This window comes from Scyliorhinus torazame, chromosome 10 (assembly GCF_047496885.1).
Source record: "Scyliorhinus torazame isolate Kashiwa2021f chromosome 10, sScyTor2.1, whole genome shotgun sequence".
NCBI classification, from domain to species: domain Eukaryota; kingdom Metazoa; phylum Chordata; class Chondrichthyes; order Carcharhiniformes; family Scyliorhinidae; genus Scyliorhinus; species Scyliorhinus torazame.
Window position 1 is genome coordinate 43,300,203 of NC_092716.1, and position 116,067 is coordinate 43,416,269.

At 46.0% G+C, this 116,067-nt stretch overlaps 2 protein-coding genes across 4 annotated transcripts in view; both read right to left on the reverse strand.

Moving 5' to 3' along the window:
- Nucleotides 1-1,745: 1,745 nt before the first annotated feature.
- On the reverse strand, nt 1,746-62,501 carry LOC140430516 (mitochondrial inner membrane m-AAA protease component AFG3L2-like). The gene is given in 16 exon segments (XM_072518034.1): nt 1,746-5,476; nt 7,479-7,673; nt 10,281-10,481; nt 17,180-17,387; nt 19,223-19,352; nt 29,369-29,476; nt 33,211-33,364; nt 36,574-36,711; nt 37,714-37,984; nt 39,970-40,094; nt 41,954-42,025; nt 56,545-56,694; nt 57,650-57,753; nt 58,279-58,341; nt 58,997-59,081; nt 62,167-62,501. Coding segments are annotated over 16 exon segments (2,313 nt in total). The 5' UTR covers nt 62,260-62,501; the 3' UTR covers nt 1,746-5,260.
- Nucleotides 62,502-83,969: 21,468 nt separating this feature from the next.
- def8 (differentially expressed in FDCP 8 homolog) overlaps nt 83,970-116,067 on the reverse strand; it is a 47,830-nt gene continuing 15,732 nt past the window's right edge. For 2 of the 3 annotated variants that reach the window (XM_072518035.1, XM_072518036.1), the window contains 10 exons: nt 109,839-109,933; nt 108,764-108,913; nt 105,666-105,807; nt 102,203-102,367; nt 100,610-100,737; nt 98,714-98,827; nt 96,959-97,039; nt 96,632-96,772; nt 95,706-95,815; nt 83,970-84,511 (listed from right to left, as the gene is read on the reverse strand). In XM_072518035.1, the coding sequence (XP_072374136.1) occupies nt 84,391-84,511; nt 95,706-95,815; nt 96,632-96,772; nt 96,959-97,039; nt 98,714-98,827; nt 100,610-100,737; nt 102,203-102,367; nt 105,666-105,807; nt 108,764-108,913; nt 109,839-109,933 (1,247 nt within the window). In that variant the 3' untranslated portion in view covers nt 83,970-84,390. Of the gene's footprint in view, nt 87,713-95,705; nt 95,816-96,631; nt 96,773-96,958; nt 97,040-98,713; nt 98,828-100,609; nt 100,738-102,202; nt 102,368-105,665; nt 105,808-108,763; nt 108,914-109,838; nt 109,934-116,067 lie in introns of all 3 variants that reach the window. The other variant, XM_072518037.1, reaches the window with a different exon arrangement.

Here is a 116,067-nt window from a genome sequence, read left to right on the forward strand (position 1 = left end):
GGAGAAAGTCGAAGCAAGTGATTGGGACAAAGTCCAAACATTTGGAACTAGGTACAGGGTCCGCCCCGAAAGGCGGGAAGCCCCTGGGGACTATAAGAATAGAGTCCACGTTCAAATCGTTCTTCTTGACCGGGTCACTCAGCAACGCGAACCAACCCTTGACAGTGACCAGTCCAGCCATCGCTGAAATCGAGTAAGTCTTACTTCAATGCTCACTACGAGATAGGCACTCCTAGCTACCAATCTGTACCAACTTCGAATCCTGCAGGCTCAGAACCCGAACGAAAGGCCATTCGTTTCCCTGACCTGGTCGGCCAGTTCAGAGTTAAGTATTGGCCTGTTAGTCGTACAAGTAGCTTAGACGTAGAATTTATGTATGAGTAGTGATTACTGTGCATAATAAATGTGCTTTGATTTAAATCTTACTAAGCGGTGTATTGGATTATTGATCATTACTCGGACTTGAACCACGTGGCGGTATCATAAAGATACCGGACGACTCAAGAGCAAATGTGATAAAACAGAGCAATTAAACTAAGGCAAAAGTTAGCAACACCACCGAGGACCCGGGTTCGATCCCGGCCCTGGATCACTTTGTGCGGAGTTTGCACATTCTCCCCATGTCTGCATGGGCCTCATCCCCGCAACCCAAAGATGTGCAGGGTGGGTAGATTGGCCACGGTAAATCGCCGCTTAATTGTAAAAAAAAAATAAACACTCACCCAAGCCTTTGCAATCGTGTCTTACCTCGAGACTTAACTATTTTAATGTTCCCAGGCTTTCCCTCTTTTACCCTTTATAAACCTGAGTTCATGCAAAACTCCACTGTCCATATTTTAACTCTCACCAAATTCTGCTGACTCACCAGCTGTGTTCACTAACGACATCTTGTCTGGCCATCCTTCAATTTTAAAACTCTCATCGTTGTTTTCAAATTCCTTCAATCCTTGTCCCTCCTGATCAGTGGTCTCCTCCAACCCACCACCCCTTCCCCTCGACATGTATACGCTTCTCCAATTCTGTCTTCTTGTGCATCGCTGATCCCGTGAAGCACCTCTTGACACTGATGCTATAAAAATACAAGTTGTTGTTGAGTGTTTCAGGAATCAGTGTTCCAAAATATCTTTCCTGCGTACAGTTCAGACCCTACTCCTTTTATCATCATTTGTCAATCATCCCAACGCTACCAACACAGCAGCTTGCGAATAATCACAAAGAGCCCAAGGGTAAGTGAAAGTAAACCCATTAATCCATCATCCTTAAATTCATTTTTCTGACCCAGTCACATCACTGACAATTCGAGTTACTAGACTGCCCCTTGGTTAAACAAAAAAAGGAATTCTAAGTCATACTGGCTGGGTTTTGCAATTCTGGAATTTGTTTTGCTGGAAATGATGGCACATACTCAATACAGAAATACGGCCATGTGTATAGAGAGTAATGATGGAGTGATGCCATACATTTCCTTTTACATTATTCGTGCAATAGCAGTGCTGAATAACTGATAACACCAGCATGTTCTAACACCCAGGATGACAAAGAAATTGATACAAAAAAATGTAGTTGTGTTTGTTACTAATACTACATAATCTTATTCAAGGGCAATAAACGGATTCATCAGCTGTGAACTGTTCAGGTTACAGACATCTATATTAATCTTATATACATTTTTACTTCTTCATAAAAGTGCATTAAGTCTTAAGATTGCAAGATTGTAATGTAGGCATCCATTTAACTGGACAATGTTTAGAGTTTAACTTTTTAATACCTTATTGTTGCTGATCTTCCTATCTTAAAATCTCAGCCTTATAAGAATTTATCACAACACAAGAGATAAATCACAACATAATTACTGAAATTCAGTGGCCAATAGTTTTCCATTGCCAAGAACAAGAAATATTTTGACCAATGTAACATTTGGTAAGGCACAATGATTACAAAAGCCCATTGGAGTAATTAAATACAGCAGGAAAAATATAAAACTTTTTTTGTATAAAGGTCATAGGAACATAGAATTTAAAACATCTGTTCAGCGTAAATCTTCTCTATACAAAAGATATGTGCGTGATACTTGCTGCAGCCATATATCTAGAAACATGCAGCAATATTCACTACGAACGTTGTCAAAAGACACACAGTAAATTGTAATCATAGGATCCAATCTCACCAAACCAATTAAAGAGTCTGACAATTAATTCAAACAATGAAAGATGCTAAAATATACAGAATACTAAATCAACTTGTGACAGGAATGTCTCAAGTAAACAGCAATATTCAAGCTATAACTGGTGGGTAGCTTGAGCCAAGTTTGATCCCCACAAGACTTAAATAAAAAACAATTTAGTGGGGGTGGCCATAAAAGCAACACAAGATGAATGGTTTACAGTTCAGGAACTTATCAAGTGAAGGTCACGTCACCCCTGGTTAAGATTAGAGTCTGGTGATCTTCCAACTTGGTTTCAATTTTGCAAGACTGTGCCAACACTTTGAATACACACTGAAATCCACAAGATAATTTTCCCCCATATTATTTACTTTGCACCTCGATGATCTTACATGCCAAATTAAATGGCACATGCTGTGGTAAAATCCATTATAACTAATTATCTTACATGAGGCAAATACAGTCCTCAACCATTGCAAATAATGCAAGTTGAAATTTTAATCCAATCAGTTACTAGCAGTCACATTTGTGATGTGCAGAATGAGGCCGTTAAGGCGGCACAGCACGGTGGTGCAGTGGTTAGCACTGCTGCCTCGCTGCACCGAGGACCCGGGTTCGATCCCGGCCCCAGGTCACTGTCCATGTGGGGTTTGCATATTCCCCCCAAGTCTATGTGGGTCTCACTCTCACAACCCAAAAAGATGTGCAGGTAGGTGGATTGGCCACCCAAAATTGCCCCTTGATTGGAAAAAAAGAATGAGGCCATTGGTCTCTTTGGAAGGATTGATGCAGATGAAGGAAATAATGCAGCCAAGAACAATTAACTTAATCTCAAGAACAAATACATGTTATCACTATAAAGCTTGGTGCTTAAACCTAACTTTAATGATGGAAAAACTCAAGAAATACAAAAAGCAATGGAAGTGAAGGCTTCATCTTTTGGTGATGAGGCAGGCAGACTACTGAATGGGGAAAAAGATTAATTTTGTAACCACATATTAGGAAATAGAATCAACTATATTTAAGTGGCAACAATGGAACACCGTTAAATCTGGCATAAATTCATTCTTTATCAGAGATCAGTCCAGTTAATAAGGCATCTGTTCAGGATTTTGGCCATTCTTACTTGATGAAAAGGATTTGGGGATTTAGTTATGTTCAAGGTTTGAATTTTGAAACAAATTAATTTATATGGGTTTTAAAAAATGTCACATGCTGCAGGCACTGATTTATGTGCACTAAGGCTAAATGGGACAGTGTGTGAAATTCACAACAGCAAAAGCCAATTTTGCCTGATCCCTGGCTAATTAGTCAAAATGACCTTATTCAAGTCTTCTTAAATTCAAACAACAAAATGAAATTAGTAGTTACTTTCACCAGCAGGTCTACCATGGCGATAAAAATCAGCTGCACACCTCTCACCCCAACCTCTCTTCTGAAGACACATCGGAATATATGGCTAGTCAGGTTAAAAAGGAGACAAGAGTCTGCAGGCTGTAAGCCTAGGGCTAGCAGCAGGTGCAAAAATAAAATGCAAGATAAAGGTTGTTTGCAGCAGAAGTTACCCAGAAGTCTAATAATAATAATAATCTTTATTAGTGTCACACGTAGGCTCATATTAACACTGTATTGAAGTATGAAAATCACCTAGTCGCCACCTGTTCGGGTACACAGAGGGAGAATTCAGAATGTCCAATTCACCTAAGAAGCACGTCTTTCGGACTTGTGGGAAGAAACCAGAGCACCCAGAGGAAGCCCATGCAGAAACGGGGAGAACGTGCAGACTCTTCACAGATAATGACCCAAGTTGGGAATTGAACCCGGGTCCCTGGCACTGTGAAGGAAAAGTGCAAACCACTGTGCCACCGCACCACTAAGTGCTGGCAAAAGAAAACAAGTCAGTGCAGTGACAGTGTTTATTATTGTTCCCACTTTAAGAAGAGAGATGTGGGTTTGAGAGTTAGTAAGTGGAACCTGACTTGTTATTCACTATGTTCACTTGCTGCCTGCTAAATAAAACTCAACGATTCACAGGTGGCCTTTTATCGGTAAGTGTTTCTCAATTCACGGTTGAAAAGAATTAAGTAGTACACTAAGTCAAGTGTGAAAACATAATATCCAGTTCAAGTCACAAAGGGATCAAAGTTTTATGCCCCTGAATAACAGTATCATTTAGTTAAATATTGGGCGGCACATACACGTCTCTAAACACAAGACACTCAAGATTGCTTATGGGAGTGACCAGTACAATGAACCCAAAAGAATATCTAAGAAAAATAATAAACACATCACAGTGTCCATGATGACAGGAGAACAATCATCTTTGAAACATGATCAGTTTGAAAAAATAAATACATTCTCAAAACAGATGGTAACATTCTTATTAGAGTGCTGAAAATCAGGTTGCATTTGTTTAGGTCTTTATATGAAAGACAGCAATAAGTGACGGTGCTTTCAAATGCATTTTAGTGGCACTGAAATAGATTTTGGGTTGTTAATTTTTTCAAATATATTGACACTCTACAGCTTTGACCCGAACACACAATTAAAAATGAAATGGATTTGGGATGGCGGTTTTACATTTCAAGTAGCTGAATTAATTTCTCTCGATAGTGAGAATAAAAAACAAAAGTAAAAGATTGACACTTGTAATATCAGTGAACAACCTCCGGATTCAGAGGTGAACATTCTCACATACTTGCAGAAACTTCCAATCTTTTAAAAATTCTCAGCTTACAACCATTAAGAATTTGTCTATTTGCTGATGAAACTTTTGAACATTCCTTTATGTTCACTTTTGTTCAATCGAGTGCCAATAAATAGATTGAGTATTCCTTCCAGAGAGGCAGGGAGAGAATGGATTTATCAGATTCAGCCCAATTTCAGAAGTCTGCAGGCTCAGTCCAAACCACTTCCAATTCAGTCGTGTAACATGGTAAAGCATCATAAAGCCCATTATTGCCAAAGGCCTCCTGATGTGAGAACTGTTCCAAATGACAATGCAGTTGTTCTCATTTTATCTTAGCAAAGCAAACGTTTCAATTTGGACAGCACTAAGTTCTCCAGTTGACAAAGTAGAAAGGTGTTTAATATATTTCATGCTAATTGTTTCTCAGGCAGTTCCTCTTTATTCTCCTCCCTCTCCTGGTTCCAGTCCTTCAGACCTTCAGGTAAGGTGGTGTCCTCTTCAAAGCTGCCAGTACCTTCAACAAATTCTTCATATGTGGATTTTTCTGAAAATGGCCGTGGTCCCAAAAGATCGATCATGTCACTTTTATCAAGTACTTCCTTCTCCAGTAATCGTTCAGCCACCTGACATGAGAAACAAACACAAAATTATGGATCTCAATTCAGTGGGGTCAAAAGAAAATGTTCCACACGTGGTAAGGAAGACAACTCGCATAAAAACATGGTGTTTCTGACTCCAAAGCTGCTGTTTTGGTGCCATATGTCTTCAAGAATGAGATGGTATTGTCAAGAAAGGCCATTACTTCAAACAATTTGAATAAAACATTGTTTTGAAGCTTCATATTATCATTTTATCAGAAACTATGTTCAGTGCTGTTGCCCACCCCATCCTTTGTGACGTGGCTTATTTGAAAGCATGTCGGGAGAAAACAACACATGATTTCTGTAAGAATATTGTCTGTAAGAACACAAGAAATAGGAGCACGAGAAGACCATATGGCCTGTCAAGCCTGCCCCACCATTCAATATAATCACAGATCAGCCAGCACCGCTAAGACCTTTCATGCCCAGTGGACACTGCGGGGATTGCAGTGCCTTGTCGACCATCTGAACCATTTTTTTGGTTAATCTTTTAAGTTTCATTTGGGATTTGTTTTTTGTTTAAGGCAATATCTCTTTAAGGGTCTGACCCCTTTTATTTGTCCCTCAGTTTAATTGATTTCATTTAATTGATTAGTTGATTTGTTCAAAAATAGGAGTTTAACTAGAGACAGCCACAACAGTTTGGTGTGGGGAAGCACTAGGAGCCTGTCATGCTACTGAGTTGTGAAAAGAATAAACTTGCTAAAGGTAAAGGAAAGCTTCTGACTCATTCTTTCACAATTATTGGAGTCAACAATTGATCAAGGGCGTCAACTTCACTTTTTTACCCTCTCCCTATACCTCATGATTCCCTGAGAAATCAAATATGTGCCTTAAATGTATTCAACAATGGTGCATCTGGGGTAAAAAATTCCAAAGGTACACAACCCTTTGAACAAAGTCATTTCTCCTTACCGCAGTCCTACATGATTGACCCTTTTATCTTGAGACCGTGATTCTCCAATCAGAGGAAACAATCGCTCAGTGTCGACCACATCATGTCCTTTCAAAATCTTGTCTGCTTCATTGAAGTCACCTCTCATTCTTCTAAACTCCAGAGAACATAGGCCCAATTTACTCTGCCTCTCTCAACCACCTCATCCCAGTGACCAATTTAGTGAACTTCACTATACTGCCGCCAAAGTAAATATTCCCTTCCTTAAATATAGACCACAAAACTGCACACAATATTCTAGGTATGGTCTCACCAAAACCTTGCACAACTGTGGCACAACTTTTTTTAGTAGTCTAATTCGCTTGCAATAAAGGCCAACATGCTGTTTCCTGTACCTTCATACCAACTTGGTGTTCCATGTACAAGCCCAGCCAAGTCTCTTTGAACATCAACATTGACAAGTTTCACATCGGCAAGGTCTACGTGCAACAGGAAGCGGTAATTCGCAACATCAGCAACACAGACTATCAATCAAATAGAGAAGAGGCTACAAGGAATTTTCTTGAACGTTAATCCCACTTTCTTCTTGTTCACTTGTCAGTGCAAACGTTAGGATGAAATCTAGTCAGTTACAGAGTCTTAATCCATTAAAATGGCTTCAGTAACAGAGGGCTCTGCTCAGTATTTACTGTAAATGTGATATTTTGTAATCTTTCACTGGTCCCCATCTTAAATATATATCAGCTGAAATTATGTTTTCAAATTTGCATTAATTAGAACTGAAATGTGAAAATATAACAAATCTAGGCAGTAATGAAGCTGACAGAAAATTTGAAAGGATAATGGTGAGAACCACCACCGAGGATTTTACAGGTTACTCATTGAGTGGATGTTGATTGAGCAGTCATTAGTGCAAAAAGCATGGACGTTTTTTTCCAAGTAGTCCTTTGAGATTTAATCGTTTTTCAAAAGAAAACAATGGATTACTGGCTGGTGAACAATGGACACTGAAATGTATACTACAGCAATGTGAAGGGAGGCGGCCTTGTTTTGCAGAATTGATGCTCCGGTCACAATACAATCACTCACTTTTTCAACTTCCGATCGCTTTTCTCTCAATAACGCCAAGGTTCTTTGGTGTGCTGTACCAATAAGAGCCCGAACTTCTTCGTCAATAATCTGTGCTGTGGTCTCACTGTACGGCTTTTCAACCACTGTGTCACCCTGTCGTGGAAGGTCAAAGGACACTTGCCCAAGTTTTTCACTCATACCAAATTGAACTATCTGACAAACAAGAAAATAAAACAGGATTAACAAAAATAGGTCAGAACTCCCGATAGTGAGGACACCAAATGAATAGCTGAACAAGTGAAGCAGAAGTGGCAAAGCTCAGTTTCCAGTTTCTGCTGAGTTAGCTGATTAGATGCTGAGCTCTTACAACAGCTTCATGAGAATTGATAACGATGCACATTCAGAGAGAGAAACATCCCACAGATGGAGTCTACCACTTACAGGATTGTGTGACAAGTTATTTACTACTGAGCTGATTCACTAAATAATTAATAGCTAACTGAGTAAAACAAGGTGCTTGGACATGAGAACAGACTATCATTGTTTTTGTATCAATGTACAAGAGTCAACATTGATCGCTTAGTGATGGCCTCATTGGACAGAAACTTGTGCCCGAGATACCAGAACACCCATGACTCCTATTACTCCTCCAAAAGTACTTTACTGAGACACCTACACCAATGCAAAAGGTCTTGAGTGCACAGTGGGAGCATATAATCGAAGACTGGATGTGGGCCAACCGGTTTGTCAAGAAGCAGTGCTGAGTGCCATCAGTTCAAATGTGGAAGCCGATTCCATGCATGCAGATAGGATCACCAAGAGGTAAATGCGTGGATGCCATAAGAGAAGTCTTTACCAACTCTGGATACAACTTGATAGGCACGAGTTCTCTTGGAGGATTCTTCAGGTGATGTTGGGTGGCCAGAGAAACCATTGCTAGAAATATAATGGCTATGGTTGGAATGCGGCGTGACTTTCTTTAGGGCTACGTCAGCAAGTGGAACATAACTTAATTAGAATTATCAAACGAAACAAATGTTACAGGAGAAACAGGCGTGGTTCTAGGAGATTAAAAACATATTTTAAGATGACTGGAGATCAGAGAGTTGTTACTGAAGGCCAGAATCTCTGGGATGGTAATAATTATTTTTAAACAGGTGTTGACGCCAGCGTCAAAACTGGTGCGAGCGATGCCGGCGTGAACGGGCCTCCAGGCCCAGTCATTCTCCCCTTCCTTGGGGGCTAGAACAGCAGAGTGCTGTGCGCTGCTCTGGCGCCCTACACGGCTGGCACGGGTCCACGCATGCGCGTCACTGCCGTCTCCGCGCTGGCGCACGCACGTGGTTGCTGTCTCCGCGCCGGACCCCGGGCATATGGCGGAGCCCTACAAGGGCCCGACGTGGAGGAACATAGGCCCCCCTCGGAATGAGCGCGCCCGCCGATCGTTATGTAAACCATACCGGCGGGTCTCGGTGGGCACTCGGCCCGTCAAGCGTGGAGAATCGCTGTTCATGCCCCCCTACACCCCATCTTCTCAAAGCTCCTTTCATATATGTGAAGTACTTAATGCTCCTTTGATCCCATTCCCACTAAAATTCTGATTACTAAACTTCCCTTCTTAACTTCCATTTTGCTAATTATTGTCAAAGATCTCAGCTCTTTGGACACTATCCCATGGCCGGGATGCTCCGAGCCTGCGCCGGGTCGGAGAATTGTCGGGGGCAGCTTTCAACGGCTCCCGACTGGCGCCGCGGCGGCCGCGCAGGCGCGATTGGCGCCGATTCTCCAGTCGCCGGAGAATCGGCAACCTGGCGTCGGAGCGACATGGCGGGATTCTCACGCGCCCCCGACAATTCTCCGACCCGGCGCGGGCTCGGAGAATTCCGGCCTTGGGATAGTGCTTGGGGGCCATGGGGAGGCAGAGGCAGAAGGCTGCCTGGTCTCTTTCTTGGAGATGAAGAAAGCTACGAGCTCAGTGAATTTGTTGCCAGAGGGAGCTTGGAACGGGCAAAGCAGAGGCATTTTTTGAGATGGTAATTAATGGTGAATGAAGGGCCAAAGGTCACACAGTAAGGCCCTGCAAGGAATCTGGAGTATTTTTTCCAGGGATGGATGTAGAAAAAAGAATGGCAAGGAAATGTGTGCAGTAAGGACTGTCGGAGATAAGTTGGTGATCAATGCCAGTGAACATGGCAAGGTTAGAGCAATGACTGTGAATTTGGATCAGAAGATTTACAAAGAGAGAGAAAAGTTTAGGGAAATTAAAATGGCCATTAATTCTGAGCTGAATGGAATACAAAAAGTGCAGGTTACAAATGATAATAATAGAATCACTTTGCATGGTCAGGCAGATTGCGCTGCACTGAAAATGTTTTTCCCTTAAATAGCAAATAGATAAAAATTAAAATATACTGACCGAGAAAAACGTACATCCAAGTCAAACTATTAAATTTAGTTAAAAATATGAATGGCGTCTCAATTATTAGACGCCCGCTCATGGTTGCCCCTCCTGTAGCCATTCAGTGCTGAAAAAAAATTACAAGGCTCTATCCCACCAGGAGGAAAGAATGTTATGCAAAAGAACAAAACATTTCTTTGGTTGTCCCAGAAAAAGGCTTGCGTAGTGCAAGGAGGGAATTGTCCTTCTGTGAGTGTATCATTTGGAGCTTGAGAATCTCGACAAGAAGCCTCAAGTGAATCGCAGATCAAACTGAGATTCAAACTGGTCTTTTGGATGGGTACCCTTGAGTGTTGGAGTGAACACACTTCCAAGTCCAAAAAAACAATCAAGATGACAATTAGATATGAATGAGGATTTACCTGAGCATAAGCACTCTGTGTGATTTTTCTCAGATCATCCTGGGCGCCAGTTGTTATACGATCAAAAAATATCTGTTCGGCCACTCGGCCGCCAAGCATCATGCACATGCGATCAAAAAGCTGCTCTTTTGTGTAAAGATACTGCTCTTTGGGCAAGTACTGTGCATAGCCAAGACCTTTCCCACGAGGTATAATCGACACCTGCAGAAAGAGTTACACATTAAGGTATTTATAAATTTTAATACACAACATTACATAAAATCTGACTTAAAATTTACGCTATACCTAGCTCAACAGCTGAAGTGTCAGAAATCTGACTTCTGGTTGCGGCGATGCACTGCTAAGCTGCATGTTTCGGCAGCTCCCGCTCTAACAGACTTTTGGGCTCTTTTTGGGGGCCCCAACGGAAATTTTTTCGGACCAAACCCAGTGTGGGGTGACGAAGTAAGGAGTCCCCCCTAGTGTGTATGGAAAAGATCGGTGGTAGTGGCCAGATTGCGAAGGATCCTCTGGAGCAGCGGCAGAGAAGAGAAGGAAGAAGCAAGATGGCGACGGATGGAGGCCAGACGACATGGGGGCCGGATCAGCAGGAATTCCTTAGACGGTGTGTGGAGGAATTAAAGAAGGAGGTGCTGGTGCCGATGTTGCTGGCAATCGAAGGGCTAAAAGAAACGCAAAAGGCCCAGGCGATAGAGCTCCGTGGGGTGAAGGAGAAGGCAGCTGAGAACGAGGATGAGATTCTGGGCCTAGCGGTAAAAATGGAGACGCACGAGGCGCTACACAAGAGGTGTATCGAAAGACTCAAAGTCCTGGAGAACAGATCGAGGAGGAAGAACCTCCGGATGCTGGGTCTCCCCGAGGGAGTGGAGGGAGCTGACGTTGGAGTTTATGTGAGCACGATGCTCCATTCGCTAATGGGAGCTGAGGCCCCCTCGGGCCCCCTGGAGGTGGAAGGGGCTCACCGGGTCCTTGTGAGGAGACCCAAGGCTGGAGAACCACCAAGGGCGATAGTGGTGAGATTTCACCGCTTCACCGACAGAGAGGCTGTTTTGAGCTGGGCCAAGAAGGTACGGAGTAGCAGGTGGGAGAATGCGGTGATACGAGTGTATCAGGACTGGAGCGCGGAGGTGGCGAGAAGGAGAGCAAGCTTTAATCGGGCCAAGGCGGCGCTTCACAAGAAGAAAGTAAAGTTTGGGATGCTGCAGCCGGCGCGATTGTGGGTCACGTACCAGGATAGACACTACTATTTTGAAACGGCGGAAGAGGCATGGACCTTCATCCAAAAAGAGAAATTGGACCAGAACTGAGGGACTGTTGCTGTGGGGGAGATGACGATGTGGATGTACAGAAATGTAAATTGGGGAATGGGAGGTTCACCGTATCGGGACGATAGAAGGGGAGGGGAAAGGGAAGAGAAGAATCCCTGTTTTCTTTGACGGGGGGACACTGAGAAATGTGGGCGCCGGTGGAAAAAGGGACATAGGTGGGGATGGGGAATGGGGATGGGGAATGGGAACGGGGCTGTAGGGGGAGCTGCGCCATAGGGGGCGGGGCTGATCTAGGAAAGCACGGGTTTTTTCCACGCTAAGGAGATGATGGCGGGAAGATAGGCGCAAGGAGGATGAGAGCTCCACACACAGGGGGTCAAGGAGAGAGCGGGGGAAGCCGGGGTCAGTTGGAGTCAGCTGACTTTCGGAAGCATCATGGGGGGAGTAACCATGCTAGATGGGGATCTAGGGGGGGGGGGGGGTGGATAACTGGGTTGCTGCTGGGATCGAGAGGGAGCTGGCAAGGGAAGAGGTGGTCGGGACGGGAATGCGCCACCTGGGGGGCTGGTGGGTGCGCGGGACCTGGTCGTGGGACAGGCCCAGAGTAGGTGATGGCTAGTTGGCGGGGCGGGGGCGGGGGGGGGGGGGGGGGGGGCCCAATCCGGCTGATCACGTGGAATGTGAGAGGCCTAAATGGGCCGATTAAGAGGGCCCGAGGGTTCGCGCACTTAAAAGGACTGAAGGCAGACGTGGTCATGCTTCAGGAGACGCATCTGAAGGTGGCGGATCAGGTTAGGTTAAGGAAAGGGTGGGTGGGACAGGTGTTCCACTCAGGGCTGGACGCGAAAAATAGAGGGGTGGCCATATTGGTGGGGAAACGGGTGTCGTTCGAGGCTAGGAATATAGTAGTGGACAACGGTGGCAGATATGTGATGGTGAGTGGTAGATTGCAGGGAAAGGAGGTCGTGCTGGTAAATGTATATGCCCCGAACTGGGATGATCCGGATGCTGGGACTTATCCCGGACCTGGAGGTAGGAAGCCTGGTAATGGGGGGGGATTTCAACACTGTGCTGGACCCAGGGTTAGATCGGTCTAGATCCAAGACCGGAAGACGGCCGGCAGCGGCCAAGGTGCTCAGGGGGTTTATGGAGCAAACGGGGGGAGTGGATCCGTGGAGATTTGCTAGGCCGTTGGCCAAAGAGTTTTTCTTTTTCTCCCATGTTCATAAGGCTTACTCCCGGATAGATTTCTTTGTTTTGAGTAGGGCACTGATTTCGAGGGTGGAAGGAACGGAGTACTCGGCCATAGCCGTTTCAGATCATGCCCCGCACTGGGTGGATCTGGAACTAGGAGAGGAGAGGGAACAGCGCCCACTGTGGCGACTGGATGTGGGACTATTGGCGGATGAGGGAGCCTGTGGAAGGGTGCGGGGATGTATTGAAAGGTACCTGGAGGCCAACGATGAAATTGAGGTCCAGGTGGGGGTAGTATGGGAAGCGCTGAAAGCGGTGGTTAGGGGTTACAAGGAGAAAAAAGTGGGTAAAGAAAGGGAGAGATTAGTGGGGGAGATTCTGAGTGTGGACAAAAGATATGCGGAGGCCCCGGACGAAGGACTATATAGGGAGAGGCGAAGACTTCAGACGGAGTTTGACCTGCTGACCACAGGGAAGGCAGAGGTACAGTGGAGGAAGGCACAGGGGATGAGATACGAATATGGGGAAAAGGCGAGTTGGCTGCTGGCCCACCAGCTTCGTAAGAGGATAGCGGCGAGGGAAATAGGGGGAGTTAGAGATGAAACGGGAACTACGGTGCGGAGTGCAGGGAAGGTAAATGAGGTGTTTAAGACCGTTTATCAGAGGCTATATAGGTCCCAACCCCCAGAGGGGAAAGAGGGGATGCAACAGTTTTTGGACCAACTAAGGTTCCCGAAGGTGGAGGAGCAGGAGGTGGCAGGTCTGGGGGCGCCAATCGGGGTGGACGAGGTGACTAAAGGGCTGGGGAACATGCAGGCAGGGAAGGCCCCGGGACCAGAGGGGTTCCCGGCGGAATTTTATAGGAAGTACGTGGACTTGTTGGCCCCGCTGTTGGCAAGCACCTTTAACGAGGCCAGAGAAGGGGGGACTTTACCCCCGACAATGTCGGAGGCGACGATATCATTAATCCAGAAGCGAGATAAAGACCCGCTGCAATGCGGGTCATATAGGCCTATCTCGCTCCTGAATGTAGACGCCAAGTTGCTGGCAAAAGTGCTGGCGATGAGGATCGAGGATTGTGTCCCAGGGGTGGTGCATGAAGACCAGATAGGGTTTGTAAAGGGGAGACAACTGAATGTTAACGTGCAACGGCTGTTGGGGGTGATAATGATGCCCCCAGTGGAGGGGGATGCAGAGATAGTGGCAGCGATGGATGCAGAGAAGGCATTTGATAGGGTAGAGTGGGAGTATTTATGGGAGGTGCTGAGGAGGTTTGGGTTCGGGGAGGGGTTTGTCAGTTGGGTTAAACTCCTCTATGGGGCCCCAGTGGCAAGTGTAGTCACAAATTGGCAGAGATCGGAGTATTTTCGGTTACACAGGGGAACAAGGCAGCGGTGCCCTCTGTCCCCATTATTGTTCGCACTGGCAATTGAACCACTGGCCATAGCGTTGAGAGACTCTAGGAAATGGAGGGGGTGGTTAGAGGGGGAGAGGAACATCGAGTGTCACTCTACGCAGATGACCTACTGCTGTATGTGGCGGATCCTGTGGAGGGGATGACAGAGGTTATGCAGATATTGAGGGAGTTTGGAGATTTTTCAGGATATAGGCTTAATATGGGGAAGAGTGAGCTTTTCGTAGTACACCCCGGGGACCAGGGAAGAGGGATAGACGGCCTGCCGCTAAGGAGAGCGGAAACGAGCTTCCGATATTTGGGGATTCAGGTAGCCAGGAGCTGGGGAACTTTACACAAACTCAATCTGACGTGGCTGGTGGAGCAGATGGAGGAGGATTTCAAGAGGTGGGATATGCTGCCGCTCTCATTGGCGGGCAGAGTGCAGGCGGTCAAGATGATGGTCCTTCCAAGGTTTCTTTTTGTGTTTCAATGTCTCCCCATTTTGATCACTAAGGCCTTTTTAAGAAAATAGATAGGAGTGTTATGAGTTTCGTGTGGGCAGGGAAGACCCCGAGGGTAAGGAGGGGGTTCCTGCAGCGCAGCAGGGACAGAGGGCGACTGGCGTTGCCGAACCTGGACGACTATTACTGGGCCTCTAATGTGGCGATGGTTCGCAAATGGATGAGGGAGGGAGAGGGGGCGGCGTGGAAGAGGCTGGAGATGGCGTCCTGTAAAGGAACGAGCCTAAAGGCGCTGGTGACAGCGCCGCTACCGCTCTCCCCGAAAAGGTATACCACAAACCCAGTGGTGGCGGCAACCTTAAGGATCTGGGGGCAATGGAGGCGACATAGGGGTGTGACGGGTGCCTCGGTGTGGTCCCCGATCAGGAACCATAGGTTTGTCCCAGGTAGGATGGACGGAGGGTTCCAGAGCTGGCATCGGGCAGGAATTAGGAGATTGAGAGATTTGTTTATTGACGGGATGTTTGCGAGCCTGGGAGCGCTGTAGGAAAAGCATGAGTTGCCCCCGGGGAATATCTTTAGATACATGCAAGTGAGGGCGTTTACGAGGCAACAGGTGAGGGAATTTCCGCTGCTCCCGACACAGGGGATCCAGGATAGAGTGATTTCGGGGGTATGGGTCGGGGAGGGCAAAGTGTCTGAAATATATCAGGAGATGAGAGGCGCCGGTAGAAGTGCTGAAGGGAAAATGGGAAGAAGAGCTGGGGGAGGAGATTGAGGAGGGTCTGTGGGCTGATGCCCTAAGTAGGGTAAATTCCTCTTCCTCGTGTGCCAGGCTTAGCCTGATACAATTCAAGGTTTTACACAGAGCACACATGACGGGAGCGAGGCTGAGCAGGTTCTTCGGGGTGGAGGACAGGTGCTTGGGAAGCCCGGCGAACCACACACATATGTTTTGGCTATATTTGGGGTAGCGGATGAGCCGGGAGTGCAGCAGGCGAAAGAGGCCGATATTCTGGCCTTTGCGTCCCCGGTAGCCCGGCGAAGGATCTTACTCATGTGGAAGGAAGCGAAACCCCCCCGGCGTGGAGGCCAGGATAAACGATAGGGCAGGGTTCATAAAACTGGAACGGATGAAGTTTGCGTTGAGAGGATCGGTTCAGGGGTTCTCCAGGCGGTGGCAATCATTCCTTGACTATCCCGCGGAACGTTCCGGGAAAATAGGTCGTCAGCAGCAGCAGCCTGGGGGGGGGGGGGGGGGGGAACCTGTTTTGTTCTGGTTGGGGTGAAGGGGGGGGGAGCACTATTTTATGTTACTTTGATAGTTCACTATTTTATTTAAATAATGTTATCTATTAGTTATTGTGTTAGCTTTTTTGATTGATTTGTAAGGTGGAAAAAATAGTTTGAAAACTTTAAAATATATATATTTTTTAAAAAGTGTCAGAAATCTCTGAATACACCCAAATCTACCACAACAAGGCTTTCCACTTGGCATTCTTCCATCTCTTTAGCTTCACCATAAAATATTAGCAGTATACAACAGAAATATATTTCCTCAAAGGCTTTCTTGGTGATGAAAAATAGATCAAAAATAAATACGAGGGAAAAAGTTGGATTTTTCTAATTTGGTAGTTAGAAATTAGTTTTGGGGGCAGCATGGTGGCACAGTGGTTAGCATTGCTGCCTACGGCGCTGAGGACCCGGGTTCAAATCCCAGCCCTGGGTCACTGTCTGTGTGGAGTTTGCACATTCTCCCCGTGTCTGCGTGGGTTTCACCCCCACAATCCAAAGATGTGCAGGATAGGTAAATTGGCCACACTAAATTGCCCCTTAATTGGAAAAAATAATTGGGTACTCTAAATTTAAAAAAAAAAAAAATTGGTTTGGTGCAATCACAATCTGAAATTCAACAAAGTAAGGAGGGCATATAATTCAGGAATAACGATGTTTAATGTATCCTAAAGAATTGGTATCATGCATTGCTCATCGATACTGGAGTCATTTTGAGGTTATACATTTATTTTATGACATTAAAATAAAGCCCCTTCGCAAGCCATGGAAAGCCATAAAATTAACCTTTTAACTTCTTTCTGGGTTGTTGCATATATAAAGGGCTAAATAAACTGTTATAAACTTATTGCTATTAAGTTTCCTCTCAGTTCATCACTTGTTTTTATAGTACTTTGTTTCAGTTCTCCTCACAGATTATTTTTCAAATTCTTCCACCTCTTTGAAAGAACCAACTTGCCCATTTAGTAATCCAATTAAGTGGAGTTGAGATTAGCCATCAGATTAGCCATGATCTTAATCGAATGGTGGAGCAGGTTCAAAGGGGTGAATGGTCCACTCCTGCTCTCATGTCCTGTGTTCTTAAGTAAACAGTCTGGGAATAACAACTTTTGGCCTGGATAAATCAGTGTAAAACCAGCAAAGTGCCACTCCTTCCCACAAATTATTACTCCACTGCACTATGCTACTGAGTTCTCACATCGTAATTAGTGTCAAAATATTTAATGCACACTGAGCATGCACACAACTTCTCTTCCAAACAGATAGAGATAACAGTTAATTCATTACTTTAAGCAGAGGGTCAGCATGCTCCAGGAACCAGCCAACAATTGCATGTCCTGCCTCATGATAGGCAACAGTCTTTTTCTCATCGGGTTGCAAAACCTGTGTTTTTTTCTCTAATCCTAAAATGAAATAGAAGTAAAATATTATCAAAAGAATGGTGCTTATTTAACACATGGATTGTTCGGTAATAACTTGGTTTAGATCAGTGGTTCTCAACCTGTGGTTGGAGAGTACTGCAGGTGGTCCGTGGAAAAAAAAAAAATACAATTATGTGTACGTCGTTTGAATCATAATCCATGTGACATTATTATTCGCAATGCAAGTTGCGTCACAAACATCTTTGTGTAACATGATCCATAATGTATTTGACTATGCATCATAAACTATTAGAAATAGCTACATTTTTAATACCGTTGATACACAAGTTGGACTCCTGCCAGCCATAGAAGTCGTTAAAAATAATTTTTAAAATGTCTTGTGTACGTTGTGGTCCGCAAAAGCTTTTGATGACGATCTATGGGCTGCATAAAGGAAAAGGTTGGGAACCGCAAGTTTAGATTTTCAATGTTAATGGGAGTGCTGAGATGTACAATGAAGTGATCAGAGAATGGCCTTGTCAGAGAGAGATAACTGGAGTAAAAGGTATGCATGGCAAGATTAAATTATATAGATGCAAATTGTTGATGTACAGTTAGAAATAGCTCAATTAAGGCAATATATTCATTACCTGCAAAGTATATACAGATAGAAAACTAAATTTCAGGAAAAACATAATTACAGAAGGTCAGGAATTATAAAATGAAGCTCACTACCAAAATAGCTCCTACCAAGGACCTATCTATATGCATCCATCAGCACCTGTCCCCACCCTGCCCAGTTTCTTCTCCTCGATTAATTAAAATTCCGTGCCCTAATAGGAATGATGTTCGACAAAGGAAATTTGAGTTAGGGGCCAAATTAAAACGCTGACCAAAAGTAATAATCCCTTTATTGTCACCTAACAATTGAAGTCCAAGGAAAGCCATGGTCATATTAAATGGAGGGGATGGCTCCATGGGCCATATGCTCTATTCCTGCTCCTACTTCTGGTGTTCTTGTAATGGTTTTAGTTCAGTCCACGCAAGTTCCAGCCAAAATTAGAAAGCTACCTACGCTGAGCACCCGGAGGAACCCCCGCAGACACGGGGAGAACGTGCAGACTCCGCACAGACAGAGATCCAAGCCGGGAATCGATCCTGGCGCTGTGAAGCCATAGTGCTAACCACTATGCTACCCTGCTGCTCTTTAGGAAGTTAATAAGTTTTTCAGTTGATTGATATCAAACAGGAAAATATTGATTTATTAAAATTCATGCACATATGCTGAAAAAGATCAATTTAGGTGATCATACGGCAATGGATATGCTGAAAGACTGATATCAGATAGATAGAATGGTGTGAGACTTGTCTGGCGAATAAACAAAAGTACTGACAAGTTGGACCCAATGGCATATTTCTGTGCTGTACATTCTACGTAAAAATAGAGGTTATTTATCATGGTGACATACATGTGCTTCAGGCTTCCTACTAACATGCAATTATCCCTTAATTTGCTCGACGTGCTATACAGAAAACCTAAAGCAGGAAATTGAACAATGCATCTATGAAAGCTTCATCAATATCTATTAGGTGGTAATGCATTTTGCCTGCGAGGGAAATACTGTCTTGTCAGCAATCTTTGTTGTGAGTGAGACAGATGCAAAAAAACACAAGACTGACTTGCCTAGATCGTTACTATCAGTATGCAGCTTTTTCACTATCAGTATGCAGAGAAAAGGGAGCTAATGTTTCGAGTCTGGATGACTCTTAACTGACACATGCCCTTAACTTTACTGTGACAGCGACAGCGTAGTTTTTCAAACTGTTATACTAGTCTAAACTTCAATACTTGTTCAACCTTTTTCTGTCTCATGATCACAAATATAAAGATTTGGTTATAAATTTGGTAACCAGCTGTACGCTACATCAGATCAGCAATATAAGCGAGTTCTCTATCCTTTTCTGGTACTCACCTGTAAATCCAGGAGTGAGTGCAGCCAGCTTACGTGCCAATGTTTCTTTACTGATACTAGGATGCATCTTCAACGGACTGAGATGAACCTTGAAAATTGATGCTCGTCCTTTGATGTCAGGAGGACCTGCAAGTCAAAACAAATCAAGCCAAAGTTCAGATAAATTCTGATAAAGCTGGCTGATTTCACAGTGTACGAATGATATATTCAAACATAAATTACATCCTGTAAAACATTATGCACTATTATTTTCTGATTACACAAAAATATGCATTACATATTCTATTTCTATTTTAGGTTTAGTCATGTCAATTGTTTGATTGGAAACAACAGTCTGTGGCAAGGACCAAAAGGATTTAAATGAATCTATTTGTGGAATAAATGCTACCCTTGTCTTCTGCAGTAGCTTTAAATAATCACATGCCCTCATCCCCTTTACATTAAAGCAGTTGTGAAACAATAGTGCAAAATTGGTCAATTACATCCATTTTACAAAAATGAAGGCAATTTTTTAATCTTAATGTGGGAAAACAACCCAAGATTGTTCCTTAAACTATCTAATATCAGGTTCAACGCTAAAGGCAGCAAGACTGAGCAACTTAAAACAGGACTCTTTGTTTTAATATTCTTCGGACATAGGCTTGCTAGCAATTTCTATTATTAGAAATAATACAATTAATCGTCACGAGAAATCTCCTGCTGCCGTATAAGACATTTGCAGTTTTAAGTTCCCTAATTACTCGCTTGGACCTTCAAGGTTAACAGCAGGAATCACCCATCAAAAAAATGACTTGTAAATGACACTCCAGGTAAATTTATATTGTACATGAAAGACTTTTAAACAAATCAGATGAAGAAGGATATTGAGCTTTGTGGGGTAGAGATTCTGTCTTGAGCACAATTGAGAAATGGTGCACAAAGCATGCTTGAATAATTATAAACAACATATTCCCTGTACAAATGCAATGTAATAGAATGCCATTGATTCTGTTTTTTCCTCCAAAATATTCCTTGATATATTTAAGTGGTAATCTTGTGCCGTTTTATTACTGCAGCTAAAAGTGGGTGAATCCAAAAGTAAGAATTTTTTATTTAAAAAATATATATATTTATTAAAGTTTTTTAACACAATTTTTCTCCCTTACAAACAATAACCCCCCCTCCCCGTAACAAAATAATGGGAAATCGCGCAGAGCAAGATATATACATGGCAAAATGATATATTTACATGTCTTTGTACACTGGCTCTCTCCCATACGTGCCAGTTTCCCCAACCCTTCATGTTATCACTTGTTCATCCACCCTCCCAGGCAGTCCCCCCCCCCCCCCCAGGTTGCTGCTGCTGCTGACCGATCTTCCTCTAACGCCCCGCGAGATAGTCTAGGAACGGTTGCCACCACCTGTAGAACCCCTGCGCAGACCCTCTCAAGGCGAACTTAATCCTCTCCAACTTTATGAACCCAGCCATATCGTTTATCCAGGCCTCCACGCTGGGGGGCTTCGCCTCCTTCCACATTAGCAAGATCCTTTGCCGGGCTACTAGGGACGCAAAGGCCAGAATGCCGGCCTCTTTCGCCTCCTGCACTCCCGGCTCGTCCACTACTCCAAATATTGCTAGCCCCCAGCTTGGCTTGACCCAGACTTACCACCTGAGATATTGCTCCCGCCACTCCTCTCCAGAACCCCTCCAGTACCGGGCATGACCAAAACATATGGACATGGTTCGCCGGGCTCCCTGAGCACCTTCCACATCTGTCCTCTATCCCAAAGAACCTGCTCAACCTCGCCCCCTCAGGTGAGCTCTGTGAACCACCTTAAATTGTATCAGGCTGAGCCTGGCACACGAGGAGGAGGAATTAACCCTACCTAGGGCATCAGCCCACAGACCTTCCTCGATCTCCTCCCCCAGCTCCTCCTCCCATTTACCCTTCAACTCTTCTACCAGCGCTTCCCCCTCTTCTTTCAACTCGTGTATTTCCGACCCCTTGTCCTCCCCGACCCATACACCCGAGATCACTCTGTCTTGAATTTCTTGTGCCGGGAGCAACGGGAATTCCCTCACCTGTCGCCTCACAAAAGCCCTCACCTGCATATATCTAAAGGCATTTCCCGGGGGTAACTCAAACTTCTCCTCCAGTGCCCCTAGGCTCGCAAACGTTCCGTCAATGAACAAGTCCCCCATTCTTCTGATCCCCGCCCGATGCCAGCTCTGGAACCCCCCGTCCATCTTCCCCGGGACAAACCGATGGTTACCCCTGATCGGGGACCACACCGATGCTCCCATTGCACCCCTGTGCCGTCTCCACTGGCCCCAGATCATTAGCGTTGCCGCCACCACCGGGCTCGTGGTATACTTTGTCGGCGAGAGCGGCAGCGGTGCCGTCACCAACGCCCCCAGGCTCATTCCTTTACAGGACGCCATCTCCATCCTCTTCCATGCCACCCCCTCTCCTTCCATAACACATTTGCTGCCCAGTAGTAGCTCCCCAGGTTTGGCAGCGCCAACACTCCTCGGTCCCTACGGAGTTCCAGGAATCCTCTCCTTACCCTCGGGGTCTTATTCACCCACACAAACCCTATAATACTCCTACCTACTCTCTTAAAAAAGGCCTTAGTGATCACAATGGGAAGGCACTGAAACACAAACGAAAACCTCGGAAGGACCACCATTTTGATCGACTGAACTCTACCCGCCAGCGAGAGCTGTAACATGTCCCATCTTTAAAAATCCTCCTCCATTTGCTCCACCAACCTTGTCAAATTCAGTTTATGTAGGGCCCCCCCAACTCCTGGCTATCTGGATCCCCAGGTACCGAAAGCTCCCCTCCGCCCTCCTCAGCGGTAGGTCCCCTATCTCTCTTTCTTGGTCCCCCGCCTGTAATACAAAGAGCTCACTCTTCCCTACATTGAGCTTATAGCCCGAAAACTCCCCAAACTCCCTCAGAGTTTGCATGACCTCCACCATCCCCTCCATTGTATCCGCCACGTACAGCAACAGGTCATCCACATATAGCGACACCCGATGCTCTTCTCCCCCTCGGACCACCCCCCTCCATTTATTAGACTCCCTCAATGACATGGCCAATGGTTCGATCGCCAATGCGAACAACAGGGGGGACGGGGGCACCCCTGCCTCGTCCCTCGGTACAGTCGAAAGTACTCCGACCTCCGCCGGTTCGTCACTACATTCGCCACCGGGGCTCTGTAAAGGAGCTTAACCCAACTGATAAACCCTACCCCAAACCCAAACCTACGCAGCACTTCCCAGAGATACTCCCAATCTACTCGGTCAAAGGCCTTCTCCGCGTCCATAGCTGTCACTATCTCCGCCTCTCCCTCCACCGATGGCATCATTATCACGTTTAAGAGCCGCCGCACATTGGTGTTTAGCTGCCTACTCTTTACAAATCCTGTCTGGTCCTCGTGAATCACCCCCGGGACACAGTCCTCGATTCTCGTGGCCAGCACTTTTGCCAGCAACTTTGCATCCACATTAAGGAGCGAGATCGGCCTGTACGATCCACATTGCAGTGGGTCCTTGTTCCCCTTTAGGATCAAAGAAATTGTCACTTCCGACATTGTCGGCGGTAGGGTCCCCTCCTCTCTTGCCTCATTAAAGGTCCTCATTAGTAGCGGGGCCAACAGGTCTACGTACTTCCTCAAGAACTCCACCGGGAACCCATCCTGTCCCGGGGCCTTCCCCGCCTGCATGCTCCCCAAACCCTTGCTCAGCTCCTCCAACCCAATTGGTGCCCCCAAACCAGCCACCTCTTGCTCCTCCACCCTCGGGAATCTCAGTTGGTCTAGGAATCGTCTCATCCTCTCTTTCCCCGCTGGGGGCTGGAATCTGTACAGCTCTTCATAGAAGGCCTTAAATACCTCGTTTATTTTCGTCGCACTCCGAACCATGGCTCCCCTTCCATCTTTGATTCCCCCGATTTCCCTCGCTACCATCCTTTTACGGAGCTGGTGTGCCAGCATCCGACTAGCCTTTTCCCCATACTCGTAGGTCGCCCCCTGCGCTTTCCTCCACTGTGTCTCCGCCTTCCCTGTGGTCATCAGGTCAAACTCCGTCTGGAGCCGTCGTCTTTCCCCAAGTAATCTTTCCTCCAGGGCCTCTGCGCATCTCCTGTCCACTCTCAAAATCTCCCCCACTAATCTCTCCCTTTCCATGCCCTCCGTCTTCTCCCTATGAGCCCTAATGGAGATTAGCTCTCCCCTGACCACCGCCTTCAACGCCTCCCATACCACCCCTACCCGCACCTCCCCGTTGTCGTTGGCCTCCAAGTACCTTTTGATACACCCTCTCACCTTCCCACACACCACCTCGTCCGCCAGCAGTCCCATATCCAGCCGCCACAGCGGGCGTTGGTCCCTCTCCTCTCCCAGCTCCAGTTCCACCCACTGCGGGGCATGGTCCGAAATGGCTATGGCCGAATACTCCGTCCTCTCCACCCTCGGGATGAGGACCCTGCCCAGAACAAAAAATCTATCCGGGAGTAGGCTTTGTGTACAGGGGAGAAGAAAGAAAATCCCCTGGCCTGCGGTCTTGCAAACCGCCATGGGTCCACTCCCCCCCCCATCTGATCCATAAACCCCCTAAGTACCTTGGCCGCCGCCGGCCTCTTTCCAGTCCTTGATTTGGAGTGGTCCAGTGCTGGATCCAGCACTGTATTGAAGTCCCCTCCCATTATCAGGCCTCCTTTCTCCAGGTCCGGAATGCGCCCCAACATGTGCTTCATGAATCCTGTATCATCCCAGTTCGGGGCGTATACGCTTACCAACACCACCCACGTCCCTTGCAGCCTACCGCTTACCATTACATATCGCCCTCCATTGCCCACCTCAATAGTCTTGGCCTCAAATGACACCTGCTTTCCCACTAATATTGCCACCACTCTATTCTTCGCGTCCAGTCCCGAGTGGAATACCTGTCCTACCCATCCCTTTCTTCACCTGACCTGGACCGCCACCTTCAGGTGAGTCTCTTGGAGCATGACCACGTCCGCCTTCAGTCCCTTTAAGTGCGCGAACACTCGAGCCCTCTTCACCGGCCCATTCAGCCCCCTCACGTTCCACGTTATCAGCCGAATTGGAGGGGCCACCTCCTCTGTGTCCCATTCCTTTTCGGCCAGTGCAGCAGCAACCCTCCCCCCCTACCCCCCGCTAGACCCGTCTAGCTTTTTTGCTCCCCCCATGTCACTCCCGTAAGTCAGCTGACACCTGCTGACCCCGGCTTCCCCCACCGTCCCATTGACCTCCCCGTGTGGGAGTCTCCCAATCAATATGCGTTCCTTCGTTCCCCTCCCCGCCTTTCTTCCCGCGCGCGGGAGAAACCCCGCGCTTTCCACAGCCCACTCCGCCCCCTCTGGCGCAGCTCCTGTCGCGGCTTTGTCTCTCTCCCCCAGTCCATATAACATTTCCTGCGCGTGATTGACCCCCTATATACAACAACCATCACACATCAAACCTCAAACATCCCCCCCCACCCTCACAAACCCTCAGTTAGAGTCCAACTTTTCGGTTTGTATAAAAGGTCCACGCCTCTTCAGGCGTTTCAAAGTAATAGTGTTGGTCCTTATATGTGACCCACAGTCGCGCTGGCTGCAGCATTCCGAATTTCACTTCTTTCCAGTGCAACGCCGCTTTGGCCCGGTTGAAACCCGCTCTCCGCTTTGCAACCTCCGTGCTCCAGTCCGGGTATATTCGGATCTCTGCATTGTCCCACTTACTGCTCCGCTCCTTCTTGGCCCATTTCAGGACCATCTCTCTGTCCGTGAACCGGTGAAACCTCACCACCATCGCCCTTGGCGTCTCATTTGCCTGGGGCTTCCTCGCCAGCACCCGGTGTGCCCTGTCCAACTCCAGCGACCTCGAAGGGGCCTCCGCGCCCATCATCGCCCCAAGCATCGTGCTTGCGTATGCCCCGGCATCAGCCCCCTCCACTCCCTCAGGGAGACCCAGGATCCGCAGATTCTTTCTCCTCGACCGGTTCTCCAGGTCTTCGAGTCTACCCGCCCACCTCTTGTGTAGCGCCTCGTGCTGTTCCACTCTCACCGCCAGGCCCAAGAGTTCGTCCTCGTTCTGGCTGACTCTTTTCTCTACCTCCTGGATCTTAACCTCGTGGGCCTTCTGGGTGATCCCGAGTCCTTCAATTGCCGAAAGCATAGGCGCCAGCATTTCCTTGCGCATCTCCTCGCGCTGCTCTTCAAAGCAGCGCTTGATGAACTCCTGCAGCTCCCCTTTGTCCCTGGCCACCGCCATTTTGTTTTTTTTACCCTGCTTCTCCCATTGCTCCAGTGCCACTTTTCTGGCCGTTGCACTTCGGGTCTGTTTCATAGGCGTTGGAGGGGGACCTTCTCTTCCCTTCCCCATGGGTTTTTGTCAAAAAAAGTTCCGTTGGGGCTCCTCTAGCGAGCCCGAAAGTCCGTGGTAGCGGGAGCTGCCGACTCGTGGGCTTAGCTCCGCATCGCCGCACCCGGAACAAAAGTAAGAATTTTTCATCAGGGCCCACTTGCGAGCAGCCAGATTTAAAAATCAACGAAAATACTGGGAAAACTACAGAACCATTCAATAGCTTCATCAATGTTCGCTGGTCAATCTTTTTCTGAGAAAAAACTTTTAAAATGCACCAGTGTGCCTAAGAAATTTAATGCAATTTGAAGAGTCTTCTAGCAGATTCTCACAATTCTGATCAGGACAGGGTCAATTTTATAAGTATGGCCAGATACAGGCAAGCTGAATTTTGAACCAGTTTAAAAGATCACAGAAAACAAAAATGCGAGGTTGTTTTTGGGCATAACTCATGTTTAAAATCCTTTTGCACAGGTTTGGTTGATTGCGCTGCAGGGTGCACAACCAGCTGAAACACATTGCAGAAAGTTAAAATATACAAACAGTGCTTGGCTTGCGGCAAGGCAGCAGAGTATTTTCCTCACAATAACATAGTTTAAATCATGCCATATTAGGAACTTCAATCATACTCAGCTGCTGCAGATAAAAGCCAATAATTTGGTCTATATCCACCTTCTGGTAACCCACTCAGTGAGTCTTGAACTTCGCTGGCTGCATAATTAATTAGCTATTAACTTACCAATATAAGACTTCCGGTTGCGGCGATGCGGAGCTAAGCCGCACATTTCGGCGACTCCCGCTAGAACGGACTTTTGGGCTTTCCAGAGGAGCCCCAACGGAAATTTTTCAACGACTTCCCGTGTGGGAAGGTGAGAGCAAGGTCCCCCTTCCATAGTGTATGGAGTGGAGCAGAAGTGGAGCGGTAAAAAAAGCGGCTTTGGAGCAGCGAAAGAAACGAGGGAGAAAAAACAAGATGGCGGAGGGCAGAGATCGCGCAGCATGGGAGCCGGAGCAGCGGGAGTTTCTCAGGCGCTGCGTGGAGGAGCTTAAAAAAGAGGTGCTGCGCCACTGCTGACGGCGATCGAGGGGCTGAAGGAGACCCAGAAGGCCCAAGGGGTAGAGATCCGAGAGGTGCGGGAAAAAGCCACCGAGAACGAGGACGAGATCTTGGGCCTGGCGGTGAAGATGGAGGTGCACGAAGCGCTGCACAAGAGGTGGGCCGAAAGATTCGAGGACCTGGAGAACAGGTCGAGGTGGAAGAATCTTCGAATTCTGGGTCTCCCTGAAGGGGTGGAGGGGTCCGATGCCGGGGCGTATGTGAGCACGATGCTCAACTCACTGGTGGGTGCGGAGGCCTCTCCGAGACCCCTGGATCTAGATGGGGCTCACCGGGTCCTGGCGAGGAGACCCAAGGCCAACGAGCCGCCAAGGGCGGTAGTGGTGAGGTTTCATCGTTTTGTTGACAGAGAGTGTGTCCTGAGATGGGCCAAGAAGGAGCGGATCAGTAGATGGGAGAATGCGGTGATCCGAATCTACCAGGACTGGAGCGCGGAGGTGGCAAAGAAGAGAGCTGGTTTTAATCGGCCAAGGCAGTGCTGCATAGGAAGAGGGTGAGATTCGGAATGCTGCAGCCAGCGTGACTGTGGGTCACATTTCAGGATCGACACCACTACTTTTAAACGCCTGAAGAGGCTTGGACCTTTATGCAAACTGAAAAATTGGACTCAAACTGAGGGTCTGTGGTTGTGGGGGGGATGTCGATTGTATACAGGGTTTTAACTATGCGTAAGGAATGTTCCACGGGTGGGGCGATGGATGGGGATGGGGGAAGAGATTTGATGGGGAGACTGTGGGGAATGTGGGCGCCGGTGCTGGAGGGGGGGAGAGGTCCGGGGATGGGGGAATTGGGATAAGGCCGCAACAGGAGCTGCGCCACAGGGGGCAGGGCTGGCTCAGGAAACGCGGGCTTTTTCCCGCGTTAGGGAAGGGTGGAGGGGGGGGGGGGGGGTCAACGGGAAGGCGGGGGAAGCCGGGGTCAGCAGGTATCAGCTGACTTACGGAAGTGTTATGGGGGGGGAGCAAAAGACATCGATTTGGATCTAACGGGGGAGGGGGCGGAAATAGGGTTGCTGCTGCATTGGCCGAGGGGGAACTGAAAGCGGAAGAGGTGGTCGGGGCGGGGATTCCCCGTCTGGGGGACTGGAGGGTGCGGGAGGCGCGGGCACGGGACTGGCCTAAAACAGGAGATGGCTAGTCGGCAGGGGGGTGGGAGGAAGGGGGGGGGGGTAGCCCCCCCAATCCGGCTGATAACGTGGAATGTGAGGGGCCTGAATGGGCCGGTTAAGAGGGCCCGAGCGTTCGCGCACTTAAAGGGGCTGAATGCAGACGTGGTCATGCTTCAGGAGACACATTTGAAGGTGGCAGACCAGGTCAGGTTAAGAAAGGGATGGGTAGGACAGGTATTCCATTCGGGGTTGGATGCGAAGAACAGAGGGGTGGCAATACTGGTGGGGAAGTGGGTGTCGTTTGAGGCCAAGAACATAGTAGTGGACAATGGAGGTCGATACGTGATGGTGAGCGGTAGGTTGCATGGGAAGTGGGTGGTATTGGTAAATGTATGCGCCCCGAACTAGGACAATGCTGGATTTATGAAGCGTATGTTGGGGCGCATTCCAGAGTACAGTCGATTAAAACGATGGTCCTCCCGAGGTTTCTTTTTGCGTTCCAGTGCCTTCCAATTATGGTCACCAAAGCCTTTTTTAAGAGGGTAGGCAGGAACATTATGGGTTTTGTGTGGGCAAACAAGACCCCGAGGGTGAGGAGGGGGTTTCTCGTAGTAGAGACAGAGGAGGGCTGGCGTTGCCGAATCTGGGTGGCTACTATTGGGCAGCCAACGTGGCGATGATCCGTAAGTGGGTGATGGAGGGAGAGGGCGCGGCATGGAAGAGGTTGGAGATGGCGTCCTGCAAAGGAACGAGCCTGGGGGCGCTGGTGACGGCTCTCGCCGACAAGCTACACCACGTGTCCGGTGGTGGCGGCAACGCTAAAGATCTGGGGCCAGTGGAGACGACACAGGGGTGCGATGGGAGCCTCGGTGTGGTCCCCGATCAGAGATAACCATCGGTTTGTCCCAGGAAGGATGGACGGCACTGGATGGGTTCTGGAGGGGTGTTGCGAGGACTATGTCTAAGGCGGCGAAAGTCCAGGTCAAGCCAAGTTGGGGGCTAGCACTATTTGGAATGGCGGACGAGCCAGGAGTGCAGGAGGCGAAAGAGGCCGGTATCCTGGCCTTTGCGTCCCTGGTAGCCCGGCGGAGGATCTTGCTAATGTGGAAAGACGCGAAGCCCCCCAGTGTGGAAGCCTGGATAAACGACATGGCAGGGTTCATCAAGCTGGAGAGGATAAAGTTTGCCTTGAGAGGGTCTGCGCAGGGGTTCTTCAGGCGGTGGCAACCGTTCCCAGACTATCTCGCGGAGCGTTAGATGGAGGTCGGTCAGCAGCAGCAGCAACCCTGGGGGCGGGGGAGAGCGTTTCCTTTGGGGGGGGGGGGGGGGGGGGTAGAGGGTGGGCGGGGAAGGTTTTTTCCCTAGGGGCACTTGAGAAAGGAAAAACAAACATATGGGAAAGTCAATATGTGCGGGAGGAACCCACTGTACAAAGTTCTGTATTATGTTGGATTGATATGTTTATGTCTTGCTCTGCGACTTTTCTTTTCTTTTTTGTTACAGGGGGGGCTGAAAATTTTTGTTGAAAAATTCTGAGTCAACATATTTTTAAAAAAAACTTACCAATATAAATTTGTCTATCAAATCGCCCAGGTCTCATCAGTGCTGGATCAAGGATATCAGGTCGATTTGTTCCTGCCAGGACAACAACATTGGTGCTTGTATTAAATCCTAAAAGGAGAATAAAAATCAAGTTGTTAAATAAAAGTACAATCAGGTGGCTACCAATATAAACATGGTACGAATATTGTGAAATCTGCAAGCAGGCTCTTCAAATTGCATTAATTTTCTTAGGCATACTGACACATTTGAAAAGTTTTTTCGTATCTGAAAAAAAATAATTTACTACCGAATTGTCTAGTGAACATCGATGAAGCAACTGACAGCCTTTGACAATGATTTTTAAATCTGGCTGCTCACAAGTGGGCCCATATTATGGCATATGACATGAATAGATTGTGTCCCAACTTTTATTCTTTTTGATATTTAAAAAAATGGCCTTTTTGCTGAACCAGAAAAGATGGCTGCTCAAGTCACATGACCACAGGATTGACCCTTTGTTCCGGAAGCTACTCACAGGATTTACGAACAAATAATACTTCCTCATCAATATGGAATCGCACACCTCATTGTAAGGCATTATAATCACGAAACCAGGGGACTTGCATATTGAAACTAGTCATGCTGCAGACCTGTTAACAGATTCATCTCACACCTGGACTATCCAGGTCCATTTCAAAAGGGGAACTGCATATCATTAGCACCTTGATACGCTTAGCCCTCAGGGTGTCAGAGGGTGTGCCTAGACAATGGTTTCCTGCCACAATCCCTCCATATGGATGGTTACACTTTCAAAACCTAACGGCTGTGACAACATCAGTCCTGAAATCAAAGCCAATACCAGACGTTGTATAAACATCCCTTTTGAAATCAGCTTGGAGAAAGGTCACATGACTCAAGTGACCATTTTGAGAACTGTTCCTTTGAGAATGGAGAAATCCCCAGTCTGCTGTTTAGCATCCAACCGGTGAATGCCAAAGAGCAGAACTCCAGGCTGAACAACAGGCTGCTCCTCAAAGCATGTCTCTGCTGGAAGATTTCCTATTGTTGCCTACAGAACTGGCCCAGTCGCTATGTACCAACTTTATCTTGCGCATCAGCACCCACTGTAAAGTGAACTTTATGCCTCCGATCTTCAGCCAGCTGAACTTGAATTCCCACGTGAAAGAATTCCCCATTGGCACCGACTCTGGATTCTAATAATCACGTGAACTAATATTAATTTCTTGTACTGTTACTATCCATTGTTGTAAAACATTATTTTTCTATCCCCCCTTGCTTTGCATGTGTAGTGGAGTGTGACAATATGAAGGGGTTTTGAATGTGAATAAACTAACATTCTGAGTTAATCATTACATAAACTGAGGGTTTGGGAAAACACGTCACAGCTTACTTAAAAAATAATTCGAAACAACTTCTGCTTGGTGAGAAGTTCACTTTGCCTGTCTCTCCTGCCCATAACAATTGATGGGAGTAGACAACCTAGCTGTGCCATTAGATTCAACACTTTCTGTTAAATCTGGAGTGCACAAATTCAAACTGTTTGTTCAAAATTCTCAGCAGTCATCTTTGTGTACGAGACGCAAAGTTGCTTCTCCTTATTTTCCACAAAGGTGAACTGAGCCCCCCTTCCCCTCCCCCAATTCAACATAAACATTTCCAAACAACTTTTGCCCATTCTAAAATGAATTTGATCAGGTGCTCCACTATTGAAATCAGCTCCAAAAGAACTATTTTCAGAAACCTGCATTTCCTATTTCTTTGTGATAATTCTATCCACTCGCAAGCCTAATCAAACTTCAATTTTTTTTTCTCTCGTAAGAGAGAATGTTAGGCGCCCTTTGTAATGACATGCACTGTTGGAACAGTTCTTTATTGATTAAACTTGCTTCATTTTGCTGGTCTATAGCATATATTTCATTGGTTGATGACCACAATGACAGTTCTCTTCTCCGTACAATGTTGCAGGTGCTTCCATGATTTCAATTTTATGCCACCATTTTAGCAATAACCAATATGTGGCAAGCAAAGAAGTAGGGCACAAAAATTGATCAAATACACAAGCACGCTCTGTTTTTCCTCTCCCCACTTTACAAATGTACAAGTGGTTAAAGTGTACATGCGCGTACTGTACTGATGCTGATTATTCATTCCTTAATTTATTAGTCAGAAATGTAACTCGCACATCTGGGTTTCCAATTCACTACATGTGGTTGATGGCTAATGTATTGGAGAACACTAGCGTAATTGGATTCCATGCATAGATCTCTTGAAATACTTAAAATCAATTGCTGATTACTCTTACATGAACAGGTTTATTTACGGTCTGACTGATTTTCTTTACAAATTTGATTCCCAAGGTCGACCCAAGGCCAATGACTTTCTGAATCCTGAGCTAATAAGATACTTGCTGTTGATCGAACGAGCTGTGGTTCAAGGCACCCCGGAGATCAGAGCTGTCAATCAAGCAATATTTTCTCTGGGGCTCAGGTGTTTCAACAGATTCTGGGCTCTTCGCCAAGCCTCATTATGTATTCTTGGCTGACAGCTCATTCATCAATTAGAGAGTACTAAAACACCTGAGCCCCAGAGAAAACATTGCTTAATTGACAGCTCTGGCTCTCTTATCTCGGCCGTCAATTGCGCAATATTTATTTACACGTTTAAGAGGTTTCAAATGCTTGCAGTTCAGCTATTGAAACTTTAAAGGGTCTGGATGATTGACACTTTTATTGCCCTGTAGTGAAATGACTTTTAAAAACATAGTATAATGAATGAAATATCTTTTATAAAAACACATCCTATTGTCACTATAGGATTAATTAGTCGATATAGTTTATTGGAGGTCAATGGGCATGAAAGTGCTACAGCTTAGCAGAAGGACATGAGGGGCAGGTAGGGAGCCCGAGGGGTGAGGACTACAGGGCCTCTCTGCCTTTATTTTAACTGGGTCGAAGTCCCACAGCACCGAGGCTGGCCATTTGAACAGAGTGCCTTGGCATCTGCCTCCCAACATTTTCCTGGGTTAGCTAGGCCTATTCCAGCCCGCACCCGTCCCCAACAATGAAGATCCGGTCCTTTCTCCCGAGGTGGGAGGGCTGAGCCTGGAATTTTTCCAGCTCCTGCTACCAGTCACGAGGTTGAAAATCCAGGCCAGCATCTCTGATAGTACAGAATTCTCAGCATAGCAATGTCAACCCACATTGTGTGCTTCAGTTTCTGGAGTGGGACCCACAGCCTTCTGAATCTGAGGCAGGGTGCTACCACTGAGCCAAAGATAGTATTCTATAATTTTTACAGTTACTTTGGATATTATATTCTATGGTGAAAACCATGAATTATTTTTATATATTGCTTTATCATTTATTTAATTGATCTTGCATCTTTTTTAAAGCCCATGATCGATGAGATGATAGGCATGATGTAGTAGACTGAAACTAGGCAACTTGATATACTGGAGACTGCAGATAATTATACAGGTATTGAGCTTTAGTCATACGAGGTTTGAGGGTCCATCTCCCCACCCCCACCCCCCAAGCCTAATTCTAGCCCTATATCCAGTTTTCAATGTTTTACGTGATTTTAGTCATGAATACAATGGGTTAATCCTGCAGAGAACATACATCACTAACTAGCTTTAAGTCTTCAATGTAACCTAGAACTGAGTTTGAGCTTATTCAAGTGTACAGAAAAGCATTACAGAATTTTGTGACAATATGTTCTATACCAAATCATGTTATAGATATAATATGCATGCTTAATATTTTTAAATTCTTAGTTAATGTTGCACTGACTTTTGTACTGTCCAAATACCAATCAGTCCACCTTTTACCCTTGTCACGTACCATCCATCTCAACCAGTAGCTGATTTAGGGTGTTCTCCTGTTCGCTCTGTCCACCAAAATTTCCTCTGCCCCGTTTCCTTCCAACAGCATCAATCTCATCAATGAAGAGAATACATGGAGCATTTTTCCGTGCCATTGCGAACATGTCCCTCACCTGAAATAAGCAAATAGCAAAGTCTCCAACTCATGGTTTTTTAACACCATGTTAATATAGAAATGTTTTAATATCCCTACAACAAAATCCAACCCAGACCTACTGAGACAAAAGAAAAACATGCATTACAAATGAGTACAGAAATCCATAGACAGTGTTAAACTGCAAAGCCCAAACATAAGCACTTGTGTATGAAAGAGGGTGGAGGTAAAGCAGATACAGAATGAGCATGCAACTGTTAAAGTAGGTGGTCTTCCTAGCAATGGGGAGGTGTGCAACCTTCAGACATTCTACAATCCTACATGTCAAGTTATCAGAATTTTACATTATAGTTCGGTTCTGTGGCACCAGTTTAACAACAGAACATTTCCATATTTTTCTAGGAATTTCCTAATATAATGAGTGGGTGCATTAACAAAGCTCAACGGTGACAAAACTGACAGGAGATGGTTGGGAAATTAGCAATGTGATAGCTCTACATGGCTGATCACAAGTACAAGAGGCAAGAGCAGTATTGCACTCATGCCTCGTGATTAAATGTGATGGTTAGCGCCACTCACACTGTTTATCAATAGCTCACCCATTCTGCAAGACAGGGCGGGAGGGGTGGCAAGAAATCAGGAATCTCTGATACCATTTAAGGCAGACTGCACGTTAGCACAGTGGTTAGCACTGTTGCTTCACAGCTCCAGGGTCCCAGGTTCGATTCCTGGCTTGGGTCACTGTCTGTGCGGAGTCTGCACGTTCTCCCCTGTGTCTGCGTGGGTTTTCTCCGGGTGCTCCGGTTTCCTCCCATAGTCCAAAGATGTGCAAGTTAAATGGGCTGGCCATGCTAAATTGCTCTTAGTGTCCAAAAAGGTTAGGTGGGGTTACTGGGATAGGATAGAGGTGTGGGCTTAAGTAGGGTGCTCTTTCCAAGGGCCGATGCAGACTCGGTGGGCCGAATGGCCTCCTTCTGCATTGTAAATTCTATGATTCTAAATGGGAGTTGCACTTTGACTGTGTTGCAATGGATTGGCTCACAAAGTAGGCCGAAAGAAGAGCAGATGAATCCAAGAAGCGTTGCGCCATAGAGCTGGCTGTGATGAAGGAAGACGTTTATTGATCTGACAAAGGCTTCAGGCTCCAAGGCATGCACTATCCAGACTTGGAAAATCACTGTTCCTTCACTGTACTGGGTCCAAAACCTGGAAATCAATTTTGAACATCATTGGGGGTGTACCTAAGTCACATGTACTGCAGCGGTTCATGAAGACGGCTTACCACCATCTTCTCAAGGGCAATTAGGATGGGCAATAAATGCTGGCCTGGCTAGCAACACCCACATCCTGTGGAAGAAGAAAAAGTGAGATGCAAACCTATCTTTACTTTCTGCTTAATCTCCTCAGAACCCTTCCTCTGACTTCCCATCAATCCCTTCCATTCACCGCAGCACACTTCATTTCCTGCATCTGCTGCTGTCACACTTTGCATCTGTGATTATCCTCACAATTACTTCCCCATACCAGTGCTATCCTTCATACACCATCCACAATATTCTACAATGATGTGGAAGTCCTCTATAAATCTCATTAGTGAACAACACAATGTCTTTGCTCCTGCAGGACACAAAGGCACACAGAAAAAGGGAGCAGGTGAGAACAGGGCCACCGTCAATCCATGTCCTGTCCCCACTAGAAGGGCGATCATGGAAGGAGCCATGTCAAAAGCACAGTAACTGCTGAGCCTCTTCGCCAGCTAACAGTCCCCAGGAGATAGACAAACATTCAACCATAACCCACCAGTTTGGAGATGGGCATCTCAGATGAGCAATTTAGAGGAACCTGGAATGGGAGATTCACTTTGCAATACGCAGGAGCAAGGGTAGGGGAATAGAGGGTCCAAGGAACCAGCTAGTTCGTAGTGTGAGCTTGCACTCTAGGCCTGCTGCTGCGAGCACAATTGCAGGCTTCAGGACACAGCCTTTAGAAGATGACTGAAGGCTATACACCAGGAACTTCTACATGAACAACAGAAAAAACTATTGGAGTAGATCAGTTATAACCTGGAGTCTTGGTACATAACCTTGAATGCATGCAGTCAACTGAGAAACAGGCAGTCATGTCTGTGAACACTTTATTCAGATCAGAGCGATGGTGCCTCTGGGGAGAACAATGATAACTTCGATGGGAGCTTAATCTGCTGCCACCCTGATTCTGGACTCCAGCATCTCTAGTGGCATTGACTCCATCGGAGAGGCACAAGTTGACCGCGCACAGAAGTTCTGGATGATTCTCTCTGTACACCAGCAGCCTTAAAGACTAGCCAGGGTTAGAGGAGGCGAAGCTCCCTTCAAATTCAGCTAATGCAGCCTGCTTGCTGACCGGCGTCACTTTGATTTTCTGGGCAAACTGAAGAACAAACAGATCAAGTGCTGCCCGACTTAGGAGATCTCAGAACAATCTTAAAATAGGTTCGAGACCTGTTTTTAAATATCCTGATTTTGCTTGGGCTCTTTTCAGGAGACTCGCCAGGGTGACTTAAGCTCATCCGATCAATATGGCAGCCAAAGCAGCCAGGAGCAGATCAGGCTCGAATTTTGGCAAGCTTTTCCCTCCTGTTGCTCACAAATAGTGCAGAAAACAAAATCAGAAATTCAACCCCCTTGAGTCGCATATGACAATGAAATGAGGACAAAAGACTTAAAGATCAAAGATTACTCATCCCTGTTTAAGGAAGGATACTGTACGGAAGAAAGATAACAAAAATTGAAGGCAGAAATAAAAATTGCTATTTGACAGCAGTTGAAAAGGATCAATGGAACAAGAAAACAAGTCAGGCAGGAACACCTGATCGAAAAATGGGTTCGACACATATAATTCACATCCTTAGAATGTTCATAAAATATTACACTTACAATAACTGTTCCTCTTTTGCTAGTGTCAAACATAAAAACTGAAGATCTGTAACAAGGCAATGACTGCCATTTTCCTATTTTTTGAACTGAAGTGTTACTTAGTTGCCCCAAGAGGTCGATGCGGAAGGATAAAAGATTCTACAGCTATTTCACCAAATCAGTTATTCAAAATGGACACAATAACTCATTATGTTTAGCAGTCAGTTGGATGTCCCATTGCATGAGATTTGCAATGTGCTTTGGTGAAGTTAGTTGTCAAACAATGCTAAGATACAAATCACTTCAGGCAACAGACTGCATTTCACCATCTTACCCTGGCTGGTCCAACACCAACAAACATCTCCAGGAACTCAGATCCATTAACAGTTATAAAAGGAACATTTGCTTCCCCAGCTGTTGCTTTAGCCAGTAGGGTTTTCCCAGTTCCTGGTGGTCCAGAAAGGACGGCACCCTGTAACCAATGAGAAATCATTACTGCAGGTATTGGATATGTTTAGAATCTGCAAAAGAACAAGTTTCCAATACACATAGAATTAAAATAAAGACACGGCCAGAATTTTCCGGTCATTCTCACCAGCAAGATCTTCCGGTCCTGCCGACGATGAACTCCTGCCGTGGGTTCCCTGCAGCAGGGGGTGCATAGAACGGGAAACCGTTTGCTGAACAGGTCTGTATTGTCCACATGTGCAACAGCGAGCTGCCAGTGACTTATCATTCGGCTCCTTGTTCCATTCCTACTCTGACCTCATACACTTTGGAGGTCTTTGGAGCTCTCGTTAGGCTTCAAGTACATAGAACAGTGATGGGATCAGAAGATCCACCTCCGTGAAACACGCCACAGAGGGCATGGAAAATCTTGCCCATCATTTTTAATGTCGCTTTGCAAATGCTGCAACATAAACCGGGTCTGCATATAATCTATACATCCCAACTTTCTTACAGCTTGAAACTGTGTATGTTTAACCCATAAGTAAAAACACATCAACTAATTAAATTAATTTTATTTGTTTTTCGTTATGAGTAAATATTCTGCATGGCAACAACCTTTCAAAGAAAGTACAAGCAAAATGAAGAAAGTGAAAGGAGGAACAAATATAATTTTATACAGCACTTCTCATGATTTTGGGACATCTCACAGTGCCTTACATCCAATGAAATACTTCAGAGGTTTTGCACTGTTCATCTCTAATGTTAGGATATTCTTATTCTACTCAGTTTGTAATATCCTACACGGCACAACTAACGTGTGGAATAGGAAAGAAAGACATTTGTTGCACAATGAAACAATTTCAAAGGTTTTCTAGCACTATGTATATTTTGGTTGCAATATTCCATATGCTAAGGCACCATAGTTGGAAAGCTCATGCAATGAAAATGCCACACTTTTGTCTGTTGCTTCTATCACGAAACAAACTTCAGATTATCAACATAATTTTGTATATAGTTTCCATACCTTTGGGATCTTGGCCCCCAAATCCTGATACTGTTTAGGGTTTTTCAGAAAGTTGACAAACTCCATGATTTCTAATTTAGCTTCTTCACATCCTGCAACATCCTTGAATTTGATATCAATCTCATCTTTCAGTATTTTTGCTGTTGTTTCCCCCACACTGAAGAGTCCACCACTTCGCCCCCCACGGCCTGCTGCCATAGACCCTCGGCGCAGTGTATAGAGCAAAAAACCGATGAGTAACAGTGTGGGGAACATGCTTAGCATGAACGAACTGCAGTCAGACAGAAAAAAACATTTGAATGAACAAAAGGCTCGAGATAAAATGACCACATTAACCATGTTACTGTACAAATTTGCCATGGAACTAAACAAAGCAGAAAGTGTAGGAAACATACAGCAGGGCAATCAGTATCTGTGAAGAAAACATATACATTTACATTACAGGTGCGCAAACCCTTCCTTGGAACTGAAAATCAAGACGTAGGCAAGAAAATTGATATAATCAGAAGATGAAGATCGGGATGGAAATATTATCCAGACAAACACAAAGAAGGATCATGAGCGTTAAATCATTAAAGAAACATAATGTGCAAATAGCGGAAGAAGTTGAGAGGTCTGAGGTAGAGATGCAAAGCTTCGGGGTCAAGTATGAAATTAAATCAGAGCTAAAATGAGAATAACATTTAAAATCTGATCTATCTGCTCAGGTGAGAAGGTTGTGGAGTGCCCAGGGGAAAGATGAGATATGTACTTGAAGCCTAACGAGAGCTCCAAAGACCTCCAAAGTGTATGAGGTCAGAGTAGGAATGGAACAAGGAGCCGAATGATAAGTCACTGGCAGCTCGCTGTTGCACATGTGGACAATACAGACCTGTTCAGCAAAGCTGGTACCTAATTTGTGTTTGGTTTCACCAACATAGAAGGGATTGCACCCCAACAAGTTAATTCAATTTACTTGATAATTTTATCAGGTAGTGTTTGGCGATCCAGATATATGCACCAGAGGTGGTTGGTTGGCAAGTATCCCCTCTGAAAGCAAGAATGGTGAAAGAGTGAACCAGGGTGGCAGAACGATCCCTCTAGAAAGCAGAGTCGGGATGAGACGGTGTATTTGGTGGCAGAAATATATCTGGCAAATGTGAAGGTTGGTTACATGGGACGGAGACTCTCATGGTGTGAGAAGCAGCATGGAGAATGGGACAGGAATAATCAAGGACCTTTGTTACAAATTGTAAGGTTTAAAAGATTATGTTGTGTAACTTTAATTTGAAGGTAAAATGAAGGGGGTGATGTGGCCTACTCTGAAGTCTGCTGGAGAGCAAGCTTGAGTGGTTTTGATTGTTAAAGATTGAAGGGACTATGACTGTTTTACAGGAAAGAAGATGCAAAAATGTTTACAAATGGCAGCAACCTGTGCCCTAGCAGGAGATGGACTGAGAGGCTCCAGAAAAATGGCAAGAATGTCAGGTTTTAAACAGTTGTGCTTCCAAGATAAAAAAGAGTTGGAGTCTCAAGGATAGCTGATCAGGTGCGCTTTTACGACAATCGACAATGATTTGATATTATTGATTGAATTCCAAATTCCAGTATCTGCCATGTGGGATTCGAACCTGGGTCCCCCAGTGCACCCTAGCCCAGTGACAATATTACTCGGACACCGTGTACATTTATTTTGTACCATGCCTGAAAGCCATTTAAATGATGTTAGGATCTGAAAATCCAACATACATCGGTGTGATACATGGGCTGTATGCCTCCAATTTTACAATATGTTTATCACTTTTCTTGCTATTAAAAAAATTCAGTAGTAATTGCTACCCAGTAACAATATTGTACATCATAGTAAATTACTAAAAATTAAGTCGCACCCTCTAAAAACTATAAAAGATTTGCAGACTATCACTGAGGTTTTTGACTACTTTATTCTGGGGGAGTGCTTAGTCAATAAAAAAAATGGAATCGCTGGTTTTCAGGGAATCTGGCTTGGAGTTACTGATGTAGACAGTGGGGGAAAAAAATTACATGCAGTTGAAGTGGCATTATTGCTGCAGTATACTGCTTTAATATGTATCTATTAGAAAAGCAAACAGGATTTGACGCCAGTGAGATCAGTAACTGCGAGAAGTCAAGATAGTCCCTATTTCCTGAATGCAAGTACCCAGCTCAGAGATATTGTCATTATATGTACATTAAACACAAGCCCATTCCCTTTGTTAAAAAACGTCACAAGTACACACACGCACACACTCTGCTTACCCATCACTCTCAGTGTTGTACACCACAGCTGCACGATTTGCTGGTTCTATTCCTATCTCCTGTTGCACGTTTTCCAAATTGCGCTCAAACGTATCTACACTTCCAATATTAAACCACACATAGCCCTAAATGGAAAGGAGATAGAGTACCAAATTAATAAACAATCCAGTAATCTATATTCCTAGATTTATTCTGTAATGTTGAGTAATAAATTGGGTCATTTAATAACATTTTTCTTGAACATTAAATATCTAACTTTATATCCCGAGATGTTTTCTAAATTCCCTGAAGCACTAATTAAATTTCCAGAAATTGAACCTTAAATAAATAGATTATTGGCTGCTATTGTTTGCTGCCAACACTGTGCATGCAGTTGTACTGTTTTACTCCATGATGTCATTGCGAGTGACAGAATAGGCAGTGACCAGGAACAGAGACACTCAGCAAACAGTTACTTAAAAAGCCTCACTTTCTCCAAGCCGGTGGAGCAGAGGGGAGGAATGAATCCGAGGATCAGGATGGGGAAGGAGGGGAGGCTTCAGATCCACTCGATGATGGTTGCAATTCCAGATTACAACCCCCATATCCCACATTTGCAGCCCCAGGATTTCTGCCAGATGGATCTTATTTGGATCCTGAAGCGATTCACCCAATTTCTGAGCCTCGAGCCGGGTGGGCAGTCGATGCATGGCCTCAGCACAGCTTCTGAATCTCCCTTCCTGGAGCCTCTTCCCCTTAATCCGGGCCTAACAGTGGGAAGAAGCCCTGGAACCACCAGGTGGATCAGAAGCCTCCTTCCCCATCCCAATCACCAGAAACATCAGATAACTGAACTATCAGATGGAGTGAATATAAATCAGTCTGGACTGTTAAGGGCAGGGAGAGGCTGTGTGTGTCTCCTGCAAATTACATAATTGATTTTCTGCAAATGTCCTGACCGGTATTGGTGGCCATCTTGCAATGGCACGAGACAGATTATTTCTCTTTGGGGATAATGATAGGAAGCACAGATAAATATAGATCCTACAATACTCTTTAAAATAATGTAACAATATTTTCCTGTAATTAAAACTTAATATTTTATTTACGAATTTAAACACATTCACTCTTCAACATTGGAATTTTTTTCCCACAAAAATTCAACATTTAAACACACAGGATTTTGGGAGATTAATGGATTAAAATGATACATATTGTCCTTTGACGCGAGACTGGAGTTCAAATGCATTGGTTTATGTGAAAAATGTTTGGATAGCATCAACATGGTTCTGAAAGGGTACTACACACCTGCCAATAATGGAGTACAAAATGGTAATCTCAAAAGCTATAAAACCGTATTTTGAACTTTTAATTAATTTACGTGATGGGCAGATGCTAAACTTCAAGTGCTCAATGCAGTCCCTCAAAAGTGGCATCAAATAAGGAAGCAGAATTACAACTCAGCATGGTTCCCTGCTCCTTAGTTTGGTGAAGGGAATACATACAGCAAACAGTTGGCTTCAGAGCGGGATTAAAAAGGAGGCAGCAATCATATATTCTGCTGGAAATCCAGAGTATATCATCATCATGACACTTTTAAAAAATATCGACTATTTTTAAAATATATACAACACACTTCAAATGCAGTTTCTGAAACATTACAAGTCTATGTGAATCTTTACCTAATGTATTCCTCAAAAGAGTTGCCAAATATTTTTTGAACTTTATATCTAAAATCCATAGCAGCTAAGAGATTACAGCTTCAATGTGTACGCACCACGATTGCTACGGAGTACACTGAAAATTGGACACGAGTGCCCTCTATTGGTCAGTCCCATATTTAAAGTTAAATAAAAACAAAATGCTGGCAAAACTCAAGCAGCATCTGTTGAGGAGAGACGGTAGGGGTAATGTTTCAAGTTTATGGGCATTTATCAGAATCATTCATCCGAAAGGATTTTTCACGATACCCAAGCAAAAAAAGTGTCGGTTAGTTTAGACTTACAGCATCAGTTGTAGTCCCTGGAGTGAAAATCACCCGTACAAACTGCTTGTTAACAACTTCTAGGCGATCAACCTGAAACGGCAAATATACAGAATGCAGAGAAGTCCTGTGTCAGCAAAAGTTAGAAACGTGTTTTATCAATAGCTCTGAAAAGGTGATACATTAACATTATGGAGAATAGTTACAGTTTCTGAAGTTTTGATCGCACAGTAAATTATTTTGTAAAAAAGTTTTGATCGCACAGATCGCAAATTAAAATTCACACTTCCCCAAGTTCCTGTGTGAGTCATCAGAGACGAAACGGAGCTAATATCTTCATCTTCAGCAGAGACATTTCCTCAAAACTGAGATCGTATTGCTGAAACATAATTGTGATGCTAGCTTCTCCCCTTCAATCTGTTCTTATTAAATTTGTAAAGCTGAAGTTCAAATAACTGTGGTTGGGTATTAACTCACTCTGAAGCGGCCGAGTGAGCCACTCAGTTCCAACAAGGGATGGGCAATAAACGCAGGCATTTCAAATGGTCCGGAAAATAAATAAAAGTAAAAGCAGACGGTTACTTTAATATAAAACTCTGTGTTAAATGATTTTATGTGATGGAGAAAATTTACAATTTCCCATTTACTGTTTATAAACAACTGTTTAATCAGTTACAAAATGAAGTTGTTAGGTATATAATTAACTACAAAATTTAGCGCTTTTGGTTTCAATAACAGATTGAAAGGAACAAATTAATAACAGTAAATTCAGTGGCAGCACTTATAGTGTCAACAATCTGCTGAATCATCCAAACACTAAAAAGGAATTACTGTCTATACACCATTATATACTTAAGTTTTAGCAAAACAATCTGTTTTTTAACCAACAATTAATTTGACTTTTTTGGGTGGAGAGAGGGAAAGGCTGCTTTAAAAGTGAGAGAAATTGTCAAAAATAATCCAAAGAAATTGCAGAGATGGACAGGTGCCACTGAAAGTTATTTATCTGCTCCCTATTTAGGTAATGTAGCATTTGTAAAACTTTTGTTTCTTTTCTGTATAGGTAAACAAATCTTGAATTGAAATTCCATAACAATCCATTGTACAGCAACTGGAACGCAGTCCAATCCTGTTGCTCCACACCTCGCGTTAAAGACCACCTCTCTCAGTGGCATGTTTTTGAAAGCATAAATAGGAGCTGAAATAGGCCATTTGGCCCTTCGAGCTTGCTCTGCCATTCAACAAAACCATGACGATCTTCTACTTTAATTCCTGCATTACCCCTGTATCCTTCAACTCCCTTAGTACCCAAAGATAAACTGATCAGTCTTGAATGCATTTAACAACTGGGCATCCAAAATTCTCTGCAGTAGAGAATTCCCAAGATTCACCCCCTTGGACCAACAAATTGTCTCCTCATCTCAGTCCAAAATTACCTACCCTTCATCACGAGACCGTGATCCTGTGTTTTAGATTTTCCCGTCAAACCCTAAAGAATTTCATATGTTTCAATTAACTCTCAATTCTTCTAAACTTCAGGGAATACAGAACTAGACTATTCAAAGTTTCCTCAAAGGACAATCCTTGCCCTCCAGGAATTAGTCTAGTGAACTTTTCTTATGTAAGGAGGTTAAACTGTACACAGTAGTTCAGCCTTGACCTCACCAATGCCCTGTATAATCGCAGGAATTTACTCTTACACTCCAAACAATTGCAAAAATGATAACAATGCTTTTCCTCCTAATTGCCAATTGTACGTACATGTTAACTTTCCAATTTGTGTACAATGACAGTCAAGTCTCTGAAAGCAAACATTTCCCAGTCTCTCACCCTACAAAAAAATAGTCTTTTTTATTTTTCTTCCAAAGCGGATAATTCCATCTGTATGCTCTTTTCCACTCACTCAGCCTATCTGCATTCCTCTGTAGCCTCTTTGCATCCACCTCATAGCTTACTTTCCTACTTAACTTTATATAGCAAGTAAACTTGGATAGGTTACACTCAGACCCAACTCATGTTACAATGCACATTGGGAAACCTACCAGTAAATGCAAACCTCTCTCCAACAAGTAACTCTAAGCATGTGCAATGAAGTGACAAAAGCCCATAAACTGGCCACAGCCTATGTCTTTGGAAATTCAACGTGCTGCAAAGGATTTGGAGACAGAAACACAAATCACCCAAGTGGGGACCTGAACATGGGCAGCCAGGTTCCATGTTTCAGGGAATACCCAAACTGCTGGCTGGTTTGTCCATTGACCTGGCAACGGTAGTATTGCTCACTGTACCTCTCTTACCGTAGCATTTTCAATACAATAAGGAATACAATGGTGAAGAAGGCACGTGGCATGCTTGGTTTCATTGGTCAGAACATTAAATACAGGAGTTGGGATGTCTTGCTGAAGTTTTACAAGACATTAGTAAGGCCACACTTGAAATAGTGTGTACAGTTCTGGTCCCCCTTTTAAAGAAAGGATATTATTAAACTAGAAAGAGTGCAAAAAAGATGTACTAGCATGCTACCAGGACTTTGAGTTAGAAGGAGAAGCTGGAGAGACTGGAACTTTTTTCCCTGGAGCGTAGGAGGCTGAAGGGTGATCTTATAGAGGTCTATAAAATAATGAGGGGCATATATAAGGTAGATAGTCAACATCTTTTCCCAAAGGTAGGGGAGTCTAAAACTAGAGGGCATAGATTTACGGTAAGAGGGGCAAGATACAAAAGGGTCCAGAGGGGCAATTGTTTCACCCAGAGAGCGGCGAGTGTCTGGAACGAGCTACCAGGGGCAGTAGTAGAGGCTGGTACAATTTTGTCTTTTTAAAAGCATTTAAGACAGTCATATGGGAAAGCTGGGTATAGAGGGTTATGGGTCAAATGTGGGCAATTGGCACTAGCTTAGTGATAGATGTTAGACGTTTTAGTTGCTGTGATATGGGGCGAGATTCTCCGACCCCCCCGCCGGGTCGGAGAATCGCCGGGGGCTGGCGTGAATCCTGCCCCCGCCGGTTGCCGAATTCTCCGGCACCGGATATTCGGCGGGGGTGGGAATCGCACCGCGCCGGTTGGCGCCCCCCCCCCAGCGATTCTACGGCCCGTATGGGCCGAAGTCCCGCTGCTAGGATGCCTGTCCCGCTGGCGTGGATTAAGCCACGCTCATACCGGCGGCACGTGCAGGCTCCGGGGTCCTGGGGGGGGGGGGGGGGGGGGGCGCGGGGCGATCTGGCCCCGGGGGGTACCCCCACGGTGGCCTGGCGGTCTCCACCATGGCGGAGGCGGAAGAGACTCCCTCCACTGCGCATGCGCGGGGTGCCGTGAGCGGCCGCTAATGCTCCCGCGCATGCGCCGCCCGGCAATGTCATTTCCGCGCCAGCTGGCGAGGCACTTCCGCCAGCTGGCGGGGCGGAAATCAGTCCGGTGCGGGGCCTAGCCCCTCAACGTTAGGGCTCGGCCCCCCAAGATGCGGAGGATTCCGCACCTTTGGGGCGGCGCGATGCCCGACTGATTTGCGCCGTTTTTGGCGCTGGTCGGCGGACATCGTGCCGATACCGGAGAATTTCACCCATGAAGTCTAAAGTTCTGTTCCTTTTTCACAAACACACATTTATTTCATTCCAACAGCCTTTGCTCAAAACTCTAACCATCCATCACCTGACAGAGGCCACCTGAAGCCCCTTTACAGATCAGTGTCAATTAATGGATACTTAACATAAATGAGACAACTAATTGCAATGTCTCTTCACCCATTACTTAACAGTCTTCCCTTCCTTGGAGAAAAAAATAATTAGGTGAAAACAAAATTTCAAGAAACTCAAAAACACACATGATTTCCCCCCTTTTTTTTTTGTTTGGACGAGAGAAAAAAAAAGTCACAGAAACAAGTGCCCTTCATTAACAATATCCAAAAGTTTCTGTGAACTCACCCCTCTTTTCGTAAAACAGTCTGACAGTTGATAGCTCCTGTCGACCCATTTAATTTTTGTTATTTCCCCTCTGTCCTCTCTGCTTCAAACTTGTGATGTCTAACCGTAATCTCTTTTCATTGACTCTTTTTGCAGAGTGCACATTTTCCCCACAGGGATTTATTGTCAATGCGACAGTCAATAGGTATATTACCCAAATCCCCTAATCCCAAAATTTTCTGTCAATCTCATACTTATATAAAAGGCCATATCCACCGCCTCTACAAGGCTTAACATCTCAGCAGCCAAAATGCTTTTTACCACTCTCCTTATTTTCTTTGTTTCCCACATAAGCGGGCAACATTTACCATTGTTCCCCAAAAGGAAAATTATAAAACCTCCTGCGCTTGAAACCCCATCACATAAATTTGGGTAGGATGCATCCCTATAAACTATGAGTTTCAAGTGCTTAAGGTCACCTAAAACCGGGAACTTCAAAACACACTCCTGCATTTTTAGTTTGGCCTACGCTTTATTTGCTCTTATTATGTCTTCCACTTTGGGATCATTCATTTTTGTACTCAACTCTAAGACATCAAAACTCACGTCCGGTCTAGTCTGTCTACCTAACCAGTTCAGTTGCCCAATTAAACTTCGCAGTTGCTCTTTTTCTATCTTTGAAATCATTGCGTCTTTTTGTGAAACTTGGCCACGACTAATTGCTATTGGGGTGATGCTTTCCAAATAAGATTGCTGACGTAAAGTTGCCCCCAACGTAGTCTGTCCAATTTCCAGTCAATATATTTAAATGCACCGGAAGCCCGACTTCCAACCCTGAATTCTTTCCTCAAACCAGAGATTACAATAGCTTCAAAATCACTAGTCCCACCCGACAAAAAATCATCGACATGCATCATAAAAATGCCAGAAAGATTTCCTTTATAGTGCCAGTAAAACATTGCAGGATCTGCTTTCAACTGGCAACAGCCTAACTTTAACAAAACTGACCTTACCAAAAAATACCAGACTCTAGATGCATCATTTAATCCATATACACATTTGTTCAACTTCCAGAGTACCCCTTCTGTGTTAGCTGCTTCTTTAGGACGGAGAAAAATGTCTCTCTGGAGCTGATGCCCTGGCAAAAAGGCAGCTTTTATATCTATAGATTTGCATTCCCATGCCTTTGTGGCTAATAGATCTTTAAAATAACCTTTCCTGCTGTAGGTGAATCTACCCTTAAATCCTGATCTTCTAAGTTTTCTTCAAATCCCTTTGCCACAAGCCTGGCCTTTGCCTTATAAGTTCCACCTGGAAGAACCGTTTCCGTGCAAATCCATCTGTGGGATAGAGCTCTTTGTCCCCTATCCGGTACTTCCGTGTATACCCCAAATTCACTCCAACTATGTAATTGTTGCTGTTTAGCTTCTTTAATAACTTTTTCATCTAATTTATTTGAAGCCACCAAATTCTCACTTGCATATGGGCTTCTACTCCTATTAGTATTCGTAGTCTTACTCATGTTTCGAGATCTTGACAAACTACGTCCCCTCTCCCGCCTGGTATCTCGTTCTGTACTGCTACTGCTTGATCTTTCTCTTCTGCTGTGGGATGTCCTTTCAATAGTTTGACGTTTTCCTGCAGACCTGTTCACTATCCGATGTACTATCTGAACTGGCACTGCGTTTCTGTGCCCTCCATTTTTGAACTTCGTTTTCCCAATCCATTGTCTTGACTCCTTCCCCTGAATGCTGTACATTCAACCAATGTTTATACTTTCCAGTGGCCTTCCCTGCTCTACTAATAACAGTTGCATCCTTCCATTGACTAGACCCTTCAGGCACGTATGTCACTTTTGTACCAACTTTTGGCAGTTGCCCTTTCGGAAAAATGGCCTGTTCTAATTCATCATAAGTGTTGTGTTCCTCCACAGAAACCCTGTCTATATCAGTTAATTGGTCCTCATAGTTCTGTAACACATGCGTACCAGATGACTCTGGTTCCTCGTCATGTCTGTCTGCTCTGTCTAAATTTGAAAATTTGTAATCTGTACCCATTATCCTTGATGAATGTACCCTAACAGTTTGATTACCATGTTGCAAAATAATTGTTTTGCCATCTATGCCTATGATCTTCCCTGGGCCTTTCCATTCATTAGAACTGTCTCTCTTATAGTATACCATGCCTCCTTGCTGAAAAACGGCATCTGATGGCCGTATGTTATTTCTTAAAGCTCTGCGAATTCTTTCAGAGACTTCTGCTTCCATAAAAGCTTTTCTACTGCTATGTAATGCATTTAAATGTTCAGCAAAACCAGAGCTAATTGTAGTCACCTCCCAAGCTGGAGGCTGGTCATCCAAAATGGACGGAATTTTAGGATTTCTACCAAACACTAATTGACAAGGACTATAGCCCCCAACCATCTGCAATGAATTATTTGCATGTACCGCCCATGCTAAAGCTGAATTTAGCCTGCAATTTGGTTGATCTGCCAAAATTTTACAAAGCATGTCATCGATGACAGCATGATTTCTTTCACAGACACCATTACTAAATGGGCTTTCTGCAGCCGTATTCATAACTCTGATATTCATGTTTTCACATATATCCCTAAACTCATCATTAGCAAATTCTCCCCCATTGTCCGTAAGGAATTTTGCAGGTGGACCCATTCCTGTCCCTATCCATTTTTCCACGATTTGATCCAGAATTACTCTCTTTTCTTCGTACAATCGTTAATTGACTAAATCTGGTTGCTAAATCTACAAAATAAATATATTATTTGCTTTATCCCAGATCTTAAGGTCCATGGCCACAATGTCGTTAAAATCCCTGGCCAAAGGTAGGGTTACTATCGGTCGTGCTGGTGTCCTTCTGCACTTCCTACAAACGTCACAGCGGTCACTAACCTGTTCTATCAGTTTAGTATAGTCGTCATCCCTTACCCCTGCATCCTTTAATACATTTTTCAGCCTCCGAGGAGACGGATGGGCAAATTGCCTATGCAGTTTTAATACCACAAGCTTTTTATCAGCTAAAGTCCCATTTTCAACTGCCATTAACACATCCTTAACCACTCTACTTGAAATATTATTTGTAAGTAATGGAGTACAATAGTGTCCCGACTGTGTAAATTGTAAGTCCACTGTCTTTCCAAAAACTGTTGCCTTATCCTGTTCGATATCCAGTTTCAGGTGTGCTTTCTTCATCGATGGTCTGCTCAGGAGCAAAGGTATCTCACTTGATACAACATCCGTGCTAATTAAATGATTCACTCCGGCAATATTGCAAGGGTTCACCACTCTTTTCAGCGACTTCAGCGTATTATCAGCCCCAAACTTGAAACTTGTGGAACTTTTAAATTCTTTAACCTTGTTATGACTTTCAGCATTCAAGGAGTCCAGGAAACATTTTAACCAGTCAATTCCACACACAGTAGATGTGCAGCCACTGTCCAAAACAGCACAGTTGAAGGATTCTGCAACCAACACCCTCATTACCGGCGTAAAACTGCTTGTCAATAAGACAATGCCTTCTTTCTGGTCACTAACTTTTTCCTCTTCTGACTCTTCCTTGTCATGTGTCGCTTCAAACACTATCATAACGATTTGGACAGTTGAAAGCATAATGGTATTGAGAGTCACATCAAAAACATGGATTTATCATGCTCTGTGCATTTCTGGGGTTCATCTTCCTATTGTAGGTTCTAACTGGGTTTCTGTCTTCACAATTTCCTTGTCTCGATCTCCTTCTATAGTCTTGAGCCCTGTTCGTAGCCATACGATTTCACCATCCTGTTAGTGTATCTTCCATATTCTGCCTTATTGCAGGCTGACCTATTTGGGTCATCAGAGCCATCGGAATCAAATGTTTCCCCAGAAACTTTTGTCACCTGTTCGAATAAGGTATCCTTATCAGTAAGCTGAACTCCTGTCAAAACCAGGAGCCTATCCATGTAGCTCACTCTAGCACAGTCAAGCAATTTAAAGGCCAACACAGACTGGAAATTCCAGATCGTGTCTGCAGCCTTTTATTTAGTCTGCCAAATTCCATTATATAGTCTTCCATGGAGATATCCTCCATTTTCCAGAACTTATCAAAATCCGACCATGCTTCATACGCACTTAACAAGTCATCTTTCTCATAAATCTTATCCATATAATGTAAGAAAGTCGCCAGACCTTCTTCCAAGTCTAACTCTTACAATTCCAGCTCAGAAAGTACTTTGTTTCGGATTTTACTGCCATATGGTAGAGAAAGAGCCAATGCCATACCTTGTTTTCTCTTTCCCAAAGCAGTTACCTTAGTCCACATAACTACTGCACTTCTCCATTGGTCGTACAATTCCCTTTCAGAAAATAAGAGAGGATAGTCATATCCAGCCATCTTTATCCTCGGTTCAGCCATATATCCCTTTTTTTTTCTTTTCTCACTCACTCCTTGGTTTGATCTGGAAAAGTTGTATCTTTCAACCTTTCACATTTACACAGCAACCATCCTCTGCTACCAATTGTTAGACGTTTTAGTTGCTGTGATAAGAAGAGTCTAAAGTTCTGTTCCTTTTTCACAAACACACATTTATTTAATTTCAGCTGCCTTTGCACAAAACTCTAACCATCCATCACCTGACAGAGGCCACCTGAAGCCCATTTACATATCAGTGTCAATTAATGGATACTTAACATAAATGAGACAACTAATTGCAATGTCTCTTAACCCATTACTTAACAATAGAAACTGTGCGGCACTGACAAGTTGGGCTAAAGGGCCTGTTTTCATGCTGTAAACCTCTATTACTCTAAATACATTGTAGTAGTAAAATATCCCAGCCAGCAGAAGTTACTACAATATTTTCAGCTTACACAAAGGGTGGGCAAGCTTATGTCTTCCCATGGTAGGTCCAAGTGATGGTACCTCAGAGGTCACGTATAAAGTTTAAATCCACTTTCCCATCAACAGGGGCTGGTTTAGCTCACTGGGCTAAATCGCTGGCTTTTAAAGCAGACCATGGCAGGCCAGCAGCACGGTTCAATTCCCGTACCAGCCTCCCCGAACAGGCGCCGGAATGTGGCGACTAGGGGCTTTTCACAGTAACTTCATTGAAGCCGACTCGTGACAATAAGTGATTTTCATTTCATTTTATTTTCAACATGCATTGATATCAAATTGTTGGTATTTGCAGATCTAGGTTTGCAGATTCTGGATTTCATCAAACAAGGCAACGGTGCAAAATTAGAAATGTGCTTCCCCAACCTCCAGGCTAGAAAATCTAAACAGTACAAACTATTGAATAAGAGTTGGAAGCATAAATAGGACTAAACTCACCAGGTTTTGAGGGTTGCATAGCCAAGTCTTAGAGGCTGCATACAGCCCCATGGTTAAATCCACCTGGCATGCCTGGAGAGAAACTGAGTACTACAACAACTAGCAGAGTACAGACCTGTACATTTAGCAGTTAATATTTGGACTAAATTGCTCATTTTCTCAGTCCCAATTTTCTGCCCTTTAATCACCTCTTAATGCAGAGCCCAGAGATGCGGGCAGTTCTAATCCTGGGCAGCAGAGAGCATTTTCACCAGGTAGTATCGTTGCTAGTGGGAGATTTAAGGTGACTGAGGACAGAGAAATTGCTTTGAAATAGGCCACGCTAGATTTCTATTTAAAGATACTTCGCCAAAATCCTCTCTCCCACTCATTGAGCAATAGACTAATTACACAAGCATGCTTACAATACACACAATTACGTTCAGCATAAGCCCATTGAAGTGCGCAATCTTTAGATAAGTGATCCACACAACAGGACCTCACCCCCATTCCCCTTGCCATTATAACACACTGTTAAATGAAGATGGTAAATTAGGACATTTAAAGGAACAGAAGGAAATAAGGTTGTCATTTATTTTAATTATACATTTTGCATTTTTGGGCTAACCGTTATGATTGGAACGTAATCTTAAGAGAATCTTTGGTGTATTTTTATACAAGTCTGGCCTTTATATATGTCTGGCATTATGACCGTAATTTCTTCACCTTAAAGATTTCTTTAATTTTCCTCTGCTTTTCTGAAGCAGATAATAAGAAAATGCATATCTAATCAGAGCAGAAGAATAATTTCCAATATTACAGTGAAACTTGCTGAACAGAAACACTTTCCAAGAGTTCTGCACAACAAGGTGCTCCTTAAAGACGATGGGATCTGTTAAGCATCACCCACAGTACAACATTAATTTCACCCATGGTGTACCCTAAAACCTACTTGGAATTCATTGTCCTTAACAAATCATTTTTACCTTAATGCTAGGTTTGCGTTGAAAGCATGTTTCAAGTAAATACAAGGCACTTAATACAAGTAGGCATGCCAAGGAGATCAGGCAGTAGCAGGACAAATCTGCTTGTCAATAAGACATGGAAAGAACTTCGGGTGACGGCGGGCGGGAGGTGGCCGCACAATGGAGGGCTTCCGGTCGGCAACGGCATTTTCGGGGCTTTAAGCCAGGTCCCAGGGTCCGCGGAGGCGGCAGAAGAAGGGAGAAGGCCCGGAGGAGGCACAGTGAAGACACAGGAGGAAATAAGGAACAAAGAAAAATGTTGAGGGTGAGCAAGAAAACGGCCGGAAAAAAACCAGCCGGAGGTCCGTCAGGGAGTGGAAAGGTCACCGCGGGGTCACCAGGAAAAATGGAGGCTGGAGCACCAGGGAAGGCCACACTGCTTACGGCTGAAGAAATAACTAAGGTGATGGCTGCGGAATTTGAAAAGCAGTTGGCGCAGATTGCGAAATGCATGGAGACGGTGAGGAAGGAGATGAGGGAGGTTTTGAGTGTGCTGGTGGAGGAGGCGGTTTCCCCAGTGAGGATGGAGGTGGCGAGCGCAGTGGCGGAGGTGCGAGAGCAAGGGGAGGCGCTGAAGGAAGTGGAGGAGACGTTATTGCAGCACGGTGATCAACTTGCCTCGATGGGGAAAGAGATGCGGAAGGTGGATACTAACAAGGATCTGCGAGGAAAAATGGAAGACCTGGAAAACAGATCCAGGCGACAGAATATGAGGATTGTGGGGCTACCCGAAGGAGTTAAAGGACCAAAGCCGACTGAGCACTTTGCCGCGATGCTGGCAAAATTATTGGGGGAGGGGGAGGATCCCTCCCGATATGAACTGGATCGGGCTCATCGGTCGTGGAGGTCTATACCAAAGGCGAGTGAGCCACCAAGGGCAGTGACTCTGTGCTTCCGTAGGTACAGGGTGAAGGAGAAGGTCCTGAGCTGGGCCAAGCAGAAGCGGGTGGTGCAGTAGGCTGGAGCTGGTATACGTGTATACCAGGACTTTACGGTGAAGCTGGCAAGGAGGCGGGCTGCCTTCAACCGGGTGAAGAGGGCACTGTACATTAGCAAGGTGCGGTGTGGCATTGTATATCCAGCGAAGCTGAGGGCGACTTACAAGCTCAGGGAGTTTTATTTTGGAACGGCGGAAGAGTTTGCGAAAGCAGAAGGACTGTGGCAGAACTGACAAATTGAGGAATGGCCATGTGCCGATGTAACCTCATGACTGTATTTTCTTCTTTTTTTGTATCACTGCGTGCGGGTGTAGAGATTAAAGGAGCCAATGTGGTATATATTTGGACAAGGTAAGGGACGGGACTTTCACTCGAAATGAGTTCTTTGGGGTGTAGGTGGATATGCGGGGTTTGTGTGCTAAAAGGGGATCTTTGGGCTTTCCTAGGGCCGGGCAAGTGGGAAAGGGACCCGGGTGGGGGCCTCCACGCTGGCCGGTTTAAGCCGGCCAGTGAACGGGAGTGAGGTGGGGGGAGGGGCTGCGGCCATCGGAGCCTGGCAGAACAGGGTCCGAGTGGTCTAGCCAGGGTGGAAAGTTGGGGGGGAAGGAACCGAGGTTGGGAGGAGGAGTTTTACAAGAGGCAGTGGACAGGAGGAGCTGGAGACCTGCGGTGGGGGGTGGGGGGGGGGTTGGAGAGCTGTGTAAGATTAAGGGTGACTACGGGTAATCCCGGATTCCTTTTTGCCATTTGTTTATGTAAACATGCGGGTTGAGGTTTGGGGGTTGGTGGGTAGATGGGATCGTTGTTATTATGGGGACTGACATATCTTGCTGATTATTGTTTATTGTTGATGGATGTAAATGTGGGAGAAAATGTGAAAAAGGAGAATACATTTAAAAAAAAAAAAATAAGACATGGAAAGAAAACAAACTGATCATATCCTGCTAAACCACAAAATGGCTTCTACAGGTGACATGACTCAAGATTGGTCATCTGTTCTGGGAGCTAACAACAAAAATTACAAGAACAAAACCTTTTGGAATCTTACACCCCACTGTAAGGCCATATTATAATCACAAAACTAGATGACAAATAGATTAACTGAATCCCCCAGCTGGGACAAAATAACAAAAACAGAGACATTGAAATTTGTTATAGGTGAAGAAGTGTTAACAGCTACAATTTCACTGCTAAAGGAAATAATGGATTTTGGCCAGAAGCACAGAAACTGCTTGCGAGGCTGCAATTAACTCAGTAATGGGCCATGTCACATGACCATAAGCTTCTTGCCGTTTGGATATTTTAATATTGCACTTCTGGCCTCTCAGCTCAGGCTGCTGCTTTAACACCAATCTGGAAGAACACCGCCAGTTCCTGGCTGACCAAGCAGCCAGCCCACCACCTCTCAACTCCTCGAAGCCCGTTTGGTTTTAAAAGTCTCCGATTATTGCCTGCTAAGTGGTCTAAGCATAAAAAGTCCTTCGTGCTACATCAATATGGGCAGCATTGTGGATAGCACAATTGCTTCACAGCTCCAGGGTCCCAGGTTCGATTCCGGCTTGGGTCACTGTCTGTGTGGAGTCTGCACGTTCTCCCCGTGTGTGCGTGGGTTTCCTCCGGGTGCTCCGGTTTCCTCCCACAGTCCAAAGATGTGCAGGTTAGGTGGATTGGCCATGATAAATTGCCCTTAGTGTCCAGAATTCCCCTTAGTGTTGAGTGGGGTTACTGGGTTATGGGGATAGGGTGGAGGTGTGGACCTTGGGTGGGGTGCTCTTTCCAAGAGCCGCTTCAGACTCGATGGGCCGAACGGCCACCTTCTGCACTGTAAATTCTATGACATAACATTCTTTTCAACGATGTGAGCAACTCAGCTGGAAAGAACTCTGCTTTGAAGGAAAAGCCCACTTGAATTTGACTTCTTGGACGTGAACTAATATTCATTTCTGTTGTTGCCCGTAATTATAAATCTTCCGCTCGTCTATCTATTTTCCCCATACTGTATTGCGAAAACTCCCCACCTCTGGGATTGAATCAGAATCCAAATAAACTAACCTTCTGCGTTAATCATAACCTGAGTTTGCTGCACGTCATTTTTAAATGGGACCACACAGAGGCTTAAAGGAAAAACACCACAATCTAATTCAAAAATTATTCAAAAACACCTCTGCTTGCGGACGGAAGGGTAGAGGATAAAGTAATACAGTTTTTATCTCTCTCCTGTCCAGAACACCACCATGCCATCATCCAAAATGAAAGGCCCACGATTCCATTTAATAAGGAGAGGAATGGAACATTAGATTGTTCAAAGGTAACATAGGTGCAATGGATTGAATGGCCTCCTGCAGTGCTGCAAAATCTACTGATTCGCTAATATCTGCAGGCCTGGTACACCTACCTGTCAATGACTGCAGTGTATTGGCTCTGCAGCCTCCGCATCAGCTGCTTGCATATCTGCTCCATCTGCTGCAAGGATGCTGGCACCCAACCTGCACCATAGGGACAGCACTGTCAGTGGCAGGCAAGATTACCAGCACACTCAAATCTTTTGCTTGCACCTTCATCCAATCTAACACACGGATTATCAGCAGTTTCAGCCAATACGCTGCCTGCAGAAGAATGGAACAAGTGACTGTTGCTTGGTCAGAATAAAGTGCCATTCTTTTCCTCCACAACTGACTAGCACCAGGGGATCTGCACAGGTGCCAATGTCACTATGTTTATGAAAGTACTGGTAGGTGTTGAGAGGGGGTTGGGGGTGTTGATAGGAGCTTACCCTGACAACACCTCAATGTGTACCACTCTCTTCTCCATCAATTCCCAGTTCATGTGAGGAACTGCTCACAGCATGGAGCCTGACCAACGTGCTGTAATGGTATGTTCTGAGGAGTGTGCCCTGGGTGGCTCTCCTCAGGCCCACCCTACACAGCAGCACATCCATTCTGCCACACACCAAACAGAGGGCGAGCCCTCAGTGCATTGTTCCATCACTTTGCAGCAAATTCCATTTCCTGCCTCCATATATATCATTAATTATTCCCTGCATCAATTCAGCTTTCATTAAAGTATTACTGATTTTCTGTCCTGCCACATCCATTTTAAATTCTTGAAAGGGAGTCAAATCTGACTTCCATAAAGGTCTCATGAAGTCAAACTGTGAGCAAACTCATGTAAAGCACACCATAGCTCCAGTGAGCCATATTGTAGCCATGTCTAATTTCTACTTTCCAGCACATATTAGAAGCAGGAACCATGCGACGTGAGATCACCCAACTTGTCAGCATCAAGGATTTGAATCTGGGGTCTCCCTCTCCAATATGGGCAATTGCCATATCTCATGATGTGCTGATCATTAACCATAAGGGAGCTAAAGCTATACACATGCAACATTACCATTCCATATTGTCAAACACTCCCTAGAAAGGTAGATAGGTCTTAAAATGACTTACCACACCTCGTGCTAGGTAATAATTTACAAAATCCTTCCAAGTGATTTCCCTGCCAGGATCTCGGTAATAGAAATACATGAATCCAGATAAAAGTCCAGCTATCCCCACAGCCAAATATCGAAATTCCTTATCATCCCATGGAAGGTCTCCCTAGAGTAAAAAGAATGTAAAAGACGTCACATAAAAATATTTACTAAACAACCATTCAATGCCTCTGAATTATTAGTCATAGAAACTACTGACAATCAAATTATTGCAAGATTTCTTGGCAAGTTAACTTTCTACAGGTTGTACAGGTTGAGCACCCCTTATTCAAAATGCTTGGAATGATAGTGTCGCGAATTCTGGAATTTTGGAATACCTGTATAGGTATAGTTGTGAAACGCCACATAGCTAGTGGATCTCGGGTGAACACCATGTTTTTTTTAACCAGAAACATGATTTAGGCGTTTGAAAAAGTGCAGATTTCAGAGCTTTTTGAATTTTGAATAAGGGGTGGTCAACCTGTAATATAAAGTTTCCTCCAGTTGTGAAAAATTGAACTAAATTGTTTAAACTATGAGATGGAAAATAAAGATTAAAATCCTAGTTAAATATCAGATTAGTGAGACTGGCAAGCTTATTCAACAAATTTTACTGTATGGAATGTGTTCGTGCTCAGAGAATCAACCGTCATGTGTTAGTGGTGTGATGAAACTGGCCTCATTTGATGGTTCAAAAAAAAAGGAACTACTGCTTTTCCAGTACTCATTTATTCAAAACACTAGAAATTCATACTCAAAAAATTAAGTTTGAAGTTAAAAACATCGGAGTCACATTAATAATGAAACTATACGATTGATAACTAAAGCAATTCTTTAATTTAGAAACATTAAACAATAATAATAAACCCTTCACTATTAACTTGGTTTTCTATGTATATAGATCTTGTTAGTAGATTTCATCTCTATATTGAGAGTTACTGTTGGTATCTGTTTTAATAATAGCGATGGATAGAAATTGTTTTTATATTTCACAAACATTATTAAAGGTACAGTACTGGCTGCACCCATTTAGCTGTGTCTATTAGTGAACAACAGGTGAACTAACTTTTCCAAAAACAAACCTTCTGCAACCGGCTCCACCAGGAAGGTTCCTCTTTCTTCCCACCTTTTTTACCACTGCCTCTTGCTCCACCTCCAGTACCGCCTCCAGACATCTTGGGATTTTCTGCAGACGAAGGTTGCACAATATTGAGAGACCATTTGATCTTTTACCTCAACGAATCCATCTTTATTTTTATTCATTCATGCAATACAGGTATCACTGGTAACCCACCACTTATTGGCTATCCCCAATTGCCCATGAGAAGATCTTGGTAAGCTACCTTCTTTAACCACTGCAATCCATGTGGTAAAGGTTCTTCCATGACACTGTAAGGTAAGGAGTACCAGAATTGTGCCATAATGATGATGAATGATGATGAAGAAACAGCGGTATATTCGCAAGCCATGGATGCGAGTGCCTTGAGGGGGAACCTGCAGGTGGTGATGTTCCCATGTACCTGGTGCCCATGTTCTGCTAGATGAAAAAGGCTGCAGGCTACCTGCACAAAACCAGTGGTGGTGGTGGTGGTGGCGGCGGTGGTGGTGGTGTCATTACAAATATCAGTCATGGAACAGTACGGGTATTAAAGACACTGAAACATTTAACCAGGAAATACGTTTTCAGAATCAAAACTCGGGATTACTTTACCTTTAATGTCACTAGCTTTTGGTCCTGCTGCTTGTTTATTTTGGGGGAAATACTTCTCAAATCCTGAAACAAGAAATAATTAAACTAAAACTCCTCTCCTCATTCGCTATGTTAACACTACCCAATGATACAATTCCTATTACTAATTTAAAAGTCCTAGTTAAGTGAATTAAAATAAATGGTATCCTGGAGAAAAAGTCCATGTAAGTGTAGTGGCGCAGGTATTAATGGATGTCACATCAGTCCAATCTGGCCCAATGTTGGTGCCATTGCTGCATTTAACACTACACACCTAGTCTAAAGGAAATAAACTTGGCCAATTTCTTCTGGTTGCTGAAGCATGTACCATACATAATATTTTAATAAAATTAATAAAATGTCCTTCTTTGAAGTGAGAAAAATCTTTGTGATGTTGAAAGTGCATTGTGGAAAGCATCAGCTAATGAACATTCAACATGCTCAAATGCCATTCTAACTGATGTCCATTTAAGCATTTGGAGATTGATCAAAATCTCTCAGAGAGGCATCAGCAATCTGCCAGAACTGTATTGTTGCACTGTGTTTTACAGTAGATACTCCACATACCATACTACATTATTAGACTTCTAAGCTGCTACGTTGACTCTGGAAATGATTAAACAAATTGCATCGATAACAAAAAAAATCATTGTAAATCACTAGTTTGGCTATAAAGAAATATGGATTCATTTACACTTGCCTTTTGGTTCTTTCGAAGTGAGCAATCTAAAATTCAGCATATTTTCTTGATATCCTGAACCTCTGTCAATACATGGTCTGATATACTGGATTCAGAAAAAAATAACAATTAAACTCAGCCTGAGGGATCCCTCACGATCAGCATCAAAATACAGTTGTTTTCTAACAGGATTAATAAAGAGCCCTGCACCAAGGCTTGTTAAAACAAAATTTTAAACCATCTTTAGTTTAAAAATGGTGTTTCCTTCAACCGTGTAAAACCATTTTCCATCAATCATCTTTCAGCAAACTGTACTTCAATTATAATCCTTCACTAAAATCTGAGGCACAAGAAAAAAAGATCATAGTGGCGTATAATGCAATCTATGCTTCTAGTATTCCTGGTTTACAATATTAAAAACGACACTCAAAAGCCTTTATTCAAATACAGATTAAATAATTTACAGCAAAATCCACAGCATCTTGTAACTAACAAGTTTTAGTTTCATGGGCTGGTTTACAGAAGTTTGTGTCAAAAGTCGATTGGGTCTCAAAAATAAAGAACGAATTTGCAATTATATAAGAACCTATCATTATCACTGGTATCCCATAATAACGTTGAGCTAAAAATATTGTTGTAATGTGGGAAAAATGGCAGCCAATTTGTGAAATGAAAATTCCCATCATCAGCAAAGAGATGATGACGAGATTGTGATGTTCATTGAGGGATGATCATTAGCCAGGTCACTGATGAGAACTACCCTGCTCTTCTTTCAAATGCTGACATGCGAAAGCAGATGTAGTCTTGATTTAATGTCTCTTGCAAAGAAACACCCCACAGTAACACACAAGTGTCAACTTAGATTATTTTTTAAAACATTAATTCATGGGCTTCACTGACTAGACCAGCATTTATTACCCATCCCTAATTGCCCCCGAGAAGGTGGCACTGAGCTGCCTTCTTGAACCGCTGCAGTGCATGTAGTGTCGGTACACCCACAGTGCTGCTAGGAAAGGAGATCCAGGATTTTGACCCAGCGATACGGAAGGAAAGCGATATATTTCCAAGTCTGGATGGTGAGTGACTTGGTGGAAAACCTGCAGGTGGTAGTATTCCCATGTACCTACTGCCCTTGTCCTTAAGTGCTTAAGTCTCTTGGGTGGGACTTGAACCAATAATCTTTTGATTCAGGAGATGACTTTTTAAAAAATTAAGCTTCTTGATTTGAGTCTCTAAATGGAGAAATATGTGCGAATTCTTTTGAAATAATTACACAATTTCCCAAACTATTAAGAATTAAGCACTCCCATTTTCACAGTAAAACCAGTGTCTAACAGGCAAGTTTACGATAATGTTTGTTAATTCTGAAACTTTCACGATCTCTGCTCAAGCCCTCTCCAGCTCATCTTGCCCAGAAGAACCATCTTCAGCTCCTTTAATCCCATACGCACCAAACTGTTGATCACCCAACTTCCCTTCCTTGCTCACACATTAGCAGATATTGCTAATAGCTCGCTCTCCAAAGGCACTGTTCCCCTACCATTCAAATCTTTGTCACCAGTCCCCTCCTTAAAATGGCTCCACTGACCTAACAATCTACCGCATAAAGTTCTTGGACATCTCGTCATCTCCCAAATCTGTGTCCACTGTTCCTACAACTGCATTATTGAACACTTCAATCAGGTTTCCACCTCTGCCACAACAGAGACAGTCCTTAAAGTCACAAATGACATCCTGTTTGAATATGACCATGGTAAACTATCCCCCCTCATCCTTCTTGACCTGGTTGCAGACTTTAACATGGTTGACACACCATACGTTCATGGTCCTCCTTCAATACCTCCTCTCTGATATCCAGCTGCCTTGACTGCACTCGTCTGGTTCTATTATCCATCCAATCATAGCCAGAGAATCATCTTCAATGGTTTCTCTGACTGTTCCCGCACCACTGCCTCTGCATTCCCCAATGAACTATGCTTGGTCCCTTCCTATTAAACATCTAATGTACTCTCCCTCTACATCATCTGAAAACAGCAGTTCTGCTTCTCTCACCTCTCTCGACTCTTCCACTGCTTCTGATTTGTCATTTGCCTGAGATTCAGTATTCCATGAGCAGAGATTGTACACAATTAAATATTGGCGAGAAGAAAGCCACTGTATTCATTCCCCATCACAAACCGTTTGTTCCCTAACAACTGACTGAGACTACACCAGACTGTTCACAACCTTGTGTTCCATTTGATGCTGAGCTTCCAACTCCCTATTCTCTCATCACTAAGACCACCAACCTCTTGCTCTATAATAATGCCTTTCTGTCACTGCATCAGCTATGCCTTTGTTAACTGAGATTGTTCAAATGTTCTGTTGCATGGCCTTGCATCGCACACCAATCAACTTCATCCAAAACCCTAGGGCCCATGCATTAACTGTCAAAAAGCCGTGTTCAGCTATTATCCCTGTATTTGCTTCCAGGCCTCGACTTTAAAGCTATCTTCTTCATTTCCAAATTACACCATGGCCTCGCCTTCTCCCACCTCTATAACTTTCTTCTGTCCCACAAACTTCAAAGACATCAACAATTCCACTCCGCTAGTTCTGACCTTGATTTTAATTGCTCCACTAATGGCAGCCATGCCTTCAGCTACCAACACCTCAATCTTTCCACTTCTCCCTTAAAACCCACCTCTTTGACCAAGGTTTTGGGCACTTGCCCTCTTATTTCCCTAACAGAGCGACCGACAACCGTTCCACATTTTAAGGGGCTGCCTCATATTTTGAATGTGTATCCCACATCCCTCAAGGACCACCTGCGTGAGACTGAGTCTTAGTTGAGTGATGTGAGCGGGACTGCAAGGTCTGAGAGTCGGCCAATTCGGATGGCCCAAGTTCGGTGGTGGCACCTTAAAGATGTGTGTTACTCGATTATAAAATCGTTTAAAACTCCTCATAACTTTCCACTCCTTTAAAGCACCCCCCTCCCCCGCCGGCCAAATTGGGCACCAGCACTGCCCGCACGCCCCCACCCAGGTCTCTAGGTATTGCCATGTATTATATCAGAGGGAGTTGGTCCACCCAGCTCCCTTCCGTGGCTCCATGTCATACGGTCAGTTCTATAATTCCTCTGATGGAGCACCTTCGGGACACAGATTCACCCACCGACACCCTCCAGGGTCTCAGCCCCCCCGTCTCACCCGGCAGCAGCCCCGCTGTCCCGGCCACAGTCCCCGGGCCCAGACGAAGAGTCGCCGGCAGCCGCTGAGCTGCAGCCTGAAGGCGAGCGCCATGGCCCCGGCCCGGCCTGCCGCAGTTCAATGTCAGGCCGGCCTTGGGGGGCCCTCCTCCGCTCACACTCTTCCACCAGCTCCAAAATCAAACCGATCGAGCCAGACGTGAGCGGACAAACTGCCCGTTCCTTATCTTCCCTCCTGAAAAGCTGATATTTTGAGCATTTACAGAAGCAGAGTGACAACTGCAACCAGGAAAAAGATCCCCCCCGGTCCTGCAACTAATGCGCTCCGGGTGGAACGCCGCCCCGCCGGCCGCTGTGTTCCACCACTGAGGTTCCGGCGACAACTGGACAGTCAGGGCTGGGCTGCAGCCCATGTGGGAGGTCAGATTTTGGATCAGATTTTTCTCTCTCCAAAAAAACACTTTTGCATACAAAACCCAACAAACTGTGGTTACTGAAAATCGGAAATAATAACAGAAAATGCTGAAATACTTTGCATGTCTGGGGGTAGCACCTGTGGAGAGACCAACATAGTTAACAGGTCGATTACCACAATGTATCTGTTTTAGGAACGTTGTAGGATTAAATATTGACCCAGATACTGGGAAAACTCCCTATAACTCTTCTTTGACCTACAGGCACCTGAACAGACACATAGACAGGGGTTTGGTTTAACAATTTACCCAGAAGGTCTAACATCATCAAAAATAGCTACTTTTCATACTACACTTCACCAAAGTGCTTCATGTACATGATGTTACTTTCTGAAGTGGTATGCAGGAAAATATTAATATAATCTTGGTGAAATCCTGAATTTGAAGGATATTGAAGATACCGTGCCATTGCTGTGCTGGGAGAATATTTGCAGTTAGCAAGATAACTGTCCTAGTTTTATGTTTATATTATATGACATAAATGTTTAGGTAACTGGAATACAGTGAACTAATGCATCAATACCATGTATGTCAAAAAGCAAAGGATAGGGATTCAACTGCATGATCTTCCATAGAGTGCCTGGTTTTCTAAATGCCAATAGCTCTGCTATGTGGGGATTCCCATTCTTCAGAGGATGAAGAAAACATCCAAGAATGCCTGAAACCTTGGTCAAGGAGGTGGGAGAAATGAAAAGAGCGAGGAAGGAAATTCCAAAGCTTGGGGTCTTGGCAGCTGAGGTCATGGCTGCCATTGGTGGAGCAATTAAAGTCAAGATTGAGCAAGAGGCCAGAAATAGTGAAGTGGAACTGCAGATATCTTTGAAGTTTGTGGGACTGGAGAAAGTTACATCGGTGTGAGAAGGTGAGGCCATGATGGAATTTGAAAACAAAGATAATATGTCAAGCCTTCGCTGGCCTTGGAGCCATGTGGGTAAAGAAACACAGGGATAATAGATGAACAAGACTTTTTGGCATGGGTTTTGGATGAGTCACAGGGGAAATACAAGTTCATAGAGTGGGACTGGGAGCCGACTCAAGAGGAGCAGCGGCCTTAAAGTGGGGCAAGGTGAGTAATTCCACTGATCAGTCTTTAAAGTAACAACTGATCGGGGCAGCACGGTGGCACAGTAGTTAGCACTGCTGCCTTTTGGCGCCGAGGACTGCTGTCTTTTGATCCGAGTCCTGGGCCACTGTCTATGTGGAATTTTCACATTCTCCCCATGTCTGCGTGGGTTTCACCCCCACAACCCAAAGTTGTGCAGGATAGGTGGATTGGCCACACTAAATTGCTCCTTAATAGGAGAAAAAGAAAATTTGGCACTTTAAATTAAAAAAAAAATTAATGTTAACAAAGTAACAATTGATCTTTAGTTTAGATTAAGTTGCATTTAAAGTATAAGTAGTAAGGTGAGGTCCCTAGCGTGTTTAATATTCTTCAAACTAGAGGAAGTAAAAATAAAGGGAGTAATTTAAGAATAAATTATGGCAGGGTAATTCAGCCACGTGAATGCTCCCCTTGTGAAGTCTTCTAATCTTCTAGTGTGCAGGGTGATCACGTGTTTCCAGCTGCAGCTACTCAAAATCCGCGTTTTGAATTTGGCATAGCTGGAGTCACTTTCGCAAGGCTCAGACTTTGTGGATAGCATATACAGTAAAGAGTGCACAGGCAGAAAGGGAATGGGTGACCGCCAGACAGCGTAAAAGCACTAGGCAAGTAGTGCAGGGGTCCCCTTGGTCCATCTCCCTCTCTAACAGTTTGGATACTGTTTGGGGAGGTAGTTTCTCAGGGGAATACAGTGAAAGCCAAGTCCATGGCACCACGAGTGGCTCAGTTGCACAGTGGGGGAGCAAAAGAGTGAGAGAGTCATTGAACACCTGCAGGACATTCTGAAGGGGGCAAGTGAACAGCCAGAGGTCGGTGCCCACGTTGGTAGCAAGGAGGTAGGTATAAAGAGGGACGAGATCCTGAAGCAGAATATAGAGAGCTAGAAAATAAATTAAAAAGGACTTCAAAAGGTAGTCATCTCAAGATTATTCCCAGTGTCAGGAATATCAGAAATAGGAGAATAGAATGCTTGGCTGGAGAGATGTCGATTCCTTAAGCATTGGGACCGATTCTGGGGAAATGGGCACTGTACACGCTGGATGTGGTTGCACCCGGCAGGACTAGGGCCAATATCCTCTCTGGGATATTTGCTAATGCTGTTGGGAATGTGTAAACTAGAGTGGGAGGGGGATGGGTACAGGCTATCCTAGATTTTGTATTATGCAATGAAAAGGGGTTAATTAATAATCTTGTTGTGCGGGGTCCTTTAGAGAAGAATGACCATAGCATGATAGAAAAAAATGAAGTACTCCAATCCAAAACTAGGGTCCTAAATCTAAACAAAGGAAACTATGAAGGTATGAGAGGGGAGTTGGCTGTGATAGATTGGGTAACTTAATTGGAAGGCATGATGGTGAATAAACAATGGCTAATCTTTAAGGAACTAATGCATGCATTGAAACAATGATACATTACTTTCTGACATTCCTTTCTGGCACAACAGGCAAAGTGGCCCAACCATGATTAACAAAGTAAATTAAGGCTAGCGTTAGATCCAAAGAGGAGTCATAGAAAGTTGCTAGAAAAAGTAGCAAGTCTGAGGATTGGGAATAGATTAGAATTCAGCAAAGGTGGACCAAAATATTGAATAATAGAGGAAAGATAGAGTATCATAGAGTCATCATAGAATTTACAGTGCAGAAGGAGGCCATTCGGCCCATCGAGTCTGCACCGGCTCTTGGAAAGAGCACCCTACCCAAGGTCGACACCTCCACCCTATCTCCATAACCCAGTAACCCCACCCAACACCAAGGGCAATTTTGGACACGAAGGGCAATTTAGCATGGCCAATCCACCTAACCTGCACAGCTTTGGACTGTGGGAGGAAACCAGAGCACCCGGAGGAAACCCACGCACACACGGGGAGAATTTGCAGACTCCGCACAGACAGCAACCCAAGCCAGGAATCGAACCTGGGACCCTGGAGCTGTGAAGCAATTGTGCTATCCACAATGCTACCATCCTGCCATCCAGTGCTGGAGTACGAGAGTAAACTTGCAAGAAACATGAAAGCAGACTGGACTGTTAAAGCTTCTTATATGTATGTAAAAAGAAAAAGATTAGTAAGGTCCCTTATAGTCCAAAACGGAAAATTGATGATGGAAAACAAGGAAATGGCAGAGCAAATAAACAACTACTTTAATTCTATCTTCCCAGAAATGCTCAGGAAGTAAGGGTATTGTGAGAAGGAGGAATTGAAGGAAATTAGTATTAGTAAAAAAAGTGCTGGAGAAATTAATGGGACTGAAAGCCAATAAATCCCCAGGGCCTGATAATCTACATTCCAGGGCAGTAGAGGAGGTAACCATCTAAATAGTGGATGCATTGGTCTTCAACTTCCAAATTGATTGGAACAGTCCCGGTAGATTGGAGGGTATGTAACCCCACTATTTTAAAAAAAGTGGGAAGGGGAAAACAGGGAATTATAGATTGGTTGGCAGAATTAGTAGAAGGGAAAATGCTGGAATCTATTATAAAGAATGTGATAACATGGCACATCAGTAGGAAAGACAGCATTATTTAAAATAGTGATAGATTGGGAAATGTTTTTTATTTTTAAAGCATTTTTTATTAAGATTTTAACAATTTATTTATAACAACACAAAAAGCAGACCCCACCCCAGACAAAAATAGTACCAAGAAAAAGAAACCCTCCCACACCTCAACCCACCCCCTCCCACCCATACACTCTCTGCCCCCACACTCTGCACCCCCACACTCCCTAGCAGTCAACTCTTTAAAATACCGAATGAAGGGTCGCCACCTTTTGTAGAACTCCTCGATCGCCCCTCTCAAGGTGAATTTAACTTTTTCAAGGTATAGGAATTCCATTATGTCCCCTAAACACACTTGAGGCACAGGGCGGAGAAGTTGACCTCTACCCCAATGGAACCCGCCCGCGAACAAACAGCGAGGCGAAGGCTAAAGCATCCCCCCCCCTTCCCGGCCACCTCTGATCTGCCACCACCCTCTCCATCTGAAATCACACTCTCTTGTTGTTCAGTATACCACGGCCAACATATCCACAGGAATTGGTGCAGCCCCACCCGGCAAGCTTACTCCCGCCATCTTTCCTCCGACAGAACTCCATACCGTGGTCAACTCTTCCAACAGACTAGCGCTCACTCCTTTTCTCCCAATATTCTTTCTTTGGGTTTTTGACATCCTTGAGTGCCCATGACTTTTTTAGAGCAAGTTTACCCCCCAAAAGTTGGGTGAAAAGGGCCAAAAACCGAGCACCCTAGCAGGAGTCTCCCAACATGCGACCTCCACCTGCATGTCACCAGTGAAAGTCATAGATTGGGAAATGTTGACATACAAAGAAACCTGGGTGTCCTTGTACATCAGTCAATGAAGGCAAGCAGGCAGGTGCAGTTAGGAAGACAAGTTGTATGTTTGCCTTCATTGCAAGAGGAGCAGGGATGTCTTACTGCAGTGATACAGGGACTTGGTGAGACCATGCTTGGGAGTATTGTGTGCAGTTTTGGTCATCTTACCTAAAAATATATACTAGCCTTAGAGGGAATGCAACAAAGGTTCACCAGACCAGTTTCTGAGATAAGATTGTCATATGGGTAGAGACTGGGTCAACTGCATCTATATTCACTGGAGTTCAGAAGAATGAGGGGAGATTTCAGTGAAACGTATACATTTCTGGCAGGGCTGGACAGACTGAATGCAAGGGTATTGCTTCCCCTGGCTGAAGTGGGTCCAGAACACGGGGTCACAGTCTCAGGATAAGGGGTAGGCCATATAGGACAGAGATGAGGAGAAATTCCTTCACTGGGAGGTTGGTGAACTGTGGAATTTTCTATCACAGAAGGCTGTGGAGGCAAGTTACTGAATATATTTAAGAAGAAAAAATAGATTTCTAGACTCTAAAGACATAAAGGGGTAGGGGGAGACAGTGGGTGTGTGACATTGAGAGAGGGTCAGCCATGATCATATTGAATGGTGGAGCTCCTATTTTCTGTTTCTAAATGGTGGTTTTCTCCTTTCCCCTCTCGAGAAACTCATCACTACTTGGCAGCTATCATTATCTCCAAACATCTCAGTAATGTAACATCCAAAAATTCCAAAAAAAGATAGTCTGCCTACCCTCCGAGCTATGATATACCTGTCAGATTCCTATTTCTGAACGACTTGCTGAAGAGGTTTTATTTGATTTCTGATAGTCTATTAGGCTTGTAACAGTATTGATGAGGATGCTGGGTTAGCTTCTGTGGATATTAATCAACAGCCACAACACATCAGGATAGTGAATCCTCTGTACAAATGAGATACATTTATTATTGCAGATTAATCAACGTGTGACACATCACAGAAAGTGATTTAATAAAAATATCACTTCAAGATGAAGGCAAAGCACAAAATTCATTGATGACTTTTGTCCGTCTACTTAGTTCTTATTTTTGCTCCTTAGTTTCTAATATTTGTCAAATGAGCATTCAGGCTTATTGCATAGCATGGATCTCAATATTCAAATGCTGTTTCCCATTTATCTTTCAGTTTCTAAATAAGATTTTTATTAGCTGAGTTCATGCAGATTCTCCAAAGAAGGAATTGTATGAAGAACGCTGAATATGCAGCAAGCACATGGGAGTGCATCCTGAACATCGAATCGCAGAATTTTACAGTACAGAAGGAGGCCATTTGGCCCATCATGTCTGCACTGGCTCCCGAAAGAGCTAACTAGCTAGCCCTATTCCCCAGCCCCATCTCAGTAGCCCTTTAAATTTATAATTTTCAAACATATATCCAGTTCTCTTTCGAAACCTCCCATGGAATCCGCCTCCACCACTCTCCCAGGCAGCACATTCCAAATCCCAACAACTCTCCGAGTAAAGAAGTTTCTTCTCATCCCACTCCTAGCTCTCTCTTGCTCACCATCTTGAAATTGTAACCGAGTCACTGACTTACCAACTAGTGGAAACAGAACATCTTTCTTTACCCTGTCAAAATTGTTCATAATTTTTGAACACCTCAATAAGGTCACCTCTTAATCCTCTCTGCTCCAAGGAAAAGCCCAATTTCACTAACCTTTCCTTGTATCTAAAATTCCTCATTCCTGGTCTCATTCCAGTAAATCTCCTCTGCACTTTCTCTAGGGCTGTAACATCCTTCCTTAAATAATGTGCCCAGAACTGAGCACAATACTCCAAATGTGGTCTGACCAATGATTTGTAGAGATGTAGCAGCACTTCTTTGCTTTCATACTCTATGCCTCTATTTATAAACCCATTTAAATCCTATATGCCTTCTCAACAAATGTTTCAACTTAAACTTCCGGTTGTGGCCATGCTTGAATAGGTCGCACGTTCGGCAGCTCCCGCCAGGAACGGACTTTAGGGCTCTCTACAGGGGCCCCAACGGCACTTGTTCGATGGCTTCCAGTGTGGGAAGGTGACAGCAAGGTCCCCCCGACAGTATATGGATTGGGCTAGGAGTGGAGCGGTGAAAAAAGGGTATCTTGGAGCAGCGAAAAGTGAGAGGGAGAAAAAGCAAGATGGCGGCGGGTGGAGACCAAGCAGCATGGGCGCAGTGGTCGCAGGAGCAGCAGGAGTTTCTTAATCGCTGCTTTGAGGAGCTGAAGACAGAAATGCTGGCGCCAATGAAGGCGGCGATTGAGAAGCTAGTGGAGACCCAGAGGGCCCAGGGGGCGGCGATCCGGGAGGTGCGGCAGAAAGCCTCGGAGAACGAGGATGAGATCTTGGGCCTGGCAGTGAAGGTGGAGGCACACGAGGCGCTGCATAAGAGGTGGGCGAAAAGATTTGAGGACCTGGAGAATAGATCGAGGAGGAAGAATCTTCGGATTCTGGGTCTCCCTGAAGGAGTTGAAGGGCCCGATACCGGGGCATATGTGAGCACGATGCTCAATTCGCTGATGGGCGCGGGAGACTTCCCGAGCCCCCTGGAGCTAGATGGGGCTCATCGAGTCCTGGCAAGGAGACCCAAGGCCAACGAGTCGCCAAGGGCTGTAGTGGTGAGGTTTCACCGCTTTATGGATAGAGAGTGTGTCCTGAGATGGGCCAAGAAATAGCGGAGCAGCAGGTGGGAGAACAAGGAGATCCGAATCTACCAGGACTGGAGTGCGGAGGTGGCCAAGAAGAGAGCTGGCTTTAATCGGGCCAAAGCTGTGCTCCATCGGAAGGGGGTGAAGTTCGGTATGCTGCAGCCAGCGCGATTGTGGGTCACATTCCAAGATCGGCACCACTATTTCAAAACGCCTGAGGAGGCTTGGCGCTTTATACAGACTGAAAAGTTGGACTCAAATTGAGGGTCTGTGGTGTGGGGGGGGGGGGGGGGGGGATGTCTGCTGTATATATGGTTTTAACTACGTGTAGGTAATGTTCCCTTGGTTGGGTGCTGGATGGGGATGGGTGAAGGGATTTGATGGGGAGACTGTGGGAGAATGTAGGCGTCGGTGTTGGAGGGAGGCAAGGCCCGGGGATGGGGGAATTGAGATAAGGCCGCAAAAGGAGCTGCGCCAGAGGGGGCGGGGCCGGCTCAGGAAAGCGCGGGCTTTTTCTCACGCTAGGGAAGGACAGCGGTGGGGGTCGGAGGAGCGCACACTGACTGCTAGGGAGGAGGGGGAGGGGGGATTCCCACACTGGGGGGGGGGGGCGGGGGGGGTCGATGGGAAGGCGGGAGAGGCCGGGGTCATCAGACTTACGGGAGTGTTATGGGGGAGCAAAAAAACTAGATATGGATCTAGCGGGGGGAGGGGGTATAGGGTTGCTGCTGCATTGGCCAATGTGGAACTGGAAATAGGAGAGGTGGTCGGGGCGGGGGTCCGCCGTCTGGGGAACTGGAGGGTGCGGAAGGCGCGGGCACGTGACTGGCCTAGAAAAGGAGATGGCTAGTCGGCAGGGGGGAGGGGTGAGAAGCCCCCCAATCCGGCTGATAACTTGGAATGTGAGGGGCCTGAATGGGCCGGTTAAGAGGGCCTGAGTGTTCGCGCACTTAAAGGGACTGAAGGCAGACGTGGTCATGCTTCAGGGGACACATTTGAAGGTGGCAGACCAGGTCAGGTTGAGAAAGGGATGGGTAGGACAGGAATTCCATTCAGGGCTGGATGCGAAGAACAGAGGGGTTGCAATACTGGTGGGGAAGTGGGTGTCGTTTGAGGCCAAGAATATTGTAGTGGATAATGGAGGTCGATGCGTGATGGTGAGCGGTAGGTTGCAGGGGGTGTGGGTGGTACTGGTAAACGTATACGCCCCGAACTGGGATGATGCCGGATTTATGAAGCGCATGCTGGGTCGGATTCCGGACCTGGAGGCAGGAAACTTGATAATGGGGGGGGTGGATTTCAACACGGTGCTGGATCCAGCATTAGATCGCTCCAAATCCAAGACGGGGAAGAGGCCAGCTTCGGGCAAGGTGCTTTGGGGGTTTATGGACCAGATGGGGGGAGTGGATCCATGGAGGTTTGCTAGGCCCCTGGCCAGGGAATTCTCATTCTTTTCCCATATACATAGAGCCTACTCCCGGATAGATTTTTTTGTTTTGAGTAGGGCGCTAATCCCGAAAGTGGAAGGAACGGAGTATTCGGCCATAGCCATCTCAGACCACGCCCCGCACTGGGTGGAGCTGGAGTTAGGAGAGGAGAGGGACCAGCGCCCGCTGTGGCGTCTTGATGTGGGATTACTGGCGGATGAGGAGATGTGCGGGAGTGCATTGAGAGATACTTGGAGGCCAATGACAACGGAGAGGTGCAGGTGGGGGTAGTCTGGGAGGCGTTGAAGGCGGTGGTCAGGGGAGAGTTAATCTCCATTAGGGCCCACAGGGAGAAGAGAGAGGGCAGGGAGAGGGAGAGGTTGGTGGGGGAGATCTTAAGGGTGGACAGGAGATATGCAGAGGCCCCCGAGGAGGGACTACTCAGGGAGCGGCGGAACCTCCAGACGGAGTTTGACCTGTTGACCACAGGGAAGGCAGAGGCACAGTGGAGGAAAGCACAGGGGGCGACGTACGAGTATGGGGAGAAGGCGAGCCGGATGCTGGCACACCAGCTCCGTAAGAGGGTGGCAGCGAGGGAGATAGGTGGAGTTAAGGATAGCAGGGGGAATACGGTGCGGAGTGCGGTGAGAGTAAATGAGGTATTTAAGGACTTCTATGAGGAGCTGCACAGATCTGAGCCCCCAGCGGGGGGAAGAGGGGATGCGACAATTTTTGGATCAACTGAGGTTCCCGAGGGTGGAGGAGCAAGAGGTGGCTGGTTTAGGGGCGCCAATTGGGTTGGAGGAGCTGGTTAAAGGATTGGGGAACATGCAGGCGGGGATGGCCCCGGGGCCAGATGGGTTCCCGGTCGAGTTTTATAGGAAATATGTGGACCAGCGAGGCCCGTTGTTAGTGAGGACTTTCAATGAGGCAAGGGAGAGGGGGACCCTGCCCCCGACAATGTCCAGGGCGCTGATCTCGCTGATTCTGAAGCAGGAGAAGGTCCCACTGCAATGTGGGTCGTATAGACCGATCTCGCTCCTCAATGTGGATGCTAAGTTGCTGGCAAAAGTGCTGGCTACGAGAATTGAGGACTGTGTCCCTGGGGTGATTCATGAGGACCAGACGGGATTTGTAAAGGGCAGGCAGCTAAACACCAATGTGCGGAGGCTCTTCAACGTGATTATGATGCCATCGGTGGAGGGAGAGGCGGAGGTAGTGGCAGCTATGGACGCGGAGAAGGCCTTCGACCGGGTGGAGTGGGAGTACCTTTGGGAAGTGTTGCGGAGGTTTGGGTTCGGGGAGGGGTTTATCAGTTGGGTCGGGCTCCTATATAGAGGCCCGGTGGCGAGTGTGGCTACGAATCGGCGGAGATCGGAGCACTTTCGGCTGTACTGAGGGACGAGGCAGGGGTGTCCCCTGTCCCCCTTGTTTGCATTGGCAATTGAGCCTGTTGCCATGGCACTAAGGGAGTCCAGGAAATGGAGGAGGTTGGTCCAAGAGGGAGAGGAACATCGGGTGTCGCTGTATGCGGACGACCTGTTGCTGTATGTGGCAGATGCAGTGGAGGGGATGGTGGAGGTCATGCGGATCATAAGGGAGTTTGGGGACTTCTCGGGCTATAAGCTCAACGTAGGGAAAAGTGAGCTCTTTGTGGTGCATCCAGGGGACCAGGGAAGAGGGATAGACGACCTACCATTGAAGAGGGCGGAAAGGAACTTTCGGTACTTGGGGATCCAGGTGGCTGGGAGCTGGGGGGCCCTGCACAAGCTCAATTTGACGTGGTTGGTGGAGCAGATGGAGGAGGATTTCAAAAGATGGGATGTGCTGCCACTCTCGCTAGTGGGCAGGGTACAGTCTGTTAAAATGATGGTCCTCCCGAGGTTTCTCTTTGTGTTCCAGTGCCTTCCCAGTGTGATTACCAAGGCCTTTTTAAAACGGGTAGGTAGGAGCATCATGGGTTTCGTGTGGGCAAATAAGACCCCGAGGGTAAAGTGGGTGTTTCTGGAGCGTAGCAGGGACAGGGAGGGCTGGCGCTGCCGAATCTGTGCGGCTACTATTGGGCAGCCAACGTGGCAATGATCCGTAAGTGGGTAATAGAGGGAGAGGGGGCGGCGTGGAAGAGGTTGGAGATGGCGTCCTGCAGGGGCACGAGCCTGAGGGCGCTGGTGACGGAATCGCTGCCGCTCTCGCCGTCAAGGTACACCACGAGTCCGGTGGTGGCGGCAACATTGAAGACCTGGGGGCAGTGGAGACAGCATAGGGGCGAGATGGGAGCCTCGGTTTGGTCCCCGATTCGGGAGAACCATAGGTTCGTCCCGGGAAGGATGGATGGGGGGTTTCGGAGCTGGCACCGGGCAGGGATCAGAAGAATGGGGGACCTGTTTATAGATGGGACGTTTGCGAGCCTAGGGGCGCTGGAGGAGAAGTTTGGGTTACCCCCGGGAAATGCATTCAGGTATATGCAAGTGAGGGTGTTTGTGAGGCGGCAGGTGAGAGAATTCCCGTTGCTCCCGGCACAGAGGATTCAGGACAGGGTAATTTTGGGTGTATGGGTCGGAGAAGGCAAGGTTTCGGCGATCTATCAAGAGATGAAAGAAGAGGAGGAGGTTTCGGTAGAGGAGCTAAAGGGCAAGTGGGAGGAGGAGCTTGGGGAGGAGATTGATGAGGGTCTGTGTGCTGATGCCCTGAGTAGGGTTAATTCTTCCTCCTCTTGCGCCAGGCTCAGCCTAATACAATTCAAGGGTGTTCACAGAGCGCATATGACAGGGGCGAGGATGAGTAGGTTCTTTGGGGTGGAGGACAGGTGTGCGAGGTGCTCGGGGAGTCCGGCAAATCACGTCCACATGTTCTGGTCGTGCCCGGCACTGGAGGGGTTTTGAGGGGTCTTGCGAGGACTATGTCCAAGGTAGTGAAAGTCCAGGTCAAGCCGAGTTGGGGGTTGGCATTATTTGGGGTAACGGACGAGCCGGGAGTGCAGGAGGCGAAAGAGGCCGGTATCCTTTGCGTCCCTGGTAGCCCGGCGGAGGATCTTGTTATTATGGAAGGACGCAAAGCCCCCCAGTGTGGAAGCCTGGTTAAATGACATGGCAGAGTTCATTAAGTTGGAGAGGATAAAGTTTGCCTTACGAGGGTCTGTGCAGGGGTTCTTCAGGCGATGGCAACCGTTCCTAGGCTATCTCGCGGAGCGCTAGGAGGAGGTCAGCAGCAGCAGCAACCCGGGGGGGGTTCCCCAAGGGTACTTTTGAATGTCATATGGGGGGGGGGTTAATCTATGCGGGAGAAACCCAATGTATAAGTAGTTTATTATTTTTGATTGTGGTGTTTGTGTTCTTTCTTTTTTTTGTGATTGGGGGGGGGTTTGTTTGTTAAAACATTTTGTTGGAAAAATTTGAATAATCATATTTAAAAAACAAAAACAAATGTTTCAACTTGCCTGGCCATCTTCAGAGAATTATGCACTTTAACCCCAAAGTCCCTCTGCTCCTGACCTCCTCAAGTGTGTACCATTGAGCCTGTATCATCTCCTCTCAATTTGCTGCATTGAAGTTCATCTGCCAGGTGTCTGCCCATTTGGCCAACTTGTCAATGTCCCTCTGAAGTTGCTTAGCATCATCCTCACAATTCATTATTCTCCCTAGCTTGGTATCATCTGCAAATTTAGAGATTTTGCCCTAAACATCAATCTTGAATTAGTTTATATACATCAGAAAAAGCAAGGGTCTCAACACCGAGCCGAGCCCTGGGGAACACCACTTTCAACTCATCTCCGGCCTGAGAAATGCCCATCTATACCTACAGTCTGTTTCCTATCTCTTAGCCAACTTCTAATACAAGCTGTCATGGACCCATCAATCCCATGTGGCACTGTATCAAATGCTTTCAGAAAGTCCAAATATACAACATCCCAGCACTACTCTCATCCACTGCCTGCGGCACCTCATCAAAGAACTCAATTAAATTTGTCAGATATGACCTGCCCTTGACAAAGTCACGTTGACTGTCCAGTACTAACTTATTTTTCTCAGTGTAAAGACAGCAGGTTTTTTCCGCCATTGTGCAGCGCCTCATCAATCCTAGATTGAACTGCTGTGAAAGCTTGCATGTCTCTGACCTCGGAGATCTTCACCCATGATGGCAGCTATCTCCATTTGAGCTTTCACTGCAGTGCTGAGATGTTTGCTGGCTTCCACCTATGCTGCAGTGAAAATTGAAAGTGGCCACCAGATGATCCATCATAATTGGGGTTTCACGGAGCTTGTCACCACCGCCATGGTGGAAAGGATAAATTCCAAGCTCTGCACGATGCCCCAAGGCATTTTGGAGTTGGCATATGCTTGACAGTGACAAAGGTAATCTGGCAGGACTTCTAATGCACCAAGGATCTTGGTGTGTATGTTTAACAGCATTCTCCTGTCTGCCACCCCTTTGAAATCCTCACCCAAGTCCCCTATAGCAGGACTGGTTTGCAACTTCACTCTCTGAGGAACAGGTACATGAGCCACCCCTTTTCTCTGGCTTGGTTACAGTCCATATTCACACAGTGCCATAATCTGGTGGTATTGAGTGTCAGATGAAGCGTTATTACCTCATCGCTGTCATGGGGTTACTCTTCCTCCAGTCAATTTTGAGACTGTCCAAGTGACAATTAATAATAATAATCTTTATTATTGTCACAAGTAGGCTTACATTAACACTGCCATGAAGTTACTGTGAACAGCCCCTAGTCGCCACATTCCAGCCCCTGTTTGGGTACAGGGAGGGAGAATTCAGAATGTCCAGTTCACCTAACATGTACGTTTTTCAGGACTTGCGGGAGGAAACCGGAGCACCTGGAGGAAACCCACAAAGTCACGGAGAGAACGTGCAGACTCCGCATAGACAGTGACCCAAGCCAGGAATCGAGCCCGGGACCCTGGCACTGTAAAGCAATAGTGCTAACCACCGTGCTACTGTGCTCCGTAACTGGAAAAATGAAAGCAAAAGAGGATGTTTGGAGTAAGGGTGGTGGGGGAGGAAAGCAGGAGTTTCATGGATTCATCACCTGCATCTTCCACTTCATGTCACATCTCAGAATAGGGGTGAGGTGGGAGTTGAGAAGGGGATTAAGGCAGCCACTTACCATCACGCTAAATGGTCCCAGCAAAATCAGATGCCACAGGCTCCATTGTTTTCAGATCAATGATCTAGAGCACTACCTCCATGATTGGGGCTCAGAGGATGTTGTGGAGGTCCCCACTGTTTTTTGGATCTCTTACTGTTATGTGGTCACATCGTCCTGCAAGAGGGAGGATGCATTCATTCACCTTGACCACCTTGAAGTGTTGGGTGCTCGGAGGTACAGACGAACCAACACGGTTGCGATTGGTACAACGCAGTTTTATTCCATTAAACTATTTATACATCAGACTTGGTACTTAGCACGTTGTGACTGTGTGAGTGTCTTGCTACGAGATCCTGGCCCTGTGCCGTCTCCAGATGGACTGCCTAGGAAGTGTTGTGTTTTATACTGTGTCTGCTCTTGTCTGTGATTGGCTGTCGTGTTGTGTGCGCTAATTGGTCCGTTGATCTGTCTATCATTATGTATGTGTCATGATGTATGTTTGAATATCATGACATCCCCCTTTTTTTACAAGATTATGTGCCTACGTGGTTATAAATATAAATGTGTCCTGAATGCAGCTAAATGTGTGTGTGTGCGCGTAATATTTACATCAAGTACATGGGGCTTAACCATATACAAGGGGCGATGTCAGGTGTGACATGCTAACGAGGTTGTACCATAATAAAAAGAAGAACAACGTGGAAATTTGGAACAATCAAACGAAGCTTGTAACGAGAAAACAGAGACATGTTATAAAACAATGGTTGCAAAAGTTTGATGTGTGAACAGTCTCAAGTCCAGTCTAGTAGGTGGGCGACGAATTCGGGTTGACCGCCTCAAGGGTGGGTCGAGAACCACCGGCTGAGGTGCGGGCCTGGCCACGGGTGGTGACAGAAGGGGCATGGTATACGGCAGCTCCATGAAGTCGCTATCAGGAACCAGTGGAGGACACAGCATCTGTGTAGGGTCCCGTTGCGAGCGTGGAAGTAAGCGAAGGGCTCGACGATTGCACCTATGCACGGATCCATCCGGCATGCGTACCAGGAACGAGCGCGGAGCCACACGTCGGAGGACTTCGGCAGGTGCTGACCAGCCACCGTCTGGTAGGTGGATGCGGACGTTGTCTCCAGGGGCCAGGGAGGGAAGATCAGTTGCCCGTGTGTCGTACGATCTCTTCTGGTGACCGCGCTGCAGTTGCATCCTATGCAGTACCGGACCATGGTCTATTGTTGGTGCCAGGATGGAAGGCAAAGTGGTTCTGAGGGCGCGACCCATCAGCAGCTGTGCTGGTGAGAGACCAGTGGCTAGTGGGGCCGAGCGATAGGCCAGCAGGACGAGGCAGAAATCCGACCCGGCAGCAGCAGCCTTGCAGCGGAGCCACTTGGCAATGTGAACGCCCTTCTCCGCCTTTCCATTTGACTGGGGGTGCAGAGGGCTGGACGTCACGTGTGTGAAGCCATACGAAGCAGCAAAGGACGACCATTCCTGGCTGGCAAAACAGGGCCCATTGTCCGACATGACAGTCATCGGAATGCTGTGGCGAGCAAAGGTGTCTTTGCAGGCCCTGATGACAGCAGACGACGTCAAATCGTGCAGGCGTATGACTTCAGGGTAGTTTGAGAAGTAGTCAACTATGATGACATGGTCCCTGCCGAGCGCGTGAAACAGGTCGACACCCACCTTTGATCGAGAACCAGCTGGCGCATGCTGTGCGGAATCACAATCCGGTCCAGCTTCAGAAGGACACCATCAATGATGGCTAGATCGTCTCCTACATTGTCGAACTGTGTGCACTGCCCTTTGAGCCATTCTCCCGTCATGTGGCGCATCACTCGCTGCAGAAGGGGGCCGGCTGCAGTCTCTCGGCAGATACGGGCCAGACTAGAGTAGTCAGCCGGCAGATTTGCCGCTGTGAAAGCCACCTGTGCCTCGACCTGACATACAAACCCCTCCGCATCTGGCGGCGTGCTCACTGCTCTGGATAGGGCATCAGCCACGATGAGGTCCTTCCCTGGAGTGTAGACCAGTTGGAAGTCGTACCTTCTGAGTTTAAGTAGGATGCGCTGGAGGCGAGGGGTCATCTCGTTCAGGTCCTTGTTTATTAGGCTGACCAGGGGGCGGTGGTCAGTTTCGACAGTGAACCGGGGAAGACCATATACGTAATTATGGAACTTGTCTAAACCGGTTAGCAAGCCCAGGCACCCTTTTTCGATCTGCGCGTAGCGCTGCTCTGTGGGGGTCATGGCCCGCGAAGCATAGGCAACTGGGGCCCATGATGCCGTGTCATCTCTCTGCAGGAGCACTGCTCCAATGCCGGATTGGCTGGCATCAGTTGAGATTTTGGTGGCACGAGGCGTGTCAAAAAACGCCAACACTGGTGCCGTGGTGAGTTTGCGTTTGAGCTCCTCCCATTCCAGCTGGTGTGTGTGTTGCCACTGGAACTCTGTAGATTTTCTGACGAGGTGGTGCAGAGTCGTCGTGTGGGAGGCAAGGTTGGGAATGACCTTCCCCAGGAAGCTGACCATGCCAAGGAAGTGTAGGACAGCTTTCTTGTCGGCCGGCTGCGGCATGGCTGTGATGGCGCTCACCTTGTCTGCATCTGGACGGACCTCTGACTGGGAGATATGGTCCCCCAGGAACTTCAACTCTGTCTGGCCAAAGGAGCACTTGGTTCGGTTGAGGCGCAGGCCGTTTTCCCGTATGCGAGACGATATATGTGGTCCTGCGGTGTGGTGGACCAGATGACGACATAGTCTACATATACGCGCACTCCTTCGATGCCTTCCATCATCTGCTCCATGATTCTATGGAATACCTCGGATGCCGAGATGATGCCAAATGGCATCCGGTTGTAGCAGAACCTGCCGAAAGGGGTGTTGAAGGTACATAGCTTTCGGCTGGACGGGTCCAGTTGGATCTGCCAAAACCCTTTAGAAGCATCCAGTTTCGTGAATATCTTCGCCTGGGCCATTTCACTGGTGATCTCCTCCTGTTTGGGTATGGGATAATGTTCCCTCATATTATTATTGAGGTCTTTGGGGTCAATACAGATACGGAGCTCGCCGGAGGGAGTCTTGACACACACCATGGAGCTGACCCATGGTGTGGGCTCCATGACCCTGGATCGGACCCCTTGGTCCTGGAGATCGTGCAGCTGCTGCTTGAGGCGGTCTTTAAGTGGTGCAGGAACCCTGCGAGGTGTGTGAATGACCGGGATGGCGTCCGGTTTGAGGCGAATTCGGTAGGTGTATGGCAGTGTTCCCATGCCTTCGAATGCCTCCTGGTTGTGGGCGAGGAGCAATTGGAGCTGTGCATTGAACTCTGCATCCGGGAAGTCAGACGTGCCGTCTGGAGAGAGAGAGTGGATTTGTTGCACAAGGTGGAGAGCCTTGCATGCCTGTGCGCCCAGCAGGGAGTCCTTCGATGAGCCGACTATCTCGAACGAGAGTGTGGCCGTGTGTGTGTGCTGTGTGTCACCTGGAGCTGGCAGGATCCCATGGCCGGGATAACATTCCCATTGTAGTCGACCATCTTGCACCGGGATGGCCGCATTGGTGGTCTGACCTTCATGGCGTAGAAGGCTGACCACGCTATGGGGTTGGTGGAGGCGCCAGTGTCCAGGCGGAAAGTGATCGGCGATCGGTTGACCGTTAGGGTGGCACTCCATTCATCGCCCGGATTGATGGTGTTGACCCGGTTCCCAATGACCGCAACCCGGAAGGCGTCTTGGTCATCTGTGTCATCGGTTTGGATGTCGTGATGTGGAGGCTGAATGGTCCGCACGTTCCTGCGAGGTTGTCGGAGATGTGGAAAATCAACAGGTTGAGCCGCTCGACAGTAGGCAGCGTAGTGGCCCATCTTGCCACAGCGTAGGCAGTCGGGTTTTTGCAGGACATTGCCCTTTTAAATGTGCAGCTCCAGTTGCCACACGTCATGACGTCATGGCGTGCGTTACGCCACTGTGCATGCGCAGTTCGGTCTTGCGTCGGGCACGCCTGTGCAGCACGTCCCTCATGTTGCCGTAGGTTTTGGCGCGCACAAGCGCGGGAGGCTTTGGAAAGTGCGCGAAACGGCCGCCCTCGTCCGGGCCGCGGGCCGGGAGAAACTCGATTGCCTGGATGCGTTCGGCCTAGTGGGTGGCCTGGCTTGCCGATTCGGTCGCGAGGTACCCCCTCCGTGCCGATTCGGTCGCCTGAAATTGGGCATAGCGGCTAGTCGCATTCTCATGCAGGACACAGGCTTCAACTGCAGATGCTAAGGTCAGGCCTTTTATTTTTTTAGAAGCTGCTGGCGTAGGCCACTGGAGGCAACGCCAAAAACGATCTGGTCCTGGATCATGAACTCTGAGGTGGTGTCGTAACCGCAGGACTGCACGAGTATGCGGAGGTGCGTCAGGAAGGACTGAAAGAGCTCATCCTTACCTTGCAGGCGCTGCTGAAAGACATACCTCTCAAAGCTTTTGTTGACCTCAACGTTGAAGTGCTTGTCGAGCTTGAGGAGGACCATGTCATATTTAGCTTTGTTCGCGCCTTCCGCGAACACCAAGGAGTTGTACACATGGATGGCTTGCTGACCTGCGGTAGTGAGGAGCATGGCAATCTTCGTTTCGTCCGAGGCGCCCCGTTTTTCATTGGCTTGCACGAAGAGTTTGAAGCGCTGCTTGAAGAGCGTCAAAATTTGTGCCCAGGTTCCCAGCGACTTGCAACGGCTGCGATTTGTTGAGGGTGTCCATGGCTCAGGATGGCAGATTTGCCGGTAGGTATCGATTCACTCCTGGTATCATGAAGTGTTGGGTGCTCTCAGGTACAGACGAACCAACACGGTTGCGATTGGTACAACGCAGTTTTATTCCATTAAACTATTTATACATCAGACTTGGTACTCAGCACGTTGTGACTGTGTGAGTGTCTTGCGATGAGGTCCTGGCCCTGTGCCATCTCCAGATGGACTGCCTAGGAAATGTTGTTTCTTGTTTTATACTGTGTCTGCTCTTGTCTGTGATTGGCTGTCGTGTTATGTGTGCTAATTGGTCCGTTGGTCTGTCTATCATTATGTATGTGTTATGATGTATGTTTGAATATCATGACACACCTGAGACGTTATTAGCTTTCTTTCACCTCTGTAGAAATATGTTCCCATTCCCTTCAGAGGCCTGGTGCAGGAGGGTCTTCTGGACCAGGAAATCTGCCTCACTCCTGGACTCAACCTGCATCAAAGGCACCAAACACTATTTCTGGGCAATGACATTCTCAAAAACCTGGGGGAAAACTGTCACCTCTGTTCCTTTCCAAGTCACACTCCATCCTTAACGCACAAATTCAGAGCAGGTGTAGGCCATCTGGCTTCTCAAACATGCTACCCCATTCGATAAGGTCATGGCTGATCGGACTGTGGCTTCAACTCCATTATTCTGTCTAACCCAGATAATCTTTTGACTCCTTTGTTAATCGAGAATCTATCTACTCTGGATATTCGTGGGTGGGTCGCAGGCGGGTGTCGGGAGGATTGTGGGGCCATGCATCGTGGCGTTCCCAATTATGGGAAGTAATGCCCAATGGCTGCGACCAGCTATCACAATGCTGGCCGTTCACAGCACAAGCGCTGCCTCAGCAGACCCAGAGCCCAGCAGAGTAGACGGCCTCCTTCTGACGTCAGTGTGCTGACCTAGGAGCAGATTTTTTAAAAAATTGATCGATGGAGTCTTCCACGGGGCAGCACGGTAGCATAGTGGTTAGCACAGTTGCTTCACAGCTCCAGGGTCCCAAGTTCGATTCCTGGCTTGGGTCACTGTCTGTGCGGAGTCTGCACATTCTCCCCGTGTCTGCGTGGGTTTCCTCCGGGTGCTCCGGTTTCCTCCCACAGTCCAAAGATGTGCGGGTTAAGTGGATTGGCCATGCTAAATTGCCCTCAGTGTCCAAAAAAAAATTAAGTGGGGTTTACTGGGATAGGGTAGAGACTTGGGCTTGAGTAGGGTGCTCTTTGTAAGGGCCAGTGCAGACTTGATGGGCCGAATGGCCTCCTTCTGCACTGTAAATACTATGATTCTATGATTCCCACCTGGAGCGGCTGCAGAGAAAAGGTCACATGGGGATGAGAAAAGTATCAGCCATCATTGGCAGAGCAGGTTCGATGTGCCGAGTGGCCTAATTCTGCTCCAGTGTCATATGATGCCCTGGGCGGAAGAGAGATTCCTCCATTTTGTTAGCAGCAGGCAAGCAACAGGACTCAAGAATTTATAATGGATCATTTTGTAATTAAGGATGAGAGCACCAGACACAGAGGCCTGGATCTCACAACTAAATTTGCTGGAGAAATGCTCAGGAGAGTCCACAGCAGGACGAAGCATTGGTGGTGTGAGCTGCCCAGGAGAATCCGCAGCAGCAGAAAGCAGTGTGACCTGGTGTGACCTCCAGGGCCTCTGGTGAGCAGCCCATAAGTAGCTGAAATCAGGAACAAAGCAGTATAAAGATGATTTTTTTTTTTTTTTTAAGGTTTGGCTTTATTAATTCCGCCAATGCAAATCCGGATGTGAAGCCCATGTGTGTTATAGGCAGGGAAGTACTGGCAAATGAAAGTTTAAAACTTCAAAGGCATTTGAAGATTAAGCATGACGAGTTCAAGGACAAACTTCTTAATTTTTTCCAACGGATGCAGTGAGAACTTAAATCATCAGCTGAAGTCCCTAGCAGAAATGTAACATTGAATGACAAAGCACGTGAGATTGAGGGGACCAAGGCGGCGTGGGGCGCAAAGGCCATCTGACGCAAGGCATGTAGGTCGGCCGGCATGAGGTGCGAAGGATGGCCAGTTGGAAAAAAGGGCCCCAGGCAAAAAGTTTGAAAAACACTATTCTATTCTCTATCTTCAAAGCGATGTTGAATTATGTTCAGGAGATTCATGCCCCAGAAACAGTGGTAATATTATACCAATAAAGATTTCAATTCTACAACTTTTATCCCCACTTCTCATTATTCTGGAATCCCTTATTTGGAAATAATCCAAATTCACCTCTTCCACTGACTGGAGATGCAAGTCATCTGGTGTCACCCCACATCTCTAACTAGAGCCATATAAACTAATGTTCATCCCTTGTTTTCCTTGGCCTCCACAGAGTTTACATTCTATAGCAAACAAATAACACATTTCCTTTTGTTACAGAAGTCACAAAGTCACATCCTCTTGTCAATAATATCGTAAACATGGACATGAACATACTCTAACCCATTCCTACAAATACTAAAATCATTAAGAACAAACTGTTAAAACATTTATCATAATGTAAAAACAGAAAGAATAGTTTTCCTCCAATGATGTTCTGCCCCACAAATATAGTTAATCAATGTGTGGGCTTAGGTCAACCAAAGTTCAAACTCATTTTTATCTATTCCTTTAAAATTGATCTAAAAACTCTTAATTAACAAAGTCATAAAACCATGAAGTACAGTTTATCACAAATAGCCTTCCTGTTCTCCAACTGCATCGACTGCCCATCCTCTCATTAACAGGAATTCAAACTGAACCATCTAATTTAAACTGTGGTTAAATAATAAAATCCACAGATGTTACCAACCAACTAACCCTAAAAATTAGTAACTTGGTGTCATGGTCAAACATTTCCATGTAGATTGGAGAGGAGAGGAAATGCTCAAAGCTTTGAAAAGAAATTCAAGGAAATGAACAAATCTTGAAATATAATTTATTAAATATTTATTCTATACATTACAATAAATTGTCGCTAGTGTGATTTAAGCACCATAGGCAGAGTGTCTGAGAAGGAACAGTACAAGACGTCAATAGGTGACCTTAATGGACAGTATACAAGTGTTATTTTTTTCATGATTCATATGCAAATTACATAATAACTATATGTGTATTTATTTATATATAATATATATACATAATCCCTGGTACTGTATACACACAAATATATAATGAACAATTATGCCAAGAGCCACTATCATTTTGTGGTGGCGGCGGGGGGGGCAGCAAATCTGTAATACATTTTAGGGGTTATTTTAAAACCACCTGTCCAAAGAAATAAGCTATTCATCTTATTTTCTAAATGTCTCCATTGTAGATACGTTACCAATCACTTTTTCTTGGTCAAATTAAAAAACTGCTACCTCTGCTGTTCTTATATTTTTTGTATATATGGGTGTACATATTTATGCTAAGATTTAAGAAAATTATGCAAGTGGTGGAAATCAGCAACATGTTGGTCAGCCTTTTAAAAGAAAAAAAATAATGCTTTGATCACTTTACACTCAATAAATTAACCAAAGAGTGAATCAATGAAAAATATTGAAGATGCTCGAAATAGAAACCGAAAATGCAGAAATCATTTAGCAAGTTAGGCAACATCTCTGAAGAAAGAAAATGGTTAGAGCAACATTTCAGGTCTTTGATCTTTTATCATACCCAATATTTCATATCTGTAACTTCCCATAACCCAAAGGAGGATTTATCGCTCTGAAACATAAACCAACGCTTTGAGAATTTCCCACAGATCTTGCCTGACCTGCAAGCACTTGCAGCATAGTTCTGATAAATCTTAGACTATGTTTTTTCTTTCAAAAGACTGATCAACCCACTGGAGCATTCCAGCATTTCTGTACTTATTTACAATCTTTTCAATGCCAAACAAAGTGGAAGAACAACAGCGAACCAGAATCAATGTCATACCATCAATATTCACTGGCCTGCATTTCTTTCATGAATACGTTTTCACACAGATAGCTTTTAATAAGAGGGTTAAGTTAAACACTTGTTGGCCTGATTTTATGAAGAACAAAAAGACACAGACATGGTGCATGTGCCTTCCAAAGACCACTCAAGATTGGCTTCCGTTGACTACAAGTTATATTTGAATTTTTAAAAGACAAAGATGATTTTTAAAGAGGTGAATAAAATGGTGAATGCACATTTACTGTAGGAGATCGGAATAGTAATACTAGGAATTTAAACTATTTCAAAAAAGTGCATAACAAAAATGTTTAGTGCTACAAAATGCAGCTTTTTGATACAAAAATTTCAATTAGCAGCACGATTCTATATATAGTACTGGTGTTAAGAATTCAAATTACTGCACAGTATTTAATTTTAATTTACCTCACGAGTTCATTGAGAATGGGGGAATATGCCAGTGGATCAAGGTGCGAGAGATTGAATAGTGCGTCAATTACTTCCTCTCCCTTCCCTCCATTGAGATCATGTTTTAAAACAATCAAGAAAGTCACGCTACTCCAGGAAAAGGAAAAATAGACAATAACAATCTCTTTATGCTGAGTCAAAGGTATTTCTGTTTTCCTTTCGATCTTGTTTTCAGTGTTGATCTCTGCATAATTCCTCAGAAATTATCCATCATTACCGAGGACTAATTAACTATTCAAAAGAAAGCATCAGACTGAAATATCGACCTGTAACACAACGCAATGTGTATATTCAACCCAACCCCCAATCTCAAATCAGATTGTCAGAATCAGTGTAGATGGTGGAAGAGCTATCATTTTAGAACTGATTGTTATTACATTTAATCAGGCATATTAAGCCAAATCTTTTGTCATTCCTCTTTCCTATTGAATCTTAGCTTAAGCAAAAGAACACTGGTGAAAAATGCAACAGGCAACAAAGGGTGATCATCATGATCCCTGGTAGGATGCTACTCAAACTTCTAAAAAGTTGTGTACCAAAAAGAAATAGATGATCTAAAGTTTAATTCTGAATGTTCAACTATGATTAATATGGCACAGTTTTTCATTCGGCTAAGTGAATTACATTGGGGATTGCAATATAGCGTGAATTACTTTAGTTATTTTATTTTTCTTGAAAAATGCAACTGGTTCAACAACGTCAGGGTATTCTGTTTAACAGCATGATTACCAGAACATTATTTTCAACAAGACTGAAATTAAAATCCATGCGCCTATTTCAGGTCAAATTACGATGGCAATCCGCCAAACTCAGTCAATCCATATCTGCACCAGGCAGACTTGGAGCATCGAAATACATACACAGTCTTATTGATTGACCAACCAGCCCTGCATCACTTATAGGCCATGGAGGACTGGACCTAACACTGGAAACTAGATTATTCTAACTCCGGTTTAAATAATGTTATAAGCAAGTGTCCCTACAGGTTGTCCCGGCTGGACAAATACAGAAAGCTTACCAGCACTTTGCACTAGTGGGCTGTGTGGCTTCAGTTCATAAAGCACCCGGTGCATAATAGGGATTTGTGAAACTCCAAGCTCACAAAAATGGGCTATACCCCTATACATTAGATCAGCAGAATCAACTGGTTGAGTAGATTTCTTAGTAGCGTGGTTTGGAGATTCAAACATAGCACAGTAATGGGTTTTCTGGGTGTCAAGACACATACCTGACGAACAGTGGCCTTCAGAATGATACGTGAAAGTGACACTTGCTGTCAGTTTGCTACCATCAATTTATCATTGCCTCCACATTATTTTTTTTAAAATACTGATGCTCACTCACTGTAAGGCATTTTGATCCCTCATCTCTTGATAGTCTAGGGTACTGGCTCCCTAAATCATCCATTTTTCGGTTTTCAATTGGCACAATTCCCATTCTTTTCACAGTTCAGTTTCAAGTATTAAACCAAAGAATTGGGATTTGACAATGATAAAATCTGAAATGCTAATAAGTCCAGATCGAAAATTAATTGCCAATTTAAAACATCTGTTTCATTAATCGTAAAGGCAGATTTAACAGAGTACAAGTAATTAGACTGGGAATTTCACCTTTCTAAAGATTAGACAGATGCCAGTGAGAAGAAATTTTAAAGAGGGCAGCATTACTAACATTTGTCTTCATCCCAAGAATATGATTAAAGTGCGATGTAGCTGCAAGCTTTTTTTTCCCCATGAATCATCTCACAAAGACCAGGATCCTTTTCCTGGAATCTATTTAAATACTCAGTTGAGTGTTTCTGCAGCCGACCAGAAGGAGATGGACCAAACAGATAACAAAATTGAAATCCATTTTGAAAAGAAAATGCTCGGGAAGGAATGTGTATAAGTACACTGCTCCTGATATTATGCTGGTCAGGTTTTAATTTCTAAAACTACTGCTTTGATTCACTGGGAAAGCTGTCATTTTAGCCTTTCATCCACAGTTTGTACTTAGACTTCCAGCATCAGGGTCAATTTTTAATCTCTTAAAATCAGATTTCAATGCCTCATACTAAATTTTATTTGGCCCACTAATGGCATTTAAAAACGCCATCGTTAACATCTACATCATCTTCCCACTTTAGTTAGCCGGCAGTAAACAAAATGAACAGGATTACAAAATTCCCAGTTGACAATTCTTTCAGTCTGGGTGAGTCGGCCCAATTTGAGACTGCCTTCTCATCGACAGCCGTGGGCACCTTGGACAAGTGGTGGAGTTGTCGTAATAACAATCTCTGCAAATAAGGAAAGTAAACAGCATTTTAAGATATTGGTTACAGAATAAGATTCACAGTATTGCAAATCGATGTTTAGAGATAACATAAGGGGGTAGGGGGTTGGTTTCTCTGTCCCGCCGCGCCCCCGCCGGCAGCGGGATCCTCCGTCTCAGCAGCCGGCCAATGGGGTTTCCCATTGTGGCCACCCTCGTGCCGTCGGGAAATCCGCAGGCGTGAGTGCGCTGCCGGCGAAGCGGAGGATCCCGCCGATGGAGAATCCCACCCATGGTGTCTCTGATTTACATTAAAATTACATGGGAGGATTAGAGTGGTCAGGTTGGTCTCAAAGCTCAAACTATAACATCGGTTTCACTCCTAAAATCTCTCTTGGGCAATCTGTTCCATTCTCTGTCAAGCAGTTGATAGTCCACCTTTTCACGTAGAGTTCGCGGTTGCATAAAATTGTCAGTTTACCAGTTTCCAAGATTGGTTTGATGAAAATCTGTTACGAGCCTTTTTTGTTCCACTGTAAACATTCTGACTTCCTTCATTCCCTCCTCATAGCTCCAGATCCTATTCCCAGCAATAGTTTAGTTAACCTGCTCCACAAAACCAGTTATGTCCCAATAATATAAAACTTTGTGGACTGAAACATTGCTCTATCTACACATACTCACTACTTGCATTATATTCTATTCTTCGTACTGATATCAATCACTCAAACTCCTTTATTAATGTTTCTGAAGATGTAATATCAGTTTGAGATCATACTCTCTCTCCTTTTTCTTTCTATACTCAAATTTTAAAGGTACAATGGTGTGCTATAACGGATGGCTCCTCAATACGACAGGCCTTTATTTAGTTTAAGTTGCTTCCCTACCCAGTGCCTCATCTGTGTAATATTCTACAAGATAGACAAAGAAAACACTCTGCCGAAAAGGATGAAACAAAAAACTGAGAAAAGGAAAAAATTCCACTCTTTTGAAGAAATAGTTGGGATCCTTCTGGACTTTTTAGTACTCATTCTGGCACCTCTGGAAGGGTAGCCACAGAAGTGCTGAGAACAGGGTATGTCGATCGGTCCTCCTGCCTTCTGGCATTATTAGGGCAGTGAGATTTTTAAAAATGGATTAAATAAACTTTAAAAGAAAACCAAGTTAAGAAATGTATCTAAGAAACCCTGAAGACAACAGAATTAGTTACATTAAGAAGTTACATCTCAGCAGAACACAAGTCCAAGGACGTTACGAATTCAAATTTGTAATTCACCCACCTTAAAACATATTGAGTTCCTCGCATGTCTTCAATGATTGCAGAATTTTTACCTCATTGTTCTTCTTCATTATTTAAAGAATTTCTTGGCATGCCCTGAACATCCAGTTTACTCATTTATTCATATCCCCTTATATCTCTTCTGTGTGCAGTATATTTTTCAAAATTAACTTCATATCATTTTTCTCTAATGCAGAAGCAAAATACTGCAGATGCTGGAAATCAGGGGTGAAATTCTCCAGTATTGGCACGCTGTCCGCCGACCGGCGCCAAAAACGGCGCAAATCAGTCCGGCATCGCGCCGCCCCAAAGGTGCGGAATCCTCCGCATCTTGGGGGGCCGAGCCCTCACCTTGAGGGGCTAGGCCTGCGCCGGACTGATTTCTGCCCTGCCAGCTGGCGGAAAAGGCCTTTGGTGCCTGTGATGAACGGTTACTGCCTTATCATCATGTAAGGTGATGTCCCCTTTAAGACCAGGCTTGGAACCCTGGGGACTCCGCCTCTGGCTCCGCCCATCTGGGAGCCATACATAAAGGCCTGCCTCATGGTCTGTACAGCAGTCAGCTCTCGTCCAAATCTGTAGCATAGTTATTAGCCTAATAAAGCCTTCTTTACAGTTTAATCTCTAAGCATCATTATTGAGGGTACCTCAATTTATTAAGCTAAACTAGATTCAGGATGGATGCAGGCCTAAATCCAGAGAAGCTCAATCTGGAAGCACGAACAGCGGAGGCAAAGGAAATTTTTTAATACTGGCTGCGGTGCTTCGAGGCCTACCTGGACTCCGCAGAGCCTCCCATCCTGGGGCCACGCAAGCTGCGTCTACTCCACGCCCGGGTGAGTCACAGAATCTCCGCCACGCTCGAAAAGGCGACGTGTTATGAGGAAGCGATTGAGTTGCTCCGCAAGCGGTTTGTCAAACCCGTCAATGAGGCGCACACCCGGCATCTGCTCTCTACCTGCCGGCAGCGCTCGGGGGAAATCGCTCGACGAGTTTGTTGAGAAACTCACCGCGCTGGCCAGGGACTGTGACCATCAGGAGGTGACAGGGGAAGTCCATATGAACCTGCACATCAGAGATTCTTTCGTGTCCGGCATCCGCTCGACCTACATCTGGCAGCGACTGCTCGAAAACGGGGCAAAAGACCTCCAGGAGACGCTAACGCTCGCCTCCTCGCTGGAGGTGGCCCGACGTAACCTGGGTACGTACCCCGCGGACTCTGCCAGCCCCCCCCGGACTTCCTCAGACTCGCCCGTATTACAGGCTTGCGCCACGCGGCGACCCGCTCACCATGGGGGCACACCTTGCTACTTCTGCGGGCAGGGCCAGCACCCACGCTGCCCAGCCCGCTCCGCGATCTGCAGCAACTGCGGGAATAAAGGGCACTTTGCGAGGGTCTACCTGGCCAGACCCAGGGGCCAGCAAAACAAAGAACAGCCGGCCCAAAAATCAGGCTCTCAGGCCCGCAGGCCTCGCAATGCTGCTGCGCACCGACCCGACACGTCCTCTTCTGACGCGTCATCAGCCTCGTGCGAATCATGGGAGCGGCCATCTGGTCGGCGGCCATCTTCTCGACCCGACACGTGCGACCAACGGCAGCGGCCATTTTACGACTCCAACTACCCGCGACTGGGTGCGATCAAACTCGGCCACAACACCTGCAGAACTCCATGATGCAGGTCCAGGTCAACGGGCACGACACTGCATGCCTCTTCGACTCCGGGAGCACGGAGAGCTTTATCCACCCTGAAACGGTGAGGCGCTGCTCCCTACGCACCCAACCCACATCCCAAACCATAGCCCTCGCATCTGGGTCCCACTCGGTACAAATCACGGGGTACTGTATTGCGGATCTCTCGATCCAGGGTGCCAAATACACCCGTTTCAAATTTTATATCCTCCCTCACCTCTGTGCCCCCCCTGCTGCTCGGACTGGATTTCCAGTGCAGCCACCGAAGCCTGACACTGAAGTTCGGCGGACCCTTGCCCCCCCTCATGGTGTGCTGCCTTGCGACACTGAAAGTCGCACCCCCCTCGCTATTCGCTAACCTCACTCCCGACTGTAAGCCCGTCGCCACCAGGAGCCGGCGCTACAGTGCCCAAGATATGGCTTTTATCAAGTCAGAGGTCCAGCGTTTACTGGGAGAGGGGGTCATCGAGGCTAGCAACAGCCCTTGGAGAGCGCAAGTGGTGGTAGTCCGGTCCGGGGAGAAGAAACGGATGGTCGTGGATTATAGCCAGACCATAAACCAATTCACGCAGCTTCATGCGTACCCCCTTCCTCGCATCGCGGAAATGGTAAATCGGATCGCCCAATACAGAGTCTTTTCCACGGTCGACCTCAAATCTGCCTACCACCAGCTCCCATCCGACCAAAAGACCGCCCCTATACTGCCTTCGAAGCAGCCGGCCAGCTCTTCCACTTCCTCAGGGTCCCCTTTGGTGTCACAAATGGGGTCTCTGTCTTTCAAAGGGCGATGGACCAAATGGTGGACCAGTACGGTTTGCGGGCTACATACCCGTACTTGGACAATGTCACCATTTGCAGTCATGATCAGCAGGACCATGACGCTAACCTCAAAAAGTTCCTCCAGACCGCCCGAGCCCTTAACCTGATCTATAACGAGGGCAAATGCGTTTTCCACACCACCCGGCTGGCCATCCTCGGCTATGTCGTGGAAGACGGGGTCCTAGGTCCCGACCCCGACCGCATGCGCCCCCTTAAGGAACTCCCTCTCCCCCGCAGCCTCAAGGCCCTCAAACGGTGCTTCGGGCTTTTCTCCTATTACGCCCAGTGGGTCCCCAAGTATGCGGACAAAGCCCGCCCACTCCTAAAGACCACCACTTTTCCCCTCTCGGCTGAGGCTTAATTGGCCTTCAACCGCATCAAGGCCGACATCAAGGCCGCCATGCACGCGGTGGACGAAACCATCCCTTTCCAGGTAGAGAGCGATGCATCAGACATCGCCCTGGCTGCTACCCTCAATCAAGGAGGCAGACCAGTAGCGTTCTTCTCCCGAACCCTCACCGCCTCCGAGATTCGACACTCTGCAGTCGAAAAGGAGGCACAAGCCATTGTGGAGGCTGTGCGGTGCTGGAGACACTACCTCGCCGGTAGGAGGTTTACCCTCGTCACCGACCAACGGTCGGTCGCCTATATGTTCGATAACGCACAACGGGGCAAAATAAAAAACGATAAAATTTTGAGGTGGAGGATCGAACTCGCCACCTACTCGTACGATATCAAGTATCGTCCAGGGGAGCTCAACGAGCCCCCAGATGCCCTGTCCCGCGGCACATGCGCCAACGCGCAGGAGGACCGCCTGCAAGCCATCCACAATGACCTCTGCCACCCGGGGGTTACCCGGCTCGTCCATTTCATCAAGTCCCGCAACCTACCTTACTCAACCAAGAAGGTCAAGGCCATGGTCAGGGCCTGCCAGGTCTGTGCGGAGTGCAAACCGCACTTCTATCGGCCAGACAAGGTTCGGCTCGTGAAGGCCTCGGGCCCCTTTGAGCGACTGAGCGTGGACTTCAAGGGGCCCCTCCCGTCCACCAACCGTTATGCCTATTTCCTCACCGTGATCGATGAGTTCTCCCGTTTCCCATTCGCCATTCCCTGCACCGACATGACCTCAGCCACGGTGATTAAGGCACTGCACAGCATCTTCACCCTGTTCGGTTTCCCTGCTTATATCCACAGCGACCGGGGTACATCGTTCATGAGCGATGAACTGCGTCAGTATCTGCTCAGCAAAGGCATCGCCTCGAGCAGAACGACCAGCCATAACCCACGGGGAAACGGGCAGGTGGAGAGGGAGAACGCGACCGTGTGGAAGGCTGTCCTTCTGGCCCTGCGGTCGAGAAATCTCCCAACCACCCGCTGGCAGGAGGTCCTACCCAATGCCCTACACTCCATTAGGTCACTCCTCTGCACGGCCACAAATGAGACCCCTCACAACCGATTGTTTCTCTTCCCCAGGAAGTCTACCTCTGGGGTCTCGCTTCCACCTTGGCTGACGGCTCCGGGACCTGTTCTTCTCCGGAGGCACGCGAGGAGCCATAAAACGGACCCCCTAGTTGAAAAGGTCCGACTGCTCCACGCCAACCCCAATTACGCCTACGTGGAGTACTCCGATGGCAGGCAAGATACGGTTTCCCTCCGGGGTCTGGCGCCCGCTGGATCCTCCACCACAGACGCCCCTTCCCGCGCCGCTCCCCTGCAGGACCCGTCGCCCCCTACAACACACCCCCTTCCGGCCCTACCACCCGTTGGTGAGCTCCTACCGTGCGCCCCCCCTTGCGCCCCCCCCTTTACACACCCCGCCGGCGCCGGCTCCGCTACCCCCGGCCCTGCCTAGTTCCTCTGCCCCGACCCGGACCGAAGCTCCGACCGCTGTGCTCCCGGATGTGCCCTCAACCGGGACGTCCGTGCCCGCCGCACCACCGCCCGAATTGAGGAGATCGAGGAGGACGATCCGGCCGCCGAGACGGATGGACCTATGCTGGCACTTCACCCCCGTCGGACTTCTTTTTAAACAGGGGGTGAATGTGAAGAACGGTTACTGCCTTATCATCATGTAAGGTGATGTCCCCTTTAAGACCAGGCTTGGAACCCTGGGGACTCCGCCTCTGGCTCCGCCCATCTGGGAGCCATACATAAAGGCCTGCCTCATGGTCTGTACAGCAGTCAGCTCTCGTCCAAATCTGTAGCATAGTTATTAGCCTAATAAAGCCTTCTTTACAGTTTAATCTCTAAGCATCATTATTGAGGGTACCTCAGTGCCCCGCCAGCAGGCGCGGAAATGACATTGCCGGGCGGCGCATGCGCGGGAGCGGCCGCTCACGGCATCCCCGCGCATGCGCTGTGGAGGGAGTCTCTTCCGCCTCCGCCATGGTGGAGACCTGGCGAAGGCGGAAGGAAAAGAGTGCCCCCACGGCACAGGCCCGCCTGCGGATCGGTGGGCCCCGATCGCGGGCCAGATCGCCCCGCGCCCCCCCCAGGACCCCGGAGCCCGCCCGCGCCGCCTTGTCCCGCCGGTAAGAGAGGTGGTTTAATCCACGCCGACGGGACAGGCATTCTAGCAGCGGGACTTCGGCCCATCCGGGCTGGAGAACAACGGGGGGGGGGGAGGCAACCGGCGCGGCGCGATTCCCGCCCCCGCCAAATCTCCGGTGCCGGAGAATTCGGCAACCGGCGGGGCGGGATTCACGCCAGCCCCCGGCGATTCTCCGACCCAGCGGGGGGTCGGAGAATCTCGCCCCAGAATTCAAATCAAAAGAATGATGGAAATATTCAGGGGGTCAGGTCAGCATCTCTACAGAGAAACCAAGCTGATAAGCGCCATCTATCAGCCATGTTGCGTCCGAACAGGAGCACGACGCACTGCAGGAGAGGCTTCCCCTGGACTTCCAGACAGCCATTACACCTCGTGAGCCCGTCGCGATCCGCATCACAACCACAACACGCAGGATCAAAACTCGTAGAGCAAAATCGGCTTAGAAGCTGACTTACATCTGCCTTCACCAGATGGAACAGCCACCCGATATCTACCGGCCTTGCCGAGGAGACCCCAACCAGGTGCCATCCCCACAAACGAGGGACCAGGCAGAATGGTACCATGGGGACTGGATCTCCCACGCGATCAGAGGCCCCCGGGTGATCGGCCTCCGGACTGGCACTGCTGCTGCCATTCGGGCACCTTGGCACTGCCAACCTGGGTAACACTGCCAGGGTGCCAGGCTGAGTGCCAAGATGCCAAGCTGGCATTGTGCCTGTGCTGGGGGTTGCCCTGCCCACATGTGGTGGGGTGTGGGAAGCCCTTTGGACCCTCTGACGGGCCATTTAAAAACGGTGTCCCAATCCCTTCCTGAACTGAAGAGCTCTGCTCGTTGGCTAAGTGCGGTTTCAGCGTGGCACTCCCTTCCCGGGCACAAAAACCAGACAGAGCGCCGGTAGATAGTGGACACGTTCCCGCCTCTATGACCCCGCTAACCCCGCACAAAAATGCACTGTGTTTTAATTTGGTTAGATCGCGCCCCATGTTTCAGGTTGATAACCCTTCAAGACCAGACCTGAAATGTTAACTTTCTCCTTCACAGATGCTGCCTGACCCGCTAAGTATTTCCAGCAAGTACTTTTTAAAAAAAAAAAAGAAAGTGTCATTTTCCTGCCCATTTATACCTTTTATCCAACACACGATAATTTCAGAGCTGCCTTGCTGTCTCCTTGGTTTCGTATCATTTGCAAATTGGACTGAGTTGTATCGAATTTTGGAAAGCAAAATATTTATACAAACCGAGACAACAGTGATCCTCAAGTCCATATTGTTTCATTTGTTTAATTTGAACTTGATTATTTTAAGTATACAAGCTGCAAGCTCAGCATTATATATTTTTTTTTAAAGTTTCATGTCCTCTATTGAAGTTTTGTTGTGCAATCTTCTCAAATCTAATTTTAGTTCTTTGCTCATTTCTTTCTGGAGGAGGCAGCCTTCAATCAAATCATGGGTTGGCATTATTAGTGCACAGTTGCAATATATTTCTCATGTAAAAGAAAAATGAAGCACCCGTCCTGCATAACCTCATTACTTCATGCATTAATTGACAGTCACTCATTTATCTTGAGTCAAGCTTCAAATTTAAGGGTCTGGAATTGGCACCTACCGCGCAATTGGGCCCCAACACCTCCACCAACCAGGAAATGAAGCAAACATTAGCTGGAGTTCTTTGTACCAACCTGTGGAATACAGCTGAACAATCCTGGCACACTGATGTGTGGCTGTCAAATGGGAAGAGCACATCTCCCTCTTTGCACAACTCGCAGACAAAACCTTTAGCCTGACACCGCTATAAAACAAGCCACAGAATCAAAAGATTGATTTTGGTCCAATTCATAATTTTAAAACTAAAGCTTAATACAATCACCGGGATAAGAATTTGCAGAGTTTTTGTCACATTTTATTTATATATTTGATGCCTTTGATTAGAGATTGATAATGGTCTACCTACGGATACATAACATGGAATGCTACCGAATAGAACATTGTCAATAAACTTTGTTTAACACATGAATGTATTAATTGATGTGAAAATTATGACATAATGACATATACATGGGGAAATTAAACAAGTTGCAAACACAATGTTATATATCTTGATGCAGAGAATATTTAAATAAAATTATTGGTTAATGATTGGTCTGATTATTGGGTTGTATAGGGAACACAGTTGAAAAGTAAAGAATCTCCCATTTGAGATGGAGATGAGGAGAATTTCTTTTCATGCTGGAGTTGTTTGCTTGGCCATTTCAGGGACAGCAAGAGAAAACCACACTTTTGTGTATCTGGAGTCACACCACGTAAGCCTGATGTAGTAGGATGCAAGGTCCTCAAGTGAATACAGTGACAGAAAACCACGCACAGCAAAAAACATGTTTAAATGTAAACTACTTTGCTTTCTTAAAAAAATGTGACAAGAAAACATAACCGAGAAACAATACTGCCATTCACTTTGAAGAAGCACAATAAAAATGCAATATTTTTTCTATTGGAAGCAAGAAGAGGGTCATGTTTGAAGGCTGTGTTTCCTGCATCTAAAAACCTGGCTCATTTTGAAGACTATGTAATCTTAAAGGGTTCCTTCACCGTAAAAGTCTGACCGTACCTCACAGTCCAATTTGATGTGCTTTGCAAAGATGGTGTGGACTTCAGTTAAAGTGCAGCTCAGGCGCCCAGTGGCAATGTCAATTAAATCCTGTAAAGAATACATTTCATCGTTTTCCACAAAGTGCTGTCGATCCTGTAACTATAAACACAAATATTTAGACAAACACTGAAAATATCTTCCATAAAAGATGGATATAAGGCAATTTTTATTACAACCTCGATTTCAGAATTGAACCAAAACGTTGATTTTGGTTTCCCATTTGAATCAATATCACAGCATTCATTATCACTTGGGGACATAGCTCTAATGACAGAACAAACTAACCTGCAGCAGGAGCCTTGCCTCCATTGCCTCCTTACAGGTGATGAAATAGGGTTTCATTAACAGGATGTCTTGTCGGAGTTTCTGCAGGCAGAAACCAAAGACAACACATGTAACTAAACATCCCATTTTTACAAGCGCTACACTCCTTCAGGATATGTCATTAAGATCTTGCATAAGTGGACAGTGGAACATTTTATCACAACAAACCCTACCCGGTTTAGCATTTCATGAACTACTCTGCTAAATGTCCAGGACAAAGGGCTCAGACAGGCTAAATTCTCAATCTTTCCAAGCCCCAAGGGGAAAAAAGGTAGGGCTGAAGCTGCTTTTTGGATATACCATGCATTCTGGATGTTAAAAAATAATCTTTCCAGGACAAATTCTGTAGCTATTCTGAAAATTCTGAAAGCAAGATAAACTTTTGTGCAAAGTCTTAAAGGATAGCATTGAAACAAAGGGGCAACATTCACTTCTGAGTAATTACAGATTATTTATTTGTGGAATATAGAACATAAATTGATACCAGCACAGGTGGAGCACAGTCAGCCACGATGCCCAAATCTATTTAATCACACACTGCTGCTCTTCCTGGCAAATGTTTCACTTTCAATATTTAAATAATTTTCTTTTGAATGTTACTTTTGAACCTTATTTTCACTATTCTTGCAGGCAGTTCATTTGCGGTCTCAAAACTCAATTGTAAAAAAGAATTGCCAAAAACCTTAAATCTTGTCTTCTGGTTACAAACTCTTACACTGCTGGAAACAGTATCTCCTTCCTTACTTCATCAAAGCCATTCATGATTTTGAAAACTCTATCAAATCTCCTCCTGACTCTCTCCACTTTAAGAACAATCCCAGCTTTTCCAGTCTGTTGCCATAACGAATCCCTCAGCCCCGATACCATTCCAGTAAATCTCTTCAGCACCCTATGGAAAGCACTGACAACCTTCTTGAAGTGTGGTGCCTAGTACGGAACACAATATTCCAGCTGAAGCCTAACCAGTGGTTTCAGTCGCACAGCACAGAAACAAGCCCTCTACCAACCATCAAATACTAATCTATACTAATCCCATTTACCAGCGCTTGATCCATAGCCTAACCTTGACGATTTAGGTCTTCGTCCAGATGCTTCTTAAATGTTACGCGAGTGTCCGCCTCCACCACCTTCTCAGGCAGCATGATCCATATTTCCACCATTCTCTGGGTGAAAATTCTTTATTAGAAACAGCGGTCTCAAATTCCCCAGCCAATTTAAAAGTTCTGTGTACACACCCAAGGTCTCTGTTCCTGCACCCCCATTAAAATTGCCCCATTTAATTCAAATTGCCTCTCGTCATTCTTCCAAACCTCATTCTTCCAACCAAAATGCATTATTTCACATTTGTGAAATTTCATTGGCCATGCACCAGCCCAGTTCACCAGTCTGTCTTTGTCTTCCTGAAGTCTGTTATTATCCTCCTCAATGTTTACTACATTTGAGATTTTTTTCAGCTGTAAACTTTGAAATGATGCATCGATACGCAAGCCCAGGTCATTATTTTTTTTAAAAAGTAGTTCTCATATCGACCTCTGAATATTGACACAAGTGCAATGTTTTAAATCATATGTTAAATCACTGATTTGTATTACAGGGTCTGTACAGTTCTCCCTAATATTTACATTAATTTCTGGGTTAACATCTTTAGTAACATATGAAGCAGGTTTATTTGTTGCACATGTTCAGGTGTAGAGTGTATCCTGGATCTAGCCATACCCGAATTTCCACCAGTTCCTCCACATAGTTGAAGAGAAGTGGATTAATCACTCTAAGTTTTAGCACTGGCCGAGAAATCATCAGCGCGAGGTACCTCATACTATAACGACACACCTAATGGTAAGTAAATAAGGAAAAACAAAATCAGGCAAAGACCCAAGTAGCACAACTTCAGGTAGAATCTGCATGTGTTAAGTCTCCGAAATATAGAAGCCTCACATATAAATTTATTCACACACTCTTCCAAGTAATGCATCAAAACATCCCACACAAATACCATTTTCACATAGTTTACAAAATGTAGTCCAACATATATTGTGGTCTTAATGCGACCATGATTTTAAACCAGACAGATCTTAAATTCATCAAAGACGATAGGCTGGATTTTCATACCTGCGTCTAAGTCAGAAGGGAGAAGGATAATCAAAGGACACGACGGGTGGGACAAGATTGTGAGATTCCTGACCCCATTTCCCATCATTGGCAAGGTTTATGAATCATGGGGTGCCTTGTTCTGGATTTGGGAACCTTTTGTGATAAAGGCATTGCCAATTTCAAATGTCATAATGAAATGCTAAATGATAATTTAATACAATAAAGTCCTGCCGCTCGCAAGGGTTATGTTCCTGCGAAACATTGCGATATATTACATTGATGAGATTTCAAAATTGTTAGGGTTGTATTTCAGCACCCAGAATAATCATTTAACCAAAAACGTAAAGAGCATATGCAAGACGACCAGCTTGTGTGTTGCCTCAGTGTCGGGAAGCTTCTTCCCGTCTGAATCATCATATTTATTTTTTTTAAATAAAATTTAGAGTATCCAATTCATTTTTTCTAATTAAGGGGCAATTTAGCGTGGCCAATCCACCTACCCTGCACATCTTTGGGTTGTGGGGGCGAAACCCAGACAAACACGGGGAGTGTGCAAACTCCACACAAACAGTGACCCAGAGCCGGGATCGAATCTGGGACCTCGGCGCCGTGAGGCAGCTGTGCTAATCACTGTGCCACCGTGCTGCCTCTGAATCATGATATTAACACTCAGCAATGACCAAACACCCTGGGGAAAAGAAGTGAAAGGGAGAAAATTCACTCAATGGGCAATGCAGTGTACAATATGCACAAGGCAGGTAAGTGAAAATGCGAACAAGGAAGTCGTGAAAGGTGGGACATAGCTTTATGTTTTTAATAGAGCCATTGATAATAGGAATTTGTCTTTAAAAGTAAATGACCATTAAGTTGACTAGCTTTGCAAGTGGAAAAGTCTTCTGCTGCATTAGAGTACGTTATCTACTGGATACAGTGCTCTTGTACATTGTAGAATGTTGGCAGATTTGACTATGTTGATTGTCCTCTTGTGATTTAATCTTTTCATTCAATCACAGCTCAGACATCTGCTTCCCTGCTTCAAAGTCTGAACAGATAGCTGAGCTCTTTTGGGGACTTAAAAGTCTTTAGGTATTCAGCTCTGAAGGGTTTGTTGACACTGTTGTTGAATGGATTCAGCACAAAACCTAAGTAACAGATTCAGCTCAGCAGGGGATGTTTAAGAGCTGTCGGCGTACTATGGACTGTCTTGACAGCTTTATAACCACTTAATGGAAGACCTTTTTAAAAAAGCAGATTTTAAATTAGTTTGTTTACTTTTGACAATTTTATAAACATCTCCAGGACTTGCTTTTGGTAATAACAGTGTTCAAGATTTCTGTACATAGATGCTGGATGAGATGGGGGCAGCACTGGAGGTGGGGAGATGAGGGTTGATATGGGAACAGGGGGGGTTGGGGGGGGCGGGGTGAGGTTAGATATGGAGGACGCTTCATATCTGTTCGCATATTGTTCTCCCTCCCAAACAGGAATGCCATCTCTTTTTCCCCCATCCATGATACTCACTTTATGGGTTTCAAAGTCCCAATTGTGTATGACCCGTGCTGGGATGACAGCGGCATCATTCCAGTGGCAGCTGCTGCAGTAATATCGTCCTGTGTAGTCACACATGCGCGCCTCACTGGGTACACCACCTGAAGTGTAAAGTCAAAATCAAGTTGAAAAGATTAAGAGTGAAAGACGCAAAACTTTAAAAAAAACATTCTTGATATTACAATAATGAGGCTGGTCATGGAGATAGCATCATCCCACTTTCCTGACTGAATTTGTATGGGATTTCCCCATTTTGAGCTACATTTCTGAACTATATGAACACATTTGTAAATTATACATACTGGTATTGTGGTATATTTTGTGTTTGTGAGAAAGAGAGGGGGGGGAGGGGGAGAGATCACCTTTATCAACTCAATGTTGCTTGAAATGAAAATCGCTTGTCACAAGTAGGCTTCAAATGAAGTTACTGTGCAACTACAGTAGACTTCTGACCAAAAGTCTCATCATATAATGAATGGTGTAGGAAATACTGTCCAGAAGAGGGTATTTGACCCCTTATGAATGGATTTTTATTTTTAGTACCATTACTGTACTATTTGTTAACAAAAATATACTTAGAAATAAATCTGATGATTAGCTTTAGTTTTTGTTTGACAGTATGGTCTTCAATGCATAGTAATGTAACTTACTGGTAATATACCAGTAACATGCTGCTCCACTATCAGTATGCACATGTGTGCGGCGTGTGTGTGTGTGCACGCATCGATAGGAGGAGGTTGAACTCCTCCAATGACAGCATCAATATTATGTCTGACCAATGCAAAACACCTTTTTCAGATCTGTTTGGTCCAGGCACCGAAAGTGATTCAGAAAAATGCATTTTAATTAAAAAATACATAGCCCAGTTTATCAGAATGTCTAATCTATCATATTCAGTCTTCCATAAGCCAAAAATGATGTTAGCCTCTCCCAGTCACATTCCCTGGAGACTTCCTGCTCAATGCACATTCCCCATGTGTGCTGCAGGGTGTAATCCCAAGTTCTCCCAGCTGCTGTGACGGGATAGTTCCCTAGTTTTGTTTTGAAATCCAGTCATAACACCTCAATATCGGTCCACAAAAACTTAATGAAGCTCTCTTAATCATTTGATTATGATGTCAAGACCTACTATACCAATTTACATGGGAAAGCACGAAGTTATACAGAAGACGCGCTGTGGCGGGGGCTGCAAATCACGTTCATATGTATCGGTCCTGCCCAAAAAGTGTATTGGAGGGAGGTCTTTAAGGTAATCTCAAGGGTGGTGCATGTGAGATTTGAATCGGCCCCCTCGAAGCCGTATTCGAGGTGTCGGATCGGCCGGGGTGGGAAGCGGGTGCGGAGGCAGGTGTCGTAACCTTCGCCTCGCTGATTGCCCGAAGGCGGATTCTGTTGGGGTGGAGGTCGGTTTCTCCGCCCTGTGCCTCGGCGTGGTGGGGGAACCTGCTGGAGTTCCTAATACTCGAGAAAGGAAAGTTCGAGTCGAGGGGGAAGGATGGAAGGGTTCTACAACCCATGGGTCTTGTAAATTGTTTACGTTTCAAAATAAATTACATGTGTACCCACGTAGAGAAATTGGCTGACGACATTCTCCACATCGATAATCTTGCATATCCAGTCCCACCTCAGGACAGATGTTGAGTTCAAATTCAGACTGGTGGCTGACCTTTGATCTTACACAGGATTTGGGGATTTGGTTTAAACACTTACTGTGACACCGGTAGTAACAACCTGTCAACATAGAAACTAAACTCAGTTAGAAGTGGTGACATGCAACAGTAGAGGGATAAATCAATGACAGCTTCTCATAGTTTATTTTATTTACCCTCTTGACAATATGTTCCTTTCTAAGTAAGAGTGACTTTACACAAGCGTACAATAAGGTTTCAGTTAGTGTTGCAGGAATTTCTTTTTAAAAAGTACTAAAACGAAACTGGGGGCGCGATTCTCCGCTCCCGCGACTAAGTGCCCACGCCGTCGTGAACGACGTCGAGGTTCACGACAGCGCGAAACGGCCCCCATCTTGACAGATTCAGGGCCCTAAAATGGGCTAGGATCGGGGCCGCGAGAAACTTGGGGGGGCATGTTGCCAAAGCAGCATCGTCACCACGCGTCTGGCATTGGCGCCGCATAAAAGCAGCGCCGCGTCATCCGCCGCCTAACTGGCGGGTGACCCGCGCATGCGTGGTTGCCGTCCTCCCCGAGGCCACCCCGCAAGAAGATGTCGGATGGATGCGCGGAGGAAAGGAAGTCCTCCTTCAGAGAGGCCGGCCCGCCAATCGGTGGGCACCGATCGTGGGCCAGACCCCTTTTGATTGCAACCCCGGTGAAAGAACCCCCCCCCCCCGCGCTGTTCCCGCCGGCAGCGACCAGGTGTAGATGGCACTGGCGGGAAGCCGTGGTTTTGGGCAGGCTGCTCGGCCCATCCGGGCCAGAGAATAGCGGGTGTAGTGGAGAATCGCCATTTTGGGTGTCCCGGGCGATTCTCCGGCCTGCGCCGCGCAGAACTCGACGGGGCCGTTCTCGCCGCTTGGGTGCATCACGGGAGGGCGTCGGACCGGTGTCGCGGGGAAAAATGGAGCGCCAGGCGATTCTCCAAACCAGCGCGGGAGCGGAGAATCGCGCCCATTGTGTTTTCTCAAATTGAATTAGTATCAAATTATATTGTAATGGAATTATATTATTTATTAAGGCATCATCTGAGAATCCTTTTCAACCCAGTTTATAACATGGTATTATTTACTAATTATCTTTAATTTTCAGTCAAAGTGCTGGGCATCATTCAGTCAAACATGACTTCTTTTTCTACCAGTCTTTAAACACACTTCAAAGTGCAAACAATGGAGCAGTTTTGTTTTTTTTATTCCAGAAGAACGTTACTTTACCCCTCTTGAATTAAGTATTTACCCAATTAAAACATTTTTCATTCAATAACTGTCTATCGTGTCACACTTCATTACAAGTTTTAGACAAAATTAACTCAAGTCCTTATTTCACCAGTGACATATTTCATCAATGAAATATGTACAAACCAAATTTGCTAATAACGAAAGAGGATTAGTGATGAGAAAACTGAGCAATCAAATTATTTGTTCCAATCATTAAAAGGAGAAAAAAAAGTCACTAAATGGACCAAATAATTCCTTCAGCTTTTTCCTTCTATGTATCTTCTTAAACGACGGGTATATATTAGCTAGACACAACACAACAAAAAAAAATGTTTTGAAAATAAGTCATGTGAGCATATTTTCAAAAATGCCTTTTTTTTTTGTTAAGTCGTGTGCAAAATGAGCTAATGCTGGAAATGCTGCAAGAAGCCTGAAGAATTTTCTGAAACCTGGGAACCCGATTATTGGGAAGAAATTTCTACCTCCTGTGGAGAAATTATGTTCAAAAATGCATGATGAAAGGCACTAGCTCTTTCATCCCCTTCCATGAGACTGCAATACCTACAGAAAACTATGACCATGATGAAAATGTACTAACAGTGAGGCAGGAGGCAAAAATAGGAGATTCAACATTTTGGAAGTATGATTGCAAGACGTCGGATAACGATTCCAAATTAATAGTATTTTTTGGCATGATGTTTTTTTTGTGTTGCTAAGGGGGCCTGAACCCGGAATGTCAAGATCAGAGGGGGTGTTTATGAGATGCTTTCATACTGACTTAGACATTACGATCAGAGCCAGCCAGCCACTCTGGTCTGGAATATGGTGAATGAGCAAATGCAACTGGCTACACAACAATGAGAGAAATTCCCCATCTAGCTTTCCTATAAGTGAGCGAAAAACAAATGCTTGGAAGACAAAAGGCGAAGCAGCACGTCTTAAATAACGAGTCAGTTGCACAAAATTACACAAAACATGAATGAATGTGACAATAACGGGACACGAGCTAGCTTTTGTATTTCACAGTACTCTGTTAAAAGGAATTCTGCAGAATAAATTACCAAATTAATTTTTTTTTCATTAAAGACACTTAACATCACCAAATATTTCCAAGTGCAGGCAGCACAGACAACAAAAAACAGAGTCACAAAGGTTAAATATTCTGGAAGAGAAATGGAAAATGCTGGACAATATCAGCAGGTCTGACAACACCGGTGGAAAGAAAATGGAGCTAACGTTTCGAGTCTGGATGGAACTTTGTCAAACCATTCTGGATTCGGCCTTGGGGAGACCACAGTCTCTGTCCATCAGTACAGACCAACAATGTGTTTTTTGATATTGTTGGCTGCTATTGCCCTTCCGTCTGAACAGATGCAGATAAGGGAGACTCACAATAGTACAACTTTTCACAGAATGCCACAAGGTTTTTATCCCAATAGTTAACATTGTGCCATGGTCTCACGGACTCCAGCTGAGCCAGTACTCAGTACTTCAAGAGTGAGGATGGTTACAAAATTACTCATTTAGGTCTAAGCCAATCCTCTGGCTGCCAATTTCCTCTTATTGAGTATTTGACCACAAAACAGTGGCTGCAAATATGCATTATATATTGTCGTGTTATAAGTAGTTGGAAATGCATAAAATTATTCCAATTCAAGTTAAAAATCTTAGTGCAACAGATCCTGCAGATGTGCAACTTTGCCTTTTAAAAAATGACGCCTCGGGGTGATATTATGAAGTTACAATTTCTTAGATCAACAGCTGTTTTTATAACAATTAAAATGCTAGTTTTGATTCAAACAAAACTTTAAACCCCAAATTCACGATTGCAGATTCTATGAAATGTGACACTTTAAAAATTAAACTAACAATTAGGCTGCAAAAAAAAAAAAAAAAAAAAAGAAAATTACTGACTTCACTGGATAATTTCCTCCTGTTGAACATAAGCCTCCATACAAAAAAAAACTCTACAGCAGTTCTAATATAAATTGTTATATCTATATTTTATTCAAATGAATTATTCCACAGTGGCCATTCAAAAATTCATGATAATTGGATTTTCATGAACCCATTCATGGGATGTTTATTTGTAGATTTTATTCTAAATAGATATTGGCCAGGGTAAACACCAATGCATTCACCTGTGCAGGTATACCAGGTTTGAAGCAAGCCCCATATAATGGTGCTGCACTTGTCACAAAACTGCTTGACACTTTTGCTTTTCTCCTTGTAGAATCGATGTTCAAGCAAAATTCGAATATTTGGCTCATCCTCGTCCGGATCCTATAAAGAAAGGCAGAAAAATAAAGTGGTCAAACATCTATTAAACAATTACATTTTTACATTAAGTTAACTGCAGAATTTCTAGTCAATGTGTGTAATCAAGGTTTTCCACCAACTTCTATGATTCTATAAACTTTCAAGTCCTTATTATATTACCGTGGTGGGATTTGAACCTGCGTCTCCAGAGCATTAGCCTGGGGCCATAGGCCCAATTTACTCAACCTATCATTACAGAACAACCCTCTCATCCCAAGGATCAATCCAGTGAATTTAGACTACTTTCACCTCAAAAGGCAAATAGATCTTCCCTTAGTTCAGGAGATCAAAACTATGCACAGTACTCCAGTATGAATTACTCAAAGCCCTATACAACTGTAACGTCCTCATCTTTTACTCAACTAAGGTATTGAAGAATAGATGTTAATGGCACAGTACGAGCTACATGAGAAAAATGGAAATTCCAGGAATAATCTCCAAGGTTTTTTTTAACACATCTGCAGTCTGGACTTTAGTCTCTCACATTGAGAAAAACTAGTAAAGCATTCTTGCTGAATGGCTCAGATATATAAATGCTGTACCTGTCACCTGAAGAGTCGCTAAAGAGATTACAGGCATTCACATTTTGCCATACCTAACCTGGATGAAGTTGACCACATAAGAATGAGTTGAAGTAGGCCATTCAGCCCAACAATCTCAGTCTTGTACCTACTCAATGAATGAGCCTCTTGAGCCCCCTGGGACCGAGAATTCCAAAACTTCATCACCCTCCCTCTCCTCATCTCAGTCCTAAATGGCCTATCCCTCACTCTGAGAACCCAAAGAACAAGGGTTCATATAAGGGAAAGAGCAGTTGTCTGCAGGAACAATTCCGGACATTTTCTGCAGTATAAGAAATCTACAATTACAACCTAGAAAAAACAAAATTACCCTCCAGACAGAACTATTGATTATGAATAGACTGCAAAGCAAAGATTTGAAATTTCTTGATGATGTCCACATAAGATAAATATGAAATAGTAATCAATGATCTTGTCAGTAAAAAAAAAGAAAAACCATCAGTAAAAGTTCAGATTCTAAATTTTATAATAGTTATACTCAATTTTTATATTGGCAGGTTTCAGAGCAAATCCTGTGTCTACAATCTAAATTCCCAATTTAAATTTGCCAAATTCTAAACCTGACATTAGAAACACAGTCCCTGCTCCCCCAATATTTCTGGGTATGTTCAGAGACATCAACTTACCAATGTTTCAATGACAAACAACCCACAAGCTTCCGATTTTAGCCGAATAACTTATTTACATGATGTATCATTGCAACATCATCTGAAGAAATGGTGACCATCTTCCACACCATCTCCAGCTCTACTCTTCATCACCTCTCATAACTGCCTGCAAGTGCTTATACTGCTTACTGAAAATCCCAGTCTTGGATGAAGCACAATTTCCCCTAGCTAAACGCTGAGAAGAGTAAAACCATATCCACTCCACCATTATTCTAATGCTTACTTAGTCAGGTTGTGATCCATCACGCTCTCTCATCCAAATGTCCATATCCTATCCTAAACCTCCCTGATCATCTCTACCTTTGTTGATCTATATTGGCTGCTAGTCCCTCAAGGTCACAAATTTAAAATTCACAACTTTGTATTGAAAATCCTAATGCCATGAGCCCTCCTCATTTGTCATCCTTAAATCATTCAACGCTCTCTCTAGCACCCACTCACCCCACCGACCTTTGCAATAAACTGGTCTTCTGATTCCAGCTGCTCAAGGTTAATCCTCCCACACACACTGCTCCATTATTATTGGTTGTTACTTGAGCCTCCTCGGTTCCATAGTTAAGAATTTCCTCTCTAAACCCTTCCCACTTCTTTCTCGTCCTTTAAGACTCCATTATAACCCATCTCATCAAATTAGCTATTGGTCAGTCCTCCCAATATCTCCACTTTTTGGCTCGGTGTCTATTTTTTCTATTACGCCTCAGGTAACGCACTTTAGGATATTTTTCTGAAGTGAATGCAAGCTATTGTTGTCAGTGGGGAATGCTGGAAATGCAATGGTTTATTGGCACCATTTCGTGCAACTGAAGTCTTTCATCTCTGGTGCCATTCTAGTGATCTCCTCTTGACTCTCTCCAAGGTCTTGACACCCTTAACGAAGCACAGTGCCCAGAAATGGACACAATGTTCCAGCTAGGGCTTAACCAGTGTTTTAGAAAGATTTGACACAATCTTCTTCTATACTCAATGCCTCTTATTTATAAAGTCTTGGATCCTAAATGCCTTTTTAAACAGCCAACCCAACTTGTACTACCACCTTTAAAGGTTTGTTCATCTATCCTGAGTTGCTCTATCCCACCATTCCTTTTAGAAAAAGAAATTTATATGGTGTTTGCACATTCTCCCCATGTCGGCGTGGGTCTCATCCCACAACTCAAAGATGTGCAGCTTAGGTGGATAGGCCATGCTAAATTGCCCCTTAATTGGGAAAAGAAATGTTTTGAAATTGTATCATTTTTGAAAATTTTTCCTACCAAAATGAATCACATCACACATTTCAGCATTAAACTTCATTTGACGCGAGTCTGTTCATTTCATTAGTCTGTTTCCATCCTGCAGAAATGTGTTACTATCTTTCTCGTTGCTTACTGTGTTTCCGCATTGCCTCCAAATGTTTCCCTGCCAGTGACATTAGGTTGACTGGCCTGTGGTTACGATGCAATATACTTGGCCAACCATGCAAACAGCTCATTTGGATCATTTGGCACAACTTATTTATTAGCACTTTCCCTCCTTACCACTGAATTGGCTTTTAAAATATCTTTGATGTTCACCTCTCTACTCGGAATGGTAACGCATCTTGCCATCAGATTATTCCACTTGTATGCATCATCCTGTAGATCACCCCTCCCTTTGATTATGGTATTTTTAATTTTTACACTGTACATTTCAAACCTTCAGTTCTTGTAGCTTAAGTCGCAGGTGAATAAGTTTAACAACAGCGTCTTTCTGCTTCTCTGAGTGTTCCGGCAAATCTAGTATAACTTGTTTCACCTCATCGATTGCATGCTTCAGATTTTCAATGTCTAATGCCACAAATGATCCCTGCATAATGCAAACACAAAGCAAACAACCATTAAAGGTGAAGAACATGAGATTCTTCATACGGTTACACATCAAAAGTGAACCAGAAAGAAGCCAGCACAAAAACCTGAGAGTATATGGAATGGCTACAGAACAGTCAGAGGCCATTCAGCCTCTCGTGTCTGTGCCCGGACCTTGCAAGAGCAACTGATCAAATGCCACTCCCCCACCTTTTCCCCCCCAAGGCCCATACAATCTTTTCCTCTACAGGTACTGATCCAATTCCCTTGGGGAAAGCCACGACTGAAATGCTCCTCCACCGTACTCTCAGGTAGTGCATTCCCGATCAGAGTTGCTTGCTGCGTAAAACAGATTTTCCTCGCGTCACCATCGCTTCTTTGGTCAATCACTTTCAAAATCTGTGTCCTCTGCTTCCATGTTTGCGTGCGCCCAAATTTCAGACCAGTGACAGGATACAACGCGACACAGAGCTGACTCCTCTCCTGGTGTTCTCTGGGAGCAGTTAGCGTGGAGTGTGCTGGATGCACACTCACCAGTACCAGAGTGATGTTCTGGATTGACTGTGTGGTTTCTCTTTTTATTCCAGGTTTTATATTCATTGAAGAATAAAGAATTCATGCTCAAAGAATAGAGTCACCACGAAGCACAACATAAACAATCTTAACCCCAATTCAAATGGCATTCCACAGAAGATTACAATACAGAACATAAATGAACCACATTCGAGGCAGACAGATCTATACTGGGACAAAAGTTATTTCAGTGGCATCAGACTTGGGCTGAAAAGCATGAAAATAATTTTTAAAGATGGATATTTCAGCTTCACTCCTTGTGAAAACAGACTTGTGTCGAGGAATTAGCTACTTCTCTTTTAAGGCTGGAACTTAACGATTTGTCTGCGTTTAAATAAAGAGTCAATACTTGCCACTGGTTTAGAGAAGTGATCCTCAGCCAGGCCAAGGTCCATCACACGGTCTGCATGTGCGTTGACTTCTCTGTACAAAGAGTCTGGGTATAGCCCTAGATTGGGAAAAACTGTATTTGTTAATGGAAATATGAGCTACTGAAAGGAAAAATGGTCCAGAAGTACATAAGCATATCCAGGAATTTTGCTAGCTCCAACTATTTACGAGATATTCTCCAGTCAGCTTTATATAAATTTCACTGCAGAGGATTAACTGCAGAAATGCCCGATTCATTTTTAAATCCTTCACATTTTTAAAACTTATCAGCAAAAATGATTAAAATAACATTTCAGACTCAAGTCATATCTTTTATTTTAAATTAATTTAACTCAATGGGCTCAACTCAAGAACAAACAAACCAAGTTGACTCCTGTTATCAAAAGCTTTTGTTCACCCAGATATGCACATAGTGTTGTACCTCCCATTTTTCATGGAGTCATAAGACTGGTTACTCCAGCAGTAGCTTTCTCTTTCAGCAGTCACATGCCTCTTCCTCACATTGCACGCAACTGGGCCAGTTGACGTACAAAGTGAAACACTTTGCTGATGCATGAAGCTTGCACAATCAAATGTTGAACTTGACCAGAATCCAACCATATATTTTAAGAAGCGATTCCAAATTTTTAGGTGTTCCAGTTTCCACCAGCTCCTCCAAAACGTGACTCATGCTGGGATGCAGGACTATACATTTCAGCAGGACTCCACTGCTCCTTCCTTGCAATCACTCTTTCTTGTCTTCAAACAAAGAACAAAGAACAAAGAAATGTACAGCACAGGAACAGGCCCTTCGGCCCTCCAAGCCCGTGCCGACCATGCTGCCCGACTAAACTACAATCTTCTACACTTCCTGGGTCCGTATCCCTCTATTCCCATCCTATTCATGTATTTGTTAAGATGCCCCTTAAATGTCACTATTGTCCCTGCTTCCACCACCTCCTCCGGTAGCGAGTTCCAGGCACCCACTACCCTCTGCGTAAAAAACTTGCCTCGTACATCTACTCTAAACCTTGCCCCTCTCACCTTAAACCTATGCCCCCTAGTAATTGACCCCTCTACCCTGGGGAAAAGCCTCTGACTATCCACTCTGTCTATGCCCCTCATAATTTTGTATACATCTATCAGGTCTCCCCTCAACCTCCTTCGTTCCAGTGAGAACAAACCGAGTTTATTCAACCGCTCCTCATAGCTAATGCCCTCCATACCAGGCAACATTCTGGTAAATCTCTTCTGCACCCTCTCTAAAGCCTCCACATCCTTCTGGTAGTGTGGCGACCAGAATTGAACACTATACTCCAAGTGTGGCCTAACTAAGGTTCTATACAGCTGCAACATGACTTGCCAATTCTGATACTCAATGCCCCGGCCAATGAAGGCAAGCATGCCGTATGCCTTCTTGACTACCTTCTCCACCTGTGTTGCCCCTTTCAATGACCTGTGGACCTGTACTCCTAGATCTCTTTGACTTTCAATACTCTTGAGGGTTCTACCATTCACTGTATATTCCCTACCTGCATTATACCTTCCAAAATGCATTACCTCACATTTGTCCGGATTAAACTCCATAAATACCAGCCTCTGCATTCGCTAGAAAACCTTCCACCCGCTTCCAGTATCATAATTTCACTTGCAAACACGTTTTCCATTCTGCTCCCGGCCTTCTGGAAATTCTATTCCGTCTATCCCAGATGCACTATTTTCACCACCCCTCCATCTGCTGCCTTTCCCTGGCACCATCCCATAAAAGTGCTCAAGAGTCCCCACAGTTGGATTCCGGTCTTGGGTGTGGAGTTTGCACAATCTCCCCATGTCTGCATGGGTTTCCTCCAACTGTCCAAAGATATACAGGTTAGGTGGATTTTCCATATTAAATTGCCCCTTAGTGTCCAGAGATATGTAGGTTAGGTAGGGTTATGGACTAGCGTGGAACAGTGAGCCTGGGTAGGGTGATCTTTCAGAGGGTTGGTGCAGGCTCGATGGACCGAATGGCATCCTTCTACCCTGTAGTGATTCTATGGAAAAAGCGCCACATATTTGCATACTTTTAGGGCGGCATGGTGGCACAGTGGTTAGCACTGCTGCCTCATGGTGCCGAGGACTCAGGTTCGGTCCCAGTCCCGAGTCACTGTTTGTGTGGAGTATGCACATTCTCCCCGTGTCGGCGTGGGGTCTTACCCGCACTACATAAAGATGTGCAGGGTAGGTGTATTGGCCACACTAAATTGCCCCGTAATTGGAAAAATTTAAACAACAATATTTTTGAAGAGGGGGACAGAGTGATTAGGAGCAGGAACCTTGGCTGATGCACTTTCTGCTTTCTATTCAGAGGACACCGAGGCCGCCAATGCTGCCCAGAGATCAATAAATTAATTTTAGATTCGGGAATGAGGACCTCTTGGCCTTTATGGTTCTACTACATGCGGGGACACTGACCTACTAAACCATCCATTTCAGCATTCCCCGACATGCAATTCCAATTGAATGTGTAGTGGGACGGACCTTTCAACCGGTCGGATCTCTGACAGCCATGCTACCCCAGTTGCCCCCCCCCCGACGTCCGCGCTACCCCAGTCGTCCCCGATGACCACGCTACCCCAGTCACCCCCCCGATGACCACGCTACCCCAGTCGTCCCCGATGACTGTACTACCCCAGTCGTCCCCGATGACTGCACTACCCCAGTCGTCCCCGATGACTGCACTACACCAGTCGTCCCCGATGACTGCACTACCCCAGTCGTCCCCGATGACCACGCTACCCCAGTCGTCCCCGATGACTGCACTACACCAGTCGTCCCCGATGACCAAGCTACCCCAGTTGCCCCCCCCCCCCGACGTCCGCGCTACCCCAGTCGTCCCCGATGACCACGCTACCCCAGTCACCCCCCCGATGACCACGCTACCCCAGTCGTCCCCGATGACCACGCTACCCCAGTCGTCCCCGATGACCACGCTACCCCAGTCGTCCCCGATGACTGCACTACCCCAGTCGTCCCCGATGACTGCACTACCCCAGTCGTCCCCGATGACTGCACTACCCCAGTCGTCCCCGATGACTGCACTACCCCAGTCGTCCCCGATGACCGCGCTACCCCAGTCGTCCCCGATGACTGCACTACCCCAGTCATCCCCGATGACTGCACTACCCCAGTCGTCCCCGATGACTGCACTACCCCAGTCGTCCCCGATGACTGCACTACCCCAGTCGTCCCCGATGACCACGCTACCCCAGTCGTCCCCGATGACCACGCTACCCCAGTCGTCCCCGATGACTGCACTACACCAGTCGTCCCCGATGACCGCGCTACCCCAGTCGTCCCCGATGACTGCACTACCCCAGTCGTCCCCGATGACCACGCTACCCCAGTCGTCCCCGATGACTGCACTACACCAGTCGTCCCCGATGACCACGCTACCCCAGTCGTCCCCGATGACCGCGCTACCCCAGTCGTCCCCGATGACCGCGCTACCCCAGTCGTCCCCGATGACTGCACTACCCCAGTCGTCCCCGATGACCGCGCTACCCCAGTCGTCCCCGATGACTGCACTACCCCAGTCGTCCCCGATGACCACGCTACCCCAGTCGTCCCCAATGACTGCACTACCCCAGTCGTCCCCGATGACCGCGCTACCCCAGTCGTCCCCAATGACTGCACTACACCAGTCGTCCCCGATGACCGCGCTACCCCAGTCGTCCCCAATGACTGCACTACCCCAGTCGTCCCCGATGACCGCGCTACCCCAGTCGTCCCCAATGACTGCACTACCCCAGTCGTCCCCGATGACCGCGCTACCCCAGTCGTCCCCGATGACCGCGCTACCCCAGTCGTCCCCAATGACTGCACTACCCCAGTCGTCCCCGATGACCGTGCTACCCCAGTCGTCCCCGATGACCGTGCTACCCCAGTCGTCCCCGATGACCGCGCTACCCCAGTCCGTCCCCGATGACCACGCTACCCCAGTCGTCCCCGATGACCACGCTACCCCAGTCTCCTCCCCGATGACCGCGCTACCCCAGTCGTCCCCGATGACCGCGCTACCCCAGTCATCCCCGATGACCGCGCTACCCCAGTCGTCCCCGATGACCACGCTACCCCAGTCTCCTCCCCGATGACCACGCTACCCCAGTCCTCCTCCCCGATGACCGCAGGCTACCCCAGTCTCCTCCCCGATGACCACGCTACCCCAGTCTCCTCCCCGATGACCGCGCTACCCCCAGTCTCCTCCCCGATGACCACGCTACCCCAGTCGTCCCCGATGACCACGCTACCCCAGTCTCCTCCCCGATGACCGCGCTATCCCAGTCGCCCCCCCCGATGTTCGCGCTACCCTAGTCGTCCCCCGATGACCACGCTACCCCAGTCGTCCCCGATGACCACGCTACCCCAGTCTACTCCCCGATGACCGCGCTATCCCAGTCGCCCCCCCCGATGTTCGCGCTACCCTAGTCGTCCCCAATGACCACGCTACCCCAGTCGCCCCCCCCCGATGTTTCGCTACCCTAGTCGTCCCCAATGACCACGCTACCCCAGTCGCGCCCCCCCGACGTCGGCGCTACCCTAGTCGTCCCCGACGACCAAGCTACCCCAGTCGCACCCCCCCGACGTCCGCGCTACCCCAGTTGCCCACCCAACGTCCACGCTACCCCACTCGCCCCCCCCCGACGAACTCACTACCCCAGTCGCCCCCCCGACGACCATGCTACCCCAGTCACCCCCCCGATGACCATCTACCCCAGTCACCCCCCCCGATGACCATCTACCCCAGTCACCCCCCCCCCCCCCCCCCGAGGGCCACGCTACCCCAGTCTCCTCTCCCGATGACCACGGCTACCCCAGTCTCCTCCCCCGATGACCACGGCTACCCCCAGTCTCCTCCCCCGATGACCACGCTACCCCAGTCACCCCCCCCCCGGATGACCACGCTACCCCAGTCGCCCCCCCAAATGACCACGCTACCCCAGTCATGCCCCCGATGACCACGCTACGCCAGTCTCCTCCCCCGATGACCACGCCAGCCCAGTCTCCCCCGATGACCACGCTACCCCAGTCGCCCCCCCGACGACCTTGCTACCCTAGTCGCCCCAACGACCAAGCTACCCCAGTCTCCTCCGATGTCCACGCTACCCCAGTTGCTCCCCCCCCCGATGACCACGCTACCCCCAGTCACCCCCCCCCTATGTCCATGCTAGCCCATTCGCCCCCCCCGATGACCACGCTACCCCTGTCGCCTCCCCGACGGACCACACTACCCCAGTCACCTCCCCGATCACACTACCCCAATCGCCTCCCCGACGGACCACACTACCCCAGTCACCCTCCCGATCACACTACCCCAGTCACCTCCCCGATCACACTACCCCAATCGCCTCCCCGACGGACCACACTACCCCAGTCACCTCCCCGATCACACTACTTCCAGTCGCCTCCCCGATCACACTACCCCAGTCGCCCCGTGTTAGTGTCAGCTCGGGTCAGAGACTTCCCACGCTAAGGGTCAGGTGTGGCCAGTGAAGTTAGTGGTGGCTCGGGTCAGTGACTTCCTGTGCTAAAGGTCAGGTCCGGTCAGCGAGGTTAGTGCTGGCTTGGGCCTTACACTTCCCACGCTAAAAGCTGCTGGAGTTCAAAAGTGCAGTTCTTGCTATCTGAAAAGAAATAATGTGCAGGTTACAAGGGGACGGGATTAGGTAGAATGTTCTTTCAGTGAGCGAGTAAAACTCAATGGGCTGAATGGCCTCCTTCTGCACTGTAAAAGTTGCTATGATTCGGTGTCAGTTTTCAGATTTACAGCATTGGTTGTTCAACAAGTTTGGGAAATTTGGCTGACCCAGCGCCAAACCTATGACGTGCAGAATTTAATGTGGCCCTCCGGAATGGGTTGCAAGGTTGCGGGGGGGGGGGGCCTGGAGGATTGAGAGGGAGCAGTTGGAGTGCCCATTACCGTTCCAATGTTGTGGAATTTCTGTTAAAGCTGTGGGACAAAAGGGGTCTCTGATCTTTAAATTGACCCGCAGCTCTTGGACGGTATGATCGCGGCCCATTAAGGGACAGGAGCCCGACACCAGGCAGCCAATTGCCAGTTGAACAAGTGGCAGCTTTGGCCCACAGTCCTTGACCAACATTGTAAAATACATAGGAGGAGTCAAGGGATGACATTTTCGTTCACACCTATAGATCAGATAGAGGGTGGTGCAG